The 143,746-nt window shown below is 45.0% G+C and overlaps 3 protein-coding genes, 1 non-coding gene and 2 pseudogenes across 4 annotated transcripts; 3 read left to right on the top strand and 3 right to left on the bottom strand.

Annotated features, from left to right (window-relative positions):
* Nucleotides 1–4,514: 4,514 nt before the first annotated feature.
* Nucleotides 4,515–6,536, bottom strand: CBY3 (chibby family member 3). The gene is made up of 2 exons (XM_054718306.1): nt 6,453–6,536; nt 4,515–5,222 (listed from the first exon to the last, which is right to left on the bottom strand). The coding sequence occupies exon 2, from the start codon at nt 5,022–5,024 to the stop codon at nt 4,515–4,517; it is 510 nt and encodes a 169-aa protein (XP_054574281.1). The 5' UTR covers nt 5,025–5,222; nt 6,453–6,536.
* A 2,525-nt stretch (nt 6,537–9,061) lies between these two features.
* LOC129149262 (40S ribosomal protein S29-like) lies at nt 9,062–9,232 on the bottom strand (annotated as a pseudogene).
* An 8,842-nt stretch (nt 9,233–18,074) lies between these two features.
* Nucleotides 18,075–26,799, top strand: LOC103305072 (60S ribosomal protein L7-like; annotated as a pseudogene).
* Nucleotides 26,127–64,595, top strand: CANX (calnexin). The gene is made up of 15 exons (XM_008158676.3): nt 26,127–26,258; nt 44,639–44,815; nt 45,123–45,196; nt 47,082–47,140; nt 47,926–48,067; nt 48,493–48,574; nt 50,712–50,904; nt 52,724–52,913; nt 54,797–54,910; nt 55,801–55,957; nt 57,706–57,921; nt 58,890–59,009; nt 59,875–59,998; nt 60,163–60,242; nt 62,225–64,595. Exons 2-15 carry the CDS (start codon nt 44,642–44,644, stop codon nt 62,276–62,278), a joined length of 1,779 nt encoding a protein of 592 aa, XP_008156898.1. The 5' UTR covers nt 26,127–26,258; nt 44,639–44,641; the 3' UTR covers nt 62,279–64,595.
* Nucleotides 55,290–55,396, bottom strand: LOC114228746 (U6 spliceosomal RNA). The gene has a single exon (XR_003614873.2). It is a non-coding gene; the product is annotated as a U6 spliceosomal RNA (small nuclear RNA).
* Nucleotides 64,596–66,517: 1,922 nt separating the features above from the next.
* On the top strand, nt 66,518–132,441 carry MAML1 (mastermind like transcriptional coactivator 1). Its single transcript, XM_008158694.3, has 5 exons — nt 66,518–67,096; nt 119,770–121,182; nt 123,175–123,414; nt 125,883–125,979; nt 129,038–132,441. The coding sequence occupies exons 1-5, from the start codon at nt 66,794–66,796 to the stop codon at nt 130,015–130,017; spliced, it is 3,033 nt and encodes a 1,010-aa protein (XP_008156916.3). The 5' UTR covers nt 66,518–66,793; the 3' UTR covers nt 130,018–132,441.
* The last annotated feature ends 11,305 nt before the right edge of the window (nt 132,442–143,746 follow it).

Raw genomic sequence — 143,746 nt, 5'->3', positions numbered from 1 at the left:
CCCCCTGACCCCCACCCCCAGGCTTGGAATCAGGAAAGCAATGGACAGTGTCAGCTCGTCCTGGGATAACCCCCTGAACCTATCTCCAAGGCCCCCTTTCTCTAACTTTACAGTGAGCCAAAGCAGCCTGCCCCACAGAGGCTCTCCTGTTGCTTCTATTCTAAGCCCTTCCTTCTTTCACTGTTCCCAGCTTTAATACATGTATTCTCAAATTTATTAAAAAAAAAAAAAAAGAAAGAAAAAAGAAAGAAAAGAAAGCAGAGCCTGAGCTTAGAACTTGGGTGCAGTTTATTTGGTAAACTAGAGGCCCGGTGCACAAAACTTGTGCACTCAGGCGAGTCCCTCAGCCCAGCCTGTGCCCTCTTGCAGTACGGGAGCCCTCAGGGGATATCGGACTGCTGGCTTAGGCCTGCTCCCCAGCGGGAGGGGCCTAAGCCAGCAGTTGGACATCCTTAGCACTGCTGTGGAGGTGGGAGAGGCTCCTGCCACCACCTCTGTGCTCACCAGCCATGAGCCTGGCTTCTGGCTGAGCAGTACTCCCCCTGTGGGAGCACACTGACCACCAGGGGGCAGCTCCTGCATTGAGCATCTGCCCCCTGGTGGTCAGTGCACGTCATAGCGACCAGTCGTTCCACCACTGGGCTGAAACCGGCTCTCTGACATCCCCCAAGGGGTCCTGGATTGCGAGAGGGCGCAGGCCAGGTCGAGGGACCCCACTGGTTCACGATCGGGGCCAAGGAGGGACGTAGGAGGACTCCAGGGCATGTCCAGCCCATCTCACTCAGTCCCGATCAGCCAGACCCCAGCAGCAAGCTAACCTACTGGTTGGAGCACATCATAGCGACTGGCCGACTGTCTGCCCCCTGGTGGTCAGTGCACATCATAGTGACTGGTCGACCAGTTGACTGTCTGCTCCCTGGTGGTCAGTGCATGTCATAGCAAGCAGTTGAGTGGCCTTAGCATATCATTAGCATATTAAGCTTTGATTGGTTGAATGGACAACCGGACACTTAGCATATTAGGCTTTTATTATATAGGATGATTCCAGGAAATGAGAGGGAGTGAGGAGAATGACGAAGGTAGATGGAAAATGCAACCAAGTGTGTTTGACTTTGGTCCCTCACTAGTTGAAGGTTGCCCGAGAAGGCACTCCCTGGCTATGCCTGGGGGTGGAGAGCCCTTGAGGGGAAAGCCTTGAAGCAGAAAAGCAGAGAAGCCACAGCAGACACCTGAAACGAGGCACTGACTGTGTACACAGCCATCACTACAGCCGCAGCTAAAATCAGAGGTGGGTGATGTAACCAGGAGTTCCAAAGCCCCTGGTACACCTTCCCCACCTCTTGTGGACCTTCGTTTATTCCAGAAATATCTGGAGAGGGCCTAATAAGTGTTGAACACTTTTCTATGTTGAGACACAGGAGACAACAGAATAAAAAGCCCTATGGAGCTTACATTCTAGTGTGTGTGTGTGTGGGGGGGGAGGGGTAGTAGGCTGATGATAAAGAAAAAATATAGCATATCAAATAGTGACAGATGTTAGAAAACAAAGCAGGAAAAAAGGGTAATTTGTGCTAGTTTGTTGGGGGTGGAGAGAAGGCATGCTCTTTTATTTATTTAACTTTAAGCATTAATTTGTTGTTCCCCTTATTTATGCATTCATTGGTTAATTCTTTTTTTAATCTTCACCTTAGGATATGTGTTTGTTTTTTATTGATTTTTAGAGAGGGAGGAAAGGGGAGAGAGAAACATGGATATGAGAGAGAAACATCAATTGGTTACTCCTATACTCTAGTATGCACCCTGACTGGGGATCAAACCCACAACCTAGATATGTGCCCTGACCGGGAATCGAACCGGCAATATTTTGGTGTATAGGACGACACTCCACCAACTGACCCACCACCATTGGTTGATTTTTTTTTTTCCAATTTTTAAAAAATATGTTTTTATTGATTTAGGAGAGAGGGAGAGGGAGAGATAGAAACATTAATCAGTTGCTTCCTGCATGTTCCCTATTGGGGATCAAGCCCGCCACTCGGGCATTGCCCAGACTGGGAATCGAACCAGTAACCAGTGACCTCTTGGTACATGGATCGATACTCAACCACTGAAGCACACCAGCCAGGCCATTGGTTGATTCTTGTAGGTGCCCTGACCGGGGGCTTGACCTGCAACCTTGGCATATCAGGACGATGCTCTAACCAACCGAGCTACCTAGCCAGAGCCACGCTCTTTTAAATAAAATCACCAGAGAGAACGTCACTGGAAAGGTGGCATTCAAGCAGATAACCTGACAGAAGTGGGAGTGAGGAAAATCAGCACGACGCTGAGAAGGAGCAACTGTGAGGTAGGAGGGAAAGCAGAGGAGCGTGGTGTCTTAGAAGCCAAGTGAAGATACATGTTTCAAGGAGGAGGAGAGATCACCTGCTGATGGATTGGCCAAAGGATTCAACAGCATTGGAGGTAACAGCTCCTTGACAAGAGCAGGCCAGAGAGAGTGTGGTGGTGGTGGTGGTGGTGGTGGGGCAGGGTGGGGGTGGGGTGAGAAGTCTGAATTGAGGGAGATTAAGAGCAAAGAAGGAGGGGAGGAATTGAAGACAGAGACTATAAGTAGCTTTTTCGAGTGTGGTTATAAAGGGAAGTAGAGAAATGGGACAGCAGCTGGAAGCTAATGGAGAATCAGGAAAGATTTTTTTAGATACACTGACCTGATACACCAAGGTTGTTAGTTTGATCCCTTGTCAAACAACATACAAAAATCAACCAATGAATGCAATAAGTGAAACAACAAATTGATGTTTCTCTCTCTCTAAAATCAATTTTAAAAACTAAAAAAAGTTTTTTCCAAGATGGGAGACCAACCAGGATCTTGACTCCCATTTCTCTTCATCTTTCCTCTTGCTGTAGACAAAAATCTACAGCCTTTTTTACCTCCCTCCTCAAGCCCCAAAATATTTTTGCAAAGCTTATCCTCCAGAGGACTCTGAGCTGTAGGGCGTGGAAGTCAGAGCCCTTTGTTCCTCCTTTTTGCTTTCATATCCCTCCCCAATGCGCTTGGCCAACTCAGTCAGGGTGTGGAATTCCAGAGCAGAAAGGACAAAGATGTCTCATGGCCCCCACACAGGAAGTGAGCAGAAACACCAGGTCCCGGTGCCCTGTCTCACGCCCATGCGGCTCCACAGGAGTGCGGCTCACGGCTGAGCTGTTTTCGGTGAATAAACTCTCCCCTCACTGGAGAACACGTGAACATGGTCCTAGGGCCGTGGTCGGCAAACTGCGGCTCGCAAGCCACATGCGGCTCTTTGGCCTCTTGAGTGTGGCTCTTCCACAAAATACCATGGCCTGGGCGAGTCTATTTTGAAGAAGTGGCGTTAGAAGAAGTTTAAGTTTAAAAAATTTGACTCTCAAAAGAAATTTCAATCGTTGTAACTTGATATTTGGCTCTGTTGACTAATGAGTTTGCTGACCACGGCCCTAGGGAAACGGGCCAGAGTCCTACCACTCACATTTCTGGAGGAAGCCAAAACAGCTGTGTCTATTCCAGGAGAGAGGTTGCAGATTGCAAGGACCAGTGTCAACACCTTTGTTGCACAGCGACATCACTCACAAGTACAATTCACTCGATGCAACACCTTATATAATACCGTGTGTGTGTGTGTGTGTGTGTGTGTGTGTGTGTGTTGGGGGAGTGGACTCCCCCACATCCTGGGAGAGAACATGATCTAAAAATGGCTCTAGAGTGAGATCCAAATCAGACAGACTGAAGGAAAAAGGAGTCAAGCTGATCAGGAGGTGACAGCCACAGTTCAGCTCAACACAACAGCTGCTGGAATAGAATGAAGGTCCAGGGAGGCCAAGTCTTCCGGATTTTCTGGAGAACACAGAAAATCTGGATTTTTAACGTGAAATAATCCAAATTCTTAAATGTTGGCAACTAACACAAAATTTTAAAATACGGTGAGTTGGTCAAATCCAAGAAAAGGAGGCCTGCAACGGAGAAGCGATTCGCCAAAACCCCCAAAAACAGCCAGGTGAGGAGGCGGAGCCCAAAGTTTCCAGAAAGCTGCTTTCGGGGCACAGTTTCCTGGTCGTAAAATACACTTACCCGGGGCCGAAACCCTCCAGCGCTCCAGGCCGGGAGGGCCCAGGGCAAGGTCCCCGCCCCCGCGCGGCTGCGCCCGCCTCGCCGCGCCCTCCATCCCAGAGCGCCCCAGGTTCCCGGACTTCGGACTTCGCCCGGCGTCCCCCGAGAATGTCACTATCTGTCCCGCTGCCCCCCACATTACCACACACTCACTGCCCCCCCCACCCCCGCCCCCGCCCGCTGTAAGCCTGACTCCCACCCCGCGTCCCCAGCGGGCCACACACAACTGTCCGGCCCGGCCCGGCCCTCCCGTCCACTCCCGAGGCTGCCTGCGGCTGTCACCTGTCCGCGGGCGCCCCGGGCCCCTCCGCGGAGCCCCACAAACGCGCCAGGCGGCTGGGAGGGGAGGCGCGCGGGGGTCGCACGGGCTTTATTGCGTCACCAGGACCCGGGCGTGAGGACGCCGCCCGCCCCCTCGCGCCTGCGCCGCGTCCTCGGCCGGGCGCGCGGCGGGCGGGTGGGCCTCGTCCGCCAGCTCCAGCAGGTGCATGCGCGCGGTGGTCTCGGTGAGCATGTCCATGAGCACCTCCTGCTGCAGCCGCAGGTAGTTGTTCTCCTCCAGCAGCACCTGGCTGCTGTGCTGCATCTGCGCCTTCCAGCCCGAGGAGGTCGGCGAGGGCAGCGACGGCCTCGACCGCCCTGGCAGGCCCTCGGGTGCCCAGCGGCCGCCGCGGAACACGAAGGCCCGGTCGCCGAGGCGCGTGCGCGGCGCGCCGTAGCTGAGCCCCAGCTCCGCGTGGCGCGTGCGGTGGTCCAGCAGGTAGAAGGTGGACATGGAGGAGACGCGGCGCAGCGGCGGGCGCCGCGGCGAGAAGCGCTGCGAGAAGTGGTTGGCCCAGAACTGCCGCAGCCGCTCCCGTAGGCCGCTGGCGAAGTCCATGGCCGGGCACCCGGAGGCCTTCAGGTCGAGGACCAGGTGGGCCCCGGCAGGCGTGTGGGCGCCCAGAGTGGAGAAGCGAGGACGCTGGTGACCGGGGCTGCGCCCTTGCCTTGGGACCCCTGGTGTTCTGAATGATGAAAGCAAGTCAGGGGCACTGCTGGGGGAGGGCGTCAGCTCAGCCCGAGATAGGAATGTGTTCTAGGGGAGAGAACAAGAGGAAGCTAATGTAGGGTGTCATGGGTCAGACTCCCTAGAAGCAGAGCCTGAGCTGAGAATTGTTGAGCAGCCTGCTCGGTGACGGTTGCCCCCTCAAATCGCAAGGCCTGGTGGGCAGGTCTTGACCACTGAGAGCCCTTCCCTGCCCAGTCCTACTTGCAGCGGTCCCCCGAAACCATCTTCCCAGAGGCCACCCTGGGTTAGACCCTGAGGACAGAAAAGCCAATGAAGAGCCAGACCCCTGCTCTCTGAGCACTGGTGGCTGCTGGGAGGGGTCCCGGGTGGGGGAGGAGGGAATAATACCAGAAACGGGTCCTTCAAAGATGTGCGGGACTTTGCCAGGTGGATTGGGGGTGGATAAGGGAGAGCCCCTAGGGCGAGTGAAGAGCCAGGCTAGGCTTGCATGTTCCAGAGGCAAGGAAGAACTTGGGGTGGGGTTGGTGTCCAGGACTGAGCTGGGAATAGCAGAAGAGGGAGCTGGACAGGGGGAGGAGCGCACAGACTTCCTTCTGAGGGTGAGAGGGCACTGCTGAAGGCTTACAACGCCAGGGCTAGGTCTGGATCTGCAAAGTATCTGGTAGGATGTCTAGCACAACCAGCAGCACGATTGCCCTCATCGTGCAGCTGTTCTGCAGCCTCGGACTAGCACCTGCTCTGTGCCAGGCCCTGGTCGGGGCAGGGGGTTCCAGCCTGTGTCTGCCTTCAGGATGCTGCTGGTCCGGCTGGGAAGCCAGACGTGTGTGTAGATAGTTCACAGTCCAGTGTGCTCAGTGTCACCTGGGGGCATGTGCCATGGGCTAGGACCTCTGCTTAGGGCTTGAGGTAACAGGAGTTTTGCAGACTACATCTGACTTTGGTCCCAAGCAGACCACATCCTCAAGGGAGCTAAAGTCCAGAAAGCCGACAGGTCCCGTTTTCCTTCTCCCCCTTCCCCACCCCTCATCTCCCTGTAAGTGCTGATTCTGTTGTATGTGAGAAGAGGACTATATGCTCTCTTAAATTCCTCTTCTCCCCATCAGGTGTGGAAAGGGGAAAGAACTCTGGGGCTGGGGTCCCTCTGTCATGCCTTCATTAATTCAACACACGCTTATTCCTCACATATAGCTGGGTAGAGGCTGTCGGGCGGGGGGGGGAGTGCTATGTACTAGATGTGGCTCAGGGACACATCTTTGAAAGCCTACAGAGGACCCAAGAGGTAACAGCCAGGCTCACACTTGAGGTTGCATCTTTCCAGAGAACCCTTGCTTGAGAATCCTCACTGCTTGTTGTCCCACACCTGGAGGATGTGTTGGAGGTGCTGAGCTGCTGCCCCAGGCTTGGCACCATCTCTGAACCGCTCAGCTGAGGTCCAGCTGTTATGACTCACAATGCCTCCGGCCCGATCAGCCCACAACAAAAGAGGAGCTGCCTGCCGAGCCATAACACAGACCCTGGGCCCTCCTGTTTCCATTCAGCACGTTTACCGAGTGCCGACTGTGTTTGAGGTGCTCCTCTAGGGATGTGTGGAAGCCATCATTCTTGGGGGCAGGGGCGCAGCACAGCCTGAGATAGGAATGTGTTCTAGGGGCGTGAACAAGGTGAGGCTAATGTAGGGTGTCCTGGGTCAGATTCCCTAGAAGCAGAGCCTGCGGTGAGAATTGTTGGATTCATTGGAGAAGTGCTCCCAGAAGAAGGGAGTGAGGAAAGCAGGACAGGGGAGGGAAAAGAGCTGAAGGGAGGTTACAGTGTGGCCTCAAGAGGAGATAAGCTTCAGCCCAACCCCACAGGGAGCTGCAGAAATGGCACCACAGAATTAGGCCTCCTTACCAGGGCTCAGACCCAGCCCCAGGAGAGCTCACACCCTGGGGCAGAGCCAGGTGGTTGTGTCACCTCCTGGACAGTGTTTTTCTAGAACACTTACTGAGTTACAGTTGATAATAAAATACATATATTTGATATGTTCTGATAATGTATGAAATTAAGATATGGAGGTATTCATTATCCGAAGTTTCCTCTGTCCTATCACTATAGATTCATTTGCATTTTCTAGAATTGTATATAAATGCAATTTAGTATGCACTTTTTTGCACTAGCTTCTTACAGCATAATTATTTTGAGATTCATTCATGCTGCATTTATCAACAATTCGTTCCCTTTATTGATGAGTAGTATTCCCTTGTATGGAAATACCACAATTTGTTTTTCTATCCATCTGTTGATGGAAATTTGGGTTGTTTCCAGTTTGGGGGCTATTACAAGTACAGCTGTTGTGAACACCTGTGTACAAGCCTTTGGGTGTCCATGTACATTCATTTCTCGTGAATGAGTACTCAGGGGTGGAATGACTGGGTCATATGGTAGGCACATGTTTACTTCTCTGTGAAGTTACGAAACTTCCCAGAATGGTTGTACCACATCCCCACCACCAGTGAAAGAGTTTCTGTTCCTCCACGTACTTGACAACACTTTGTATAGTAAATCTTTTTAATTGTAGTCATTTTAGTGGGTGTGTCTAAATTGTGGTTTTAATTTAATTTATCACAGCTAATGAAGTTGGGTGTCTTTTCATGTGCTATTTGTTACCCTCCTTGGTGAGGTTGTTCAAGTTTTGTCCATTTATTTTGTACTAGATTGTTTGTTATTGTGTATAAGGAGTTATTTAATGCTACATATTTGTCAGATATATTTTCTTCCAGACTGTGGTTTGCCTTTCTTTCTTTTTACCTTTTTTTTTAATATTAAAATAATATTTATTGTTGAGAGTATTGTACAGATGTACCTTCTTTTTCCCCCCATTGACCTCCTCCACCTGGTTCCAACTCTGCCTCAGGCCTTCACCACCCACTGTCTGTGTCCATAGGTAATGTATATATGCATATAAGATACTTGGTTAATCTCTCCCCCCCTTCCCTCTGAGATTAGTCAGTTCCATGTTTCCATGCCTCTGATTCTATTTTATTCATCAGTTTATTTTGTTCATTAGATTCCTTGCTCATTCATTATGATTTTTACATTCAACTAGAGGCCTGGTGCACAAAATTTGTGCACTGGGAGGGTGTGTCCCTCAGCCCAGCCTGCACCCTCTCCAATCTGGGACCCCTCAGAAGACATCCCTCTCCCAACTGCTCCCCTGCCTGCCTGCCTGATTGTCCCTAACTGTTTCTGCCTGCAAGCCTGATCACCCCCTAACCACTCCCCTGCCAGCCTGATTAACACCTAACTGCTCCCCTGCCGGCCCTATTGCCCCCAACTGCCCTCCCCTGAAGGCCTGGTCCCCCATAAATGCCTTCCCCTGCAGGCGTGGTTGTCTCTAACTGCCCTCCTCTGCTGACCCCTAACTACCCTCCCCTGCAGGCCTGATCGCCCCCAATTGCCCTCCCCTGCAGGCCTGGTCACCCCCAACTGCCCTCCTTTGCAGGCCTGGTCCTTCCCAACTGCCCTCCCCTGCTGGCCATCTTGTGTCCACATGGGGGTGGCCATCTTTGACCACATGGGGGTGGCCATCTTGTGTGTTGGAGTGATGGTCAATTTGTATATTACTCTTTTATTAGATAGGATATACAAAGAGATAGCATTCTGTCATAAGGTAGATGTCTTGAACTACCCATTCATGAAGTTCACTTAGTCCAGTGGTCGGCAAACTCATTAGTCAACAGAGCCAAATATCAACAGTACAACGATTGAAATTTCTTTTGAGAGCCAAATTTTTTAACCTTAAACTTCTTCTAACACCACTTCTTCAAAATAGACTCGCCCAGGCCGTGGTATTTTGTGGAAGAGCCACACTAAAGGGGCCAAAGAGCCGCATGTAGCTCACGAGCCGCAGTTTGCCGACCACGGACTTAGTCGAACTTAATGAAGCCTATGTCCTTCGCTTACTGACAGAAACACTGGTGGCACGTGTTGAGGCTGTATTTCCAGATCAGACTGTGGCGGTTTGAGCCGACACAGCAAGAACGAGAACTCTGGTCGAATTTCCTCAGATGGCTCCAGTAGAGTTGCTGGTGACCCATCTTACTCTCTCTGTAGCAACAAGGCAAAAGGCAGATTAGTTGTATTTTTTATGTGGTTTTGGGAGGATTCAAGTACTGCATGTACCTATGCTGCCATCTTGACTGGAAGCCTCTATCTATTCTTGCACTGATACCATTTTTTCTTTTCTTTTCTTTTATTTTATTTTATTTTTATATATATTTTATTGATTCTTCACAGAGAGGAAAGGAGAGGGATAGAGAGCTAGAAACATCGATGAGAGAGAAACATCAATCAGCTTCCTCCTGCACACCCCCCACGGGGGATGTGCCCTCAACCAATGTACATGCCCTTGACCGGAATCGAACCTAGAACCTTCCAGTCCGCAGGCCGACACTCTATCCACTGAGCCAAACCGGTTTCGGCTCTTTTCTTTTCTTTTCTTTTCTTCCCTCCCTTCCTCCCTCCCTCCTTCCCTTCCTCCCTCCCTTTTTCTTTCTCTCCCTTCCTTCCTCCCTTCCTTCCTTCCTTCCTTCCTTCCTTCCTTCCTTCCTTCCTTCTCTTTTTTTGTTAATCCTCAACCAAGGATATTTTCCACTGATTTTTTAGAGAGAAAGGAAGAAAGGGAGACACAGAGAGAGAAATATCAATGTGAGAGGGACATATTGATTGGTTGCCTCCCACATGTGCCCCAACCTGGGGCTGGGGATTGAGCCTGCAACCGAGGTACATGTACTTGACTGGAATCAAACCTGGGACCCTTCGGTCCCTGGGCTGATGCTCTAGCCACTGAGAAAACCCAGCTAGAGCCATATTTTCTTATTGTAGCGTATAATAAATCTTCATAGCTGGTAGTGCAAATAATCTATAATAATAAAAGCATAATATGCTAATTAGACCGGACATCTTTCTGGACAAAGCCAGGGCTGCGAGGGAAGCCTGGGTCCTGGGTACTTGCCGGGTGCTGGAGGGAACTGGTGTCGGCAGCTGGGGGAAGGAAGGCCTGCTCTTGCACAAATTTCATGCATCAGACCTCTAGTCTATATATATAAAAGCCAAGCGACTGGAATGACGGAACGACTGGTCGCTATGACATGCTCTGCGGCAGCCAACTGGCCCAATCGGGGCCCTGATCGCCACCCCCCCCACAACTGTCCACAGCCCCTCCCCCCAGCTGGCCTGGCCCCTGATAGGCCCCCCCCAACCATGATCGGGGGTGGCGCCAGCCAGCCAACCTCCTGTATCCCCTCTCCCCCGCTGGCCCGGCTTTGATTGGACCCCATCAGGGCAGGCTGGCCAGACCCCACCTGTGCATGAATTCATGCACCAGGCCTCTAGTTCAACAATATGTTTTTAAAGATTGCTTTGGCTTTCTCAGTCTTTTGAATTTCCACATAATTTTACTTATAATTCCATCCTATTTTAGAATTAGAATGTCAGTTTCCACAAATAAACCCTCACACTCACTTTCCAAAGCTTTCTTTTCCTATCATCAGGACACTTGAGACCTCAAATGAGCCCTCAGAAGGTTGTCTGAATGATATGAAATTAGAGTCCAGGAATATTTTATCCAAGCCAGTGATCCAGTGATTCACTGATTCATTCTCATTCATATTTCTCTCTCTCTCTCTTTCTCTCTCTCTTTCTCCAAATTGTTTCTGTGTTATAAAAGACTAGAGGCCCGGTGCATGAAAATTCATGCACTGGAGGGGGGAGGTCCCTCAGCCTGGCCTGCCCCCTCTCACAGTTTGGGAGCCCTCAGGGGCAGGAGGCAACCCAGCGATCAGGGAAGGCAACGCCCCATCACACCTCTGTTGCTGCCACTGCCGGCAGCGCAAGCCTTGGTCGGCTCTGGTTACCTGAGCCTCGGGTGGCCCTGGTTACCTGAGCCTCCGGCTGGCCCTGGGCAGCTGGGGGGCTGAGGGGAGTGGGGGACTCTGGAGGCAGGCGCCCAGCCTTGCTGCGCACCTGCCACCCTGGCGGGGAAGAGGGGACTGGGTGCCACCATCTTGTGGTTGTGGGCACCACCATCTTTGTGATGGTGTGAGGGTCAATTAGCATATTCCCTCTTTATTAGATAGGCTAATTTTCATTAGCAATTAGGATTTTTCAGGCAGGTCATGGGTGACCATGGTATATAGCAACTTTCAAATTTCCTTATTTCCATAGAGTACAGAAAATGAAAAGCTATAAAACCAAAGAAAGTCTATTTGATGAGGAAATTTAATTAAAATTGCAGAATTTAAAAATACACACAAACACAAACACTCCAATAGTCCCTGGCCCCTTTGAGGGACTCCATCTCAGTGTTGTCAGTGAAAAGACTAGATTTGAAACCTGTGAGAAAAGGAGGTCTGAGTTTAAGGACATGAAGTTCATTCTGATGGCACAGAGGAAAGGAGAAGAGGACCTAAATAAGTTTTAGTTTCCCCACACCACAGGCAAATGCCATAGTTGCTGTGGATGTCAGTGAATCCCTTATCTTGGCAACCAAGAGGAATACTTCCAAAACTAGGGAAGCAAAATCATGTGATTTCAGTCCAGCTTCTAAGATACTCAGTGATATTAGCCTTTCTCTGAAACAACAGTAAACCGTTCTCTGTACTAATGTAGCTTTGTTTTTTCTGCACCTGTATAAAACTTGATAAAAACAATAAATCAAACAGTACTGAACAGAAGGACACTGTCATAAAAAATGCACACACTTTACCCAGCACCTCCATTTTAAAAAATATTTTTTTATTGATTTCAGAGAGGAAGGGAGAGGGAGAGAGAGATAGAAACATCAATGATGAGAGAGAGATATTGATCGGCTGCCTTCTACACATCCCCTACTAGGGATCGAGCCCACAACCTGGGCATGTGCCCTGACCGGGAATCAAACCGTGACCTCAACCACTGAGCCACGCCGGCTAGGCAGCACCTCCATTTTCTGTAGAGTTGGTTATACACTCCCTTTTCTGCAAAGTGCCTTCATAGGAAGAGCAGACTTAGCAGGAAAGATGCCCACCCCTCTGGTTCATCCTCCTGTGGGGCTGCTTGTTCTTTAGCTTCTCTTTGGGCTGGGCGGTGACACTTCTTGTTTTCATACTGCTTCCTACCCATTATGACTTAAAATTAGTTCCTTGCAGTTCGTGGGAATCTGCAGTACTCTGAAAAACTATTTAAATATTTTGTTTTAATAAATCTGAAAAAAATGCTAATCTGTTCTAGATAGCTACCTTCAGGAAGCACCACAGAACCTGAGACTCTGCATCTGGGTTTGAATGACAGAGATTAAAGAGAAAGGAAGGCAACAGGTAGGCATGGGAGTGCTGAACTCCTCTGTGAATGGAAGATTTCAAAGTCATCTGAAGAGCCCTGGCTGGTGTGGCTCGGTTGGTTGGGCGTCGTCCCGTGCACTGAAAGGTTGATTCTGGTCCAGGGTACTTGCCTGAGTTGCAGGCTCCATCCCCAGTAGGGTGAGTGTAGGAGGCAGTGTGTAGAATGTGATGTTTCTCTCTCTACCTCCCTCTTTCTTCTTCTCTTTATAAAAATCAATAAAATATATATTTTTTAAAAAGCCACTTGAGTGAAAAGAAGACTGAAAATGGACATCATGGCACAGCATGTAGTATGTGTCAGCTGAACTTCAAAACATCTGCCTCAGGGCATTGGGATCAGAACACAAAAGCTAATTTTCATTAGCAATCACGATTTTTCAGGCAGACACAGAGTTGCTAAATCCCTTAGAATTTCCTGTGTGATAGAAATCTTTTGTTCTAATGAGGTGGCTCTTGGTGGGCTCCTGAATGGAGATTGCCACCAGAAAGACCAAGACATGATTAGACACTTGGAACTTTCAGTCATCCCTCCCCCTCCAATTCTCTGGAGAAAGGAAAGGGGCTAAAATGCAGTTAATGATTGATCAGGCCTCCCTAAAAATCATCAAGTAATGGGATCATAAAGCTTCCATGTGTTGGATGTATTGGTGAGCCATGTACTTGGAGGATGATGCACCCCAACTCCAAAGGGATGGAAGCTCCTGTACTTGGGACCCTCCCAGACCTGGCCCTGTGTATCTCTGCATCAAGCTGTTCATCTGTAAACTTTATCCTGTCTTTTACTAAACTGTTACATGTGTTACATAAAGTTTCCCAGGGCCAAGAGACCATAAGAAGAAGCTGGTAACTCCATCATTATAGCAAGAGTTTATTAAGAGAGAGAGAAACCAAGATGGCGGCATAGGTAAACACCTGAAATTGCTGCCTCGCACAACCACTTCAAAACTACAACTAAAGGACAAAACGAACATCATCCAGAACCATAGGAAGGCTGGCTGAGTGGAAATTCTACAACTAGAAGGAAAGAGAAAATCACACTGATACTCAGAGGAGGTGAGGAAGTAAAGGCAGAGGTACGCAGGCACATGCCTGGAGAGGGCTGGCAACTGAATACACGGCTGGCTTTTTCAATCGGAGGGAGACACAAGCTCCCAACTGCTCTGAACTCCAGTTCCGGGCGAGACTCTGGGGACCCAGACTCATACGGGGAGAAACTGGACTGTCTGGCATCGGGTGGAACTCGAGGGCAGCTTTCTCTCAGAGGTGCTTGTAGCAATTACTGAGGGACACTGAGACCCGGGGGCCTCTTAGGGCAGGGCTGACGGGAAGCCATTGCTGTTGGCTCCGCCCTGAGACCCAGCCCCACCCAAGCTGTGTGCAGAGGCTTTTGCATATGAATGGCCTGGTCCTTTGAAATCTAAAATTACCTAACAAACTGCAACTGGGTCAGAGAGACCAAGAACTTCCAAAAGAAGGCCCAAGGCCCCCCAGCAGCTTGCATTGCTTCACAGCTGGGCCTCCGCTGGGCACCTCCAAAACCCAAACAAAGAAGAGGAATCTGCAGATCTCTCCGTAGCTCCTGCTGGGTAGCCTCAGGCAGAGGCTAAATTAGCACCTCCTTATAGATCCAAGAGCCAGTGTACCCAGTGGTCAGAGTGGGACCATCCAGATTACAACTCCTCAGATCCATAAGGGACACACTCAGGGGGCAGACTCAGTGAGCATCAAAGCCCCAGTGAAGCAAGTCATGCTCCATAAGGGTGTCTCCAGCACAGAAGTTCTCCCAGCGTAGACACAGCTGATCCTCACAGCAAATTGGCCTGGAGGTCAATTCCTCCCAGTGATACCAACAACAATCAAGACTTAACTACAATAAGACTGTGCACACAGCCCACAAAGGGGTGCACCAAGAGTGTCCACCTCAGGTAACTGGGGAGGCTGAGCCACTGGGCCCTATAGGACACCTAGCACACAAAGCCACTCTATCAACACAGGGAAGCAGCCAAAATGTGGAGACAAAGAAACAGGTCACAAATGACAGAAATGGAGGAAAGCAAACTACAGGATATAGAGTTCAAAACCACGGTTATAAGGTTTTTCAAGAATTTCCTAGAAAAGGCCGATAAATTTAGCGAGACTCTCAAGGATATGAAAAAGGACCAACTAGAAATTAAGCATACACTGACTGAAATAAAAAATAATATACAGAGATCCAACAGCAGACTAGAGGATTACAATAATCAAGTCAAAGATTTGAAATACAAAGAAGCAAAAAACACCCAACTGGAAAAGAAAAAAGAATCCAAAAATATGAAGATAGTGTAAGGAACCTCTGGGACAACTTCAAGCATACCAACATCCGAATTATGGGGGTGCCAGAAGAAGAGAGAGAGCAAGATATTGAAACCCTATTTGAAGAAATAATGACAAAACTTCCCCCACCTGGTGAAAGAAATAGACTTACAAGTCCAGGAAGCACAAAGAACCCCAAACAAAAGGAATCCAAAGAGGACCACACCAAGACACATCATAATTAAAATGCCAAGAGCAAAAGACAAAGAATATTAAAAGCAGCAAGAGAAAAACAGTTTACCTACAAGGGAGTACCCATACGATTGTCAGCTGATTTCTCAACAGAAACTATGCAGGCCAGAAGGGAGTGGCAAGAAATATTCAAAGTGATGAATAACAAGAACCTACAACCAAGATTACTCTACCCAGCAAAGCTATCATTCAGAATTGAAGGTCAGATAAAGAGCTTCACAGATAAGAAAAAGCTAAAGGAGTTCATCACCACCAAACAAGGACTATATGAAATGCTGAAGGGTATTCTTTAAGAAGAAGAGGAAGAAGAAGAAAAAGGTAAATATAAAAATTATGAACAACAAATACATATGTATCAACAAGTGAATCTAAAAATCAAGTGAATAAAAAAATCTGATGAACAGAATAAACTGGTGAATATAATAGAATCAGGGGCATAGAAAGGGAGTGGACTGACAATCCTTGGGGGGAAAGGGGTGTGTTGGGGGCGGGAAGAGACTGGACAAAAATCATACACTTATGGATGAGGACAGTGTGGGGGGGTTTAGGGCATGGGGTGGGGTGGGAACCGGGTGGAGGGGAGCTATGGGGGGGGGGTGGGAAAGAGGAACAAATGTAATAATCTGAACAATAAAGATTTATTAAAAATAAAAAATGTTTATTAAGAGAACTTATATACTAGGCTCGCCTTGGGTGGCAGCGAGATAACTTCAATATCCTCCACGCCATGTGACAGACGCTAAGGGATCATATAGGACAGGACGGGACGGATAGGGTACTGGAGTATGGCCCTCCCCAGAAAAAGGGGAAACGCTGTATCTGCTTGCCTGGGTCAGGCTGCAGAAACCAGCAGTGTCCTGCCAGAAAGCACTGGCTTTGGTACAGACCACGATGAGATACCACTACACGCCCACTAGACTGGCTCTGATAAAAAAGACAAGCCCGGCTGGCATGGCTCAGTGGTTGAGCATTGACCTATGAACCAGGAGGTTTGGTTCGATTGATTCCTGGTCGGGGCACATGCCCAAGTTGCTGGCTCAATCCCCAGTATGGGGTGTGCACGTGGCAGCTGATCAAAGATTCCCATTATTGATGTTTCTGTATCTACTTTTCCCTTCCTTGCTGAAATAAGTAAAAACATTAAAAAATAAAGACAGTTAATAGCAAGTGTTGGTAATGATGTAGAGAAACTGAAACCTTCCTACATGGAAATGTAAAATAGAGCAGCCATTTTGGGAGATAATTGGGCAATTTCTTAAAAAGTTAAACATTCCCTGACCAGTTTGGCTCACTGGATAGAGCATCGGGCTGTGGACTGGAAGGTCCCAGGTTCGATTCCGGTCGAGGGCATATACCTTGGTTGCAGGTTTGATCCCCAGTGGGGGGACGTGCAGGAGGCAGCTGATCTGTTTCTCTATCATTGATGTTTCTCTCTATCCCTCTCCCTTCCTTTCTGTAAAAAGTCAATAAAAATATTTTTTTGAAAGTTAAAAATTAAGTTATGAAATTTTTATTAAAAACGTTTCTTACATATTATTATATTGGCTAGGCCGCAAAAATATTTGTTGTGGGCCGCATGCGGGCCGTGAGTTTGACATGCTTTCTTTACACTGTCCAGGGAGCCATTGTCCAGTCTGCTCCCCACAGATTGCTCGGGGAAGGAAGGGCCTGGACAAGGAGGAGAATAGACACATGCCCATAAAGTTGGGGTGACATCAGGAAGGTGCTTGGTGTCAGTCACACCTGGGAACAGAGTGGATATGGCCACTGCAGGTGTGGGACGATTTGAGATACTTAATTCCCTGAACGGAGGAGTTCGCTCTCTGGTGCTCTTGGCTCCCTTGGGACTCCTGGGCAGGGGGCACACTCTCTTGGCTCCCCTCATTCGCCCGCACACAGTGGACTAATGGAGCCGGCTGCCACATGGAGTGGAAACTCTGGGCACTGGCTCTGATTTCAGCTCTACTGAAGCCCTAACTACACTTCTTCCAGGACTGGATTAAGGGAAATGGGACACCGGAAACCCAGGGGTGTCATTTCACACAAATAAAAATCACTCATCCTCCCATGCAAGTCTCAGAAAATTCTTTTTCTCAAGATATCATACGGACTCCACTCCCAGCACTCAGTGAGGAAAGAGATACCCCACTTCCACGGATCTTAAGGGGAGGGTTTTATTCATGTAGATGGCCTCTTCTTTCTATGGGGTGGGGGATAGTGACAGTTACTTTACTGGTTCTTGACCAGAAACTTTTTTTTTTAAAACGCAACCTTTTTCAAGCACCCTTTTTCTTTTCTTTTTTTTTTTCTTTTTTCTTTTTATCTTTATTGATTTCAGAGAGAAGGGAGAGGGAAAGAGAGATAGAAACACCCATGATAAGAGAGAATCATTCATTGACTGCCTCCTGCACGCCCTCCACTGAGGATCAAGCCTGCAACACAGGCATGTGCCCTTGACTGGAATCAAACCTGGGACCCTTCAGTCTGCAGGCTGATGCTCTATCCACTGAGCCAAACCAGCCAGGGCTTGACCAGAAACTTTCATATTAGTTGACTAAAATTATGTTTCTGGCCCTGACCAGGGTGGCTCACTTGGTTGGGCATCGTCTCGTGACAGAAGAGTTGGGTTGGATTCCCGATCAGGGCACATGCCCGGGTTTCTGGCTCAATCCCCGGTGGGGGCCATGCAGGAGGCAGCTGATGCAGGTTTCTCTCTCACATCAATGTTTCTCTCTCACATACTAGTAGATGTTCTCTCTCTCCCTCTCCCTTCCCCTCTCTTTAAAAATCAATTTAAAAAATGTTTCTAGTAGGGGTTGAAACTGCAATTAGATCAGGTGTTAAATCTAGGTTTGGTATCATGGGTTTTGGCATGAGTGATGCCATTTGTGGTTTTTCCCCTTAACCATACTATGTGATTCCATTGACTAGTATATGAAGCACTAGAAAAGACAAATCTTTTCTATAGTAACAGAAAGTGGATCAGGTTTTACCTGAGGCTGTGGTGGGATGGACCATGAAGGGTAGGAGGGAACTGTGCTGTAATAAAAATACATTTATACAGATCCAGAGACAGAGAAGCTTCGGTCAGATGCTCAAACCTCAGAGGGAAGGTAGGGGAGGGTGGGGGTAAGGAGGAGAGACCAACCATAGGACTTGTATGCATGCATATAAGCATAACCAATGAACACAGACACCAGAGGGGTGAGGGCATGATGGGGGCGGGTAATGGGGGGATAAGGACACATAAGCAATACCTTAATCAATAAAGAAAGGAGCCGAAATCGGTTTGGCTCAGTGGATAGAGCGTCGGCCTGCGGACTGAAAGGTCCCAGGTTCGATTCCGGTCAAGGGCATGTACCTTGGTTGAGGGCACATCCCCAGTAGGGGTTGTGCAAGAGGCAGCTGATCGATGTTTGTCTATCATGATGTTTCTCTATCATCGATGTTTCTAACTCTCTATCCCTCTCTCTTCCTCTCTGTAAAAAATCAATAAAATATATTAAAAAATGTCTGCCAGTTTGATTCCCAATCAGGGCACATGCCCTGGTTGTGGGTTCAGTCCCTGATTGGGGTGCATACCAGAGCCAACCAATTAATGTTTCTCTCTCACATCAATATTTCCATTTCCCTCTCCCTTTCCCTCTCTCTCTCTCTCAATCTCTAAATAAATAAATAAATAAATCCTACCTAATAATAGACAAATATGCAAATTGACTGCACCTTCGCTATGCCCAAGCCACGCCCACCGGCCAATCAGGATGAGTATGCAAATTACCCCAACAAAGATGGCGGCTAATTTGCATATCAAGACAGCTTAGAAAGAAGCCAAGAGATGCTGAAGGGAGCAAAGCTTCGGAGAAGCAAGCAAGCCGGGGGGAGGAGAAGGGAGGAGCGGAGGCGGGACGGGGGGAGAAGGAAGGAGAGCAGGGCGGGCTGGTGGAGAAGGCGGGCCGGGGGACAAGGGAGGAGAGCAGGCGGGGCGGGGTAGAGTGCAGCAGGAAACCCTATTGCAGGATTTTTCCTGCAACGGGAACACTAGTAAATAAAGAAAGTTAAATAAAACATATTAAAAAAGAAGATCTCATGCCTTTTTCAAACTGGAACTGTGGAGGGTGTAGAAAAAAAAGGCAAACCATTAAGAAAAAGTGGAGGAGAAGGTCAATGGGGGGGGGAGAGGAGATATATGTACTACTATATGTAATACTTTAAACAAACAAACAAAAAAAAACTGAAAAAATAAATTAAAAAAGAGAAAAAGTGGAGGAATTTCACAGAGCTGAAGATCAAGTGCCTGAGAAAGAAGTTTGCCCAAAAGATTCTTCGAAATACAAGAAGGCAGTGTGTCTATAAGAAAGCTAAGCACTGTCACAGGAATATGGGCAGATGGACAGAACTGAGATTTAGATGGTGAGGATGGCAAGAAATGTGGGCATCTTCTATGTGGGACCCAAAAGGAGATTCTTCATCAGGATCACAGGTTTCAACAGTGTGAGCCAAGAAGGTCTGTGTGCAAGGTGTTTCAGCTTCTTTGCCTCCGCTGGATCTTCAATGGCATCTTTGTTAAGCTCAACAAAGCTTCAGTTAACATACTGGGGATTGTGGAACCACATATTGCATGGGGGTATCCAAACCTGAAGTCAGAAATGGATGGATCTACAAGTGTGGTTATGGCAAAATCAACAAGAAGCAAATTGCCCTGGCAGATAACACTTAGATTGTTCCATCTTGTGGTAACTATGGCATCATCTGCATGGAGGATCTGATTCATGAAATCCATACTATTGGGAAGCCTTCAACTTCTATGGCCTGCAAATTACCATATTTTTCCGTGTATAAGAGGCCCCCACATTTCCAACCCCAAATTAAGAAATCAATATTTTGCCCCTGCTGGTTTGGCTCAGTGGATAGAGCATTGGCCTGTGGACTGAAGGGTCCTAGGTTTGATTCTGGTCAAGGGCACATGCCCGGGTTGCGGGCTCCATCTTCAGTGGGAGGTGTGCAGGAGGCGACGATCTCTCTCGTCAATGTTTCTCTCTCTCCCTCTCCCTTCCTCTCTGAAATCAATAAAAATATTAAAAAAAAAGAAATCAATATTTTAAACATGAAACAACACATTTTTATTTAGTAACTAGAGGCCTGGTGCATGAAATTCATGCACGGGGAGGTGTGTCCCTCAGCCCAGCCTTCACCCTCTCCAATCTGGGACCCCTTGAGGGCAGTTAGACATCCCTCTCACAATCCAGGACTGCTGGCTCCCAACTGCTCACCTGCCTGCCTGCCTGATTGCCCCTAACTGCTTCTGCCTGCCAGCATGATCACCCCCTAACCACTCCCCTGCCAGCCTGATCGATGCCTAACTGCTCCCCTGTAGGCCCGATTGCCCCTAACTGCCCTCCCCTGCTGGCCCAGTCACCCCTAACCCCCCTCTCCTGCAGGCCTGATTGCCCCCAACTGCCCTCCCTTGCAGGCCTGGTCCCTCCCAACTGCCCTCCTCTGCTGGCCTGATCGCCCACAACTGCCCTCCCCTGCTGGCCATCTTGTGTCCACATGGGGGCGGCCATCTTGTGTGTTGGAGTGATGGTCAATTTGCATATTACCTCTTTATTATATAGGATTACCACAGGTAATGTTTACATACCAGTATTATGATATTATGCAGTATATCACTTTATTCAGCCTCTGTTGCATCACTGCTCTCTTCTTCATCACTATCAGTTCTAGACATATCAATTTCTACAACTTCTATTGTAGTACTGCTGTCTTCTGAATCACTGTCTATGTATATGAGATCATCCTCATAAACTGGTGGCATTTTCTGAGTTAATTTTGTTCGTGTTCTCATGGCCAACCCTTCTCTCCTTATGAAATTGAAGCACCATTTGCCTTTCCTGTAAAATCAACAATGTTCATTTCGCTTGCAAACATTCTTGCCCGACATTGAATAAGCTTGGTTGACACACATAAGCCACTCTGGCACTGCTCCATAATCCAAGTCTTAAGCCTCTATTCCAAGTTTGCCCATTTTGCTGGTTTTCCTCTTAAGGCCTTGTTCTTTTTTGGCACCTTAAGGAGTTGTTCTTCCTGTTTTCTCCAATGTCTGATCATACACTCAGTGGGAGGAGGTCCAAATTGTCTCTCTGCAGCTCTATTTCCATGCTCTTTTGCATAGCTGATTATATTCAGTTTGAATTTTGCAGAGTAAGACAATCGCTTACCAATATTTATCTTTTTATTTATTGACATCTTTATGGGCAGAGAATGCTCCGGTCCCTGTTGCATCTACACACTCTCCACCTCCACCTCCAATTACAGCATCAGCTGACATCAGTAACAATAAGGCTCATGATTGGAAGAAGCCTGTTTGACAAGGTATGGGCAGCCATGCACCCACACAGCTCCTTCCTCAGCTGACTTCCGTGTATGAGACGCCCCTCAATTTTCAGTCTAACGATTTTAGAAAAAAATAGTGTCTTATACATGGAAAAATACAGTATCTTCTCCAGGAGGGGCCAGATTAACAGGCTTATTAGAAGGACAAGAGGCCTGGTGCACGAATTCGTGCACCACTGGAGTCCCTTGACCTGGCCTGTGGGATTGGGCCAAAACTGTCTCTCTGACATCCCCTGAGGAGTCCCGAATTGCAAGAGGGTGCAGACCAGGCTGAGGGACCCCACCGGTGCATGATTGGGACCGTGGAGGGACATCGGAGGTTGGCCAGCTGGCGAGGGACCACAGGAGGGCTACAGGGCGTGTCCAGCCTGTCACGCTCAGTCAGCAAGCTAACCTACCAGTCAGAGCGTCTGCCCCCTGGTGGTCAGTGCATGTCATAGTGACTGGTCGACTAGTTGACTGTCTGCCTCCTGGTGGCCAGTGCACGTCATAGCAAGCGGTTGAGCGGCCTTAGCATATCATTAGCATATTATGCTTTGATTGATTGAACGGACGACCAGACACTTAGCATATTAGGCTTTTATTATATAGGATGAACTGAGGTATCTACCATTATTATTTTTGTAGGTTAGTCAGTTAATAAACAGTGGCTGTTTCATATTGTTTAAAAAGGGGGGGGGGGGGAAGCCCAGCCAGCATGGCTCAGTGGTGAGCATCAACCTATGAACCAGGAGGTAACAGTTTGATTCCCAGTCAGGGCACATTCCCAGGTATGGGCTCCATCCCCAGTGTGGGGCATGCAGGAGGCTGCCCATTAATGATTCTCTCTCATCGTTGATGTTTCTATCTTTCTCTCTCCCTTTCCTTTCCTCTCTGAAATCAATAAAAAAATATTTTTAAAAAAGAAAGGAAATCTTTATTTTTTTTTTTGAGAAAGGAAATCTTAGTTGTCCTTGGGTTTGTCCTTGGCTTCCTCCTTTGAAGAATATTATGTTTTAGCTGGAAAATCCCTAGCAGGATCTTTTTTTTTCTTTCTGTTACTTCTTTTTTTATTTTTTTTCAATTTTTTATTAAGGTATTATATGTGTACATATCTTACCATTGCCCTAGCAGGATCTTTAACAGGTTCTACAGTCCTGCTCTGTCTTGGGCTGAGACCCAGGATCCTCAGGATCAGCCAAACTGGAATTTCCTCTTTTGGGGAGCTCTACATTTCACCTCGTCACCCAGGCTTACACCAAAGTGTTGGCTTTGGTTCCTCTTTCCTTAGTCTGAGTCCAACGGACTATTCTTCAGTGTCAACATTTAATGCTTTTGTCTCCATAGAACTGGCATTTCCTAATTCTGCCCTTTCATCAACTGCAAAAAGTGGCTTCCTAACCCACCTTATAATTGCTAGTCTCCCCTCTTTCAGACCTCTCGGGAGTAATATTAAAATAATACTTCATAAACACTTAAATCATGACCCATATCTAAAATCTATACTATCTCCCTATAGGCCCTGGCCAGATAGCTCAGTTGGTTAGAGCATCCTCCCAAATGTCAAGATTATGGGTTCGATCCCTGGTCAGGGCACATGCAAGAATCAACCAATGTCTTGCTGGTGCAAATTGTGTTCTTTCATGGAGTTGCAAGGAAAGCATTCCAGGACCCACATATAGGAGTTTGTGGCATGGTAATATATATTTGGGTGGAAATAGAAGGCTGCCCCCAGGTTCCCAATGTTTCATCTCCATCCGTCCTGCCCTGGAAAAAGTCCAGCCTTGTCTTCATCAAGCCCAGAACTAAGACCAGTATTCAGATAATCTGTGACACATTAAAGATTAGTCCTTTGGAACCTGCATGATCTGCTGCAGATCCCAGACAGCTGCTAGACCTGTATGGCTGCTATGAAATTCGTGATCTTATGGGCAAGCACGTTAGAGGGAAAGGGGGGGCGGGCGCGGGCAGAAGAGAGGGTGAGGGAGAGCTTCTTCGTTAAACTGGGATTATATGATTTTGGGTTTGGGAAGGACCAGGCTCTTTTTCAAACCAGCCAATCAACTTTCCAATCCTTGATGGGCTTGCGTTGAATCCTTCCCCTACCAGTGGTCGGCAAACTCATTAGTCAACAGAGCCAAATATCAACAGTACAACGATTGAAATTTTTTTGAGAGCCAAATTTTTTAAACTTAAACTTCTTCTAACGCCACTTCTTCAAAATAGACTCGCCCAGGCCGTGGTATTTTGTGGAAGAGCCACACACAAGGGGCCAAAGAGCCGTGTGTGGCTCGAGAGCCGCAGTTTGCCGACCACGGCCCTAAACAATCCATTTCCTAGATTTTCCAGGGTTCTGCGTCCCTTATCCAACACAATCCTTTTCCCAGGCTAGACACTCCCCCTTATGGTGCCATCTTAGTTCCTACTGCACATGCCTCAAAGTGGAAGTACCTCCCTCTGTGCCATCTCATCTTCTACTGGGTATGTGCCCAGCAGAGGAATTTCCCCTTTATTGTTCATTCATTCCCTCCACAGTCTGGAGCAGGATGGACCAGTAGTAAATTGTATGGGGGGCGGGGGGGGGGGGGATTGAGAAGCCGGTCCTTCCTCTCTTTAGGGGGAAGGGAGGGGCGATAATCCCCTTGGCAGGATAATGCTTTGGTCCCCTAGGAAGCCCATGAATGCTGCAACTTTCCAGCAAAGCAGGCCCAGTGTCTGGTTCAACTCCCAGCTCATCACATTCCTTCCTCTATTAATACTTAGCTACTGACACTAATAAATGAATGCATAAATAAGTGGAACAACAAATTGATGTTTTCTCTCTCCCTCTAAATCAATTTACAAAATAAACTATCTCCCTACAAAGTCCTTCACGAAGCTTTCAAGGCCTGCTCCTAACCAGCTCTGGAGCTGACTTCCCATCACTGTCCCGAACACCTTTCTCCAGCTCAAACACTCCCATACATGGTGTATGGTGTCCCTAAACACACTGATACCCATGTTCCTGTTTTTGCATAGACTATTCCCTTGTCTCAAGAAGCCTCCAACTCTCCATCTATAAAAATATTGCATGTCCAGCCTAGGTGCCCATCAGCAGATGACTGGATCAGAAAACTGTGGTACATCTACACAATGGAATACTATGCTGCCATAAAAAAAGAAGGAATTCTCATCATTTGCAGCAACCTGGATGGAATTGGAGAACATTATGCTAAGTGAAATAAGCCAGTCAATGAAAGAAAAATACCACATGATCTCACTCATTTAGGGATAGTAAAGAACATTATAAAGTGATGAACAAAAAGATAGATACAGAGACAGTAAAGCATCAAACAGACTTTCAAATTACAGGGGGAAAGTTAGGGAGAGGTGGAGGAGTTATGAAATTAAACGAAGGACTTGTATGCATGCATATAAGCATAAACAATGGACGCAAAACTCTGGGGGGTGAGGGCATTAATGGGTGTGGGGTGGGGGGGTAATGGTAAGATATGTACACATATAATACCTCAATAAAAAAAAAAAATATTGCATGTCCTTCCAGGTCCAGCTCAAGTTTTGCCTTTCTCTGCCATTCTAGATGAAAGCAGATCCTCCCAATTTAAACTCCGTTAAATTCCATTGAGTACTACCATATTTTAGCTTATACCTTTTGCTCACATACACAGTTCCCGTAACTACATTTTAAGCTCATTTGGAACATGTGGCATCCAGAATATTAGTGTGCCTTGAATATCCACTTCCCTAGGAAACAGGAAAGCAAAGCTCCCTTACACAAATTGTGGGGCTGAGAGTTGGAAAATACTGAACTCACGCAAACCACAAACTCTCTTTTTTCCTCCACCCAGGTGGCAGGAGGGAATAAAGCTTGTCCTGGAATAGGCGATCCACCTATTGGAAAAAACTTTGGATTATAGTATTTTTTAAATTGAATTTATTTGGGGGTGATATTGGTTAATAAAACTATATAGGTTTCAGGGGTACAGTTCTATAATATATCATCTGTCTACTGCATTGTGTTCAGATTATAGCATTTTGGACTCTAGTTTTCTGGCAGCTGCAGGCTGCTAGGCCCAGCAGGAAGGTGATGCATGACATGGGGTCACACCGCACTGTGCAGGCGACTCCAGGCCTGGCGGCGGGAGCCCTTGCCGGTTCCGCCAGCACCCCATGGGGGCGTTGCACACGCTGCAAGGGGAACTGGCCCTTCCCCATGGCACGCCAGACCTCCCACCCCTCCTACCGCCTGCTATTTGCCCTCTCAGCGAAGAAAACAGGATGCAGGCCCTGGGGCCGGGGTCGCAAAACCAAGGGGTCGAAACCACAGGGGTTGGGAAGGAACGCCAGACAGCCCGCCCATTCGAGTCCTAACTATCGGGGCGCGGCGTCGCCGGCGAGCCGGCCCCGCCCCTGGGCGCGCGCCCGCGTACCTATCCGCTCTGGCCCGCCCCCTCCCCTCCCATCCAACCAACAGCTACTTCCTGCCGCACTCCCAGCCAATCGCCACACTCCACGAAGAATAGCCCTAGGGGGCGTCTGGGAAGGTGATTAGAACGATGGCCAGGTTGGCCAACCGCGTCTCGGAGCTGGCGCGGGGGGGCGGGACTTGGCTCCGGCCCTAGCTACTCAGGAGCGAGGGGCGGACGCTGGGCTGGGCTTCGTGCGGCCGTGCTCGCTCGCTCGCGCGGTCGCAGCGGTAGCCTAGGCCTTTTGGTTCTGTGGCACGTGACGGTCGGGCCTCCTCTGCTGCTGTCTCCACTGCAGCGCGGGGCCTGGTGTGCGGGCGGGAGGAGCGCGGGCGCCGCCGGCGGTCCCTGGGAGGCTCGAGGTGAGACTGGAGGCCTGCGTGTGTCTTCGGGCCTGTGAGGACCCCAGGGGTCCGGGCGCGTAGCGTTTCGGCCTTGGTGCCGGGCGGGGCCGGGGGGTCGGGCTGGGTTTCGAGGGCTCAGGCCCCGGCCCCGGCCCCGGCCCCGGCCCGCGCGCGGGTCAGGAGGGGTAAGGCCCGAATCTCGGCCGCCTCGGTGGGAGAGCCAAGCCCAGGTCGCGCCGTTGGGGTCGGGAGGCGTGGCAGGTGCTCTAGATCCTCCCTTGACCTCAGCTAATTTCTGCCCGTGGCTTTGCTTCTAGAGCTTTCTTAGGCCTTTTGCTAGCTGCTTGGGAAGCCAAGCGGTGGGCTGGAGGAACCGGGGAAAGGTCTGGAGTGGAGTCGGGCCTAGTCGCTACCTCTGGTGGTGGGGATGGGCGAGAGCAGGCCCGGGAATGTTTAGGATTGGCGCTACAGGTTCAGTATTGGAACACAGAACCGCAAAGCGAAGGCTGAAACCTATCACCCTGAAGAGATGGAGAATGTGCTAGAATGCAGCAATTGAGAAACTTCAGTCTTAATATTTTCACCTATTCGGAGGTGGGGAGTAATCCAGCCGGGATTTCACCCGACATTAAAAGTGGGAAAGCACTCAAAAGCTTACTGTGGGCCGGTCGCTTTACAGCGGAGGAGCAGGAACTGGCCCAGGGCTATGAAATGACTGGTCCAAGGTCATGCGGTTCATTTTATGATCACGTTCGGATTGTAGTTGAGGGCTAGGCAGTTTTGGTATTCAGGTTAAGTTTTGGTTAAGGTTAAGGCCCTGGTTCAAGTCCTTCATCGGCCTTTTGTTGCTGTGTAAACTTGGGCAATTGACTTTTTTACCCCAGTTCTCCCCAAATAATGGGTATAATAATACCTGATGGAGTTGTTAGAATTAGATTGTGTATACATTAGGAGAGTGAAGTCTGATACATATTGATTGCAATAAATTGTAGTGTGAATGCTGTTGGCCCACTACACTGACTGACGTCCTACTCTTTTAAGGGTTAAGTCCTGTTTCCCAGGACTGCTGGGCATGGCACCAGTGTATGCTGGTTGAGGGAAGTTAAACTGAGCTGAATATTAAAAGGTTGGGAGGACAAAGGTGAACCACAGCTAAGTCCCTCTACGTCTGATTTAGGAAGTGGAACGTTTTGCTTGAGTTTTTTGTTTTTTCTTAAAAGGAAGACTGTATTGATCTTTAAAATCATTCTGGATCTTAGTCTTTTTTTTCCAGCAGCGTTTGAGGATCATGAATAGAATCACTGCCGTGTTGTACATTGGCTATAATTACTTAGAGCAGAGGTAAAGAACTGTGTGGGAGTCCTCTTCTCCTGTGCACTCGCCAGGCTACAGGAGAAAACAAGCCAGGTAACTGGATCATGCGCAGTCCAGGGTGAACTGTGTATTGGAGTGAATGTGGCCTACAACAAACAGATTTTATGAGCTCTCTGAAAGTGGGTGTCAGCATCTCTCCACACCATGCTATCTTAATTCAGCAGTTTCAACTAGCACATTATCTTGCAAGGACCATGAGGGGTAAACTTCCACAGGAGTAACGTTTTCACAGAAGTCGTTGCTGCAGTTTTGGCAATCAGGCTATTGCATCCTTTTAGTTACACAGTTCACTTTGCCCTGCAAAGAGCTTAAGGTGATGAAGTGACAGTTGGTATGCATCAGTACAGGCTCAAGAGACTTGAGTTTCAGTCTGAGCATGGGTAACTAGCTTATGAACCACGTTGGTTTCCACATCTTTAAGATGGAAATGAGAAGTCTCCTATATAGGGGGCTATTGGAAGGGACATATAGGATGGTGAGCTACTTTGAATAGTGTAATTAACTGTACAAATAGAATTGGCAGCTCATAACAACAACTAGGAAATAGAAGTGCGTTAACATTGTTGTAACCTATATAGTTTACTGTAGAATTTTGTCAGAAAAGTGCTGGTTGAATGCTTTGTTAGCTGCAACGTTGTGTTTCTTTTTTTAATCCTCACCCAAGGGTATGTTTATTGATTTTAGAGAAGGGAAATATGGTTGCCTCTCGTACACACCCCACCTGGGAACCGAACCCACAATCTAGGTATGTGCCCTGACTGTGAATCAACCTTTCGGTGTACAGAACACACTCCAATCAACTGAGCCACACTGGCCAGGGCGCAACATTTGTACTTTAAAATTAAGCTTAACTGAGCTGTGAAATTATTTGGAGATTTAAAAAAAAAAAGAATTTAGACAATTCTCAGCAATATATTTTGAGTATTCATAATATAAGCCTAGGTTTATAGCAAAAAAGTGTGCTATGAAAAAATCGATTCTAATGTTTCATTCAATGAAAAACAAAATTCAGAACTGTAAAGACAATATGGATCTGCTTTTATTTTATTTTTATTTTTTTAAATATATTCTTTTTTAAAAAAATATATTTTATTGATTTTCTACAAAGAGGAAGAGAGAGGGATAGAGAGCCAGAAACATTGATGATAGAGAAACATTGATCAGCTGCTTCCTGCACAACCCCCACTGGGGATGTGCCCGCATCCAAGGCACATGCCCTTGACCGGAACTGAACCCGGGACCCCTCAGTCCGCAGGCCGACGCTCTATCCACTGAGCCAAACTGGCTTCGGCTAAATGTATTCTTAATTGATTTCAGAGAGGAAGGGAGAGGGAGAGAGAGAGAAAAATCAATAATGAGAGAGAATCATGGATCAGCTGCCTCCTGCACGCCCACCACTGGGGATGGAGCCCACAACCCCGGCATGTGCCCTTGACTGGAATCGAACCTGGGACCCCTCAGTCCGCAGGCCAACGCTCTATCCATTGAGCAAAACCAGCCAGGGCTGGATCTACTTTTAAATGAATGAGCATTTACAATAAAGTCCATTTTGAATTTTATATACTTTTCCACCTTAAATGCTTTTGTTTTTTTACTAGATATACATGTAGTAAAATCAGAAAATACAAAAAGTAATAGTAAAAGAAAAATGGTTTATGTGTGACTGCTTCCTTTCCAATCTGAGACTTCTTGTTTGCTTTAAAACTCAGGAATTTTAGAACCACTAAAGCTTGAATGGCAGCACTGGGCAACAACTAGTAACAGAATTCCCTGCTGATGTTGAGCACATACTCTAAGCCAGATACTGTCATAAGCACTTTACATGCGTTTTGTTTATACAACAATCCTAAGTAGATCATGTGGTTATTCTCAATGTAGAGATGAAACTGAGGCCCTGAGGTGAGTAATTCACCCAATATTTCAAGTTATTAGATCACTGATGAATGAGTATGACTTCTGAGTTTCTGCTCATAAACACAACTATACACTGAGTGGCCAGATTATTATCTGTGAACGCATAATAATCTGGCCACTCAGTGTGAATATATATATTAGAGGCCTGGTGCATAAGTTCATGCATGGGAGGGGACATGGGCAGTTGGCCAGCCTGCCTGCTGGTCGAACTCCTGGTGGAGGGGACAATTTGCATATTAGCCTTTTATTATATAGGATATACACTGAGTGGCCAGATTATTATGCATTCAGAGATCATAATTGGCCACTCAGTGTATAAGTAAACTGTAACCTTGGACAAGTTTGTTTAACTTCTTTTAGACTTAAATTCCTTCTGTGTCAAATGGGAATAATAGAACATCTTGGGGTTCTTGTGATAAATAAGTTCAACAACCTAACATAACTTTACCCAATAAGATTTAAATTTAAACATAAATGGATAGCCAACATGAAAGACTGCCGCAGCTTTTATTGCACAGTACCTTTTTAAAAATCGCCTTTTTAAAACAACCAAGAACATTAGCTGGTAATTTCTTCTCTTCCTCTTATTAATTTCTCATGGGTTAAAGAAATTAGAATTGGAGTTTGCTATCTACTTTTAAGAGATTAGGTCCCACAAAGAAAAGCCTGGAACCAAATGGCTTCACTGGTGAATTCTACTAAATATTTACAGAAGAATTAAACACCAATCCTTCAAAAGCTCTTCCAAACAAATAAAGAGGAGAGAACACTCCCCAGTTCATTCTATGAAGCCCTGATACCAAAGCCAGAAAAAGTATATAAGAAAAGAAAACCATAGACCAATATCTTTTATGCAGAAATACTTAATGCTAGCAAACAGAAAATAGCAATATATAAAAAGGATTTATTCACCATGACCAACTGGGGTTTTTCCTATGAATGCAAAGTTAGTTCAACATACAATAATTAATGTGATATCCCACTTTAAAGAATTATAAAAACCACATGATCATCTCAATAGACACAGAATTTAACAAAATGCAAAACCCTTTCATTATAGAAACACTCAACAACCAGGAATAGAAAGGAACTTTCTCAATCTGATTAAGAGACAAAGAAATAATCCTTTCCCTGGGATTTCTGATCCTCTTGTAATTTCTCATGGATTAAAGGAATGAAAGTTGAAATTTCCTAATTTATTTTGAGAAACAAAGTTCCACAAAGCAAATGGCTTTACTTGTGATTCTACCAAATACTTAGAGAAGGAAATACCAATCCTTCACAAATTCTTTCCAAAAACAGAAGAGGGGAGAACACTTCCCCATTCTGAGGCAAAGTATTACCTTGATACCAAAGGCAGACAAAGACTTTACAAGAAAAGAAAGTCATAGACCAACATCTCTTATGAAAATAGATATGAAAGGCCCTAACCAGTTTGGCCCAGTGAATAGAGCGTCGGCCTGCAGACTGAAGGATCCCAGGTTCGATTCCAGTCAATGGCATGTACCTTGGTTTCTCGCACATCCCCAGTAGGGGGTGTGCAGGAGGCAGCTGATCGATGGTTCTCTCTCATCAATGTTTCTAACTCTGTCCCTCTCCCTTCCTCTCTGTAAAAAAATCAATAAAATATTTTTTAAAAAGAATAGGTATGAAAGACTTAACTTGAAAAGATAAACTATAAAAATTTAAACATAATTTGAGTCTCCATTTGTTTTAAAGATCTTCTTTAATATAATTCTTTTATTTTTAATAGGTGCCTTCAATAAGGGACCCTTATTGAGGATAAAGTTTCTGCGTTTGGAAGGTGGCAAATTCAATATTTCTTTGGTGTTTGCCCATTCCTAAAATTGATCTATGTTGCCTGAATTTGCTAAAATTTGATGCAGGGTGTGTTTGTTTCTGTTAAATAGAATATTTTGTGTTCAAAGTCTTATGTATGCCATTAAATGTGTATAGTAAAATAATGGGGACTTTTTAGAATGTATGCTGAGAACAGAATTATCATTAACCAAAAATAAATTAAATTTCAGAGAATTCATAAAGAAAAGTAATTGGTGATAGCAGAGAAAAAATATCATAGATAAACATGGAGATTTCCATATCCAAATGTTAAAACTGCATATGCATCATTGCAAGGTAGAGTTAAAGAAGAAATATACTAGGAGGGAAGTAAGTTTTTCTTGTTATGTAAAATCATTCAGCTTTGTTGAAATACTTTGGAGGAGTAGGCAGGCATATTAGACCTTTTGGTCCAGTGTAAGAATAGAAAATGTATTCACTGTGGTTGTACTTTGTATATCAAAGGACAAACCATTTGGGTATACCTATAAAGTATTGGACTCTGATGAACTTTGCATTATCTTTTTTATATTTTCACAGCAAGCCTTTGAGTTAGGCATTTATAATGTAGGGACAGAAGACTACTAGAAGTTCAGTGAGCTGAGCAAGGCTAGAAAAGAGCGAGAGAGTCTTAAAATCCAGGTTTCTCTGATGGGGACAGGTTACACCACATACACTGTACTGCCATGTATATGAAGAATTAATTTTCTGAATCATAATTTTTAAAATAGGAAACTTCCATCTCTTGAATTTAAGGTAAATTCACTCTTTTAAGAGTTAAGAGCGGATTGAAATAATAAATGTGAGTAGAGTAGATGCTCTTGAAGAATCTTCCTAACCCTGAGATTTTGAGAGCTGGGCTTTTTGCTTGGTCCTTGGGAAATTGGGAAGCAAGTCAGAAAGCATCCATCCTATCTAATAATCCTATCTAATAGAGAGGGAATATACTAATTGACCATCACTCCATCACAAAGATGGCTGTACCCACAGCTGAGGCCAAGTTCCCATAAGGAGCCTTAATGAGCAATCAGCAGGAACCTGAGGCTACGCCCTCCCCCGCCACCGTGGGGCTTGACAGGGGACCTCAGGCCGCGCCCCCCACCCAGCAGGGCTTGACAGGGGACCTCAAGGTTCACTTCCCGTCCTGGTGCTGGGCTAGGGGACCTCAGGCTGCTACCCCCGCCCCAGCGCCAGGCCGGGGGGCCTCAGGCCGCGCCCCCCTGCTGGTGGGGCTTGACAGGGGACTTCAGGCCATGCCCCCCTGCCTCATCACCGGGCGAGGGGATCTGAGGCTGTGCCCCCAACCCAGCGAGGCTTGATGGGGGACTTCAAGGTGCACCCCCAGTGCTGGGTCAGGGGAATTCAGGCCGTACCCCCGCCCAGCAGGGCTTGACGGGGGACCTGAGGCTGCTCCCCCCCCCCCCCCCCCGGCAGGGCTTGATAGGGGATCTCAGGCTGTGTCCCCCACTTGGTGGGGCTTGACGGAGGACCTCAAGGCATTCCCCGGTCTGGGCTGGGGGACCTCAGGCCACGCCCCCCATCCTGGCACCAGGCCAGGGGACCTGAGGCTATGCCCCCTGCCCAGCAGGGCTTGACAAGGGTGGGACTGGCCGGGTCTGGATCTAGCCCAATGCGGGGGTGGGGGGGGGTGCGGCTGGGTCTGGTCTCACGTGATTTTGAGGTGCATGTGGGTGGGTGGGAACTTGACTCTGGGCCCCGTCGTGAGACCTAGGCTCTGACAGGAGGAAGGTTTTCATATACATTTTACTAATTTTCTTTCATGTCTGACACTTCTATTATAGAGAAAGGGCAAATAGCAATATTAAATTATTTCCTCTAATTAATCCCCTTTTAATGTGCACGAATTTCGTGCACTGGGTTACTAGTTACTGATAAAAGGGTAATATGCAAATTGCTAGGGACACCCTCACAGTAACGACCTAACAGCAGGCTGCATGGGTGAAAGGGCTGGCAGGGGGGTTAGTGAGGGACGACCAAACGACTGAACAGCAGGCTGCGTGGGATGACCAGGCCGGCAGGGGGGGGGGGGGCGCATTTAGGGGCGATCAGGCAGGCAGGCAAGTAGTTAGGAGCCAGTGGTCCCAGATTGTGAGTCGGACAACCCCCAAGGGGTCCTGGATTGGAGAGGGTGCAGGCTGGGCTGAGGGGGAACCCCCCACCCCCCATGCACAAATTTTGTGCACCGGGCCTCGAGTCTATATAATAAAAGGCTAATATGCAAATCGATTGAACAGTGGAACGACCGGTTGCTGTGACATGCATTGACCACCAGGGGGCAGCCGCTCAGCGCAGGAGCTGACCCCTGGTGGTCAATACACTCCCAACAGGGGGAGCGCGGTGGTGAAAGCCTCTCCCACCTCCATGGCAGCGCTAAGGGTCATCTGACTGACAGCTTAGGCCCGCTCCTCGCCTCACTGGGAGTGGGCCTAAACCGTCAGTCAGACATCCCCTGAGGGCTCCTGGACTGCGAGAGGGCGTAGGCCTGGCTGAGGCCTCCCCGCCCCCTCCCCTCCGGGAGCACAGGAATTTCGTGCACTGGGCCTCTAGTTTATATAATAAATGTATATTATAAATGTGTGTATATTTGGCTCCTGTTTTCTTGTTTTTGTGTATATTTGTCCATGTGATCCCTCTGATTTGAATATAGGTAGATAATTATATTTGATTACTAAAAACAAAGCTGTAAGTAACTGAAAGAAAAGGAGAAAGATTTTACCTCATCAAGTTCAAATTTATAATCCAATTTACATTTCTGAGTCTTCCTTTGTGGTTTTGTGTTTTAGAGGACCAGGTCAATTTAAAGCTGGTTGTTGGACAATTTTGATCAAGTTTAAAGAACCATCTTCAGTGATCCAATAATACTTTTTTTTTAAGCTGTTAATTTGGAAATAATTACAGACCTGCAAGAAGTTGGAAGAATAGTATATAGAGAAGTCCCTGTAATCATCACCCAGCTTCCCCCCAATGTAGCATCATAAACTATGGTAGAGTAGCAAAAGTCGGAACTTGACATTGGTGCAATCTACAGAACTTACTTAGATTTTACCAAATATTACATGCCCTTGTTTGTACATAGTTCTGTGCAGTTTTATCTGTGTCAATTATTCATTTTGAAAATTTTACTTTTTTGGCATTTTTTAATAGAAGGAAATTACTAGCAAGAGTCTTACATAGTACTGCCATAACTGCATATTTTTTGCAGGTTAGATTGATAAAAGATAGGTTATAATGTTGGTTTATTTTTATATTAACCAACAAAAAAACCCCACCTTGATTTCTAGAACTAATAATACAGTATATTCATAAAATCTGAAAACATTGGCAAATATACAGTGCCATCACAGTCACCTTTTATATAAAAAAGTTTTATTAAAAATATATTTTTAGCCCTAGCCAGTTTGGCTCAGAGGATAGAGCATTGGCCTGCAGACTGAAGGATTCCCGGTTCGATTCCAGTCAAGGGCACATGCCCGGGTTCTTGGCTTGATTCCCAGTGGGGGGCGTGCAGGAGGCAGCCAATCAATGATTCTCTCTCATCGCTGATGTTTCTATCCCTCCCTCTCCCTACATCAGCGATGAGAGAGAATCATTGATTGGCTGTCTCCTGCATGCCCCACACTGGGCATGTGCCTTTGACTAGAATCGAACCGACGCTTCAGTCCACAGGCCGACGCTCTATCCACTGAGCCAAACTGGCTAGGGCTATATAAAAAAGTTTTGTTTCCAGACTTTATACACTATGTAGATTGAGCTCCTGAAAGTTAGAGACCAAATTTTAAGGAAATGATTGATACCTAGTTGGCACTCAAGACATTGAACTGTCAGCAAACATTCATTTAGTGCAGTGATGGGCAACCTTTTGAGCTTGGTGTGTCAAACTTCGCCAAAAAACTGAGCATAACTCGGGTAGTGTGTCACTTTGAGGAAAAAAACATTATTTCGCAAATGTTTCATCATCAGGAGCAGTAAATGTTTTATCCTCGGCATGCGGCCACTGGCGTGTCATCAGAAATGGCTACGCGTGTTAGTGCTGACACGTGTGTCATAGGTTCGCCATCACTGATTTAGTGTCTAAAGCATTCCGGGCTCTCTGATGAGGCATCAGATGCATTTTCTTCTTTACTCCTTTGTGTTTTTTTAAAATATGTTATTGATTTTAGAGAGAGGAAAGGAGACGGGGAGAGAGAGAGAAACAGTAATCATCTGCCTTCTGCATGCACCCTTCTGGAGATTCAGCCTGAAACATGGTCGTTTGCCCTTACCAGGAATTGAACCTGAGACCTCCTTGTGCATGGGATGATGCTCAACCAACTGAGCCACACTAGCTGGGCTCTCCTTTTACTCTTTTGTAACAAAGAATTCTCACAGTTCAAACTTGTGACTAAACAGAAAATAGTCTTTTTTTTTTTTTTAAAGATATATATATATATTTTTTAAATATATTTTATTGATTTTTCACAGAGAGGAAGGGAGAGGGATAGAGAGCTAGAAACATCGATGAGAGAGATATCGACCAGCTGCCTCCTGCACACACCCCCAACCGGGGGATGTGCCCGCAACCAATGTACATGCCCTTGACCGGAATCGAACCTGGGACCTTCCAGTCCGCAGACCGACGCTCTATCCACTGAGCCAAACCGGTTTCGGCCAGAAAATAGTCTTGAATTCTGCCATCCAGCTTTTATCAAAAGCCCAGTTGAGCCCGGTATATTTCCTATTAAAGGTACACACTGAGTTGCCAGATTATTATGATCTCTGAATGCATAATAATCTGGCCACTCAGTGTATATCCTATATAATAAAAGGCTAATATGCAAATTGTCTCCTCTACCAGGAGTTCGACCAGTAGGCAGGCCAGCCAACTGCCCATGTCCCCTCCCCCTGGCCAGGCTGGCCGGACCCCACCCATGCACGAATTCATGCACCGGGCCTCTAACATATATATACTGAATGGCCAGATTATTATGTGTTCAGAGATCATAATAATCTGGCCACTCAGTGTATTTCCTATTGATATTTTTAGAAACAGTGGGTGACAACAGAGAAGGATGCACTCTGCTTATGATTCTGTAAATGTAAAGATAAATGAAGACTTAAAAAGGGACAAACTTATGAAATTCTCTTAAATGTATTTAGAACAATTTAAAATGTATAGGAAAATTATAAAGATAGTACAGAGGATTCCCATATAATCCAGACCCAGTTTCCCCTATTATTAACAACTTAGTATAGTACATTTATTACAATTAATGAACCAATATTGATACATAATTATTAACTAAAGTCCATGTTTAATTCAGGTCCCTCCCCTCCTTAATATTTCCCCCACTGTCCTTTTTCTGTCCAAGGATCCACACTACATTTAGTCATCCTGTCTCCTTAGGCTCCTCCTGGCTGCAACAGTTTTTAGGCTTTGTTTTTGATGACTTTGACATTTTTGAGGGCTGGTCAGGTTATTTTGTAGAATGTCCCTCTACTGGGACTTGCTTGATGTTTTTCTTATGATTAGACTGGAGATAAGGATTTTTAGGAGGAAGACCACAGAGGTTAAAGGTACTGTTTTCATCACATTGTATCAAGGGCACATACTATTAACATGACCTATCACACTGGATGTTGACCTTGATCACCTGGCTGAGGTGTGTTTGCCAGGTTTCTCCACTGTCAATTTTATCTGTTTCTTTCCCCCCACCCTCTTTTTTTTATCCTGTCTGGCTTGTTTGTAAGGAGGTCACTGTGTGCGGCCCACACTTAGAGGATAGGATAGTGATGCTTCTTGAGGATAGAGTATCTACATAAATTACTTGGAATATTTCTGCATGGGAAGTTTGTCTCCCATTTATTTATTCTGTCATCTGTTTTTAGCAGTATAGATTCATGGGCCTTTTTTTATACTTTGGGCATAATCTAATGCCACTTATTTTGTTGCTCCTACTGTTCCAGCTTTGGCCTTTGGGAGATCTTTCTTGTATTCCTTTCACACAACTCCATCATTGTGGGGTTTTTTGTTTTACCTTTTTTGAACACTTCTTTCCTTTCTGGCACTACAGAATGCTCCAGGCTCATCTTGTGTATTTTCTGCTTTAATATTAGAATCAGTCATTTCTTCAAGGAGCCATTTCCTTTCATTGGAGATGATACTAGAAATCAAGATTTGGTACTAGGTGTATTTATTCTGCTGGGGTGTAGTTTCTTCTAGTCCCTCTTAGCTGACAGAACAAGAAAATATATGTGTATAGATTAAGTGGTGTATGTGCACATATTTAAATGTTCCTATATGTAACCTCTGTATATTAATCTAAACATAAGATCGTGCTGATGGCTCCAACTCCTGCCCATTACCACGGAGATTATTCTGGCCTCTTTCCCTTGCTTATCTGTAAATTCTCATACCCAACACTATAGTGCCTCCCATCATCCACCATTCCTTTACTTCATTGTTCAATTTCAGTATACATGTGTAGTAGCATCCGGATTGTTCATCTGCACACCTGTGAGAAACAATTTACCAACTAAGAAAAGTGCTTTTGTACAGTCTAGTTTTACAGATTGCACTCACTTCCAAAGTGTCTTTGCTCAATGTCTTTTCCCTTCACCTTCTTGAATGAAGTTTTTTCGTTTATAATACATTAGATTGTATTACATCCTGCATGCTATCCTTGGGTCATTTGACCTAGATGATTTGTAAAATTTTTCATACGTTAAGATTTGCTCTTTGTGCTGTAAAGTTTTAATGGGTTTTGACCAATGCATAGTGCCATACATCCATAATTATATATAGCATACAGAATAGTTTCACTATGCTCACCTATTCAACTTATGACTTGATAGTTCATTTCTTTTAATTGCTGAACAATATTCTATTGTGTGGGTGTTCTAGTTTATTGACCTGTTGAAGAACATTTGGGTTTCTAAAGTTTTGGGTATAGGTAAAGACGCTAAGAACATTTGCACGCAGGTTTTTGTGCGGTTGTAAGCTTTCAGATCAGTTGGTTAAGTGCCTAGGAGCACAGTTGCCAAATCATATGATATAAATTATAAACATGAATTACCAAACTATCTTCCAAAGTGTCTGTACTATTTTGCATTTTCACCAGCAATGGAATGAGAGTTTGTCTTGCTTCACATCCTTGCCAGGTTTTTGTTTTTTGTTTGTTTGTTTTTGTTTTTTAGCCATTCTAACAGGTGCATGGTGGTATATTGTTTTAATTTGTAATTATGTTATGGCAAGTGATACTGAGCATCTTTTTTCCATGCTCATTTGCCATTTGAATATCTTCTTTGATGAGGTATCTGTTTACATCTTTTGCCTGTTTTTTATATATTTACTAGTGGCCTGGTGTACAAATTCATGCACCAGTGGGGTCCCTTGGCCTGACCTGCGGGATCAGACCAAAACCAGCTCTCCAACATCCCCTGAGGGGTCCCAGATTGTGAGAGGGTGCAGGCCAGGCCGAGGGACCCCACCGGTGCACAATAGGGCCGGGGAGGGACGCCGGAGGGCTCTGGGCGTGTCCAGCTTGTCTTGCCCAGTCCTGATCAGCTGGACCCCAGCAGCAGGCTAACCTACCCGTTGGAGGGTCTGCCCCCTGGTGTTCAGTGCATGTCATAGTGAGCGGTTGAGTGGCCTTAGCGTATCATTAGCATATTATACTTTGATTGGTTGAAGGAACGACTGGACACTTAGCATATTAGGCTTTAATTATATAGGATTTTTTATTTTTAAACCTAATGAGTTATTTTTTAATATGTTCTTTTATATGTTTTTATTGATTTTTAGAGAGAGAGGAAGGGAGAGGGATAGAGATAGAAACAGATCAGAAAAGAACATCATTAATCAGATGCCACCTGCACACCCCCTACTGGGGATCAAGCCCATAACCGTGCATGTGTCCTGACCATGACCTCCTGGTTCATGGGTCAGAACTCAACCACTGAACCACACCATCCAGGCTTACCCATTTTTTAATTGAGTAGTTTGTTTCTTATTGTTGAATTTGAGTTCTTTGTGTATTTTGAAACCAGTCTGTTGTCAGATATGTATTTTGCAAATGTTTTCTTGGTCTGATTTGTGTATTTTGAAACCAGTCTGTTGTCAGATATGTATTTTGGAAATGTTTTCTTGGTCTGATTTGTCTTTCAATTTTATGTGCCTTTCACAGAGTTGAGGTTTTCGATTTTAATAGTCTAACTTTTTTCTTTCATGTATCTTGCTTTTGATGTTGTATTAAAAGCTCATTGTCAAGCCCAAGATCAACTAAATTTTGTGTTTTCTTCTAATAAGCATAATAATGCAGTATCCTTTTTACGTACCTGCTCTATACGTGCTATCTTTTAAAAGGACTCTACACTGAGTGGCCAGATTATTATGATCTCTGAATGCATAATAATCTGGCTACTCAGTGTATTTGATGTAGGAGGACTAAAATGAGGGGATATTTTGTTTCTTGGTAATGTTGAATTTTCAGTAACAAAGCAGAGAATTAGATCATCTTTTTAAAAAATATATATTTTTTATTGATTTCAGAGAGGAAGGGAGAGAGAGAAACATCAATGATAGATAATTATGATCGCCTGCCTCCTGCACGGCCCCACTGCGGATCAAGCTCGCAACCCGGGCATGTGACCTCGTGGTTCATAGGTCGACGCTCAACCACTGAGCCACACTGAACAGGCTAGTTCATGTTAAAATATAGTCTTCAATTGTAAATGTGGACAGGTTTCTAATAACACTTGTAACATTTAAGATGGCTTAATAGTAGTTCTTGCAACTAGACCTACTTACTGCACTATTTTCTTGGGAGTATTGGAAAATTCCAATTGTTAAAACGACATATATAGCCCAGCTGCTGTTGCTCAGTGGTTGAACATTGACCCATGAACCAAGAGGTCATGGTTTGATTTCTGGTCAGGGCACATGCCTGAGTTTCGAGTTCGATCCCCAGTAGGAGGCTTGCAGGAGGCGGCCGATCAATGTTTCTCTGATCCATGTTTCTGTCTCTCAATCCCTCTCCCTTCTTCTCTCTCTAAAGTCAATAAAAACATATTTTAAAAGCCAAAGAACCAGCATATGTAAAGCCAGTAGTGGCTAAGGCTTACAAGTGCACATCTATGAGAACCAATTTGTTTTGGTTTGGCAATGGTTCCTCAAAGTTTAACCCTCTGAATAATGTGAAAGTAACAGATGCGTACTTGCACACTGAGAAGTGTATTTCCTGAAGTTTGCTGGAGACTTCCTATGTTGTTCCTGACAGGTCTGGTAGCCTCCGCCACCTGAAAACTGTTTTCCTTTCAAATGAGGCCATTCTGACTCCTCCCCAACGTGGATGTCTTGGTCCATCCACCCGGGCTAGGTTTTGTGCAGTTGCATCCTCCCTCACTAAATCCTACCTGAACCCCCTATTCCAGATCACTGTGGTTAGTGCTCTTCCTGACTAGTCTTCTTGTCCTTTGTCTTTGTCACACCTCCTGAGTATTCAGCTACATGATGACATTCAGTTAATATAATAGTAATACAGGATTTGGAGTCTTTGACTCTCAGGTATTAGTTGTGATAATGAGTAGATTATTATAATTTTACTAAGTTCCTAGTATGTAAAGTAAAATGAGAGCAATACCTCATGAGAGGCTTACATATGTGAAAGTGTTTGTAAACTGGAAAGCAAAGCACAAATGGGCTATTCATGAATCCTAAGCAGCAGTACTCAAAGTGTGGCTCCTGAGCCAGCAGCCTCAGCATCCATGCCTGGAACTTGTTAGGAAGGTGAAAGTCAGGCCTGGGGCCCGGCCCAAATCTACCTAGGGTGAGGCCCAATAGACTCTTTCCCCATTTGTGATGCATACCTTACAACATTATACTGAAAAACCTAAGGACAATTGTATTGGTCTGCTCATTCTGCCATAACGTAACAATAGAGTTAAACACCAGAGATTGCACAGCCAGTGTGGCTCAGGGGTTGAGTGTCAACCTATGAACCAGGAGGTCACAGTTCGATCCCTGGTCAGGGCACATGCCCCAGTTGTGGGCTCGATCTCCAGTGTGGGGCATGCAGGAGGCAGCCTATCAATGATTTTTTTCTCCCTTTCTCTCTGAAATCAACAATACATATATATATATATATGTTTCTTAAAAAACTGAACCTGGGGAAAGACATCCAAGTTGGGGAGGAGTCAGAATGGCCTCATTTGAAAGGAAAACAGTTTTCAGGTGGCAGAGGCTACCAGACCTGTCAGAAACAACATAGGAAGTCTCCAGCAAACTTCAGGAAATACACTTCTCAGTGTGCAAGTACGCATCTGTTACTTTCACATTATTCAGAGGGTTAAACTTTGAGGAAAAAAAACTAGAGATTTATTTTCTCACAGTTTTGGAGGCTGGAAGTCCAAGATCAAGGTGTCAGCAGGGTCATTTTCTGGTGAGGACTTTGTCCTTGATTAGCAGAGAGCTACCATCTCACTGTGTCCTCACGTGGACTTTGTTCATAAGCACTCCTCTTATGTGGACACCAGTTCTCCTGGATTAGGGTCCCACCTTTATGATCTCTTTTAATTACTTTCTTAAAGGTCCTGCCTCCAAATATAGTCACATTGGGAGTTAGGGCTTCAATATATTAATTTTAGGAAAATATAATTCAGTCCATAGTAACAATATATCAACAAATTAAAAATTATTGTGAGAAAAATCAGTCCTCCCTTTATTAAAGGTAAATAGCCTACTAGACCATCTCCCTGACTAGCTTTTTCTTTAAGTAACAGTGTTCCAGCTTCATTATATAGTCCTAATTAATCCATTAGTTTTGTGTTTTATTTAGTTACTACTGTTATTACCATATTTCGTTTTACTTTTTAAAAGTTGTAACTATATATTGTTTTAGCTAATTTAGTTTGTTTTGTTTTTTAATCCTCCCATGAGGATATTTTTTCCATTGATTTTTTTTTTTTTTTTTTAAGAGAGAGAGTGGAAGGGAGAAAGGAGGGAGGGAGAGAAAAATTGACATTAGAAAGACACATCGACATGAGAAAGACACGTGCCCTTGACTGGGAATCAAACCTGAGACCCTTCTGTCTGGGGGCCGACACTAACCACTGTGCAAACCGGCCAGGGCTGGACTAATTTTGTTTTGTAGTTTATCCCTGGGAATCCAACCACTGTATTTTTAAAATATATATTTTTATTTATTTCAGAGAGGAAGGGAGAGGGAGAGATAGAAATATCAATGATGAGAGATAATAATTGGTCGCTGCCTCTTGCATGATCTGTTCTTCAATGGGGTTCGAGCCTGCAACCTGGACATGTACCCTGACTGGGAATCAAACCATGACCTCCTGGTTTGTAGGTTGATGCTCAACCACAGAACCATGCCAGTCAGGCCCAACCACTGTTTTTTGAAAACTACTACTTTTTTTCAAGCCTCACCGAACATATGTTTTATTGATTTTTTTGAGAGAGACATGGATGTGAGAAAGCAACATCAGTTGGGGTCGAACCTGCAACCTTTTGATGTATGTATGGGTCAACGCTCAACCTACTGAGCCACCCGGCCAGGGCTCTAATCACCATTTATAGCATTGAGAACCTGGGAGTTGTATAGAGTTAATTTAGATAAAGTGTTGAATCCATCTGTGTGGTTTTAGAGAACCCTTGTAGTTGTAAATAAACAAAGCCATATTGCTATGCCATGTGTACTATTTTGACAGCAGAGATTACAGGTCTTTCCAGTGAATAAGAGATTATTAGTATTTTTTTAAGTATATAAGAAACCATAGCAGAATGTTGACATTGAAAGTTTCTTCTAAAAACTGTTACCAGTCCTAGGAAAGGTTATGGATGACTTTATCGAGCACTTTTATTTTCTGTACTGCCTAAATGCTAAGTGTTTAGGAATCCAGTGAACTTTACCTTTTTCATTTTGTGAACACAGTCCCAAGATCCATTAAATAAAAAAAAAATGCCACCAAATGATATATGAAAGTCTAGTTCAGTTTACTCACTTCAAAGGGTTACTTTATAGGAATTTGGCATTAAATTTAGCACTAGAATAATTTGATTTACATTTTTTTCTAGATGGTTAAATGACAGTCATGGTTGTGAATTGGGATCATTGAAGTTTATGAAGGAGCCCTTTACTTCAGTTCTTTCTTTGTTTTTGTTTGTTTTGGATTTTACCTGAGAAATAAAGGTCTCCATTGTAAACAGGAGACAAAAAAAATTAAGCTCAGTTTTCTTTCTTTTTTAAAAAAAATTGATTGACTGAATGATTGATTGATTGATTGATTGATTTGAGAGAGAGAGAGAGAGAGATTTGTTCATGCATTTATTGGTTGATTCTTGAACATGCCCTGACCAGTGGTCAAACCAAGTGTACAATTCAGTGACATTGTGCACCTATTACCTTCATCTATTTATAGAATCTTTATCTTGCAGAATTGAAACTCTACTACATACTACCAAATCATTTTGTGCATTCATGTGGCTCAGTTTTTATGTCTTTGGATCTGTGGTCCTTGGAAAGAGGACCCACTGACAGTATAATACAATACACAAGGCAGTTAAGTGTTTAGAAAATAATAGATAAAAGTAGCTGGAATTTGGTTTAATTTGTTTTCTTGAGTCTTCTTACACTAATTTAAAACTATGTCTACACTTGATCTTTGAACAACAGCAGCAGTGTCTCTATTAAGTATTTAATGTGAAGCTAGTTGGTTCCTCTGTTACCATTACATTGTAATGTTTTAATCAGTACTGGTAAATTAATATACAAAAGGTGCTTTTGTCATTTGTCAAGGTTTTTTTCAAATGAAAGAGGTTAATTTGAAATTGTATTTTAATATTCTAGCTCTGCGGAGCCAACATGATATGACAATTGATTTTTTGTGTGGGTTTTTTTGTTGTTTTTTAGGACAATTGTTTATTTTTGAGTTTTATTTTGAAATATTCATGAAATTGAATCTTTTTTTCCTGTTTTCTATCTTTTTTTAAAAATTTTATTGTTTAAGGTATTACAAATAGTAGTACATATGTGTCCCCCATCCCCCTACCCCCCACTAAATTGAATCTTTTGAACTAGTTAGGAAAACCTCTGACTCTCTATGGGCTTATTTTCTTTTTCTGTAAAATGAGATATTCACTATAAAGTTCCTTTTAGTTCTGATTTGAAAGCCTTAATTTTAAATGAGAGGGGTTATTGGTCTTGACAAAATTTTTAAACGGAGGCGATACATTTAACTTACTTTACTCTTGTTGTATGTAGATCATGGAAGAGAAGTGGTTGCTGTGTGTGTTGCTAGTCCTTGGAACTGCTGTCATTCAGGCTCATGAGGGTCATGATGATGACGTGATTGATATTGAGGATGACCTGGATGATGTCATTGAAGAGGTAGAAGACTCAAAATCGAAACCAGAGATCAGCACTCCTCCATCTCCAAAGGTTTGAAGTGGTCTTTGAATCTTTGTTTTACCTCTTGAGATAATCAAAGGGTGAAGGTAAATTTGGATATTTTTCAAAGGAAAAGCTAATCTACTAAAGTACTTCCTGATCTCTCTGGTAGCCTTTGCTATATCTTGTCAAAGATAAATTGCATAGATTGAATTCAAGGGCTAGCCAGCTAGGATAGGAGAATTTTGTGGTAATTGAAAGCAAATCAAGAGAATAAATTCTACTAAGAAAGGAATGTTGTTGAAAATGTCAATTCTTAATTTATTTTTATATTTGATACTTAATTTTATATTTGTAGGTTACCTACAAAGCTCCAATTCCAACAGGGGAAGTGTATTTTGCTGATTCCTTTGACAGAGGAACTCTGTCTGGGTAAGTGTTTCCTAGGGGGGGAAATCAGGTAAGCATGTAAGTGTTTACATGTTTACATGGGGGAATAGTGAATTCCTTATTTATTTATTTATTTATTTATTTATTTATTTATTTATTTTATTCTTCTCAACCGAGGATATGCTTTTTATTGACTTTAGAGAAAGAGCAACAGAGAGACAGCGAAGTGAGAGAAAACCATCAATCGGTTGCCTCCCATATTCCCCCTGACCCAGGATCACATCTGCAACCCAGTTATTTGCCCTGAGTGGGAAACAAACACACCACCTTTCGGTGTATGGGACGATGCTCCAACCACCTGAGCCCCACAGGTCAGGGCTAGTGGATTTGTTTTAGAATAGCATCTTATATAGTGAAATTGTGATAACTATTTTATATCTCAAGTGTTCACACCCATTTAGGAAAATAGTCTTAAAACATGCGGGAATCACTTCCATTTCTCTCTCCTCCTCCACCATATGCATATATACACTGAGTGGCAAGATTATTATGATCTCTGAACTCATAATAATCTGGTCACTTAGTGTATATCCTATATAATAAAAGGCTAATATGCAAATTGTCCCCTTGACCAGGTGTTCGACCAGCTGGCAGGCCAGCCAGCCGCCCATGTCCCCTCCCCCTGGCCAGGCTGGCCGGGACCCCTCCCATGCACAAATTCATGCACCAGGCCTCTAATATATATATACTGAGTGGCCAGATTATTATGCGTTCACAGATCATAATAATCTGGCCACTAGTGTGTGTGTGTATACATATACATATATGTATATATGTATGTATATATATAGTTTAAAAAATATTTTTATTCATTTCAGAGAAGAAGAGAAAGAGGGAGAGAGAAAGATCAATGATGAGAGAAAATCATTGATCAGCTGCCTTCTGCATGCCCCACACTGGGAATCGAGCCGCATCCTGGGCATGTGCCCTGACTGGGACTTGAACCATGACCTCCTGGTTCATAGGTCAATACTTAACCACTAAACCATGCCGGCCGGGTTCCACCCTATATTATGTTCTTTGATTGAGGCAAATTTTTTTCTCTTGAGTCTTAAAAAAGTGAAATTAGATTACAGGTTTGGTACCTTTTCTTACAGGTTTGTGAATTGAGTACAATATATTATCACTACATATGTGACATTTTAAAGTAGAGTGGTCAGATATCAAGTTATACTATAAAGCCATCGTAATCAAAACAGTCTGGTACTGACACAAGAACAGGCACATAGATTGATGGAATAGAACAGAGACCCCAGAAATCAATCCAAGCCATTACGCTCAATTAATATTTGAAAAAGGAGGCAAGAGCATGCAATGGAGTCAAGACAGTATCTATATATATAAAAAAGCCTAGGTGACCATTCGACCATTTGACCGTTCGATCAGTAGCTATGACGTGCACTGACCACCAGGGGGCAGATGCTCAACACACAGGCATGGAAACAAGGAACAGACTGAATTTCAGAGGGGAGGGGGGAGGGGGGAGAGCTGGAAGAGATTAACCAAAGATCTTATATGTGTACTAGAAGCCGGGTGCACGGATTCGTACACCGGTGGGGTCCCTTGGCCTGGCCTGCGGGGATTGAGCCAAAACCGTCAGTCCGACATCCCCCAAGGGGTCCCAGATTGGGAGAGAGCGCATGCCAGGCTGAGGGATCCCACAAGTGCATGAATCCGTGCACCGGGCCTCTAGTCTTCAATAAATGGTGTTGGGAAAATTGGACAGATAGATATAAACAACTTAAAAGTAGAGTGGTTAAGTAGGCTAAAAAGAGCTGGGTAGATCCTGCTTTTGCTAGTATTTACATTGCTTTTCACAAGTCAGCTATCATTTGGACCTTCATTTGGGGGTTTGTCTTAATTACAGGTGGATTTTATCCAAAGCCAAGAAAGATGACACTGATGATGAAATTGCCAAATATGATGGTGAGAGTTCATTTGACTTAAATATAATAGCAGATTGAGGTTTGAAGCATTTCCATGATTCTCTTAAGACTAGTTTAAGCTGGGGGTGGGAATGGCTGGGGAGAGCTCAATGAGGGGAAAAAGGAGACATATATAATACTTTAAACAATAAAGAATTTAAATTAAAAAAAAAAGACTAGTTTAACCCTTTGCTCTCGCTTGCTTTTTTCTCGATACCTTTATTCTACTCGGGATTTAATTTTTTAAATACCCCAGATTTTATAAAGCTCGACAGTAGAATAAAAAACTGGAGTTTTTTTAATACAAACTTATTTATTTGGATTTTTTTATATTTCAAATTATTGATACATTCAATACAATTCGACATACGAGCTACTACCGATGCTAACCGTGTTGAGTCACACTCGACATCTGAGTGCAAAAGGTTAAAAGGAATATGTACACATTTTAAGATTTTTTTCCTCACAAGTTTTACTATCTTCATGTGTTCCGTTATATTTAAAGGATTAGACCTATTTGTTTTACACCATAAAATGGAAAGGTAATTTAGTACCTATGGTGTTGTGTGTTGGAAATGGCAGGTCTTTTTTAAGCATTGGTAAAATGAATATGCTACAGGTTTTTAAAAAACATACCCTAATATGTGTGTGTAATATTTAATAGGCCAGTTTTCATAGGTAAATGGAATATGTTAAAATATGTCAGTATGACAGACTTGCACAACTACCATTTGAAGGACCTTCAAAGGTACAGTTAAGGAGTGGAACTTTTTGTGTGTTTTGTAGGAAAATGGGAGGTAGATGAAATGAAGGAAACAAAACTTCCAGGGGACAAAGGACTTGTATTGATGTCTCGGGCCAAGCATCATGCCATCTCTGCTAAACTGAACAAGCCCTTCCTGTTTGATACCAAGCCTCTCATTGTTCAGTAAGTGAGACACTTCTTTGATAGAAGCTTTCTAGGAAGGGTGATATCAGAAGACATGATTTTATAAAACTGTTACTCTACATAAAAAAATTATGAGAATTACTATATGTTATAGGGGTAAGTGCATTTAGGCATCTTGTAATGTAATGTTATTTTCCTGCCCAATAAATTATCTTGAAAGAAACTGTCTATTCTTTATCCTAATAGCAAATGAAAACTTCTGGAATTTGCAAAAAGTATTTACTGGGAATCTGCATTAAGCTTGGGGGAATTGGGAAGCCATTCAAAGCCATAGAAGATGGAATCTTTCCTAAAGACAAACATGACCTGTGATTAAACATGAGACCAAGATGAGGAAAAGGGTAATGAAGAAATTTGATATTTCAAAATGCCATATGATTTTCTGCTTTTCTCTCTGAAATTAGGTATGAGGTTAATTTCCAAAATGGAATAGAATGTGGTGGTGCCTATGTGAAGCTGCTCTCCAAAACCCCGGAACTAAACTTGGCAAGTACTTCCTATTTCTGTATATAGCCACCCATAATTATCTTTCAAGGTTTGAAATGTGAATTTCAAAATTGTTCTGTCTTATCCCTGATTTCTGTTCTGTGTAATTCTTATTTTAACAAACGTATTTCTTTGTTTTATGGAAGAAACAGTAACTATCTAGATATATGCATTGCTTTGTTTTTTTAAGCACTTCCATAATAGTCTCATGTAAAATTTCCTAATAATTTATGTTATCCCTTTTCATTGGTATCTATATGAACCTCATAAACCAATCGGCTTTTCTTTTTCTTTTTTTTTTCTCTTTATAAAAATTTTTTCTAATACAGTTGATATTCAATATTATTTTATTAGTTTCTGGTGTACAGCATAGTAGTTAGACATTTATGATTTATGAGGTGAATTCCCCACACCCGCAATACTAGGTGTACCAATTAATAATGCGGATTTTTTTCAATAGATGGAGTTACACATACGTTGATACATATGCGATTTGATATGTATGCTATTTTGTTGTATTGACAGCAAGCTTCAAAACTTCATATGTCAAATTTTCTGAAGGTGTTAACATCATAGATATTTTTACACTTAAAAATGTCGAATTTCGTGCCAAAAAAATAGCGTTTGCGGGAAGTTTTAATTCATTACTATATTTTGAAGAAAAAGTTATTGTATACTTCGGGAAGCTTATGGTGAACAAGCTCCACCTCAAGATACTTGTGAACGCTGTTTAAAACACTTTAAAAGTGATGATTTCGATGTGAAAGACAAAGAACATCCAGGTCAAGCAAAAAAGTTTGAAGACCAACAATTACAAGCATTATTGGATGAAGATGTGTGTCAAACTCAAAAACAACTTGCAGAAAGATTAAACATTGCTCAGCAAACAGTTCTGATAGTTTACAAGCAAAGGGAAAGATTTTAAAGGAAGGAAAATGGGTGCCACATCAACTGAACGAAAGACAAATGGAAAACCGAAAAGTCATCAGTAAAATGTTGCTTCAATGACATGAAAGAAAGTCTTTTTTGCATCGAATTGTGATTGGTGATGAAAAGTGGATTTATTTTGAGAATCCCAAATGCACAAAATCATGGGTTGATCAACCATCAACATTGACTGCAAGGTCAAATCGCTTTGGAAAGAAGACAATGCTCTGCGTTTGGTGGGATCAGGAAGGTGTGGTGTACTATGAGCTTCTAAAACCAGGTGAAACGGTTAATACTGATCACTACCGACAACAAATAATCAATCTGAACCACACTTTGATCATGAAAGGACCAGAATGTGCCAGATGACACTGCAAAGTAATTTTGCTTCATGATGACGCACTATCACACACTTCAAAACCAGTTAAAGACAAGTCAAAAGATCTTGCCTGGGAAGTGTTAACCCACCCTCCGTATTCACCAGACCTTGCTCCTTCAGATTACCACTTGTTCTGATCAATGGCACACACACACTTTCTGAGCAGCACTTCAAAACATATGAAGAAATGGAAAATTGGGTCTCTGAATGGTTTGCCTCAAAACAAGAAAAGTTCCATTGTGACAGTATCCACAAATTACCTGAAAGATGGGGGAAATGTGTAGCTATGGATGGACATTACTTTGAATAAAGCATTTTTGATGTTTCTCTTGAAATTATCCTGTTTTCTCTGATTACAAAATCCGCATTATTAACCGGTACACCTAGTAGTAAGTCTAGTACCCACCTGACACCTTATGTAGTTATTACAATCTTATTGCCTATATTACCTATGCTGTACTTTACATGCCTGTGGCTGTTTTTGTAACTACCAACTTCTACTTAATCCCTTTACCCTTTTCACCCAGCTCCCTAATACCCTCCCATCTGGCAACCATCCGTTTGTTTCTGTATCAATGATTTGGTTTCTATATTGTTTGTTTTTGTTCTTTAGGTTCCACCTGTAAGTGACATCATGATATCATCGTCTTTATCTGACTTAATTTCACTTGGCATAATGCCCTCTAGGTCTATATCCATGCTGTCACAGAATCAGCTTTTCTTTTAATGTGAAACTAAGTTATTTGGGATTTTATAAGGAGAAATATCATACTTTTGAAAAGTTGCTTTGAATACTTTGATTTACTTAAAATCCATTTTTTGTTTCTAAAGGACCAGTTCCATGACAAGACCCCTTATACAATCATGTTTGGTCCAGATAAATGTGGAGAGGACTATAAATTGCACTTCATCTTCCGCCACAAAAACCCCAAAACGGGCGAATATGAAGAAAAGCATGCTAAGAGACCAGATGCAGATCTGAAGACCTATTTTACAGATAAGAAAACACATCTTTATACATTAAGTAAGAAAAAACAATAATTCGGGGGTTTATGGCACTACAGATTTATTATTCATCCTATATATTAAGAGAGGAATATGCTAATTATCCATTATGCCATAATGTCACAACCAATCTACAAGTGGTGGAGAGCTACCAGCAGCGGTGGGCGGGTGGCCAACTGAACAAAGCGGCAGTGAGCTACTCAAGCACGGATTCGTGGGCAGGGCTACTAGTTTAATATAAAGATAGTACATCTAGAGAAGACTTAAGCCTGCAAATAAGAGTCTCTACTGACCTAATACCTTAGTAATGAAATGAACTTAGTGTCTCGGCACAAAAAGGAGCTTCTCGCCCAGCTGGCATGGCTCAGTAGTTGAGCGTCAGCCTTTGAACCAGGAGGTTATGCCCGAGTTGCAGGCTCAATCCACAGTAAGGGCGTACAGGAGGCAGTCGATCAGTGATTCATCATTGATGTTTTTATCTTTCCCTCTCCCTTCGTCTCTGAAATCAATAAAAAATATTAAAAACAAAAAGGAAGGGGGAAAAAAAAAAAAGAAGCTTCTCTTCCATAGTTTGAATTCAGATTTAGGGTTTAAGGCATTTTTGAGAATAAGCTTTTATGTCTCATAAGAAGCTTCTTTGCTGATGCCCTCATTTCCACCCTTTGTATATTTTCTTGTTGATAAAATGTTAAGCAATAAAACATAATAGAAATATATGCATGATGTTTTCAAATTATCTTTTAGTTGAAGTTTGCTTGGGTACTCCAACACCTGGACAATTGAATTTAATCATTTGGACATTAGAGTGGGATTTTTATTTTCATGAAGCTTTTCCCCTAGTTTGAAATTACATATACACATGCCTCTTTTCTTAAAGAATACAATAACCTTTTTTCTTCATAACAATAGTAATACATGTTCATTATAGAAATTCAGAAGATAGAAATAAACATAAAGAAGATCTTTAGAATTATCTGAAATAACTTTGTGATATGTATTAACCATTTGTGAATAAACACATGTATGTGTATAATAAGTATAGATGTAATTTTTTATTGAAAGTTAAATATCCTATATTGTACTTCACAAAAGTGCAAGAATCTTTCCAGGAGACTACATATCATTGTTAACAGTGCTAACTTAATATCCTTGAGAAAAGCGGCCTAGTACACCATTGTCTTCCATAGTATTCTGGATGTGCTGTGACCCAGTCAGTTGCCGATTAGACTTGTGTGAGATCTAGGCTTTAGCATAATCACACTTGATACCTTTATGGATTTAAAATTGTGTTCTTTTATTCTCCATTGGACCCCAAAAATACAACTATGAATAGACATATGATTTAATAAATAAGAGGTTTTTGTAATTTGAAATTTTGTTAGCATAGATGGTGGTAATACCAACTCAGAAAATGAGGAAACGGACCTTTACTAGGGGTGGTTATAAGTAAACTCATTTGCCTGTTGACTGGTGTGGAACCGTTTATGTGTCAGGCCAATATCGCATTCGTTTTTGTACCTTTGGTTTTTTTTGTTGGGTTTTGTTTTGTTTTTGTCTCTTTATTTTTTGATGTTTTTAATGTCCATAAATGAAGTCTTTGGTGTTTAAATTTTTATCTATGATCTGTTTTAATTACTAAAAATCTGAGGAACTAGCGTTTATGATTTACAGGAGGATTAACTTGCTCAGGGCCCCCAAGATCATGTTCTGACTTGGTTGCCTGAGGTCTTCATGTTTCTGCTTTCTGTTATAAATATGATCTTTTATGGGATGGAAAAGAGAGCTTGAGAATGAGTGGTTAATTAACTTTTTAAAATTGCATTTAATTTTTTTTTTAGTCTTGAATCCAGATAATAGTTTTGAAATATTAGTGGACCAATCTCTTGTGAACAGTGGAAATCTACTAAATGACATGACTCCTCCTGTAAATCCTTCACGGGAAATTGAGGACCCAGAAGACCGGAAACCTGAGGATTGGGATGAAAGACCAAAAATACCAGATCCTGATGCTGTCAAACCAGATGACTGGTGAGTCTTTGAGTGCAATGGAGTGTTTTGTGTGTTCCATGTGGCTTTAACAAATGAATGTTTAGATCTGATCATTTTAATAGTCTATGATGCAATTCAAATGGTAGGAAAACATAGACAAAGGGGGGCTGGAGGGGGCCATACAGATCATCTGGATTGCCTGTCACCATTTTATAAACCACAGAATGCTGAGATCCATGTGTTTGCCTGTGCTGAGGCATGGTTGCTTTATGGCAAAACCTCAGTTCTCTTGGCCTGGCCTTTCACATGCTTTTGTGAATTCACATTGAAAGCTTGAGTCCTGAGATTTTAAATTTTAATTTGAAAAATAATATTTTTCTTATTTAATTAAAACTCGAGATCCGTGCTTTGTGTTGGGCAGTGGATACAAAGCCACAAGGACATGAGCTCTCACACAGCTCCATTTCAGCTTTTATGTCCCATAAGGAGCTTCTTTGCTGATGCCCTCATTTCCACCCTTTGTATGTTTTCTTGTTGATAAAATGTTAAGCAATAAAACATATAATAGAAATATATGCATGGTGTTTTCAAATTAATAATTTGAAGTTGGCATGCATATGGTGAGTTACTTGGGTACCTGGACAATTGAATTTAATCATTTGGACATTAGAATGAGATTTTTATTTCCAGGAAGCTTTTCCCCTAGTTTGAAATTACATATACACATGCCTCTTTTCTTAAAGAATACAATAATCTTTTTTCTTCATAACAAAAGTAATACATATTCAGTATAGTAATGATCAGAGCATCAGGTATAAATCACAGGGTGGTTTCTTGGAGCAGTGCCAATCAAATTAAATTAAGACTTGAAAGTGGGGTGACAGTTATTAAGTGGTAAAGATGGAAAATGGTATTAAAGAAGCACATCGTGGGTAGAAGTAGAGAAGCAGGAATGAGCTCAATATGTATGAGGGAAGTTGAGTATGCATGGTCTTTTGTGTAGCGTACAAACTGGAGAGTGATGAGAAATGAAAACTGGCTTTTGGAAATGTCAAAAAGTGCATAAAGAGAAATAATAAAACTGTTCTCCCATTTGTAAAACTATCTTCTTAAGCTTAGCAGGGAAATTGTAGTTGATGTTTTTCCTCCCTTAAATTAAGGTACGGTTCCTGAACTTTTATGCTGCATTAGTGTAAATGCCAAGTTTACTTGTATATTTGTTGAACATTAGATATGGACTCAGCCTTGTTGTTCAGTAATATTCCTTAAGTAGCTGTTTTATTTTGGGACAGATGGTGTGAATGTTCTGCTTCTAAGGGTCAGCTGAATGTTGTACAAATTCAGGTTCTCACACAATTTAAAACTAGCATAGTTCAAAAATAAGCATATGTCCAAGGATAAATATCTTTGCTTACCAACTAAAGTCGCACCATTTTTTATTAACTGCACCAAAGTTGCTACTTCTTTTTTAAAATACTTCTTATATGGTTTTATTGATTTCAGAGAGGAAGGGAGAGGGAAGGAGAGAAAACAATCAATGATGAGAGAGAATCATCAATTGGCTGCTTCCTGCAACCGCCACCCTCCCACCAGGGATTGAACCCGAAACCTAGGCAGTGCCCTGACCAGGAATGGAACCCAGGACCCTTCAGTCTGCAGGCTGATGCTATATCCACTGAGCCAAACTGGCTAGGGCTGGGTTGTCTTTTTATTATTGAGTTGTAAGAGTTCCTGATATGTTTTGGAGATTAGGCCCTTATCAGATATATGATTTGCATGTAATTTTTAGGAAGAATTTTGAGTTTTGAGATTAAGTAAGATTTAAATATTTTTAGATTGCCCTGCTTCAGATTCACAAAGGGGACCACATTGTGATTCTCTGGCCATTGTTGTCATAATTGGCTTTTTCTTATTTATTTAAGGGATGAAGATGCCCCTGCTAAAATTCCTGATGAAGAAGCCACAAAGCCTGAAGGCTGGTTAGATGATGAGCCCGAATATGTAGCTGATCCAGATGCGGAAAAGCCAGACGATTGGTAAGAGCTTTAGTTAACTTTTTAATTACCTGCTTTGTAAGAAAATACATTTTTATTGATTTCAAAGAGGAAGAGAGAGAGAGAGACATCAATGATGAGAGAGAATAATTGATTGTCTGCCTCCTACATGCCCCCTACTGGGGATCGAGCCCGAAACCCAGGTATGTGCCCTGACCTAGAATGGAATCAGTGACCTCTTGATTCATGGGTTGACGCTCAACCACTGAGCCACACAAGCCAGGCTAATTGCCTGCTTTTTTATTGAAGTAAAAGCTTATACATAAAGATAGCTGAGTGCCCAAACTTAAGTGTAGAGCTCAACAGATTTTATTATTATTTTATGTATTTATTGTTAATCCTTACCAGAGGATTTTTTTTTTTTTTAATGGAATGCTTCACGAATTTGCGTGTCATTCTTGCTCAGGGGCCATGCTAATCTTCTCGGTATCGTTCCAATTTTAGTATATGTGCTACTGAAGCGAGCACAGAGGATATTTTTTCCATTGCTCTTCAGAGAGTGGGAGGGAGGGAGGAATAGGGAGAAAGAGAAACATTGATGTGAGAGACGCATCGATTGGATTCTCCACAACACAATCCAGGTACATGCCCTTGACCAGGAATTGAACCCACAACCCTTTGGTGCTGGGGCCAATGCTCTAACCACTGAGAAACACAGGGCAGGGCGATTGAATTATTTTGTGTGTCTCTTTTTAAAGCACCTCCCATGAGAAACTAGTTAACAGAAATGCAGAAACAGCATGGTGCTCTATAGTATGACACTGTGAAAGCATTCCTACAGGATTTCAGATACCATTTATCTCATTTCCTGGAATGGCAATTCGTAGTCCTACATCACAGAACCCATTTGTAACTGGTTTATTTCTTCACAGGGATGAAGATATGGATGGAGAATGGGAGGCTCCTCAGATTGCCAACCCTAAGTGTGAGTCGGCCCCTGGGTGTGGTGTCTGGCAGCGACCTATGATTGACAACCCTAATTATAAGGGCAAATGGAAGCCCCCCATGATTGACAACCCTAACTACCAGGTATGTATCTCTCTCTGGTGTTTTGTTTTTTTTTTTTTTTAAATATATTTTTATTGATCTCAGAGAGGAAGGGAGAGAGAGATAGAAACATCAATGCTGAGAGAGAATTACTGATTGGCTGCCTCCTGCACGCCCCCTACTGGGAATCGAGCCTGCAACCTGGGCTGGTGCCCTTGACCAGAACTGAGCCTGGGACCCTTCAGTCCACAGGCCGACACTGTGTCCACTGAGCCAAACCAGCTAGGGCTGTTTTGTTTTGTTTTAATCCTTACCTGAGAATATGTTTCAAAGCTTTTAGGGGGAGTGGCGGGGAGGAGAGAGAAGCATTGATTGGTTGCCTCCTGTACTCGCCCCTACCGAGAATTGAACTGGCAAACTTTGAGTGCACGCTCCAACCAACTGAGCCACACCAGCCAGGGCGAAGTGTGTGCCTCTTAATGTGCTTCATTGACCTGGTTGTGTTCAGATAGAAGTTTTGTCTGTAGTGAGGCTGCTGGATTGATCACTGTTTTCAAGCGATTGAATTACAAAGTAAACCTCATAAATTGAGAGAGAACTTAATGTGTTCAGTGTTGACAAGATAAATCTAGAAACCGGAAAGGAGCTTTCATAATTGCTTTGTACTTTTGTTTAAAAACAAAGAAAAGACAAATGGAAAACTTGCAGTTTGGATACCTTGCTATCATGTGGCAGGGGTGCTTCAGCCACAGGGTACAGATTGGCAATCTGTGATTTTTAGAGCAAGTGGAAGGGAGGAGGAGAGACAGAGAAACATTGTGAGAAAGACATCATTTGGTTGCCTCCCGCATGTACCCTGATCAGGGATAGGGATCAAGCTTGCAACTGAGGTCCGTGCCCTTGACTGGAATCGAACCTGGGGACTATTCATTCTGAGAGCTGACACTCTCCACTGAGCCCAACCGGCTAGGGCTTAAATGTTTTTTTAATTATGCAGTCAAACAATCCGATTAGTTAGAAGTTGCCCTTTAAAAAAACTGCACTTTGGCTGTTTTGTTGATGACCATTTAGATGGATTGCCTTTTTTTTTTTTTTTTAATCCTTGATGCAGTAGTCATCCTTGTGTATGTCTGAGTATACGTTGTAACTATTTCTCTAGGTTGTTACTAAGAAATGAAATTGCTGGTTGAAGATCATTTAAATTTCATTTTATTTTATTTATTTGATTTTTAGATATATTTTTATTGATTTCAGAGAGGAAGGGAGAGAGAGATAGAAACATCAATGATGAGAGCGTATCATTGATTGGCTGCCTCCTGCATATCCCCTACTGGGGGTTGAGCCTGCAACCTGGACATGTGCCCTGATCAGGAATCGAACCATGACCTCCTGGTTTATAGTTCGATGCTCAACCATTGAGCCATGCTGGGTGATCATTTACATTTTAAATCACCACTGAAGAAATCTGTACCAATATAGGCTCCCACTCCTGCTAGCAAACTATAGTGAAGGCTTTTGGAATGTGCCAGGCACAGCGAGATATTGGTCTAGAATCTAGATGAAGGTCATGGATATTAGAAATTGAAAGTAATTGAAGTTCAGACATCTTAGAGGCAGAATATAAAACATCAGTAGCATTTATTGTTTTCTTCCTATTACTCAGTTAAGTTTTAACAAATTCAGCACTTAGCTTCATTTATCATGAGGAATTCATCTTAATTTTTATTTAGGTTCATCATAAATTTGTGTTGATCATTATCTGAAATGATTTTTAAAAATGTTTTCTCTAGGGAATCTGGAAACCCCAGAAAATACCAAATCCAGATTTCTTTGAAGATCTGGAACCTTTTAAAATGACTCCTTTTAGTGCTATTGGTTTGGAACTGTGGTCTATGACCTCCGACATTTTTTTTGACAACTTTATCATTTGTGGCGATCGAAGAGTAGTTGATGATTGGGCCAGTGATGGATGGGGTCTGAAGAAAGCTGCTGACGGGGCTGCCGAGGTTTGTGCTTGCTTGTTTCTTGTGCATTTATATCAGCAATTGCTACTTTTGCAAAAACCTATCATCTATGGTTTATCTTCCCTTATTTGGGAATATTGTTATAAAAAGTGATCGTATGCCTACTAAAGACAAAATACTGGGTTTTTGGAAATGATTGCTTTAGTCTCATGCAATGGCTTTAGAATCTTTGTTATGGATAGGGTTTTATTTATTTATATTTATTTATTTACTAGAGGCCCAATGCACGAAGATTCGTGCAAGAATGGGCCTTCCTTCCCTTGACTGCTGGCACTGCCTTCGCTCTGGCCGGAGCCACCTTTCCGCCTTCCCATGCTGCCCAGAGGCCTGGAGCCCCTGGGGTGGTGTGGAACACCTGTGTGCAAGTGTCCCGCCCCGCCCCTGGCCGCTCCGTGCCTGCGTATGTATATTAACCAGTCATCTTTGTTGGGTTAATTTGCATACTCACTCCTGATTGGCTGGTGGGCATTGCGAAGGTACGGTCAATTAGCATGTTACTCTTTTATTAGGTAGATTATTGTGTTAAAATATATTTAAGAAAATTGCCATTCAGGATTATTTTAATGCACTCTTAAGTGTTGAATCTTGATTTGCCCAATATGTGAATTTTTAAACAATTGGTCATATGGCTGAGGTATAAATTGGAGAGCCAGAGGCATTCAGATCAAGAAATTAATCATTTGCTGGTTCCTGAAATTAATTCTTTTGCTGATGATTAATAAGCCAGCTTTCACAGCTGTGAAAGGGAAATCACCTTGATGATATGGAGAACAAGAAAATTGAGGATTTTTCTCCTATTTCCTTTTTATGCTATATGAACATCTTGGCTTGAACCCTTTGGAAAAGGTGGAGCCTGGGTAGTACCATGTAGACATTGAACAATGGAACAATGCTCACTATATTTGGTGTCAAAAACGAGAACTTGAAATCAGTCATGTCTTGTTTTTCAGCCAGGTGTAGTGGGGCAGATGCTGGAGGCAGCCGAAGAGCGTCCGTGGCTCTGGGTGGTCTATGTTTTGACTGTAGCACTGCCTGTGTTTCTTGTAATCCTCTTCTGCTGTTCTGGAAAGGTATGAGTATTGGTTTGGTTTGGTTTTTTGACACTTTTAGAAAGAACTCTTATGATATTTAAAAAAATAAGATACATTGCCTGAGGTTTTCTTTCTAGCAGCTCAGTTGTGACTGGACCGCATTTGGTGTTGACTTCTGAAACCTTATTCACTACTCTTGGCGGCCATGCATTGTACTCAGATGGGAGTAGCATTTGCAGCCCCTTCATTTCTAGTAATATTTAAACCACTCTCCTTAATATTTGTCAGCAGCTTTCTGGGGCAGGAAGGAAAACAACAACAAAAATCTTAGATATAAATCTGGCCATTTGGGCATAAACTAGCTTTTCCCCTTGGCAGAGCTATTTCTATTCATACACTTTATAATTCTCCTTACCAGGTTCCTCCCTTAGCATCCCTAACCCCTTTGACCTCCCTCTACACACAGATACGTGTAGGGTAAAACGGCCTGTTTTTCTTGTTCAGCCTTTGTTACATGCAGTCGAAAATAAAATAAAATTTTGTTTAGGCTCTACTTCTACTAGATGAGGATGATGCTTCACCTTGCATTCAAGATGTTCTGTAATCTGACCCCCAGAGTGCCTTTTCCAGCTTTGTCCCCACCACTCTTCTGCCACTGTGCCTTAGTCACCGTGACTGTTTAAACCTGCCTGGGTCTACCTGACTTGTTCCTTTTATCTTGAAACCCCACACATTCTCACCCAAGAAAAGACTCTCAGGGCAGGAAGTACATCTTACTCATTTCCATATATCTACCCAAATATACAGCCTGGTACAGAACTTTGCTCTAGGCATTCAATAATTATATGATAACGTACTACATAAAATGTGAACAAAATGGTTGTACTGTGGAAAAATATTTCAGAAACAGTCCAGTCCTGTGGAGTACAAGAAGACTGATGCTCCTCAGCCAGATGTGAAGGAAGAAGAAGAGAAGGAAGAAGAAAGGGACAAGGGAGATGAGGAGGAAGATGGTGAAGAGAAACTTGGTAAGAAGTAGACCCCAAAATAACTGCTTTCAGCCAAGACTCTAAGATGTTCAAACCCTTATAAACAAGTTACTGTAAAGATTGTTTTAGACAATTAATGCTAATTATCTAATTACCCCAAAACAGTTGTAAGGTTTGCCGACTTATTTTAACTTCTGTTTTAGAAGAGAAGCAAAAAAGTGATGCTGAAGAAGATGGTGACACTGTCAGTCAAGAGGGTGAAGATAGGAAACCTAAAGCAGAGGTAACAGGAAGAGGGAATATGTTTTGTATTTTAAGCACCTAAGTTGAAGGTACATTTAAGTAGAGGGAATATTTACATAAGGTAATTTTCAATGGCCATGGCTGTAAAAATTCTGTTAAAGCCAATTTTATAAAAGTGAAATTCTTAGAAATACAGATCAGCGTGCTATAACTTCAAATTATATCTGAATCTCAAAAGTATTTTTCTGTGCTGAAAACAGTTTTGGAATAAGCAGGGTTGTAGGAGGAAACTAATAAAATGAGGTTATTATTTTACAGTTCTGTCTCTTCATCCACCTTCCCTCACTGTGCCCTTAAAAAATATTTCTTGCACAAATCCCTGTGTTCTAAAATTTCTGTCCCAGTTGCTCATGGATTCATTTATTTATTCAGTAAGAAGTTTTGGAGTGCCCATTATATGCCAGGCATCGTCAGTGAACAAGACAAAGATAACCTACCTTTGGGGAGCTTAATTTCTAGTGGGAGGAAAGAGACAGTTTATCAGTAGACATGATAAGGAAGTGCCTGAATGAATGTTAGAAAGTGATAGGCCATGAAAAAGAAAAATAGGATAGGAAAGGCTATCAGAAGTGCTGAAGGTGGGGTGGGATGCAGTGTTAAAGATGGTAGGCCTCGCCGAAACCGGTTTGGCTCAGTGGATAGAGCGTCGGTCTGCAGACTGGAAGGTCCCAGGTTCGATTCCGGTCAAGGGCATGTACATTGGTTGCGGGCACATCCCCCGGTGGGGGGTGTGCAGGAGGCAGCTGGTCGATGTCTCTCTCATCGATGTTTCTAGCTCTCTATCCCTCTCCCTTCCTCTCTATGTGAAAAATCAATAAAATATATTTAAAAAAAACAAAAAACATGGTAGGCCTCGTTAGAGAGATGACACTTGAAAGAGAGATGGGCAGCCATTGTAGGTTTGGGGGCTAAGTAGGTAGGATCACTCTGGCTGCTGTGTTTTCTACAGACCAAGTAGAATCAAGGAGACTGGTTAGGAGGCTGCTGTGCTAATCAGATTAGATATGGTGGTCCTGAGTAGGGTGATATATGAAAGGAGGATGTGGGCTTCTGGAGCTGGATTGGATATGAGGTCTGAGGGAAAGAGAATAGTCCACACCTTTCCTACCAAGGTTCCTTTTCCAAGCACTTCTCTATTTCATTATGGAAAACTACCCAGTGTTCATTTCCAGCTCCCTCTATTCTGCCCTCCTCTTGATAAAGATCAGTGCTGTTTATGTTTTTGAGTGTCTTGACTAAAATGTAGATTTCTCTCAGGTAAGGTTCAGTCTCGCATACTTTTTTTTAAAAAAAAACACATATATTTTCATTGATTTTTAAAGAGGAAGTGAGAGGGAGAGAGAGAGAGAGAAACATCAATGATCAGAATCATGCCTCCTGCATGCCCTACACTGGGGATCGAGCCCACAACTTGGGCATGTGCCCTGGTGGGGAATTGAACCATGACCTCATAGGTACGTTCAACCACTGAGCCACGTCATCCGGGCTCATAGACTTTTTATATTCCCCAAGCTTCCTCACAGTAAGAGAAGTCCAGTAGAATAGGAAGAGCACCAGGCTTATTGTCACATGGGACTTGGCTTGGGTAGTCTTCAGTTCCCATAAAATCCAGTTTTCTCAGTCTCAAGGTGGAGCTAATGTGTCCACAGGCCAGTAAATTATTTAGGATTAATCAAGATGACATGTGAAAGCATGGTGTCTGGTCCTTTTAAAAGAAGAAGTAGATTGAGAAAAGTGCATTTTCAGGGAAAGAAAACAAGAAAGACTATATTAAAACACAATCCCACCACCTCTAAGACAGTTGGTTTTTGGTACATTTTCTTCAAATCAGTTTTCTCTTCTTATTTTCCTTCAGATAGGTTACCCTCAGTTTGGTAGATCTTGAAAATTTGGTGAATTTCTACTTTTCATAATATGGTAATTATAATATGAATTTCTTGTGTGTTTTTTTTCAACCAATAGGAGGATGAAATTTTGGACAGATCACCAAGAAACAGAAAGCCAAGAAGAGAGTAAAATTATCTTAAGAACTTGATATGTGATTTCCTCTCCCTCCCCTTCCTCTGCAAGTGTGGTCCTAGGAGAGAACCTGGCACATCTTAGGTTGAAACTCAGAAAACCTCCAGATGTCACCTTCAACAAGTTTCAGTCAAACACTAGCCCGTGTAATTTTAAACATCTAGCAGTAAATAATTGCAATTGTGACAAAAAGGACCCTGTTTCTGTAGAAAGAAAGCGTTTAACAATGGTTGTGAAATGTAACATGAAGCAACTAATTTGTATTTTTTGTTTTGTTTTTAAACATCTTTGGGTTGTTTTTTTTTTTGTTTGTTTGTTTTTTAATAGAGTAATAGAATTTTGCCAGTCTTTAAGATCTTGGCTTAATTTAATATATTGATGTGTCCATGCAGAAATAACACCAACTTTTAGAAATTCTAGGGGGATGAACTGCAGTTTTTATAACCAATTTTGTTTGAGTTTGGTATTACAAAGCATTCAAGTGTCTCTGTCCCTTAAAATTGATAATCATGTTTAAAGTGCAGTTATTTGTCGTTATAATCTTGTATTGCTTACTTCCATTCCTCCTAAGGAAATTGAGGAGAGGGATTGAATGGAAGCCCAAATTTATATAAAGGTTCTGTTTAAATTGTATTAAAAATGGACATATAAAAAGAAAAAACTTTTCACTCGATGTTGGTTAGACATAAAGTGTGTGTGTGTTCTGTTGCCCTTGGAACAGCTCAGTTCGCCGACAGGTTTGAGTTAGTGGAGGAGGTGGTATAATGTGGCATTTGGGCCTTCATACTCTGCACGCCAGCCGTGTCTGGGCTGCAGCCTTCTTGAACAGGTGGCTTTTTAAAAGACTGCTCCCAGGACATGTGAGCTCCAGAGTAGAATCAGGTGTTTTCATCCCATCTTCCGTTCTGTTGACACTGTTTTCCCTCCCTGTTTCCCCAGAGTCCTAGCTTTCTCCTCTGCTATGCCTTTTCTTCACAGCGCCTTGCTGTCCGTTGCTGAAAATGATTATAAGCTCTGCATAGTGTTAAGCTTTATTGTGATTGTGTATGTTTCTTCCTTTTTTAAGCAGACCTGCACCTTTCCAGGGTCAAATACAGAATAGAATGCTATCTTTTTTTTTTTTTTTTTTATCCATTTCTCTTACTCTGTGTAAAGACTAGAAGTCTATCCAGATGTGAGCCAATTCAGAATTGACTGTAATTGAACACAGGCTAAAAAGTACTGATGGGAGGAGTGACATAGAGCATGAGTTATCCAATTTTTGTAGCTGCTAAACCTTTTAAGTTATCATTTGCAGTTCATGTAACAGTTGTGTCTTAAATTACATGATAAAGCAGTCCTGTTAAAAGTAATTATTATTATTTTTTTTAGTATGTGGATTGTAGAATATTTTAATAAGTGATGTTAGGTTTGTTTTCATATGGAATGCAGATGGGTGCTATCAGAGCCTCTCCCCCATCACAGTGTAATAATCTCACTATTACACCACACTGAAGTATATTCAAAATTAGATGTTCTTTTAGCTTTATTCTTTCTTCAGAGCTGTTTCAAATATACCGATGATACTGTTCCTTGCACTGAATATATAAACACTCCAGAGTGTTTATATTGGGGAGATACTGGGGAGGAAGTATATTTGTAAAAGATGAAGGCTGTATCTGTTTATTTTGTTTATCTCAATTTTTTACCAGTTCACTTAAATTCTTATGAGGGTGGGATGCATTTTTCTTGCTGTTCAGTGCTTTATTCTTTTCATCTGGTGTTCTGTGGTCACAGTGACCTTAGCTATGTAGCACACTTTCCCAAATGTATTGAGTGCGAATAAACAGTTACTTGGCAAGACCTGAAAATATGTCTGCAGATTTCTCCTTTGAAGCAAATGTGTGGGGTCATTGCATTTCCAGAAATCTGCCTTCACTCTCCGTTAGTATTTCATGCCTCAAGAGTTTCTTCTGGCTGAGCTATGGAATGACAAGTGTAAATTGGTAGAGTGTTCATTTGCCTTTCCAGGGTTATTTAGCAAAGTTTGTTCAGAACAAAAGTCTTTTCTTGGTTCTCCTTTTCACTCTTTTTGTTGAAGTTGCAATCTCCTGATTAAATGTCTGACACATTAATGAATGACCAGCTGCAGTTCTTAGCTCTTTAAAAGGCACTTGCATTATGATTTTACATGCTGGTTTCCCGTCCCATTGTTGTAAAATGCCCACTCCATCAGATGTGTTCCTCAGTTTCTCTTGTTCACAAAATACTTTCCACTCTTCTCAAATTGTCACATTACTAAATGGTATTACATTAAAGCCCTGTGTTAAGCATCTGCTTTTGACTGAACTTCTTCATAGTAACCTTTAATTCACATGTTTTGCTGTTTCAAAGTGGGTTAATTGTTCTTTAATTGGCCACTGTTTGCTATTATGCAGAAACTACTATGAACGGTGGGATATATAGTCTCGTCCCTTGGTATTCACAGGGATTGGTTCCAGGACTCGCCATGAATACCAAAATTTGAGGATGCTCAAGTCCCTTATGTAAAGTGGTATACATAGTATTTGCATATAACCTACCCACATCTTCCCTATACTTTATCTCTAGATTACTTAGACCTAATACAATGTAAATGCTACTTAAATAGTTGTTAAACTATATTGTTTAGGAAATAATGACAAGAAAAAAGTCTGTACATGCTCAGTACAGATGCAACCTGCTGCCATCAGAGGCCTATCTACATAGCAACATCAGCAACAATGAAACTTTTCTAGATATTTTCCATCCTTGGTGGTTGGTTGAATTTGAGGATGGGAACTCTGATACTGAAGGCCAACTGTACTTTGTCACCATGAGGATTTGGTTCAGTCAACTCAATGGAGATTCTGCCTCCTTTCCTGCTGGATTAGAATTCAGTAGTTTCTGTTGTGCCATAGGGATAACAGCTCAGAAACGGAGGAATAATTTAGTCTTTTAAGATTTATGGAGACCAATGAATTTTAAAATTTTTATTAGAAAATAAATTTTCATGTTTACATATTTCAAGGGAGGTTTTTGAAAATTAGGTCAAATTTTTTTTTAGCATGCTATTTGGCTTTTGGACTGCTTACTGAAGAGAAATAGACAGTGCTTCTGCTATTATTTTTCCCATTAGAAAATAAGTATTTAATCCTGGTGTAAAATTTATATGTTTAAAGACGTAAAAAACAGGACCACATTATGGCATTCATGAGCACCTTTGCCTTGGGGGGCCACTTGTATCTTTTTACTGCATTTGTATAAAAACAAACACTATTTGAATAAGGAGTCATTTCTTCTTATTTTAAAATAAAGTATTTTTGTGGGTCCTAGTGAAAAGTTACGATCACAGCTGTTTTGATCTGTTGATGGTGCCTCTCAACCTGCAGCTTCCTGGCACCTTCTATTTAACTTGTTAGCAATTAAGGTTCGTAGTGTCTCTTGGCCCAACACCAGACTGTCTAGTTTTATTGCTGACTCGCTAATCCCGTCGATTTTTCCAGTCTCCCTTTCCCTTTGCCTGCTGGTTATAATGCCAGAGCGATTTTAGCTAACAGACCATCTTTTTAAATGTAAGGCTTGCAGGCCATACTCCGGTTTTGACTGTAATGTCATCCTTGGCGGTTCTCATCCCCACTACTAGACTCCCCACACCCTCTTCCTTATGTGTGCTGGGCTTTTTTGGGATAAGTAGTAACAAGTTGAAACTTACTCAAATTTTTATATAAAAGTGGTCATTGACGGGCCCAATGAGTCAGAATGGCGTGAGAGGAAACCTTTTCCAGCTCACTTGTGAAATTTCGACCAATTAAAAGGCTGGATGTAAGCAATGAGGTCGGAGAAAACAGCTGGTATTGAAAAAACGTGGCTGCTTTTCAGTTTATCTGAGCCAACTTCAGAGAGGCTGCCAGAGAAGAACATGGTGAAAAGCGTCGGGGCCGGCGGCGTCTGGCTCTGGCCAGGGGCACCGCGCCTACTGCCGGGCTCTCCGCCGCGGACCCGGAAGGGCCTGCCCGCGGGGGCGGTGCTCAGTGCGGCTCCCGTCCGTCACACGGCCGGGGCCCCAGCACTGAGGCCCGCCCCCGACGAGAGTTCCTTTAAACTCCGCACGGGAGCCCCGCTGCGCCTCCGGCTGCTTGCCCCCGCCCCTCGGGCGGCCCGCTCGCCCTATTCTGATTGGTCGCAGTCCCTGCTCCTCAGCCGTGACGCCAAGGTCGCCTGCCGGGGTCCCGCCCTCTTCCGAGAGCCCTGAAAACAATTTTAAGATGGCGGCTACGGCGGCGCGGAAAACAATGGGCTCGGGGCGGCGGGGCCAGGCCGAGGCCTGAGGTGGGCAGCGAGCGCCGGCCGGCGTCGGGCCGAGCGGAGCCGCAGGAAGACCCGCCGCCGCCTTCGCAGCTCGCGGGGCCATGGCGCGGCCGTGAAGCGGCGGCCCGCCGGCGGGGAGCGGAGCCCGCAGTTCCAGCCGCCAGAGACGCCCGCCCCGGGCCCGGCCCGCACCGCCCTCGGCCCATGGTGCTGCCCACCTGCCCCATGGCGGAGTTCGCGCTGCCGCGGCACAGTGCGGTCATGGAGCGCCTCCGCCGACGCATCGAGCTGTGCCGGCGGCACCACAGCACCTGCGAGGCTCGTTACGAGGCCGTGTCGCCCGAGCGCCTGGAGCTGGAGCGCCAGCACACCTTCGCCCTGCACCAGCGCTGTATCCAGGCCAAGGCCAAGCGCGCCGGCAAGCACCGGCAGCCGCCCGCCCCGCCGCCGGCCCCGGCCCCGCGCCTGGACGCCGCCGACGGCCCCGAGCACGGCCGCCCCGTCGCGGTGAGTAGGGCGCGGGGAGCGGCCCCTTCCGCGGAGATGCTCCTCGGGCCTCGCTCGGGACCGGGGACCTGGCGGGGAACCGAGCGGCTGTCACCTGCAGCAAAGGGCACGGTGGCGTTGGTTTGGGAAAACAGGACCGTCAAGACCTTGGGAAGGCTCCGGCTGGGAAGGCCGGTGAACCGCAGCTGAAAGGTTTTCCTCCCAGACCTGGGAAGTTTCTTTAAACCCACTGGCCTTAGAGTGGCCTGTGATTGTGGCTTCATTTATTCTGCACATGTTTATTGGGTCTTTGCTCTTTGCAGGTTCACGGTTTACATATGGAAATGTCAGTCAGCCTTCAGTTGATCAAACTGTTCTGAATGGAAACACCCAAAAATCTTTGGAAATCTTAGTAAAAATATTCCATGTTTAGGCACCCCTGAAATTTGTGTACTTGTGAATCCAGCAATGTTGTGGACAATTTCCGTTTTCATTGATAAGCCTGTTTAAAATTTCTGGTGATAGTTTGTTGATGAATTAGTATGCCCTTTGGGTTCTCAGTAGCTTTTCGGGGGATTTGTTGGCTAGAGGTTTTCTTTCCTGAAGCTGATTTATAAAAGTGAGGTAATTGCCCTGGCTGGTGTGGCTCAGCTGGTTGAGCGTCCTCCGGTGTGCACTGGAAGGTCGCTGGTTCGATTCCCAATCCGGGCACAAACCTAGGTTTCGGGTTCGATCCCAGGTCTGGGCGCCTCCGGGAGGCAACCGATCCATCTCTCTCACGTCAAACCGATGCTTCTCTTTCCCTAAAAATAAATAAATACATAAAAACGTTTACTAAAAAAAGGGGAAGAACAAAGTTGTTTCGTTTTCTTGGTAATTTAAAGTTTAAAACAAAAGTTAGCAATCTAATTTGTTCTGTGTCATTTTTAAATTCATGCCTTTGCTATCTTCCACCTGGGCTGTTTCAGTGCCCATCTCTAGTCATCAAGCATTTGGTCTCTTCCTCTCTAAATGCTGTGTCTGCCCCCCTCCCTACCCCCCCCCCCCCCGTCCTATTCTCTGTTTGAATTATTTTCTGTATTCTCTCCCACATTAGTCTGGCCTGCTGGACATTTAATTGATTATTGCTTATCGACTAGTCAAGTCTTCTGGTTCTCACTTTTCTCATCTGTAAACTGCAGATATGTTTAGCTTATTATCCTCCAGGAGTGTCCTTTCCTCTTTCCCAACCTTTCAGAACCCTGCCATCCTTCAGATCTAGCTCATCTTCCTCTTCTTTTTTAAAACTTATTTTTATTTTATTTTATTTTGTTGATTTGAGAGAGAGAGGAAGGAAGGGAGAGAGTTCCTTTTAGTTAGGCATTCATTGGTTGATTCTTTTATGTGTCCTGACTAGGATTGAGCCTGCAACCTTGAGGTATCCATCCGACAAGCTCAAACCAACGAGCCAGGACCATCTTCCTCTTCTTGAAAGCTAGTTTCTGACCACACTAGCCCACAGGAATCAGCATCACCTTTGTCCAAACATTTAGGAAACTTACTGTCTATGCTGTTTGTTTTTAGCACATAGTCACATACTGCTTTGGCCATGTCTTTCCAACTAGACTGTAAGCCCTGGGAGGCAGGAAGGTGTTTGGCTCAGAGTTCCTTACACATCTTCGGCTCTCAGCATGTGTTTATTGAATGATTGATATTAAACTTGGTAGTAATTTATTCTCCTTTATGCTACCCTCAAAAGGCAAAATGGCTTAACTTCATGATGCCTTTACTAACAACTCCTGTTTTAAGGAAAGACTTTAACAGTAGCGGATGGTCATGCCAATTTAGGTGCGTAATGAAAGCTCATAAAATCTTAGTTTACATGCAAAAAGTTGCCTTGAGCACCACCTAGAAATTATATTGGTGGTGATTCAATGTGTTTAAAGAGAGTGAGAGTTTAGACCCTACATGATATTTTCAGTCCTGAATTACTGGAGAGAAATTCGGTATGTTGTTTGACGATAAGTTAATTCTAAGTGTGTTAGAACTTGAATCTGGCTTGTCAGTTATTTCTTTGGGTGTCAGAGACTGATCAGATGTGCCATGCTATGTTGATGTCTCATCACATTAAATCTTGGGCCTGGATTTCGTGAATTTCAACTTTAGAGTGGAAGTGCTCTCCGTTGTCTGTCTAGTAGAAGGGGCCCCTTTTCACTTCCGTCTCCAAGTGAGTCTAGGTAAGCTCTTCAGCCTTGAAATGGGTGGGAATGGGATCGTAGGAATGGGAAGATTAATGTCACTAAGAAAACTGGCATTTTCTGTGTTAGTGGCTCCTTCAGTTCAGAGGGGAAGAAAATCCTTGCTTGGGTAGGATTTGGGCTTAGAAGAGAGAAGGTGCCTGTTAGTTATTGTTATTTTTGACAATTGAAAAGTGTATCTAATGTAATTAATATTCCTTACATAAAGAATATTACTTTTTTTCCAGTTGTACTATAGCACTGTTAGCAGTTTCATTGCTCCAGTTACCATCCGAGAACTATTTGTACAGCTGATCAAACTTACTAATAGAGTTCATCTTCAGGTTTTTCCTTCTCTTAAGATATCCCACCACACAGTCTTAACCACTGTCTGCAAACTGTTAAAGATGGGTCAGAAACAGTGCTTCAGACTTTAGTTGTCAAAGGAATGACCTTGCTAGGTTTTCTTTATGCTGTGTGTGCTCTTTCAAAACCAAATAGTAGTTTTCTAATGACACTTAAGGTTGACTTCTTTTTGTTAGGAATGTTAGATTATAGAGAATTACCCACCCACTTTATATAAATATTCATTCTGTAATGAAAATAGTCTTACAATAGCTTGAACAGTTTAATTTAATAAAATGCTCTAAGGGCTTATGCAGGGGTCCTCAAACTTTTTAAACAGGGGGCCAGTTCACTGTCCCTCAGACCGTTGGAGGGCCGGACTGTAGTTAAAAAAAAAACTATGAACAAATTCCTATGCACACTGCACATATCTTATTTTGAAGTAAAAAAACAAAACGGCAAAAACACCTGCATGTGGCCCGCGGGCCGTAGTTTGAGGACGCCTGTGTTTATGCCTCGTCCCTTTATCTGTTGTTACTCTCTTTTTAAAAAACTATGTTTTTACTGATTTTAGAGAGGTAGGGAGAGGGAGAGAGAGAGATAGAGACATCTATGATGAGAGAGAATCATTGATCGGCTGCCTCCTGCACATCCCCTAATAGGGATCAAGCCTGCAACCTGGGCATGTGCCGTGACTGGAAATCAAACCACGACCTCCTGCTTCATAGGTTGATGCTCAACCACTAAGCCACACTGGCTGGGCAAGATTTGCAGATTTTTAATAATGATTTTATAGATTAAAATTATGTAAGAATTATGCAAATAACAAATTATTTCCAGGAAGTAGAGATAGCTGGTCATATAACAGACATTGCACTGTAATCATTGGGATAGTTTTAGAGAAAAGATGACTAATGTAGCTTTAGGAACCCATCTCTCCCTGTAATACTGGGACCTCATCCTAACAACCTTTTTCCTTTTTTATCATCAGTATCCCCTTTCCCACTACATCCTCCCCTTCAGCTTGAAAGCACAAACAAATATTCTTTCTTTTGTCTTTTCTCACCCTCAAAATAGTGTTCCATCTTCTTCCTTCCCTTTGCCCTTTCCACTGAACTTCCCACTTATTCATTAGTCTACTGTGATCTGTCTTCTACCTCTTCTACTTTCCCGAAATTATCCCCTTAAAAAACACCAAAGATGGAATTGCCATATTTAGTGGCTTCTTAGTCATCATTCTTTTTTACTTCTTCTTAAAACTTTTCTCTAAACTTCTACCCTCTTCTGATTTTCTTTCCAGCTTTTTGACTGTTTTTTTTTTCTCAGTCTCCTTCCTGCTCCCTTTATTAATTCATGCAACAAATATTTGAGTGTCTACTGTGGGCCAGAGCATATTTTAGGCACTAGAAATATAGCAGTGAACAGGACAAATTAAAACCGCTCACATGAAGAAAGAGATCAGTAATTTTAAAATTAAATTTTAGTTGTAATAAATGCTAAGAAACATTACAGTAGTGTGATACTGAGTGATTTTCAGTAGCAGCTTTTGATAAGATGCTTTATCTTTTTTTTTTAATCCTCACCTGGGGACATATTTTCATTGATTTTAGAGAGAGAGGAAGGGAGAGAGAAAAACATTTATATGAGAGAGAAACACTGATCAACTGCCTCTTATACACACCAGACACATAGTACGCTCCCCCACTGGGGATCAAACCCGCAACCCACATGTGCCCTAACCAGAAATTGAACCCTGACCTCTTGGTCCTAGGGATGGTTCCCAACCGAGCCACACTGACCAGGGCTTCATGCTTTGTCTTAATTTGGGCCTGAATGACAGGAGGTTATCAGTCAGTTGAAAGTCTCAGAACATTCCAGTTAGAATTACCAACAGTCTTTGAGGCAGGGACTGAGCTTTCATGAAGAACAGAAAGGAGGTCATTGTGGCCAGTAGGCATCCAGTGTGAGAGGTGGGTAAGCACGAATCAGATCAAGTGCAGGGAGAGCAATAGCAAGATTTAAGCAGACACATGATACGATCTGATTTAGTTTTGAAAGGTCATTCTGGTGCTCAGTGAAGTTGGTGTGGGCAAGAGTGGATGCAGTTACGCTTTTACAGAAGTGTTGGCTGGGGCTAGTGGTAGTAGTGAGGATGAAGAGGAAATGGATTCTGGACCTCCTGAAGGCAGAGATGCCAGAGCTTGGTAATGGACTAAATGGATTGGATGGTGGTTAGAGAACGGGGAAAAGTTGAGGGGAATTCCAAGTTTTTTGGCTTGATAAACTTTCTCTGCACACTTTTTAAATATTAATGTTCCCTATGCAATTACATTCTCTACTTTTTTCACTCAGTCTTCTTTTCCTAGGTAATGTCATTGACTCTTTTATGGCTTCACCTATCATCTGTAATAATAAGATTCTCCAGAATTCTTTTCCAAGGTTCAGATCCATACTTCCAGCTGTCTACTGGACATTTCCACTTTGATATTCCACATGTCCAAAATAGGCTCTCCCTTTTTCCTGCCAATCTCATTCCTTTGGAGTATTTTCTCGAGCACAGTCATCCAAAGTAGAAACCTGGTAATTGCCTACTTGTTTCCTGCACTTCCAGCTTTCCATTGCTCATTTATTCGACCACTATTGAGCTCCTGCTGGAACCAGCAATTATGGTGGTACAGGAACCATGTCAGCAGCCTGATGGGAAGTAGGTAGTAGTAAGGGAGGCATTGCAAAGCCATGTTGAGGGTGTCAAAGCCTGTGGGAATATCAGGTATGGAATGCCTCTTTGAAACTTTGGAAGCTTTAAAGATTTGGCTTTTAAAATGGGTCCAGCCCGGCCAGCGTGGCTCAGTGATTGAGCGTTGACCTATGAACCAGGAGGTCACAGTTCGATTCCCGGTCAGGGCACATGCCCAGGTTGTGGACTCCATCCCCAAACAATGACTCTCTGTCATCATTGATGTTTCTCTCTCTCACTCACTCTCCCTTCCTCTCTGAAATCAATTAAATAATGGTATTAAAATGGGTCTTAATATTTTCCAAAGGGTATTCCATGGAAGACTAATTTCATGAGCTATGTTAAAAGAGTTCTGAAATTGAGCCAATTTAGGAGACACTGGGATAAACAAATTTAAGCAGCTTCCTTTATTAGGACATTTCCAAACCTTTAATATGTTACTATGCATGGGGATCTAAGCTCTTATCAAGGGGTATATAATAGGACTTTGATCCTGTTGGGAAACTAAACAAAAGCACAAAATTATGACAGTGAATAGTTCTTTGAATTTGGGGCTTAAAGTGCCAGAGGCTAGAAGATAAAGGTGAAAAGATTGGAGTCAAATCATGAAAAGCCATATATTTGATTTTGGGTATTTGGACTAAATAATTATATTTTTTGGATTAAATAATTTTGAAACATTGTGAATCCCCTGACACATTTTTATGCTGACATCTAAAGCTTTTCATCTTATGTTTTTAAGCTTATCAAAAATTATGGTGTTGTTCAATTGTATACTAAACCACCATAATTCAATTTTAAATGAAATATATGAAATAAGAAATTTATATAAAACAGAGCTTTATAAAGTGCCACATGTATTTAATATGAATCAACTATTTTAAAAAGAGAAAAGAAAAAGGGAAAAATGTGTCATGGCTGGTATGGCTCAATGATAGAGCATCCATCAGCCCTCATACCAAAGGGTCTCGGGTTCAATTCCCGGTCAAGAACATGTACCTGGGTTGCAAGTCAGTCCCAGGCGGTCGCGGCCTATGCGGGAGGCAACTGATTCATGTCTCTCTCTCATCAATGTTTTTCTCCTCCCCTCCTTCCCTCCCTCCCTTTCACTCTCTCTAAAAATCAATTGAGCTGAAACCGGTTTGGCTCAGTGGATAGAGCTTCGGCCTATGGACTCAAGGGTCCCAGGTTCGATTCCGGTCAAGGGCATGTACCTTGGTTGCGGGCACATCCCCAGTAGGGGGTGTGCAAGAGGCAGCTGATCCGATGTTTCTCTCTCATCGATGTTTCTAACTCTCTATCCCTCTCTCTTCCTCTCTGTAAAAAATCAATAAAATATATTTTAAAAATAAATAAATAAAAATAAAAATCAATTGAAAAAGTATCTTTGGGGAGGATTAACAAAAAAGTGGGGGAATGCTTTTTATAGTTGCAGGGGGTATAACTTTCAAAGAATTATAAATATTAATATTTAAAAATAAAATGGTCAGATCACTTTTTAAAATGTAGCCAGTGGAATCTGAATACCTTAACAATGTACTTTCATCAATCATTTACACTTTTCTTTAACAGAAATTTTAAACCATTCTTTTTTCTCCTGGAACTTGCATTTCTCTTAGACTTGCCCCACACAGTTTTATTCTAATATAATGAATGCTTACCAATCTTCTTATTTAATAACACTAGCATGTTTTTTTCTAAACAAAAAAATGGTATAAAAATTGAAATTAAAAACTTCAATTTAGCCCGACCAACATGGCTCAGTGATTGAGCATCGACCTATGAACCAGGAGGTCACGGTTAGATTGCTGGTGAAGGCACATACCTGGGTTGTGGGCTCGATCCCCCTTGGGGGGTGTGCAAGAGGCAGCCGATCCATGATTCTCTCTCATCATTGATGTTTTCTCTCTCTCTCTCCCTCTTCCTTCCTCTCTGAAATCAATAAAAATATATTAAAACAACAACAACAACAACTTATTTAGCTCATGGATTGAAGGTTCCTGGATTTGATTCTGGTCAAGGGCACATAACCTTGGTTGCAGGCTCAATTCCCAGCGCCAGTTTGGGGCTCGTGCAGGAGGCAACCAATTGATGTGTCTCTCTCACATTGATGTTTCTCTCTCTCTGTCTCTCCTCCCTCCCACTCGCTCTAAAAAGAAATCAATGGAAAAATATCCTCGGGTGAGGATTAACAACAACAAATAAATGAAAAATTAAAATACATGTTTAAAAAACACACAAAAAACTTCATCTTACTTTGATCATAAAGCTCTATGTATACTTTTTTCTTAATCCTCATCTGAGGATATGTTTTTATTGATTTGAGAGAGAAAAGAAAGGGAAGGGCAGAGAGAGAAATAGCTATTGGTTGCCTCTCTCACATGCCCCAACCTGGATGGAACCAGCAACCTGGGGATGTGCCCTGACGGGAATTGGACCCTCAACCTTTTGGTGTATGGGATGATGCTCCAACCAACTGAGTCACACAAGCCTGTATGCATACTTTTGTTGTTTTTAAAGTTAAGTTATACAAAAGAAGAATACAGCCGAAACCGGTTTGGCTCAGTGGATAGAGCGTCGGCCTGCGGACTGAAGGGTCCCGGGTTCGATTCCGGTCAAGGGCATGTACCTTGGTTGCGGGACATCCCCAGTAGGGGGTGTGCAAGAGGCAGCTGATCGATGTTTCTCTGTCATCGATGTTTCTAGCTTTCTGTCCCTCTCTCTTCCTCTCTGTAAAAAAATCAATAAAATATATTTTTTAAAAAAAAGAAGAATACCTGTAGCATTTAGAATGTTCTGTGTTTTACGAATGTTTCATATTTCAATAATTCAATTATAGTAGTATACAACAAAACCAATGTATTATGAATATTTATAAATAATTATTAAGCAAAAAAGTACAAGTTAATTAGAAATGTCTTCCTTAATGAGATGGATGAGGGTACCCCTTCCTCAATTTGTTCACATAAGCATGGATGAGTATTGTTGACAAAATGACAGTTCTCAATTCTATTTCTTTTTTTGTGTGTGTTTATGAAAAGGAAAAAATCCTCGGGTGAGGATTAACAAAAAAAGTCAGTGGTATGTCTCTAAAAGTTAATTTACTAATTAGCTAACAATTTGGTTAGGTACATCTTTAATTTTTTTTATTTTAAATCCTCACCCAAAGAGTGAGTATATTTTTTCCATTGGTTTTTAGAATGGAAGGGGAGAAAGAGAGAGAGAGAGAGAGAGAGAGAGAGAGAGAGAGAGAGAAAAAAACATTGATGTGACAGAGACACAACGATTGGTTGCCTCCCACACGGGCCCGACTGGGGGTGGGGATCGAACCTACAACCCAAGGTACTTGCCTTGATTGGGAATCAAACCTGTGATTCTCTGATGTGCAGGCCAACACTAACCATTGAGCCACTCCGATCAGGGCAGTACACCTTTAATTTTATTGGAAACACAGGATTAGAAGCTGTCTGACTTATAAATGGATTAATCTAGACATTAGTCACTCACTTTTCTCAGTTATTAAGAAACTAGAGGCTCTGTGCACAGAATTGTGCACAGGTGGGGTCCCTCAGCCTGGCCTGCACCCTCTCACAATCCGGGATCGCTCAGGGGGATGTAGCAGTGCTGAAGTGGCAGGCAGCTGGGGAGGAGCCCCAGCTGGGGCGGGCGCAGCTCTGCTGCTGTTCATCCCAGCCCCACTGCCCCTGCCCCTGCTGCGGAGGCAGGAGAGGCTCCCACCGCCACAGCTGCGCTCGCCAGTCATGAGCCCGGCTTCTGTCTGAGCGGCACTCCCGCTGTGCGAGTGCACTGACCATCAGAAGGCAGCTCCTGTGTTGAGCATCTGCCCCCTGGTGGTCTGTGCGCATCATAGTGACTGGTCGTTCCAGTCGTTCAGTCGTAAAGGTCCCTTAGGCTTTTATATATATATAGAAGATATTAGAGGCCTGGTGCATAGATTCATGCACTGGTGGGGTCCCTCGGCCTGGCCTGCGGGGACGGGACCAGCCAGCCGAGGAGGGACCCCAGGAGGTTGGCCGGCTGGGGAGGGGCCATGAGAGGGCTCCAGGGTGTGTCCAGCTCTCTCGCCCAGTCCTGATCAGCTGGACCCAGGCAGCAAGCTAACCTACCAGTTGGAGCGTCTGCCCCCTGGTGGTCAGTGCGCATCATAGTGACTGACTGGTCGAATGAACGGCCGTACACTTAGCATATTAGGCTTTTATTATATAGGATGACATAAAGGCTTTACCAAATCTTATCAATTGTTATTGATTATACCTATTATTCTTTCACACAGAGGTACCTTGTTTAACATAATGTACTCAAAATTGGTTGGGAAAATCAAAATGTTGTTCATTTCCATACATCTTTGCCAATACAGTCGTTTTTAATAAAATACTTTATTATCTTTTTTAGATATATTTTCATCAAAACCTTAGAGCTGCTACTATAGCATGTTTAATGTGGAAAATGTCTACCATATAATCTAATTGGCAAAACCAGTCTTGTCTTCATTGTCAAATTAATCAACCACATCAGACTCAACCTTCTGTCAGAAAAAGTTTGAACTTCATTTTTCAACTACACATAATAATATACATACCCATGACAGCCACCTCACTCCTGAATTCTAAGGGAAAGTGTTCAAGAAGAGCATGGAGCCTTGTCATGAGTTTTGTTACCTATCAGATAGGGTTCATTGCTTCATATTTCTTACCCATGTTCTCTGCTCTTTCATGGAGCATTCCTTCAAATAGCTGTTTGTTATTTGATTAGTTTAGGGTGGCATAGATGTTTTTAATTGAAAAATAACACCCCCTCCTGCTGCCCATTCTATAATATATCTGAATTCAAATCATTCTACCAACTCACAGACCAAACTTAGGCAACTTAAGTGCTCAGAGCTCTTAAAGTCAGTGGAGAACTAGTCTATCCAGCAGAGCCGCAGGAGGGACTAATTCAGGGTGAACATTTGGAGGACCATCAGTTTTACTAGGCCTGGTGGAGCAGCATGTCATTGGGTGGCACTGGCACCATGGAAATGAAGCTCATATATGATACTCTTAAGATCCCCAAAGTATTTTGAGTGTGGTTCTTTGAAAATGGCTTAATTTCTCTTAGTGTCTTCACATGTAACCCTTACCCAGTCTCGTAATGTCTGACACATTCTCACATTCAGAGCTCTGCTCATGTGTCATCATTTCCTTCCAGACTCCTTCCCTCAGTCCCTCCTCATGCTGGTCTAGATGCTTAACTCTGTCAGAACAACCACACTGAACTTTAATTAGTGGTTGGCCTCCTCTCCATTAGACTGTGAGCAACGTAAGAGCGAGACCAAGAGTCTAGCAGTCAACAAGCATATGTTGAGTGAATGTTAATGATACTGCGGAAGGAGCTCTGAATGGGGAGTCAGAAGATATATGTTTTTAGGCTGTGATCATTTAAAAAATGATTTTGATAGAGGTAGGCCTAGATTTGTACTTCCATGTTCATTCAGCCTTGTTTACAATTGCCAAGAGGTAGGCTCAGTCTTAAGTTTCCATCAACACATAATGGATGAATGAAATGTGGTTTATACATATAATGGAGTATTATTCACCCTTAAAAAGGAAGGCAGACTAAGGGTTGGGGGGGCAGTTTGGGGGGTGGCAGGGGGAGGGGGGGGAGGGGAGGGATGGGGGGAAAAAAAGGGAGGCATCGGCCCAGCCAGTGTGGCTCAGTGGTTGAGCATCAACCTATGAACAAGGAGGTCACAGTGTGATTCCCAGTTGGGGCACATGCCCAGATTGCAGGCTCGATTCCCAGTGTGGGGCGTGCAGGTGGCAGCCAATCAATGATTTTTCTCTCATCATTGATGTTTCTATCTCTCCCTCTCCTTCCTCTCTGAAATCAATAAAAAAAATTTTTTTTAAGGAAGGCATCTTATGTACTAATGCATGGATAAACCTTAAGGACATATAATAAAATAAACCAGTTGCATAAAGACAAATACTGCGTGATTCCACTTACATGAGATATCTAAAATATTCAAACTCTTAGAAAGAGAAAGAAGAATGCTTGTTTCCAGAGTCTAGAAGGAAAGAGGAATTGTTTAACTGCTATAGAGTTTTTTTCCATTTTGTAAGATGAAAAAGTTCTAGGGATTTGTTGCACAACAGGATGTATGTAGTTTACATTATTGTACTGTACACTTAAGAAAGGTTAATAGCCGAAACCGGTTTGGCTCAGTGGATAGAGCGTCGGTCTGCGGACTGAAAGGTCCCAGGTTCGATTCCGGTCAAGGGCATGTACATTGGTTACGGGCACATCCCCGGTAGGGGGTGTGCAAGAGGCAGCTGGTCGATGTTTCTCTCTCATCGATGTTTCTAGCTCTCTGTCCCTCTCCTTTCCTCTCTGTAAAAAAAAGTCAATAAAATATATTTAAAAAAAAAAAAAAAGAAAGAAAAAGAAAGGTTAATAGCAACTGGACAGTTCCTTGCCCCAAACAGTTACCAATTCAGCATTGCAGCCACTCACTGTTCTAAGTCCCAAGGTGAGATTCCCTGCTCATTCAACCAGGAAGAAGAGGAGTATTTCTTATCCCCAGAATAAAGACAGGACAAAACCCATCCTATCTAATAAAAGAGTAATATGCAAATTAACCATTACTCTGCTACACCCATAAGCCACGCCCACAAGCCAATCAGGAGCGAATATGCAAATAAACCCAACCAAGATGGCTACAGCCACAGAGAGCAAGAGGGAGGCTTGGGTTTCCCAGGCAATGGAGGAAGCCAAGCTTTCCGCCTGCCTTGCCGGCCTAGGCCTCCACTCAAGGCTACAAAGTTTCAATCATAGAAGGTAAACAAATCCAAACAGAAATGGCGGCAGCCATGGAGCTGAAAAGAGCAGGAGGCTAAGGGTTGCCCCCGGCAATGGAGGAAGCCAAGCTTTCCGCACACCCTGGCCAGCCCAGGCCTCTGCTTAAGGCTACAAAGTTTCAATTATAGAAGATACATACCCCAACAGAAATGGCTGCTACCAGGGAGCAAGCAGAAGGCTTGGCTCCGCTCTAGGCTACAAAATTTCAATTGTAGAATATAAATAAGCCCCAGATACCAGGGTCTCTGCTTGGGTCACCAGGGAGCGTGGCCGGCCTGCAAACCACAACAGGCCCCTTGCCCAGGCTGCCCCACGCCCCAAGGGAACCCCCACCCTGATCTGGGACATCCTTCAGGGCAAACCAGCTGGCCCCCACCCATGCACCAGGCCTCTATCCTATCTAATAAAAGAGTAATATGCAGATTGACCAACACTCCAACACACAAGATTGCTGCCCCCATGTGGTCAAAGATCCTGCCCCCATGTGGACACAAGATGGCCACCACAAGATGGCCAGCAGGGGCGGGCAGTTGGGTGGGACTAGGCTGGCAGAGGAGGGAAGTTGGGGGTGACCGGCCTCCAGGGAAGGGCAGTTGGGGGGGACCCAGGCCTGCAGGGGATGGCAGTTAGGGGCAAACAGGCTGGCAGGGGAGTGGTTAGGGGGTGATCAGGCTGGCAGGCAGAAGCGGTTAGGGGCAATCAGGAAGGCAGGCAGGCGAGCAGTTGGGAGCCAGCAGTCCTGGATTGTGAGAGGGATGTCTGCCTGCCCGTTTAGGCCCGATCCCACTGGGATCGGGCCTAAACGGGCAGTCGGACATCCCTTGAGGGGTCCCAGATTGGAGAGGGTGCAGGCTGCGCAGAGGGACAACCCTCCCCCCCCCCGTGCATGAATTTCGTGCACTGGGCCTCTAGTCCTATATAATAAAAGCGTAATATGCTAAGTGTCCAACAGATTGGTCGACCAAATGCTCGCCCAGTTGCCATGATGCACACTGACCACCAGGGGGCAACCGCTCCGACCAGTAGGTTAGCTTGCTGCTGGGGTCTGGCCAATCGGGACTGGGCAAGATGGCCAGACATGCCCTGGAGCCCTCCCGCGATCCCTCCCTGGTTGGCTGGCCCCCATAGACCCCAATTGGGACTGGGTGAGACGGCCCTGATTGCCAGCCAGGCCGAGGGACTCCATCTGTGCACGAATTCATGCACTGGGCCTCTAGTGTTTTAATAATTGGAAAACAGAGAAAAGAAAGGTTAAGATAGTAAATTTTATGATATGGGTTTTGACCACAATTTAAAAAAAAATTAGTTATAAGACAAAAACTTTGATGTTTTACAAACTGCTGGTCAGCAAACCCTGAGCAATGGATGAATGGATTACTCCGACATGTTTGCTGTGAAAGAGAGGCTAAGGGATGGCCTGGCTATAGCAACCAGGCAGCCCTGATTGTCTGCCTCGTTAGCCTTTTATTACAGCTTTTATCTTTAGATACAATCAGTAGGGTGAGTAATCTTGGGAGGACACATCTGTTTACATTGTCCTCTGGGCAAGGGCATCTAGGGATTAAGCATAAGGATTCCTGAAAACACCCAGGGGCCTGCTCGTGCACATATTTGTTTGGAAAGGTCAAGGAATAATTAGGGGTGTCACCTTCGACACTCCCCTAAGTCAGAATTCCGATAAACAGGGCAGACGGCCTTCCACACACTTTCCTTTTCTCAGAATGTCCTCCTTACAAACTTCCTAACCAAGTCTCGTGTGCTCGCCATCATCTCTGCCTTTTTTGTTTTGCTGAATGTAAAAGACGGAGGTGGTGAACTTTCTGCTTTGGAATGTCAGAGTCCGTGAAGCTGCTCCATTTCCGATTTTACAGACTAAAAGAAAAAAAGAGCAATGGTTAGTTATCTGGAATGTATGGAGTGTGAGTAAGCTTCAATGATTGCTCAGCCTCTGCCGTCAGCTTCATCATTCGCCAGGTTATTCTAGGGGCCATCTGGTTATGGGAAGGCGCAACGTTCGGGGCTGTGGAGTCCCCAGGCCAAAATTCTTCATTTCTGGAAGAGGCTTGGTCCTGTGCCATGTCATGGCAGGGTTTAATCCAGTGAGCTGGAATCTACAGCTGCCCTGTGGGGGTAGAAACACATGCATATCCTCTCCCCCATGTTAATTCATTGGGTTGCATCCAGTTATTAGTGTCCACATCTCACCATAAGACTTGTGATTTCTGAGATGGGGTTATTGAGGTAAAGTGCCGTTCTACAGAGGATTGAAAAAGATCATTCAGATTCAAAAAATTCAGGCTAAAGAAGTATAGCTGGGTCCTTGAGTCCTATATTCCCCCTTCTTTGTTTTACTAGCATATGCTTCAGAGTAGCATGGGCACATTCAACAATGGCCTGCCCTTGTGGATTGTAAGGGATTCCCATAGAATGCTAGATGGACCAAGTTCTGCAAAAGGCAGTGAAGCCATGGCTGCTATAAGCAGGCCCATTATCAGTTTATCTTGGTTAATATAGCTACAATTGGAAATGGGTCTTATTGAATTCATGCAAAGAAATGTATTGCCACGTATTAAGAATTGCCAAATACTGGAGGGACAGGTGGGGAGAATATATAATTTATCAAATTGCTTTAAAAATGCTTCCTTATATCTGAAAAACAGAAAGTTTAAGAATCATCAGTACTTTCAAATGACATGGAATCTTGTCCTTTCTGCAAAACACAATATTCCAGAATAACAATTAGACCTATAAAGAAAGCATAATATGGTTATTATTTGACAAGGCTTCCCATTTACCTTAAGCAGAAAATTTTCCTTCATGAGAGAGAAAATAAACATTTGAAGCATTCCAGAGCCTATGGAGTGATCTAAAGCCAATTCTAGGTCAAGAAAAAGTTTCTTAAAATTCAAATCCTGGAAGGATTGTTAATCTTATTTTACCAAAAGATCATATATCAATGTGTATTAGACACAAATATAGGCTAATTAACTTCAGTTCCCATGATTAAAAGATGGCTTTAAAAAATACCTGATTAATATCCTATATAATAAAAGGCTAATATGCAAATTGTTTTCTCGACTGGAGTTTGACCAGGGGGCAGGGCTGGCCAGCCAACTGCCAGCGGCCCTTCCCGCTGCCAGCCAAACTCTCATGGCTCTGGGGCAGGCCGGCCAGGCCCCATCTGTGCAAGAATTCATGTACCAGGCCTCTAGTCCTTTTACTAGAAAAGGACTAACCAAAATAAGGTTTATTCTCTAACTTCATTTGTTCTGGGGTGTGACCAGCAAATGACACTAATTGGATTTCTGCTATCAGTCTCCCTGAGTATACTGTATAATAAAAGGCTAATATGCAAATAGACTGAATGGCAGAACAACTGGAACAACCAGTCGCTATGACATGCGCTAACCACCAGGGGACGTGTGCGGAACATGGAGGGTGTTGGCCGTGGCGGGATGGTGGAGCAGGTGAGCAGGGCACCAGAACAAGGCGGGGTGCCGGTCACTGTCATTGGGGTGAGCCTCTGGTGGTTATTGAAAATTCTTTGCTCCCCATGTGCTGTGGTCCCGCCCAGCACTCACACCTGCTGCCAGCGCTGGCCCCACTCACATCCGCTGCCAATGCCAGAGCCGCTGCTTGCACCTGCTGCTGATGCCTGGCACCGGTCCTGATCACTCAGCGCCATCAGCGGGTGCAAGCGGTGGCTGCCAGCCCTGAACACCCCTGAGGGTTTCTCCACTTCCCCCTGCTCCTGAGGGGCAATTGGGGCAGCAGCTGCCACTCACACCCACTGACAGCGCCAGCCCCACTCACACCAGCCGCTGGCGCCGGCCCCAATTGCTCCACGCCATCAGTGGGTGCGAGCAGGACTGGCGCCGGCAGCGCATGGGAGCAGCAGCAGTGGGAGCAGGTTGCCAGCAGACAGGGGACTGGGGGCCGTGGCGGGAGGGGCCGGGCGGGGGAGCAGAGGATGGGCCGAGACCCACACCTGTGCCTACCGCAGCCTCGCAGCCCATAGTTCCTTTCAAGGTGCACGAATTCGTGCTCTGGGCCTCTAGTATTGATATAAGTTATTTACCATCTGGTTATACCTTCTGGTTAGGGAGGCAAAATGCAAATCATTTACTCTTAAGTGTCCTTGGCTTAGAGAAGATAGGATTTACTAGATGGCTCCAAATTGTTTATTAACCATCTCAGTTTCCCTATTCTACTTGTCCTGGCTTACTGGCCTGTGTCATTTACATAACTTCCTTTCAACATTTCTTTTCACAATCTTTCTACAACTTTCACAAGTCTTTCTTCAGAAACCTTACAACTTTCAGAAGTAACCAGCTTTAGAATCCACTTTCTTTTTCCTTCAAAATGCATCTCCATGCCTTAACCCTTAGAAACCTTAATTTTTAGGTGACATATAAGTAATTAACATTCCTCAGATTAGCAATACATTCACATTTTAAGAGATATTTCAAATAAAATACAAGATGTTAACAGATTCAAATTCATCCTCTAGATTTTTCATACAAGGCAAAACTCAGATTAATATTTCAATATCCTGTTATTTTAAAATACCTATATATTTAATAATTTTTACTATTTAATTCAGCAGACTCCAAAGTTTTAAGTTACCAAACACTTTGGGAAACTGTGTTTAGGCATATGTAATTACCACTGAAAAAGCTTTATCATATACCCTTCATTTTAGTTATATTTATTTTGCCTTAACAACTTTGAGATTTTAAAGTCAATTATTATTATCCAAGGCATTTTCTTGGCAAATTTTGTAACAGAGATAACTCACTGGCTTTCAGTGACTTTAATGTTAAAGTACTATCTTTTTTTTTTATCACAAAAATGGGAGTGGCCCCCACACTGCTATTTCTACAACCTGCTAGAGGGCACTTCTACAGGTCTAATCATCCTAGGAAAAAGACTTGGAAGGTTTAGAAGATTTTATTCCCCATATTTTTTTTCTCTCTGAGTAGACTAACAACATGAAATCTCACATATAAGAAGATATCTTAAAAACAAACAGAAAACCCCCACAGTAAATAGATGAGTACTCATAAAAGGGTGGACTGAGACATAAACCTTAGAATCTTCAAACTAAGTCCCCCAAAGATAAGGAATCAAGCAAAAAAAAGTCAATCAGTAACCATGTCACATTATAGACAAGAACTTTCACTAGCTATGAGTTTCCAGTGGCTGATGACTTGAGAGGGAGAACAGGAAGGATCCCCATGATTAAGAATTCTTGGCAGCTGCTGGGAAGTTCCTGCAATCCCTGCCATGTGTTCAGTCTGCTATAAGTAGCTGGGGCTCCTAGCAAAGTGAAATATGCCTCATGTTTAAACAAATTGAACCAAACAACAAGACACATGAAACAACAATTGACACTCTTATATACGATATTTGCAGGCGGGCATAACACACAGACAAGATTTAATAAATCAGAGTTCTTTTCGTGGATCTTTCAGATGTCTTACAGTGTTTAGGACTCACAGCCAGATGCGGCCCAGAGGGCTCCCAGGTAGGGTCGCCAATGAACACCCACAAACAGTCTGTTCACAGATCTCATCATATTTTGCTCTCCATAGCAAATATTGACTGGAATCCAAAGTTGTTTTGGCCAAAATCTGCCAGTCCCAAGGCATCATATGGTAATTTTCAGACAAAGCATTAAGGAGTCCTTTTGTAACCAGACTGTTTGCCCCATTTTCTCTCATTGATGAGCCTTCCCACACTGGAGGTGGAAGATCAGGGGCTTTAGGTATTACAGGCTTTACAGGCTCTACTTCAGGAGGAGGGAGCAGTGATAAATCCTCCTGGTATTCTGTAGGCTTTTGATTCTCAATATGAAATGGGCATAGTGCAGCTCGAACAAAAGCCCACATAGTTAAAGATGACAGAGGCACTCATTTTCTTTGGGCCTGATTTCTCTTTAAATTCCTGCCTACTTGTTCCCAGAGATCAACATCTAATGTTCCATCATCAGGGGACCAAGGATTATAAATTATAGGCACATTTGCTTTTAATAACTTTTTAAGTAACAGAGATCTGTTACTCAGTGGATAGTTGCTGTCCTATTGTGAAACCTTAGCTGAAAAACAATTCCCTTGAACTTGGAAATCCCAAGCGGGCTCCAATGACTTATTGCACAGTTACTTTCATTTCTTTCCTCTTCGTTTTCGAGGATTCTGCTGCGTCTTGTTGTGTTCCTTGGTCCTCACACAGGGAACCACCTTGCTGGGGCTGGCCAGCAAACCTTGAGTGACAGGTGAATGGATTACTCCAACACAACTTTTGCTGTGAAAGAGAGGGCTAAGGGACGGCCTGGCTGTAGCAACTAGGCAGCCCCGATTGCCTGCCTCCTTAGTTTTTATCTTTAGATACAATCAGTAGGGTGCATAGTCTTGGGAGGACACATGTGTTTACATTGTCCTATAGGCAAGGGCATCCAGGAATTAAGCATAAGGATTCCAGTAAACACCCAGGGGTCTGCATGTGCACAGACTTATTTGGAAAGGTCAAGGAATAATCGGGGGCACCGCCTTCGACGCTCCCCTAAGTCTCCCCTAAGTCGAAATTCTGATAAACGGCAGGCGGCCTTCCACACACTTCCCTTTTCTCAGAATGTCCTCCTTACAACTTTCCAACCAAGTCTCCCCAATAACAAACCGCATACCCTGAAATTTTTCTAGCAATTATAGGGGCTTTTTTTCCCTATTTTTCAATCACAGTTGACATAACAATATTATATTAGTTTCAGGTGAACAACATAGTGATTAGACATTTATATAACTTATGAAGTGATTGCCCCAGTAAGTCTAGTACCCTTCTGACACTATACATAGTTATTACAATGTTATTGACTATATTCCCTATGCTGTACTTTATTTCCCCATGAGTATTTTATAACTACCAATTTGCACATCTTAATCCCTTCCCTTTTTCACCCATCCTCCAAACCCCCTCCCATCTGGCAACCATCAATTTGTTCTCTGTATCTATGAGTTTGTTTCTGTGTTGTTGTTTTTTTTGTGTGTTTTTTTAAAATAAATCTTTATTGTTCAGATTATTACAATTGTTTCTCCTTTTTTCCCCCCATATCTCCCCACCACCCGGTTCCCACCCCCTTCTGCCCTTACCTCCCCCCCATTGTCCTTATCCATAGGTGTACGATTTTTGTCCAGTCTCTTCCTGTACCCCACACACAGACACCCTTTCCCCCTGAGAATTATTAATCCACTCCCATTCTATGCCTCTGATTCTATTATGTTCACCAGTTTATTCTGTTCCTCATATTTTTAATTCCCTTGGTTTTTAGGATCACTTGTTGATAGATATGTATTTGTTGTTCATAATTTTTATCTTTACTTTTTTCTTCTTTTTCCTCTTTTTAAAGAATACCTTTCAGCATTTCATATAATACGGGTTTGGTGGTGATGAACTCCTTTAGCTTTTTCTTATCTGTGAAGCTCTTTATCTGCCCTTCAATTCTGAATGATAACTTTGCTGAGTAGAGTAGTCTTGGTTGTAGGTTCTTGCTATTCATCACTTTGAATATTTCTTGCCATTCCCGTCTGGCCTGCATAGTTTCTGTTGAGAAATCAGCTGACAGTCGTATGGGTGCTCCCTTGTAGGTAACTAACTGTTTTTCTCTTGCTGCTTGTAAGATTCTCTCTTTGTCTTTTGCCCTCGGCATTTTAATTATGATGTGTCTTGGTGTGGTCCTCTTTGGATTCCTCTTGTTTGGGGTTCTGTGCGCTTCCTGAACTTGTAAGTCCATTTCTTTCACCAGGTGGGGGAAGTTTTCTGTCATTATTTCTTCAAATAGGTTTTCAGTATCTTGCTCTCTCTCTTCTTCTGGCACCTCAAAAATTCGGATACTGCCAAGACTGGTTTGGCTCAGTGGATAGAGCGTCGGTCTGCGGACTGGAAGGTCCCAGGTTCGATTCCAGTCAAAGGGCATGTACATTGGTTGTGGGCACATTCCCCCGGTGGGGGGTGTGCAGGAGGCAACAGCTGGTCGATGTCTCTCTCTCATCGATGTTTCTGGCTCTCTGTCCCTCTCCCTTCCTCTCTGTGAAAAATCAATAAAATATATTTTAAAAAAAAAATTCGGATCCTGGTTCACTTAAAGCCATCCTAGAGGCTCCTTACGCTATCCTCACACTTTTGGATTCTTCTTTCTTTCCGCCTCTCTGGTTGGGTGTTTTTTTCTTCCTCATATTCCAGATCTTTGGTTTGACTCTTCGGGTACGGTGGTCTACAGTTGAGTGTCTGTATATTCTTTTTTTTTTTTTTTTTTTAAATATATTTTATTGATTTTTTACAGAGAGGAAGAGAGAGGGATAGAGAGTTAGAAACATCGATGAGAGAGAAACATAGATCAGCTGCCTCCTGCACACCCCCCACTGGGGATGTGCCCGCAACCAAGGTACATGCCCCTGACCGGAATCGAACCTGGGACCATTGAGTCCGCAGGCCGACGCTCTATCCACTGAGCCAAACCGGTTTCGGCTGTATATTCTTTATTTCAGACAGTGTATGCATAATTTCTGACTGGTCCTTTTCCATTTTTTTGGTATTCTCATTAAGGTCCTTGAAGGTCTCTTCAAGTTTTTCAGCGGTTTTTAGAAGATTCTTGAGTAACCTTATAAATGTGGTTCTGAACACTGTGTCATCCATTAGTTCGCTTTCCTCCATCTCTCCTACTCGTGACATACTTCGGTGTCTCCGCATTTTGGCTGCCTCCCGGTGTTGATGGAGTGGCTTTGTGTGGTCAGTGACCTATAGGGGCCAGTAGCTCAGCTTCCCCAATCACTCTAGGTGGTGGCTCTTGGTACACCCCTTTGTGGGCTGAGTGGAAAGTCTTGGTGTAGTTAAAAGCCTTGATTGCTGTTGGTACACTGGGAGAAATTGACCTCCAGGCCAATTGGCTGTGAGGACCTGCTATGTCTATAACGGAAGAATTGCTGTGCTGGAGACACAGTAGGGCTTTGGTGCTCACTGAGTCTGCCTCTTGAATGTGTCCCTTATGAGAGTGGTTGAAATCTGGTGTCGTCCACACCGACCACTAGATACCCTGGTGTCTGGATCTCCAATGGGGTACAGGTCTGAGGCCTCCCAGCAGGAGCTACAGCAAAAGCTACAGTGTTCGCCTCTTTGCTTGGGCGGTTTTGGAGCAGTCTGACTGGAGCTGCAGTTAATTTGGTTGAGCTGCCACAGAACAGGCCATTTATATGTAAAAGCCGCTGTGTGGAGCCTGGGCGGGGTCTTAGGGTGGGGCGGGGTCTCAGGGCGTCACTAGGCTGGGGCGTGGCCAACGGCCATTGCTGCCTTCAGCCGTCTCTGCGTTTCCGCGTTTCCAAGTCCCCGTGTCCCGCGCTCCAGCGCAGCAAACCCTGATTGCTGGGCGCACCTCTGCAGAAAAGACACTCTCACTCTCCGACCAATGGCCGAGAGTCCAGCTTCTCCCCGTAGGCGTCTGGGTCCCCCACGTGTCCCCAGAAACTGGAGTTCAGAGTGATCGGGAGCTTGTCTCCTTTCGGGTTGAAGAAAAGCCGCGCACCCAGTCGCCCGCCGCCAGCCCACTTCGCGCGCCTCCGTACCTCGGCTCTCCAGCGTTTGCGCTCCCTTCTCTTCTTAGTTGTAAATCCACCACTCAGCCAGCTTTCCCGTGGTTCTGGGTGGTAGAAGTTTTGTTTTTTAGTTGTATTTTTGAAATTGTTGTGCGAGGCGGCAGTTTAGTTGTTTAACTTTGCCGCCATCTTGGTTTCCTCCTCTGTGTTGTTTGTTTATTTGTATTTTTTATATTCCATACTGGAGGGCCGGTGCATGAAAATTCATGCACTGGAGTGGGAGTCCCTCAGCCCGTCCTGTCCCCTCTCACTGTCCAGGAGCCCTCAGGGGGCGGGAGGTGACCTGGCTATCAGGGGAAGGCAACACCTCCATCACACCTCTGCTGCTGCCACTGCCAGCAGCGCAAGCCTCAGCCAGCTCTGGTTATTTGAGCCTCGGGCAGCCCTGGGTGCCTGGGTGGCTGCCATCCAAGGCTTGCCTGCCCCTCGGGCGTTGGCTGGGTAGCCGCCATCCGAGGCTTGCCTGCACCTCGGGCCGGCCCTGGGTGGCTAGGGGGCTGAGGAGACTGGGGAACTCCAGAGGCAGGTACGTGGAGTGGCCGGACCTGTGTGCCTGCCGCCCTGGCGGGGTTGAGGGGACTCGGTGCCTTCATCTTGGTGCCGCCATCTTTGAGGGTGTGATGGTCAATTAGCATATCCCCTCTTAATTAGATAGGATATAAGTGAAGTCATATGGTATTTGTCTTTCTCTCTGACTTATTTCACTTAGTATTATTTCATCCTCTAGGTCCATCCATGTTGTCACAAATGGCAAGATTTCTATTTATTTTGCTTTTTATTTTTTTAATATATTTTTTATTGATTTCAGCGAGGAAGGAAGAATGAGAGAGAGATAGAAACATCAATGATGAGAGAATCATTGATCAGCTGCCTCCTACATAGCCTCCCACTGGGGATGGAGCCTGAAACTGGGGAATGTGCCCTGACTAGGAGTTGAACTGTGACCTCCTGGTTCCTAGGTTGAAGCTCAACCACTGAGCCATGCCGGCTGGGCAAGATTTCTTTTTTTATAGCTAAGTAATATTCCGTTTTACATATGTACACATCTTCTTTATCCATTCATCTATCGATAGATATCTAGGTTGCTTCCATATCTTGGCTATTGTAGATAATGCTGCAATGAACATAGGGATGCATATGTCTTTGAATTATTGTTTTGGGTGGTATTTTTCGGATGAATATACAGAGGTAGAATTGATGGGTCCTTCTTTGTCTCTTGATTTAGCCTTTGTTTTAAAGTATATTTTTTTCTGATATAAGTATTGCTCCCCCAGTTTTGTTTTGTGGTGTTTTTTTTTTAATTTCTATTTGCATGAAATATCTTTATCCATCTCTTTACTTTCAGTCTGTGTGTGTCTTTCAATTAGAAGTGGGTCTCTTTTAGACAGCGTATGTATGGGTCTTGTTTTCTTATCCAAGTGCTCCCTTTTCTTTTTTTTCCAATCTTTATTGTTCAGAGTATTACAGGTGTCCTTCTTTTTTCTCCCCATAGCCCCCCTCCACCTGGTTCCCACCCTGCTCCAGGCCTTCATCACTCTATTGTCTGTGTCCATAAGTAATGCATACATGCATGTAAGATCCTTGGTTATTCTCTTCCTGCACCTCCTTCCCCTTTCCTCTGAGATTTGTTGGTCTGTTCCATGTTTCCATGCCTCTGATTCTATTTTATTCACCAGTTTATTTTGTTCATTAGTTTCTTGTTTATTTTTATATTCAATTGTTGATAGATATGTATTTATTGCCATTTTATTGTTCATATTTTTAATCTTTTTTCCCCCTTTCTTCTTAAAGAATGCCCTTCAGCATTTCATACTGGTTTGGTGGTGATGAACTCCTTTAGCTTTTTCTTGTCTGTGAAGCTCTTTATCTGACCCTCAATTCTAAATAATAGCTTTGCTGGATAGGGTAATCTTGGTTTTAGGTCCTTGGTATTCATCACTTTGAATATTTCTTGCCACTCCCTTCTGGCTTGCATAGTTTCTTTTGAGAAATCAGCTGATAGTCATATGGGTGCTTTCTTGTAGGTAACTAACTGTTTTTCTCTTGCTGCTTTTAAGATTTTCTCTTTGTCTGTGGGTGTCGGACCAGCCCATTCTGTGTCTTTGTTCCTCCTACCAGTCTCAATGTGCTTTCTTCTTTACTTCTCTAGTTGAAGGACTTCCATTCAGCCAGCTTTCAGCCAGGTTCTGAATGATGGTTGTTCTGTATTTTAATTGTAATTTTGATGTGATTGTGAGAGGTGGTAAGTACCAATGTTTATCTACACCGCCATCTGGGTTCCTCCCCAAGGGCTCCTCAGTAAGGGCAGGGCAATTAGACTAGTCATTTTAAAATCAATCAAAGAAAGATGTGATAAAATTATGTGATTCTCTGCTTAATTATAAAACAAGGAAAACATTAATATATATGTATATCTACTGCTACATAGTACCTTTATTGTTATGCTAGAGGCCCAGTGCATGAAAATATATGCACTGGATCGGGGGCGTCCCTCAGCCCAGCCTGCCCCCTTTCACAGTCCGGGAGCCCTCAGGGGAGGGAGGCAACCTGGCAATCAGGGGAAGGCGACGCCCCATCACACCTCTGCTGTTGCCACTGCTGGCAGCGCAAGCCTCTGCCAGCCCTGGTTACCTGAGCCTCAGGCGATCCTGGGCGGCTGGGCAGCTGACATCTGAGGCTTGCCTGTGCCTCGGGCCGGCCCTGGGCGGCTGGGGGCTTGAGAGGACTGGGGGGCTCTGGAGGCAGGCGTGCAGAGTGGCTGGGCCTGCCTGGGGGTGGGCCCGGCCTTGCCGCGTGCCTGCCTCCCCGGCAGGGCTGAGGGGACTGGGCGCTGCCATCTTATGAGGTTGGGGCAGCAATTAGCATATTCCCTCCTTATTGGCTGTGGGTGCCGCCATCTTTTGTGATGGCATGAGGGTCAATTAGCATATTCCCTCTTTATTCGATAGGATGGTTATGAATAAACTCTGTTAACCTAAACAAAAACAAGACAGTAGGCCCTGTGTCTCTGGGAAGGAGGGTGCTGCTAGTGACCAGAAGGAAGATAGTTTAATATTCTCATGCAGATTATGGGCCAGGAGTCAGAAAACCTAAATGCAGTGACAATTTTGGCCTAAAGTGATTGTCCGACTTTAGGCATGACACTTATTCTTCTCTGCTCAACTTCCTCATTTTTAAAAGGTATTAAGGGGGAAATTTCTAAGAGACCAAAGATTGTGAACTGAGTGGAAAGATTTTAGCTCCAAGCAGGTAACCCAATCTAGCACAGTCTAGTCTCTCAGAGTTCTGGTTCAAGAGAGAAAAAATAGGATGGGTCTTCTAAAGCCAGAAGACCCACAAACCATCTCTTCCTCCTAGGGAAGCAGTCTGAATGTTGCTGATTTGCCAATGATATCAGGAACTTTCCACTAAGGAGGCTCTGAGGTGCTCTACTGTGTAATGGGGCAGCCATCTTGGGATTCTGTCTTCTGCTGCCTTTGCTACTTAAATAGCCGTTCCCCCCTTATCCACATTTGAGTTCCTGTGGTTTTGCTTTCCATGGTTTCAGTTACCCATGGTTAACTGTGGTCTGAAAATATTAAGTGGAAAATTCCAGAAATAAACAATTTATAAGTTTTAAGTTGAAATTCAACTATTGGTATCACCATGTTTTATGATCCAGAATCACCCTAAGCAGATGATCCTTCTGATATATCCTCAGAATGTAAATAGTAGCCTAATGCCTACTTCATTCACCTCACTTCATTTATCATGGAGGCATTGTATTATCTTACAGCACAAGAAGGTGAGTACCATACAGTAAGATATATACAGAGAGACTACATTACTGTAACTTTTATTAGTGTATTGTTATAATTGTCATATTTTTTTATTTTTTATTTTTTAATATATTTTATTGATTTTTTACAGAGAGGAAGAGAGAGGGATAAAGAGTTAGAAACATCGATGAGAGAGAAACATCGATCAGCTGCCTCTTGCACACCCCCTACTGGGGATGTGCCCGCAACCAAGGTACATGCCCTTGACCGGAATCGAACCTGGGACCCTTGAGTCCGCAGGCCGATGCTCTATCCACTGAGCCAAACCGGTTTCGACTATAATTATATTTTATTTTTAGTTATTAATCACTTATTGTGCCTAATTTATAAATTAAACATTACCATAGGTATGTATTTGTAGGGGGAAAAACAGTAAATATAGGGTTTGGCACTATCCATGATTTCAGACATCCACTGGGGGCTTTGGAATGTGGGGACCTGCTGTATGCGATGTCTTGGGATCATGGCGTCCAATTAGGTCTGCTTTGATATATGTAACCTAACTGGACAGGTCAAAGAAAATTTTTAAAGCACCAAACTCTTTAAATATATTGTCATTTAGTCCTCACAGCAGTCTCATATGGTAGATATTATTATGTCCAATTTTACATGTAAGGAAACTAAGACTGATACGTTAACTTGCCAAGGTTGACAGCTCATTGGTAGGACCAACATTCAATACCAAAGCTCTTTATTTTTCAACTGTAACATTTAGCTTATGTTGATGAGATCGTACATGGGGGCGAACTTCATAAAAATAAGAAATTTTTGTAGAAACAAATTGCTGGTTACTATGTTCACTCAGACATACTCTGTGGCAGAGGGGCATATATATCAGAACTACTTGGAACACCTTTTTAAAAAAATTGATTTCAGAGGAAGGGAGAGGGAGAGAAACATCAGTGATGAGAGAGAATCATTGATTGGTTGACTCCTGCTGGGGATCGAGCCAAAAACCCAGGCATGTGCCCTGACCGGGAGTCCAACCATGACCTTGTGGTTCATAGGTCAATGCTCAACCACTGAGCCACCAGCTGGACTTGGAACACTTTTTAACCATGCCTCTTTCCTCTTTCTCTCTCCCCTGACTTTTATCCTTTATCACTGCTAAAATGAACCGCTGTTACTGATGGGAATATGTCATATCCCTTAGTTGTGTGGAGGTAAGTTAAATTTTGCTCTCAGTTCTTCACTTTCTAGGTCATATTATAAACCCACACCCTTGCCATAGCTTCATAGCTGGCAGAATATACTTTCTCATCCCTTGATTTGGAGCTTGGATTTATGACTTGCCTTAACCAATTAATGTTAATGAGAGAGATAAGAGGATATATTGTATATATGGAACAAAAGTGTTTTAAAATTCACAGAGCAAAATCTTGGAAATATTTTAAAAATAAGAAATATAGGCCCTGGCCCGGTGGCTCAGTTGGTTGGAGCTATATGCCAGAGTTGCAGGTTTGATCGTTGGTCATACCAGGAGTCAACCGGTGAGTGCATGGATGGGTGGAACGACAGGTCACTGTTTCTCTCTTTCTCCCTCTTTCTTTCTCTCCCTCTCTTCCTCTCCCTTCCTTCTTTCCTAAAAAATCAATAATTATACAAAATTTTTAAATAAAAATAAGAAATATGTGTGAACTATACATATGAAATATAAATAATTTTCCTAAAAAGTAAAGAAAAAAGACAAAACAGATGCAGAATATAAAAGAAAATTAGAGGACCAGTTTAGGAGGTCCAACATCTGAATCAGAAATTATAGGAAGAGAGAAAACAGGGATGAAATAACTTAAAAAAGTAATTTGAGAACTGAAGAAAATGATTTGCCAGATTAAAAGGGCATGCTGTGCCTATCACTAGGGTAGAAAATAGACCCACATCAGTCATAAAAATTTTCAACATTGGGTTTAAAGATCCTACAAGCTTCCAGGGTAGAGAGGGTACTTGGACACATATCAAGAATCAGAATTTCTTTGGACTTCACAGCAGCAACATAGGAAGCAAGAAGATGGTAGTACAATGCCTTAAAAATTCTGAAGGAAAATGATTATGAACCTAAAATTCTAGCCAAAGTATATAAAAATGAGTATAGAATAAAGTAATTGTCTGAGATTAAAGGTTTTTAAAATTTTAACTGCCACATACCCTTTCTCAAGAAGCTACTGCAAGAAGTACTCCACCAAAATAGAAAGAATAAATCAAGAAAGAGTAAGACATGAGAGGCAAGAAGCAAGAGACTCAGCATGACATGACAAGGGATCCTTTGGCGAATGGTGAAAGGTGATCACAGGATGACAGCCCTGCCCCAGATGTGAGGTGCAACAGTGTCACCCCGGAGACAGACCGTCACTATCAAGTTCCCCACTTCCTTTGGGCCATCTTCTTAACCTGAAGACAGGACACCTAGGAGAACTTGGCCCAGATTCTCATGACACTCACAGAAGTTCTCAGTTTTCCCTGATAGCTGGAGGTAGGCCGTGGGGGACTCAGGAGCGGGGAGTACAAGGCAGCCCACTCCCTCTGACCACCTTTCTGCTGCATGTCCAGCGCCTGGTCCACACCATAGTCTTGCCAGGTACCCACAGGTGGAGAACCCTATTTCCTAAGACTCATTCGCCGTGACCTTATTCATAACCTCTCCAGAGAAGGCCTCGTCACTTCCCAGAGAAGTGGAAGTCAGACCACAACCCTGAGACTGGTCCACTCACCTCCCCCTAGAGACTCTGTTCAGGGGGCACAGTACTGCTGACTTCTCTCATGGCTGATTGCACTTGCCCTCCATCTTCAAGATAAAGCAATTTAGCCTGGCCAGTGTGGCTCAGTGGTTGAGTGTCGACCTATGAACCAGGAGGTCACCAGTTTGATTCCTGGTCAGGGCATGTCATCTATGTTTCTTTCTCTCTCCCCCTTTCTCTTCCTTTCTCTCTAAAATCAATAAAAGCATTAAAAATAAAAAGGCTAGACAGCTTATTATTTGGGGATAGATTCCATGAAGATGGTAGAATAAATAAAAAGCAATTAACACAAAATCAGGATATTAGTTATATCTGATGGAATGAAGAGAGGGGATGCAGAGAGCTTCTCAGAGTTAATGTGAATCACCTGGAGATCTTGTTAAAATGCAGATTGTGAGGCAGAGGTGGAGGAGGCTGATATTCAGCATTTTTAAGTGTTCTGTAAAGTGCTGAGTTCCCAAAAAAACTCAGCATATTGTTTGAGGATTCCAAAGAAACAACCTGGAGGACTGACCGTAAAAGACATGGGTTTATTAGGACTTATGTGCACGCCGGTGGTGGCTGACCAGTGAAGTTTACCTCCGCAGCAGCTGCCATCGGTGAAGTTGAACCACTAAGTCCCATCTGGCCTGCAATGGGCCACACCGAGGGCAGCCAGCTGGTGCTTTTGTTTTACTACCACCCAGACTTTCCCAGCACAAGGTTTTATAGAGTACAGAAGACAGAGAAAAACAGAGCATACTGGGGAAAGGGGAAGGGAGATAGGTCCCTGCAGCTTGGGCCCCCTGTACAAGCTGGATGAGATCAAAACACTTGCTGTTTACAATTCAGGCTCACATCTAGAAGCAGATTCTCTTTGGCCTTTCTTAGACCAAGTTGCTGGCCAGGTTCCCAAGGTCCCTCACATTCCGCTTACAGATGGCCTTCACTCTTATTTCCACAGGGTGGGTAGGGGAGTTAGAGCAAGAGAAGGGGCCATGTTCCCATTTACCATACGTTAACCCTCCAGGTGATGCCAGTTCTGGTCGTGGAACCACACTTTGAGTACCAGGGTTCTGAACTTGAGCAGTTGTTTCTTAACTTGAGCAGTTGGTACACAGTGTTCATTTTATTATTACTCTTGGCTCTCTTATGTATGCACATATATGATACCTTTTACAACAACAAAACACTTTATTGCAAAGGAAAAATATGAGAAGGATGGGTTGAGCAGTAGCCTAGAGATGTAAACATGTCAAGTCATAATCTTACAAACTGTACTAGTCAGGGTTCTCCAAAGAAACAGAACCATTAGGAGATCGATACACTGAGACAGATCGATTTTTAATGAATTGACTCACACTGTGATGAAGGCTGACAAGTCCCAAGAAGCTGGAGACCCAAGAAGAGCTGATGTTTCAGTCTGAGTCTCAAGGCAGGAATGACAGAGGCTCCAGCTCTAGGCAATCAGGCAGGAGGGGTTTCCTCTTACAGTCTTTTGTTCTGTTCAGGCCCCCAGCTGACTGGATGAGGCCCACTCACATCAGGGAGGGCCATCCCTTTTACTCAGTCTATGGATTCTAATGTGAATTTCATCGAACACATCGAGAATAATGTTAGACCAAATATCTGGGCATCCCTTGTCCCAGTCAAGTTGTTGCATACAGTCATTGCACTTACCATGCCAGGAGCTTTCGCCTGATTCTTTTCATGTACTCTGGAGAGCCAGCTAAAGAATTGTAAACTCGTGCCTAGGTAATCTTCACAATGGTGCAGAAGGCGAATTGGGGGGTGAACACAGGTGGTAGAGGGGGTTGGCAGCAGAGGGGTCAGTCACAATGTTCTATTTTCTTGGTGTCAGCAAGAAATGATTGGGAGGAGCTAGAAAGTGGCAGTGTGGGAAACAGAGGCGAAGGCCAGGTTCCAGAGATACTGAGACAGTAAAGTGAACAGGAGGATTTGGTGATTGATGGGGAGTTTGGGGAGGAGGAGGAGGAGGAGGAGGTAAGGATGAGTCAAGAGTTCTGTTCTTTTCTGTTTTGTTTTTTTTAAATATTTTTTTATTAATTTCAGAGAAGAAGGGAGAGGGGGAGATATAAACATCAGTGATGAGAGAGAATCATTGATCAGCTGCCTCCTGCACACCTTTTACTGGGGATTGAGCCCACAACCCAGGCATGTGCCCTTGACCGAAATAGAACGTGCGACTCTTCGGTCCGCAGGCCGACACTCTATCCACTGAGCCAAACCAGCTAGGGCAAGAGTTTCTGGGTTTTGAGATTCCATTTCCTGAGCTGTGTCAGGAGAGCCCCTGTAGGGTAGGTGTTGCTGGGAAGTTGTATTTAGCTACATGCGCCTCGTTGGTGACTTTTGGTGGGGGACATGAGACGCAGAGCTGCTCTAACTCCCGAGTCTGCAGAGGTCTTGAGACACAGTCCCTTTGGAGCTTTGCCTAAGGGCACTGCTAATGTTGCACTAATCTCTTAATAGTTTCCACTGCAGGTTGTCCGTTTCATGTCAAGAGAGTATAACGTTTTTATACTCTTGTCCTAAATGTTTTTACTAAAGGAAGCTTAGAATCTGTATCTGAAGTTGGGTTTTGTAGGACAGTTTGAGCACATGTGTGAAACCTGTATAAATTGTTAAGTGGAGAGTTAAGAATTTACATTTGTTCTGTGTACTGTACCAGCTTTCAGTGTGGCAGGCGGCTGGCCACCCCTGGGGACTATGAAGTTGCAGGCCATGCTCCCCTCTTCCCCCAGGGTTCTCGACTTGTGCCTTCAAGGATTGTTAAGATGTGAGCAACTGTCACTCCATTGGTCACTCTACGTGCGCGCGCTCTCTCTCTCTCTCTCTCTCTCTCTCTCTCTCTCTCTCTCTCTCTCTGACATTGCTCCTGAGCTATAGTTACCACTGATCTCTTCTCTACTCTTGCCAAGCTTAACCTTTTGCACTCGGATGTCGAGTGTGACTCGACACGGTTAGCATCGGTAGCAGCTCGTATGTCGAGCCACACTCGACACGTAGTTTCACCGCAGGGGGAAGGGGGATTTTGTCTATTTTTCTAGTATCTTTTCTTGTTTTCATTAGCATGAAAAGACAAGTAAAATGTAAATGCCGTCTCAACTGATGCCAAAAAAGAAAAAATGAAAAACCGATAACGCATGTGAAATTTATTAGGAAACTAGTACATGATCTTGTTGGAGAATTCAGAGATGGTACACTAACTTCCAGGGGTAGATTATTATCCACTAACTTAGAGCAACGTTTAGATGGAAAGCTCCATATAATCACACCTCACCCTAACAAAAAACACAAAGATTGTGTTGTTTGTTCTAACAGAAAAATCAAAGGAGGAAGAAGAGAGACGATTTACATTTGCGAAACATGTGAATGTAAACCAGGTCTTCATGTGGGTGAATGTTTCAAAAAATATCACACCATGAAAAATTATAGAGATTAAAATTACTCTTTGAATGTATCAATAATTTGAAATATAAAAAAATCCAAGTAAATAAGTTTGCATGAAAAGAAACTCCAGCCGAAACCGGTTTGGCTCAGTGGATAGAGCGTCGGCCTGCGGACTGAAGGGTCCCAGGTTCGATTCCGGTCAAGGGCATGTTCCTTGGTTGCGGGCACATCCCCAGTAGGGGGTGTGCAAGAGGCAGCTGATCGATGCTTCTCTATCATCGATGTTTCTAACTCTCTATCCCTCTCTCTTCCTCTCTGTAAAAAATCAATAAAATATATTTTAAAAAAAAAAAAAAAAAGAAACTCCAGTTTTTTTTATTCTACTGCTGCACTTTGTAAAATCTGGGGTATTTAAAAAATTAAATCCTGAGTAGAATAAAGGAATCGAGAAAAAAGCAAGCGAGTGCAAAGGGTTAAGCTTCCTTCCTCCGTGAAATGATGATTATACCTGCTTTGCAGAGTTGCTCTGCCTAGCACAGAATAGGTCTAATAAATGGTAGCTCTTACTGGTTTAGGAGATTTTTTAAAATTTTTATTTATTTATTTATTTATTTTAAATATATTTTATTGATTTTTTATGGAGAGGAAGGGAGAGAAATAGAGAGTTAGAAACATCGATCAGCTGCCTCCTGCACACCCCCTACTGGGGATGTGCCCGCAACCAAGGTACATGCTCTTGACCGGAATCGAACCTGGGACCTTTCAGTCCGCAGGCTGACGCTCTATCCACTGAGCCAAACCGGTTTCGGCAGGAGATTTCTTTTTAAATGTTTATTTTATTGTTATTTTTTTATCTCATGATTACCTCTGTTAATCAGGCATGAGACTTTGCCAGAGACCTAGCCAACCATGGCCTATTCTTATTTGGCACACTAGCCAGTCCCAGCCAACAGGCAGAATTTAAGGGTCAGTTTTTACTGAGCAGTGATGATGAGTCAAGTCCCATTGTGGTGCTGAACAGACAGAGGTAAATGAGGGAGTGACCCTGCCCTGGAGCTGACAGAGACAGGTAAGAAGACTGACCATTACTGTGCTGTTCAGTTTGCCTCACCAGAGGGTGGCACAAAAAGCCAGTGGCAAACTGCAGTCATCTCTGGGAATTGAGAAGACTTTACGTGGGCACTACATGCTCTCTGCCACTAATTGCAAGGGTATGCCCACAGAGCTCCCTGTGCTCCTGGCAGAACTGTTTCTCTGCCCACCTCCATCCTTAACCCACACACAGCCTCTCCCCCTGGCCTCTCTGCTGCCACCTGCCATCACTCAATTGCACTCTACCCACATGTTAGCTTGCCAAGGACATTCTTCTCAGATATCCTTGGGCCAAACCCAATCAGCAAACCTCAGCAGTTCCAACTTCAACACACATCCCGAATTGGCCACTTTTTACCACCTGTGCCAACACTGCTCCGGTTTAAGTTGTTTCTTTAACCTGGATTATTGCCTCCTAACCCGTCGCCCTGTTTTCCCTTGCTATCCTATTCTGCTCTCCATCCAGCAGCCAGAAGGATCTTATTCCCCTGTTGGACCCCATCACAGGTTTTCCATCTCACGTGGGGGGAAAAGCCAACCCTTAACCTGGCCCACAGGCCCTCTACAGTCTGGCACTCCTGCCCCTCTAGTGCCATCTCTTCATGCTCCTCATCCCTAGCCCCCTGGCATGCTCCCACTTGGCCTCTGCATTGCTCTTCCCTCTGCCTGGACCCTCTTCTGGAGATGTTAGCACCGCACACTTAGGCCTTGCAGACTTTGGCTCGTATTTTTCACACTCTAGTGAGGCCTTTCCGGAGCACCTAATTTAAAATCATAAGCCCACAAACTCCCTTTCTTTCCATGTTTTATTTTCTCAGGAGCAAAAGCCAACTAAAATGTGGGCTCCAGGGGAGCGATGGGTTTGTTTTGTTCCGTGCTGTATCTCCAGGACCCGGACAGGGACTGGCTGGTTCGTTGAATTCTTGGTAGATTCCTATTGAATACACTGAACAGGATTATGAGAAGGGGTTTGGAAGAAAGAGAAAGGAGGGGCAAGGTCGAGTACTTCAGGTCCTGTCCAGAGGGGCCTGGTGTGTTGGAGTTCAGCTTTTCTGATGCGGGAGGTCAGGCTACAAGGAGGAGCCGTCCACTGTTCTGAAAACCTAATCCAAGACTAGTTTCTAGAGCTGTGCCATCCGGTATGGTAGCCACCAACCACGGATGGCTGTTAAGCACTTGAAATATGCCTAGTCCAAATTGAATTGTACCAAAACTGTGAACTATACATTGGATTTTAAAAACTTAGTACCAGGAAAGAATACTAGTACAAAGTAGAAATAGCTTTATTATGTTTTTATTGCTTTCAGAGAGGAAGAGAGAGGGAGAGAGAGATAGAGATAGAAACATCAAAGATGAGAGAATCATTGCTTGGCTGCTGGTTTATTTATTTATTTTTATTTTGGTTAATCCTTACCCAAATACATTTTTCCATTGATTTTTATTTTTAGAGAAAGAGTGGAAGGGAGGTGGAGAGTCACAGAGAGAGAAACATCAATGTGAGATAGATATATCAATTGGTTGCCTCCTGCATATGCCCCGACCAGGGCTGGGGATCAAGCCTGCAACCGAGGTACATGCCCTTGACCGGAATCTAACCCGTGACCCTTTAGTCTGCAGGCTGATGTTTGATCCACTGAGCCAAACCTGTTAGGACTGTTTCTTTATTTTTAACGTGACTACATCTGGAGGGCTTGTTAAAACTGTTTCCTGCCTGGCTGGTGTTGCTCAGTGGTTGATCGTTGACCCATGAACCAGGAGGTCACGGGTTCAATTCTCAGTCAAGGAACATGCTGGGGTTGTGGGCTCAATCCCCAGTAGGGGTGTGCAGGAGGCAGCCAATCAATGTTTATATCTCTCTTTCCTCCCCCTTCCTCTCTCTACCTTAAAAAAAAAAAATCAATAAAAAAATATATATTTTTTAAATCTTTAGATCTAGGTGGTTTGGCTCAGTGGATAGAGTGTCAGCCTTCAGACTGAAGGGTATCTGGTTCGATTCCAGTCAAGGGCATGTGTCCGGGTTGCCAGCTGGATCCCCAGTGTGGGGCATGCAGGAGGCAGCCGATCAATGATTCTCTCTCATCATTGATGTTTTTATCTCTCTCCCCCTTCTCTTCCTCTCTGAAATCAATAAAAGTATTTAAAAAAAAACAAACTGTTTCCTGAGCCCACTCCAAGTTCCTAACTCATTGGGCTGCGGTAGTGCCTGAGAACTTACATTTCCAGTAGGTTCCTGGGTGCTGCTGGTACTATTGCTCTTAAACGACCCTTTGAGAACCAGGGCTCCAGAACAAAACGGACTGAAGTTATTTTTGAGGTGGGGAGGGAAAGAATTTGAAAGGGAAAAGCCTCAAATGAGGCAGTTCCACAGGGAATATAAAAGTGCAGCTGAAGGGAGTTATTCTTTGCAAAGAGAGATGGTTCCCTCTCAGAGAAGAGGGAAAGAAAAGAGTTGATAGGAAATTTTGAGGTGAAAAAGAGGCACATTTGAAGGAGCCACAAAACTTGGACTTTGAGAAATGAGTTTGAATGAACTAGATCTGTGTTCAAATCCTGGTTCATGCTCACTTTCCAAATTGTTTAACTTCTCTCAGCTTCAGTGCCTTCATCTTGAAATTGGGGATAATAGTACACACTAATTCTGTAGGTTGTCCGGAAAACTGCTTCCATTGTTGGGCAGAGAGAAAACCTGTGAAACTGAAGGGCAAATACCCATGAGGCTCAAGGGGAGCAAAGACGAAGGTGGGAGGGTACCTGTAACTGGCTGACCATTGGACCTGGTGCTAGGGATGAAACGGGCAAGGCTGTTGTCCTCCATGGAAGGGGGGATGCAGAGAAACAGGCCTGTGAGTATTTACAGTATGACTCCGGTGCTTTACTATGAATGTGAAACGTAAGTACTATGTACACATTTTTGTTAGAGCACTAGGAATGGAATAAGGAACTGGACTGGTGTGGGTTAAGTGGTCAGGGGAAAAATGTTACAGAGGAATTGATGTTTGAATCTTAAAGGACTATTAGGAGGTTGCCAGGCTAAAGGTACATTCTCAGTCCTGAAGGAGTTCAGTTTAAATCGGGGGCTTTAAGGGATTAAGTGGCAAAGTTGATTGGGATCAGATCAAACAGGCCCTTATGGAATTTGAACTTCACCTCTAAGTGCTGGGGAAGGAAGTAAGAAGGGGTTTTAAATGGTTCAGATATGTGTTTCATAGAGATCACACTGATAACATACATCATAACTAGTGAGTTAACAGAATAGAAACAGATCAGCATGACATTATCTCAGTAATCTAGGTTAAAAAATGAGTTGAACTAAGATAGAGGTGGCTTGGAGGGAGATGTAGAAGGCAGAATCAGTAGAACTCAATGTCTGGTCACTTGAGAGGACAAGGATTGAGCCATGCACCTAGTAAGAGAGCATGAGAGAAAGGGAGGAAGGAAAGAGCCAAGTTTGGAAGCTATCCTGTCTGTATCTATGTGGAGAGTCCCAGTTTACAGTTGTATACGCAAGTCTAGAACACAGGCGAGTGGGCTGGGCACAAAGAAGATGACCTGGGAAATGTTCACTCCGTAAGCATTCCAGTGCCTACTCTGTGCCAGGTTGTCAGGCTGCAGCTCAGACCCTGAGCGTGGACAGCAGTGAAAAGGGTGAAGACCCTGTCTTGACCGGTGTTGTTCGGTGGTTAGAGCATCAGACCACACACCAAAGGCTCTCGGGTTCAATTCCCAGTCAAGGGCACGTACTTGGGTTACAGGTTCAATCCCTGGCCCTGGTTGGGCCTCATACAGGAGGCATCCAATTGATGTGTCTTTCTCACATGGATGTTTCTCTCTCTCTCTCTCTCTCTCTCTCTCTCTCTCTCTCCCCTCCCTTCATCCCTCTCTTCCACTCTCTAAAAATCAATGAAAAAAATATCCTTGTTGAGGATTAACAATAACAAAAAAGGGTGGAGGCCCTGCAGTCATCATCACTGAAGGAATAGACATGAGATGGGGCAGCTTACAAGGAGTGGCCTTGGAGGCAGGAGCAGGTCCAGAGAGCAGTTGAGTGAACCTTGAATGGAGAAGACACTGTTTAGAGAAGAGAGGAGTGGTCGATTGAGCTCAGTGCCTCAGAAAGGTCAAGTAAATATAGTTTGATACTTGTCCCTTGTATTTAAGAATCAGGAGGTCACCTTGGTGAGTATGACAAAGTAGAGACCCGTTTTTTGATGAAATTCTGAAGGGGAAGAAGAGGATTAGCTGAACAGTAAGAATGTTTTCAGAGGTGCTTCACAGGCCCCCAGGGAGTGGCTCTGCTCCCTCCCCACTTCTCTTTTAGATGAGGAACCAGACTTCTCAAGATGTTTAGTAATTTGCCTGTGAGCACACAACAGTTAAGCAACCAAACTCAGATTCAAACCTTGTCTAGCTGTGCTCTTAACTCTGCTAAATGCTGTCTATAGTCGAAGGGAGGCTAAAAGATGGGAGATACTAAGCATTTATTAGTGCTGAGGGGACGAAAGAACTAGTAAAGAGGGGGATGAATGGAAAATAGAGGAAGAGGCGGTAATTGAATGAACAAGGACTTTGAAAAGGCTGGAGGCGGGTTGGGTAGAGAACATAGGTGAAGGGCTTGGCTTTGGAAGAGAAGGACATCACTCATATGCATAGTCCCTTCAGTGAGAATTTCCCTCTCAATGGGAAGATCATGGTTTTAGGCTTTCAGTAGACTTTCATGATACATCCTTTTTCATATTTATGTATGAACTACAGGCCTGATGCACGAAATTCATGCAAGAGTAGGCCTTCCTTCCCCTGGCTGCTGGCACGGGCTTCCCTCTGGCACCTGGGACCTGGGCTTCCCTCCAGCCACCAGCAGGCACCCGGGGCCCAGGCTTCCCTGGCAGCCCCGGCTTCATCTGGATGGTCGTCCGGAAGGATGTCCAATCTAATTAGCATATTACACTTTTATTATTATAGATGCCTGGCTGGATTCATAGAATAAGAGGATTTCAGAGAGAATTAGGCTGAGCTGCTGTTCTTTAAGTGAGCTCAAGTTTTACTTCTAAATAACCCTTCTTTGACCCTCTTTGGCTACCAACCAGTCTTCCCCTCACTTTTTTTTTTTTTTTTTTTTTTTAAGGATAAGAAGAGGCAGGTGTTTATTCTTAGATTAAGGTCCAAACTACAAATGTCTATAGAGTACACTACTTTTTTTTTTTTAAATATATTTTATTGATTTTTCACAGAGAGGAAGGGAGAGGGAGAGAGAGCCAGAAACATCAGATGAGAGAGAAACATTGATCAGCTGCCTCCTGCACACCCCCCACTGGGGACGCGCCCGCAACCAAGGCACACGCCCCTGACCGGAATCGAACCTGGGACCCCTCAGTCCACAGGCCGACGCTCCATCCACTGAGCCAAACCGGTTTTGGCCAGAGTACACTACTTTTGAGGCAACCCAGCACATGGGCTCTTGTTTCCCATGGAGGAAGCCAGGGCCAAGTAATAGTTCAACCCCCTCAGGCCCATCCTTCTACTTTTTTTCTCCTTTTATAGAGAAGTTAACAAAAACATTTGTGTTTTAAGTGCACAAACCCTGTACAAAGTACTTGGAATTGGGGAAATGAAAAGTATAAGATGATTTCTGCCTCAAGGAACATACAGTCGAGTTCATAGCCTCTTTCCCCCTTAGCCTCCTCTCCCTCTCTGTCATTCCTTCAACAAGCATTTATCCTTGGGTACTGACTATGTATCTGGAAGTTTTTATTTCTCTTGCCTTTTTCTACCCCTAATTTCTCTATCTCAGATTCTTTACATTTCTGCTCCCATTTCTCTAAAAAAAAAGGGGGGAGGGGAGCAACAAAGAGAAACTTGGGGGATTAGAAAGAAGAAAGAGACTTTAAGGGAAAATGTTTTCACATGTCTTCAGACTCCAAACTGTACTCAAGTTTGCCTGGGATAGATATATCTATATATATATAAAAAGGCAGCTACCTGCCCTAACCGGTTTGGCTCAGTGGATAGAGCGTCGGCCTGCGGACTGAAGGGTCCCAGGTTTGATTCCGGTCAAAGGCATGTACCTTGGTTGCGGGCACATCCCCAGTAGGGGGTGTGTGGGAGGCAGCTGATCGATGTTTCTCTCTCATCGATGTTTCTAACTCTCTGTCCCTCTCCCTTCCTCTCTGTAAAAAAATCAATAAAATATATTTTTTAAAAAAAAGGCAGCTACCATAATGGCCATAACGACCTAACAACTGGTCACTGTGACACCCACTGTGGCCAGCAAACTGGCCCAGTCAGGGGGTGGAGCCAGTGGCCAACCTTGCGGCCCCTCCCCCCTGTCGGCCTGCCCCTGATCAGACTCTCCCACCCGATCAAGAGCTGAGCCTGCCGGCCAAACGCCCCCTCCCTTCCCCCCTGGCCAGCCGAGCCCCCATCAGCCCACCCCACCACTATAGGCCCGTGGCTCCTTCCCCCAGCTGGCCCGGCCCTGATCGGGGGTTCTGATGGGGCCCTGATCCAGGCGAGCCAGCCGGCCAATCTCCCGCCATCTCCTCCTCCTGACAGGCCCAACCCCGATCCACCCAGATTGGGGCTGGGCTGGCCAGACCCCACCCCTGCATGAATTCGTGCACTGGGACTCTAGTGTGTGTATATTAATCTATACTCCCCGTAGATGTCTAGGGCTCCCTCAAGGAGTCAAAGTTTCAGAGACCAAGGAATCCAAGGCACCACTCTCTTATCCAAAGGAGCCCACTCCCAGATCATTTCTCCTCATGGTCAGTTTTCTCTTTGTGATTAGTACTTGGCTTCTGTTGAACATTATAATCTAGTAGAGGCCTCTAGTAGTAGGGTCTCTGGCAGCTGCCAGCTGCTGGTCAGGTACTCCCTCCCTTTCCCTGGCTGCCTGCCGGGGCCTCCCTCCCTTCCTCCGGCTGGCCCCACCCCCTGGTCGAACTCCCGGACAAACTCCCAGTTGAAGGGATTTTTTTGCATACTACGCTTTTATTATATAGGATTACAAAAGCCAAACATTCAGAGAGTGCCAACTAGTAGAAGTGACCAGCAGATCCAGGTAGCATTGATATTTGCACATTTTCTATAGGCAGCACATTTCAAATCCCTCTCTGTGTAGCATACAGAGTCCCCTCTCCTCTGGCATCCCTGCAATATCAACACTTTGCTTCCCAGCTACATTGCCTAGAGTCTTTTTTTCTGCAAAAAAAGGGAGCAAGCAGGCCAAGGCTGGTGTGGCTCAGCTGGTTGAGTGTCATCCTGTGTACTGAAAGATCACCAGTTTGATTCCCAGTCAGGGCACATGCTCAGGTTGTAGGTTCAGTCCCCCAGTCAGGGTGCTGGTTGGGGTGCTAAGGGAGGCAACCAATTAATCTCTATCTCTATCTCTGTCTCTATCTCTATCTCTATCTCTGTCTCTGTCTCTGTCTCTCTCTCTCTTTCTCTTTCCCTTTGAGGAAAAAAAGAAAGGGAGCCAACAGGAACCACAGGGTACCTTTAACTACCTGGCACCAGGCACCAGTTCCCCAGGCACCTATACCTGGTTTGTAGAGTCTGTAGATAGGTCTCCTCTACATGGGACCACTTTCAGCATAACAAACCAGAAAGAAACTGATTAGAGAAGACTGGAGGGCTGTGGGGAAGAGGACAGGTTCAATTTATGGCCCCAGTCCTTCCTGAGGAAGGTTCACTCTTTACTCTGCTGAAATCTGCCTGTAGGAGGCCAGGTCACCCCAGGTTTGGCCTGTCACCCACTTTTTGTTGTTGTTAACCTCACCAGAGGATTCCCCCCCCCTCCCCATTGCATTTTAGAGAGAGTGGAAAGGGAGAGATTGAGGAGGAGGGGGGGAGGGGGAGAGAGAGAGAGAGAGAGAGAGAGAGAGAGAGAGAGAGAGAGCTTGGTTGCCTCCCACACATGCCCCAACCGGGGCTGGGGATCAAACCTGCAACCGAGGTATGTGCCCTTGACCAGGAATCAAACCTGCAACCCTTTGGTGTGCAGGCCAGCACTCTAACTACTTGGCCACAGCAGCCAGGGCCTCACTCACTTATGATTAGTTTTACTGAAATACAATTTTCATACCATACAGTTCACCTATTTATTTATTTATTTATTTAATCCTTAACCTGAAGGGATACATATACATATACATATACAAATACATATACATATACACATATATATCCATATTTATTTTAAGGATATGTTTTTCATTGATTTTAGGGGGGCAGGGGGGCGGGGGGGCGGGGAGAGAGACAGACAAAAACAAAAACATCCATTGGTTGCCTCCTGAACAGGGATCCAACCCACAAGCGTTAGGTTAGGGAATGACACTCTAAATCACTGAGCTACCAGGCCAGAACTACAATTCACCCATTTAAAGCATACAATTTAAAGGTTTTTAGTTTATTCACAGTTGGATGACCATCGGCACAATCAATTTTAAAACGTTTTAATCACCCCAGAAAGAAACCCTACATCGCTTAGCTTCACCTCTCAATAATCCGCCTTCCTAGCCCTAGACAACCACTTCTCTACTTCGTGTTTATATTTCCCTTTTAAATCTAAACTTGGAAAAGAGTAATTCAATACTGTAGTATGCACTCAATTGAGTATACTTCTCATTCAAGTTTTTACTCCAGTCAACCTTCTAGAACTGCTCTGGGCAACATCAGTGACCTTTTAGTTACCAGACCCAAAGGATATGTTCAGCCTTTTTCCTTCTGAACCTTTCTGATGCATTTAACCCATCACTTTACCTTGTGCTGTTTTCTTTATGGGCTCTTCACCCACCCCTTGGATGGGTTCTCACCCTTCCTGAGCGAAGGAATCTGATCATGGTCTCAACCTCATGTGTTGCTATTGACTGCCTCTCCACTGAACTTCTAGTCACTGCCTCTTGGATGGTCTCTCTCTGGTCCAGTCCTCTCTTCAGGGCTAAACTGAACTGATCCCTTACCCTGCCAAACTGCTTTTTCTGTGTTCTCTATCTTACCCATGTATCCAAACTTGATAGAAACTTCTTTCTCCCTTACCCCCAATATAAAATCCGTCTCCACTACCTGCTGAATTTTCTTCCACCCTACCTCCGAAATCATCTTTTTCCAGTACTCACAGCAGGACTCATCTCTTTTACAAACTATTTCTGCATTTTACTGGTTGGTCATGCTGGCTGAGCTTCCTTCCCTAAAATCCATTAGCCACACAATCACTGTAATGAGCTTATGAAAATGCAAATCTGACCTCATCTGCTAATATCCTATTAAAATGGCATGCAGCACATCACCTACAAGTATATATCTTTTAAAAATCTGAATCTGATCAAGTTTACTAGAAATACAGAGGATAAAAGAACTCATAGCCCTGGCCAATGTGGCTTGGTTGAGCATCGTCCTGTGCACCAAGAGGTCACCAGTTTGATTCTGGTCCGGGCACATGCCCAGGTTGTGGGCTCCATCCCTAGTAGGGGGCGTGCAGGAGGCAGCTGATCGTTGGTTCTCTCTCATCAATGTTCTCTCTCTCCCTCTCCTTTCCTCTCTCTCAAATCAATTTAAAAAAAATAAACTCATGAAGGACACTATGGGGGCATAAGCCAGCTATGGAAGTGGGAAATTCTACAGGACAAGTGACTGTCTTGGACAAATAAATAGCAAAGGAAAGAAATGGAGAGAGAACTGATACATATTAAAAGAGTCTTAAGAACATGCCAACTAAATACAGTGTGCTGGATCCTGACTTGAATAACCCAACTGTAACAACAATTTGATTTTTAATAAACATTCACATTCAGTAAGAGTGTCATGGTTATTTTTTAAAGTGTTTTTATATTTTAGTAATACAGGCTGAAGTATTTAAGAAGAAATGGTGTGATTTAGCCCAGTGGTAGCGTATGAATGAAACAAGAACAATGATGGAATATAGGATAATAATAAATAATTTTTAAAATTTAAATTGTAAAATACACATAAAGTTTACTGTTTTAACCATTTTGAAGTTTATAGGTTAGTGTCATTAAGTACAATCACATTGTTGTGCAGCTGTCACCACCATCCATCTCCAGAACTCTTTTCATCTCAGAACTAACACTCTGTGCTCATTAAATACTATCCATTCCTTCCTTCCCCCAGCCCCTAGGAACCACCCATTCTATTTTCTGTCTCTATGAATTAGACTACTCTAGGTTTCTAATATAATTGGACTTATACAGTATTTGTCCTTTTGTGACTGGCTTATTTCACTTAACATATTGTCCTCATACATGTTGTAACATATGTCCGAATTTCCTTGCTTTTTAAGGCAAGTAATATTCCATTGTATGTATATACCACATTTTATGTATCCATTTACCTACTGATGGACTCTAGGGATACTTTTACCTTTTAACTATTGTGAATAATGCTGCTATGAATATGGGTGTAAAAATACAGGGGTGGGCGCCTGGCTGGTGTGGCTCCGTGGTTGAGTGTCTACCTATGAACTAGGAGGTCACGATTCAATTCTTGGTCAGGGCACATGCTCGGGTTGCAGGCTCCATCCCTAGTAGGGGGCGTGCAGGAGGCAGCTGATCAATGAGTCTCTCTCATCATTGATGTTTCTATCTCTCCCTCTCCCTTCCTCTCTGAAATCAATAAAAATGTATTTTTTTAAATAAAATAAATTGGGTGATGAGCATATGAGGGTTCGGTATATTGTTCTCTCTAGTTTTGTGTATTTTTTGAAATTTTCCATTAAATCACAGCCCATTCCCACTTAATGTGTCCCCTTCTCCAGGAATTCTAACCTACCCTCCCTTCTTTTGCTTCCATTAATATTCTGGCCTGCCTTCGTAGCTTCTTCATCACATCCCAGCTGGTGGGAGCAGAACTGTCTTATTTATCTTTTTATCCCCTGTGCCTAGTGCCCTGCCTAGTATAGTAAAAACCTAGTGCATAGCTGACTTTACCATTATTTTGTGCACAGTGTCTGGCACATAGTACAATCTCAGTGAGTGAGTACTGCATGAACCACCAGGGCAACTCCCTTTATAGGGCAGTCATTGATACTAGCTGGATGAGGTTATAAACCTTTAAACCTGAGTGGAACTTTAGATCATCTTACTCAGGATCTTCATTATGCAGGTCAAGAAAGCAAGGAGTCTTGGGCCACAGCCATTTATTGATAACCTACTTTGTTTTCATGTTTATCATCAACTTTTTGAGCCTCACATGGCTTCCCAAATAGGTTGTTTTTTGTTTTGTTTTGTTTTGTTTTTGTAGAAAAGAGAATATACAAACTGTCTGCAAAATGCAAGAAGCAATCTATTTAGCAATTTTGTTTCTCGGTATAAAATGTAAATTTGTCCTTCCTGCTTTATAATCATACTAGAGGCCCGGTGCATGAAATTCGTGCATGGGGGCGGGGGGTGTTCCTCAGCCCAACCTGCACCCTCTCCAATCTGGGACCCCTCAAAGGATGTCCTACTGCCGGTTTACAGGAATCGGGCCTAAACCAGCACTCGGACATCCCTCTCACAATCCGGGACTGCTGGCTCCAGCCGCTCACCTGCCTGCCGGCCTGCCTAATTGCCCCTAACCACTCTGCCTGTTGGCCTGCTCGCCCCCAACTGCCCCCCCCACTGCCTGATCACCTCCAACTGTCCCCCACTGACAGCCTGCTCACCCCCAACTGGCCCCCCTGCTGGTCTGCTTACCCCCAATGGCCCCTGCCGTCCCATCCTGGCCTGATCACCCTCCCCCCCCCCCCCCCCCCCCCCCGGCGACCCAAGGTCCCAGCCCCTCCTTTTTTTTTTTTTTTTTCCAGTGCCTCCTTGAGCGGAGGCTAGGGCCGGCTGGAAGCAAGTATCTAGGATTTATTTATCTTCTATAATTGAAACTTGGTAGCCTTGAGCGGAGGCCAGGGCCGGCCAGGGTGGGAAGCTTGACTTCCTCCATCGCCTGGGGCAACCCAAGCCTCCTTCTCAGCTCTAGCTCTAGCTCTGTGGCCACCGCCATTTTTGTTGGGATTTATTTATCTTCTATAATTGAAACTTTGTAGCCTTGAGTGGAGGCCAGGGCGGGCGGGAAGCTTGGCTTCCTCCATTGCCGGGGCAACCCAAGCCTCCTGCTTGCTCCAGCTCCATGGCTGGCTGCCATCTTGGTTGGGTTAATTTGCATACCCACTCCTGATTGGCTGGTGGGTGTGGTTTGTGGGTGTAGCAGAGTGATGGTTAATTTGCATGTTTCTCTTTTATTAGTGTAGACTAGAGTCCAGGTGCACAAAATTCGTGCATGAGGGGGGTCCCCTCAGCCCAGCCTGCACCCTCTCCAATCCGGGATCCCTCAGGGGATGTCTGACTGCCGGGGATCGGGCCTAAACCGGCAGTCAGACATCCGTCTCACAATCCGGGACCGCTGGCTCCTAACTGCTCACCTGCCTGCCTGCCTGGTCGCCCCCAACTGCCCCCCCTGCCGGTCTGGTCGCCCCATACAGCTTGATGTTCAGTCATTTGGTCGTCCTTCACTAACCTCTCTGCCAGCCTTGTCGCCCCACGCAGCCTGTGTTCATTCATCTGTCTGGTTGTTTCAGTCATGACGGCCCCTGGTTTTTTATATTAGGACTAGTAGCCCATTTGCAGGAAGAATCCTGCAAGTGGCCGCTGCGGCTGCGTGCACTGCCGCTGCTGTTGCAGCTGCCACGCCTGCACCCACGCTCCGCTGCTGCCTTCCCCGCTCCGCCCCACTCTGCCCCGTTCCGCCCCACCCCGCTCCGCCCCACCCGGGCTTTCCCTCTGGCAGCCACCTTGGTTTCTGCTTTTCCTCCCTCTTCCTTCTAAGTTGTCTTCAGTCTTCACTCCTGCCTCCCTCAGCGTATGCAAATTAACCTCCATCTTTGTTGGGTAATTTGCATACTCACCCTGATTGGCTGGTGGGCGTGGCTTGGACGTAGCAAAGGTGCGGTCAATTTGCATATTACTGTTTTATTAGGTAGGATAGGAAGAGATTACATTGTGTAAAACATATGGCCAAGCTTTTTATTTTATTTATTTATTTATTTTTAAATCTTTATTGTTCAGATTATTACAGTTCCTCTTTTTTCCCCCCATAGCTCCCCTCCACCTGGTTCCCACCCCACCCCATGCCCTTACCCCCCCCTCGTCCTCACCCATAGGTGTATGCCAAGCTTTTTATTTTAAAAATGCGAGTTACATGCTCCAGTGACACCAGCTGTGGTCTTCCCACTTGATAAGGTGCTGTAACTATGTAAAATACAGCCACTGGGGGACACTGGGGGAAGAGTAACAGGAGACCGCTCTGTAATCTCTTTGCAACTTCCTATGAATCTATAATTCTTTTTTTTCCTTACCTAAGGATATGTTCCATTTATTTTAGAAAGAGGAAGGGAGAGAGAGAGAAACGTCAACTGGTTGCCTCCTGGACATGCCAGACTGGAGATGCAACCCACAACCTAGGTATGTGCCCTGACATGGAATTGAACCTGCAACCTTTATTTATTTTATTTATTTTTTATTTTTTAGTTTGGCGCACAGGACGACACAAACAACTGAGCTACCTGGCCAGGGCATGAATCTATAATTCTTTAAAAACAAAAAGTTTAAAAAGGTGATAGTAAAATGTCTAGGTACCAAACTAAAGTTTTCTGGAAAAGGCAGTTCTCAGTATACACTGTTTTGGTGTATCCTTATAGGCGATTCATTGGCAAGGACTAGTGCTTGCAGATCTCTTTAGTGCTCCCTATGCTCCTAAATCATTGAGGTACCAAACTAGTACGATAAATAATGTCTTTAAAATGGGACTCTTAGTAGCAGATTATAGATAGTTCTGTGATAATTTTCCTTTTTCTTTAAATAGTTTACAAAGGAATGTTTGTGGCACTGGTGTAGGGGGTTTCCTCATAACACAGCCTGTTTTTCTGGTAAGGACACCTTGATGGAGCTCTTTGTGCTTGATCTAGGGGAGGTGCTTTTTGTCTGACAGTTTGAAGCTCTGACTCACTCCCTGCTGCTCCCAGAATCCTCTTTTAGCTTCCCAGGTGAAAGTGGGATTAAATGGAGCCTCACCTCAGTCTGACCAGGGGAGGGAGGGCTGTGGGCATCAGCAGCAGATCCTCCTCAGTCCTCAGGAAATCTCATGGAGTCTCTGACATCCATCAGCTATAAAACAAGAGCAGTAGCACCCAGTCTTAGGGTGCCTCTGAAGGTGGACTGAGTTTCTGAAACACATTGGGGAACAGTAAATACAGGTGCAAAGTGCTCAGCGAGGCACACTGGGAAGTCATGACTTGTCCCAAATTCGTGTCTTATTAAAGTTGCTACTTGACTTGGATTTTCAGGATTTTTCCTCAAATCATTGAAACCTTGAATGTTACATAAAAATAGACTCACTTTACCTAAAGGGGATCTTTTCCTACACAGGGTTCCTGGGGATCCTGAGTGTATGTGCAGTGTGCTAGAAGAACTCCGGAGCAAAGGAAAAGGCAGCATGGTATTAGGTTGAAATTGCCAATGGTTAACCTTTGTTACCTTAAAAAGATATGATTTTCTCTATTTTGGCCTATATTTTGAGGAGTTCCAATGAGCCGCACCACTGATGTGGTTGGAGAGTTGGTGGGGCGTTACACTAGTGCCAGAGCCAGAAGGACAGCAGAGCTAAGCTCAGAACCATAAGACCTGAGGGCAGCAAGGTGCCATGGAAGTGCTTTAGGCAAAAGAGTGAGTGGATCAGATTTGCCCTTCAGCATGAACTGTGACCATAGTGTGGAACACAGATGAAGGTAGGGGTTGTGACAAGATAGCTTTAGACAAGGTTAGAGTAATTCCAGTCAGTGAAAGAGGCAACCAGTCCAGGAGGCAACCAGTCAGTGAAAGGTTAGAGTAATTCCAGTCAGTGAAAGGAGAGAAGCATGTGGATTCAAGAAATGCTAAGGAGGTGGACTCAGTAGGAGTGGGATACTGACAGTCAGGGACTGGAGGAGGAGGGGCAAGAGTGGCTCCCTGGTTTCCAGTTTGCTTTACTGGGTCGATAGTCATGACATTCTCCGAGGCAGGAACAGAGGAAAGGCAAATAGGACTAGGGAGTCACTGTTTCAGGTTTGTACAGATTTAGTCTTGGGTATCTGTGTACCCCCTAGTAGAGCAAACCAGGTAGGTAGTTGGACAGACAGGAGTCTGGAACTCTTAAACGTGGTTAGGTGAGAGAGAGCACATTCGTTCACAAATATTTATGGAGTGCTAGGCACTGTTCTAGGTACTGGGGTCTCTGCTTTTCATTCTAATTGGGGGGAGCTATGCCCATTCAAATGAGTGCCTTCTGTGGGGGAATTAACAAGAAAATAAGATAGAGAGTGACTGTGGGGAAGGAGTAGGTATTCAGAGAATGACTGAAGAGAGGAGCTACCCTGAGAAGATAAAGGGAAAAAGTATTCTGGCCCTGGCTGGTGTTGTTCAGTGGTTAGAGCATAGGCCCACACACTGAAGGGTCTCGGGTTTGCTTCCCAGTCAAGGGTTCATACCTGGATTGCTGGTTTGATTCCCAGCCCTGGTCAGGGTGTGTTCGGGAGTCAAAGATGTGTCTCACATGTTTCCCTGTTTTCTCTTCATCTTCCCCTCCCTTCCCCTCCCCTCCCCTCCCTCCTCCCTTTCACATTCTAAAACAATCAGTGGGAAAAATATCCTCAGTTGAGGATAAACAAGCAAACAAACATCAATTCTGAGCAAAGAAAAGAGCAAGTGCAAAGGCCCTGAGGCAGAATGAGCAGGGCTTTTGAGGAACTGAAAGAAGGCCTGTGTGACTCAAACAGGATGCACAGTAAGGAGGGCCCCTGAAAAGAGGCCAGAGGGGAGGCAGGGCTGGTAGACCAGCACTTGGTCCCTGGGAAGCTGGGTTTATTCTGATTGTGATGTTCCGTCATAGGAATCTGAAGACTTGGAATGGATGAGATCACTGGTAGTGTATGCATAGTGAAAAGAGAAGAGGTCGCTGATATTTATTTGAAGGGGAGACCTACACCCACCTAAATGAGTCTGAGAAGAAACAACCATAAATGTAGAAGAGAAAGAAAGATAATGTAAAGAAATATGAGGAAAGAGCTTTAAAGATGGAAGAAATTATTAAGTGGCAGATGATGAACAGAAAGGGAGAGGGAAAGACTAAAAATGTAGGCTGTGTGTGTGGGTTTTTTTTAAATATATTTTTATTGATTTCAGAGAGGAAGGGGAGAGAGAGAAACATCAATGATGAGAGAGAATCATTGATTGGCTGCCTCCTGCATGCCCCCTGCTGGGGATCGAGCCCACAACCGGGGCAAATGCCCTTGACCAGATTCGAACCTGGGACCTTTTCAGTCCACAGGCTGATGCTCTATCCATTGAGCCAAACCGGACAGGGCTGTAGGCTTTGTTTAACAGCATGAAGATCAATCCTGGCCTTGGAGAAAGCATCCTCCTAAACCCTCCCTTTCTTTACCCACACATCCAACATCCAGTCAGTTCCCAGAGGATAGAGGAAGGAGGAGGGAAAGTGAATGCCCAATGAAAACGGGCAGGGACCACCGGTGGCTGCCCCTGGGGGCTGACAGCGTGTAAGGAGCATTGATGAGAGAGCCACCCTTGTCTTAACCAGCTGCCTCTGGTTGTTAACTCGGAGTGAAAGAGTGTAGGTGTTTTCATTTGGGGGAATTTGACTACAGAGCACACTGGAATTTCAGTGGTGGATGGTGGGAGAGAGAGGAAGTAGAGGGACTGTTACGTAAGCCTAGGAGGTCAAGCAGGGTGTCAGGATGTTGATTTAATGTCCACAACGTGTGGCAACTCCAGCTTGACTGGGAGCAGCGTTGATATGTGGGGGCCCCTCTTTCAGAATAGAAGATGGTGGGTGGCACAGGCTAGGGTGGGAGTCAAGCCTTCAGGGTTCATTGCTGCAAGACTGACTGGGTGAGCATGTGGGGGCTCCAGTTTACTGTCAGGCATGCAGCATTCTTCAGCAAAACCCCTTGTGAAGGAAACAAGCACCAGATCGTTTTATCCCAGAACTGGATCCTCCTGGAGCCCTGTGCAGGGGAGTGGCCTCCCCCCTGAGACCACTTGATAGTTAAGACAGGAACCTCTGAGCTGAGCACCCAGAAATACCACATTATGCTGAAGCATGTGCATTTGTACATGGCAGCCAGTCTTGTGTACTTACAAGTGAGTACTGTGTCCGTTCTTATGTAATCTGTTCAGGCCATTTTCCCATCTCTTTTATGAATTCCTGGAGACTAGGCTCTCTACAGTGCCCTGCACATACCAGGCACTCCTGCATATGCACAAGGCTTAAAAATCTGCCAGGTCACCACGTTTCACACTCCCACCCCGCCTACATCATTGCAGTTAAATTCTGAGAGGGGTTGAGAAAATGGCCTGGTGCTTCCTTTGGGTAAATGCAATTCGTATTGCAAAATTAAGTTGTTACTTTGGAACTTGTCTGCATCAGTTTGCATGTGGATATTGAAAAAAGGAGTGGTAGCTTTTATAATTGTTAGGGCAAAGAAGGATTCTGTTTCTAATCTGGGGCAACCAGCTGACTCATCAAATGCCTTGACCTTTTAGGTTTCCATCTTCCTCCTTAGGAAAATGGAAAACTGAGCAGTTTTACAGACAGCCCAAACATGACATTGAGGAACAAATGATTTTTCATAAAGAAAACTAGCCCTAGCTGGTTTGGCTCAGTGGATAAGAGCATCAGCCTTCGGACTGAAGGGTCCCGGGTTGAATTCTGGTCAAGGGCACATGCCTGGTTGTGGGCTTGATCCCCAGTAGGCGACGATGTGTAGGAAGCAGCCAGTCAATGATTCTATCTCATCATTGATTTTCTATCTATCTCTCCCTCTCCCTTCCTCACTGAAATCAATAAAAATATATTTTAAAAACAGAAAACAATGGAAAGACTAAAAATTCAAGAAAAATTAACAACCCATTTTGATTTCCTTCTGACAGATTAAATGAGTATAAATTTACCATCCCTAAAGGAAACTTGTCAAACAATGGATTTTATAAAGGCTCCATTTTAGGAGTATGGCTTCTTTCCCCCCTCTCACCACTAGGTGGCAGCAGGAAGCAGAGGAACCTACAAAAAAAGTAAAGTGAAAAGAAAGTAAACAGAGGGGTTGGCTGCATGCTTGAGATTTGGTCCTAGAATCATGTTTTGCTTATACTGACTCTCCCCTACAGTTTCATTTATCAAACAATCCTAAATTTTTTCAGAGCTAATTTGGGTCCCTAGATATTGATTTAAAGAAATACTCAGCCGGGATTTTGGAGCACTGTACAATTGGCTTTAACAGTTAAGAAATAAGGAAAATCTTGAAGTGGGGGAAAGGAATGAGAGCATTAGAATGGGGACTCCGAGATTTAGGAAATTGCTCTTCTTTTTTTCTTACTCGTTGTGCATTAGTACCTAGTGAGTAGTTTGCTGCTAAGAGCTGGTGTCCACGGAGTTGCCTTGGATAGGAACCCCAGGTCAGGATACTCCTGCACTCTCTCCTAGGGCAATGTGGTAGGTCATTATGGCCCTTCTGTGCAGCTGGGAAACAACAGCACATCCTACTGTCTGACTCCTCTGAAATCTGTTTAAAGATAATAGTGAAAATTGTTATTTAGAAATTTGTAAATAGCTCAGTATAGATACTTAGGGTCAGTGGGAAGGAGCCATGGAATTAGGTAGGGTGGGGGGTGAAGGACAAAAATGTAACAGGAGTAAACATAGCAAAGGAGCAGCGTGTGTTTAGAGCTAAGTTTAGGCACCTCTGTTAGTGGAGGAATCCTGTCCTGACAGCTGAAATGGGACCGGGGAAATAGTAGGAAGTCACTTACTACCTCTCTCCTCCTCATCCTACTCCCTGAAATTCCTGCCCCTGCATTGTCAGAGTGCTTACTGCTCTCCTGCTTGCATAAGCCATTCATCCTAGTTTGTAGCCAGGTCCCTGCATGTCCTGTATCCTAGAAGACTGGGAGCCCATGAGGAGGGGGGACCACCCTATTTGTCTTGGTAGTCCGTAGCACTTGTTCCTGGCACAAGGCAGACTCTTTATAAATGAGCAGTTGAACGAATTTAGTTGAGGATATGGGGAAGCAAGAAAATCAGTGCAGACAGACCCGTCTGTGATCAGATGGTCTTGTAAGAAGTAGGGTTTGTGAAGGCTGGTGACTGGGTGCAGGGGATTAGAAGATGCTCGTGGTTGGCAGGGAGGAGAGTGGGACAAAAGCGGGAGAAAAGGAGTGGGGCTGAGCAAGGCTCTAGAAGGGCTGGGAAGGGCATTAGCACTGGCCCGTGCAACAAGATGCAGCCTGGTGCTGGTGGCCAGCCCCCACCAAGCCTGAGAAAGCCCGTACTGCCAGGGCCCCTAGCCTAGTTAAACCAGCTTAAACAAGGGATGTGTTCGTGCCCATAGGTGGAAAGGCCAGTGTAGGGCTAGGGAACGGCTGGTCTCTGGTATAATTAGATCCAAACTCACATGATGCCCTCAGAATATACATGTATCCTCTGGCTCTTTCTCCTCTGTTCACTGTTGGGCACCCTCACACTGAATGAACAGCATCAAGCTTGTGTCCTGCATAAGTCCAGGGACTGACCCATCGACTGTAACTGGGCTGCTTTCCCACAGCTGAGTTATTGGTCCTGACTCAGGCGAGGCCACAGGACCCGGGACGGGGAGAGGCAACCTCAGAGAGGAAATGGGGGCGGGGTTCCTAGAGTGGGGAGTGTAAACTGGGTAGGCAAAATCATCAGGAGAGCACGGCAGGGCTACAGGCCCCTAGTTTGAGTCACCATAAGAAGCAGAGGGCCTTTTCCATGCTTCTGTGCACATAATCACTCTTTTCCATGTTTTTTAGCATCTCCATGACACGGTGAAGAGGAATCTCGATAGTACCACCTCCCCTCAGAATGGCGATCAGCAGAATGGCTATGGAGACCTCTTTTCTGGGCACAAGAAGACCCGCCGGGAGGTTCCCATGGGAGTAGGTGTCTCTTCCAATGGCCTGCCTCCAGCCTCCCCCCTCAGTCAGCCGGATGAGCCCGGTGCAGAGGCCCTGCAGGCCAGCGGGAAGCACTCGCTGGGGCTGGACTCCATGAACAAGAAGTGTCTGGCAGACCCGCACCTCCACCTGAATGGAGGCAGCAACCCCAGCGAGTCATTTCCTCTGAGCCTGAATAAAGAGCTGAAGCAGGAGCCTGTCGATGACCTGCCTTGCATGATCGCAGGGGCCGGAGGCTCCATATCCCAAAGCAACCTCATGCCTGACCTCAACCTGAACGAGCAGGAGTGGAAGGAGCTGATCGAGGAGCTGAACAGGTCGGTGCCCGATGAAGACATGAAGGATCTGTTCACGGAGGATTTTGAGGAGAAGAAGGACCCAGAGTCTTCTGGTTCTGCCACACAGCCCCCCTTGGCACAGGACATTAATATTAAGACAGAATTCTCTCCAGCAGCCTTTGAACAAGAACAGTTAGGCTCTCCACAAGTGAGGGCTGGGTCTGTAGGACAGACCTTTATGGGTCCTTCATCCGGGCCTGTGAGCACAGATTCATCCAGCCTAGGGGGCGCTCAGCCTCTGTTCCACCCCTCTGGTCAGCCCCGGGCAGAAAATCCCAGTCCCAACCTGCTGCCGGCATCAGCCCAGGCCCAGAACGCACAAAGAGCCATCTCCGGTGTGGTGCTGCCTAGCCAGGGCTCAGGAGGGGCCTCCGAGCTGTCCTCTGCCCACCAGCTCCAGCAGATCGCCGCCAAGCAGAAGCGCGAGCAGATGCTCCAGAATTCACAGCAGCCTGCCCCAGCGCCAGCACCAGGCCAGATGTCCACCTGGCAGCAGACGGGCCCCTCCCACAGTCCCTTAGATGCTCCTTACACCATGGAGAAGCCTGCCAGCCCTCCCAGCTACAAGCAAGAGTTCACCAACTCCAAACTGCTCATGATGCCCAGTGTGAACAAGAGCGCCCCTCGTCCCGGGGGTCCCTACCTCCAGCCCAGCCATGGAAACCTGCTGAGTCACCAGCCACCAAGTAACTTGAGCCAGAACGCCATGACTAACCAAGGGTCGATGCTGGACTATGGCAACACCAAGCCCCTTTCTCATTACAAAGCGGACTGTGGGCAAGGCGGCCCTGGGGTTGGTCAGAGCAAGACGTCCCTGATGGCTTATCTTCCCCAGCAGCTCCCTCACCTGAGCAGTGAGCAGAACTCCTTGTTTCTGATGAAACCGAAGCCGGGAAATATGCCTTTCCGGTCTCTGGTTCCACCCAGCCAGGTGAGCCTATGGCTTTGCTCTCTTATTCTGCATCCCTGTGGTTAGCAGGTGCGTGGGGAGCAAAGGGAAGGAGGGCGGGAGCCGCTGCGGCTGTCCTTTTAGTCCCAGACACTAAATGGGTCTGGGCTTCCTGTCACTACTTGAGCCAAATTGAAGCTCCACAACCTGGGCATGTGCCCTGGCCGGGCCTGGGTTGAGAATAAAACAAAAAAGAGTAAAATTTCTTTGGTTTTAACTATACACATTTTTGAGGATTCACCTGCACTTAGTCTTGTGTCTCTTTTATGCTACACAAAGTAATTTGTGGCTGGATTTTGCAGGTAAAGATCAGACTTAATGTGCTTCTTAGAGGCTTCTTCTTTTTTAACCACTTTTCAGATCTCTATGTTCAAAATATTTTATTAAGTTTTAGTAAGCTTATAACCTTTTAGGTGAGTGCTGCTTTCTAACATATCTGAGTTCCGTGGTTCTTCAGTCATGATGCACAAGCCTAGCAGAACCACCTGTCTCTGTGGGGGGAGGGTGGTCAAAGATGCCTCCTCTCTGGGAGCCTTCCGATGGCTGGACCTCAGACAGTAACAGATGTCCCTGGCTTCCTCTGAGACAGGTTGCACACACTCCCTTTGCTCACTTCAGTGTGTCCTGGGCTGTTTTCCACATCTGCACATCAGACCCATTGAAACATTTTAACAGTTGTGTGACAACAGTTGTGTAACGTGCATTGTCTCCTATTCTTCACCACTGTAAGCAAGCCTGCAGTGAATACCTTCATGTGTGCCTTTGTGTGTTTGTAGCTGGTAATAGCATGAAGAAATTGACATGCTCACTGGGCATAGTGCTTTTGGAAAGGAATTTTGGCATTATGTATTTTTCATAAGCCATAAAAATATTAATAAGCATTGGCACATTATACCACTGCAAAAAATCCCCCCAAAAGAGAAAGTTATATGCCAGATATTCATTGCATGTTTATATCTGATAGCCCCAAAACTGGAAGCAGTTGAAGCATCTTTCAACAGGAGCATGCACGTGTAAATGTTGGAACTTCCACTCATGTCAGCCATTAAACTGCTGCATAGCCACTAGCAAGCAGCAGCCTTAAAAAAGGGTGGCACCGTGATGACTGCCGTTTCGGTAGCACTTTGCACCTCACAAAGCGCTCTGGTAGCCCGTGAGCTTCTGCAGATCAGGGTGAGGAAATCACATCAGAATCTGTCTGCTCGAAGATTAGAATCCTGTACAGATTAAATATACAAATGAATAAGGACTAGAAAGGAGCTCAAGAAGTTGAACTTGTCTAAATGATAATTGCTTTTTGCCTTTTTCCTTTTTTGAGTTAAATTTCCCCCTTTATTTTAAAATGTAGGTAGTAATGTTGGAATAACATTGTGATAACCTTTGACATGACTCAATTTTGGTCCATGTATTAATTGAAAATATTCATTAAAGTTCTCATCAATACTCAGTATTTTTTAAGCATAAATATCTGACAGAATCCTAGCAGTCTCTTCCCAGGGAAATGCTGTGTACAAGTGGGCAAACAAAACAGTTTCGGGCAGTTCAGGGACAGTCCCATCACCAGGAACCCAAGGTTTGCAAACCAGAATATGGTGTGTCTCCATCACCCAGAGCCCCTCTGAGCGCTCCTTCCTGGGGCTCACCTGCACTGTGCATTCCGGTGAGTAAAGGTATATAAGCTACAGGTGCTTACAGAAGCTATTGCAAATCTATGAGCTTAAGTGTAAAATCACACCCTTGCCACTGGCAAATCATAGGAAGCAAAGCTAGCACGCTGCTAGTACCTGTTCATTTCTGGGCCTGGAGACTCAGGTGTTTGCTGTCTTGGTCTCCGGGCCAGCCCTGTAGGGTCACTGCACTGTAGTCAGCTATAGGGAGCCAGGCTCGCATTGGATGGCGCTCATCTGTTCTGATCAGGGCTTAGACTCTACCGTGAACCACCTGACTCGAGAACTCCCTTCTCTGTGTTGACAGGAGCAGAACCCTCCCAATGTCCCTGTGCCAGCCCAGGCCTCCAGCGTGGGGACCCAGCCGCCCACTGTGTCAGTGGCCAGCACTCACAGCAGCACCCCCTATCTCAGTGGCCAGCAGCAGGCAGCTGTAATGAAGCAGCATCAGTTGCTTTTGGATCAACAAAAACAGAGGGAGCAGCAGCAAAAGCATTTGCACCAACAGCAGTTCTTGCAAAGGCAGCAGCACCTTCTGGCAGAGCAGGTAAAGAGAAAAGGGGAAGAAAACCGTCCCCGTCCACCCCTTTCCCCCCCCCCCCCCCCCATCTCATCCTGCCTCCCGAGTCACCGCAGTGGCCACAAGCTCAGCAGGGTGCCATGTGAGTGTGTGCTCGTTGCATGTTTGGTATTAGAGTGCTTTGCCCTTTTAAACCTCTTTCTGTGAGTGTGGCATTTCTCAGACAGTGGTGGCCTGTGTCAGAAGCAGCTTTTATGTCATTTAGTGGGGATTAATGAAGGCAGAATCTGTAGCTAAAACTATGTGTGTTTGGGACATTTTTCCATGTCCTTTGTCGGCAGCTGCCAATGCATTGAGCTTCCCACTCCGTCAGTTCACTGTGGAACTTGGTTGTACATGTAGCGTTTGTGATAGGTCAACAGTGTGAAGCAGGGAAGTGAAGACCTGCCTGAGGTCCTGGGGTTGTAGAGTCAGGACCCACAAGCTCCCTGTAAGTCCTGCCGTTCATCCACTTGGTCACCAAGTAAAGTGTGAAGGTGCCAAGGTTCTCAGGATTTTAAATTACATCTTTAAGACTTAAGAGAAGCCCTGGCTGGGTTGCTCAGTGGTTAGAACATCAGCCCGAAAATCAAAGTGTTGCAGATTGGATTCCCAGTCAAGGACACATACCTCAGTTACAGTTTCATCCCTGGCCCTGGTCGGAGCATGTGCGGGAGTCAGCCAGTCTCCCTCTCCCTCTCCCCCTCCCTCTCCCCCCTCCCCCTCTCTCCCCCTTCCCCTCCCTCTCCCTCTTCTTCTTCCTCTCCCCCTCCCCTTCCCCCTCCCCCTCCCTCTCCCCCTCCCCCTCCCCCTCCCTCCTCCTCCTCTTCCTCCTCCCTTCCATACTCACTAAAAATAAATGGAAAAAGAATATAAGAGAAGAACTAGCCATCCATGGTTCAAGTTGATGGAGAATGACTTTGAAACCCACATTACTACTTTGGTTCTGCCATTTTTTAAATAACAGCTCTATACATGACACACAACCCATTTAAAGTGAATAATTCCATAGTTTTTAGTATATTCAGAGTTGTGCAACCATCACCACAGTTTTAGAACCTTTTTTTTTTTAAATATATTTTATTGATGTTTTCACAGAGAGGAAGGGAAAGGGACAGAAAGCTAGAAACATCGATGAGAGAGAAACATCCGACCAGCTGCCTCCTGCACACCCACTACTGGGGATGTGCCCGCAACCAAGGTACATGCCCTCGACCGGAATCAAACCTGGGACCCTTCAGTCCACAGGCCGACGCTCTATCCACTGAGCCAAACCGGTTTCAGCAGTTTTAGAACCTTTTATCACCTAAAAAGAAACCCTACCCAGCTGGCATGGCTCAGTGGTCGAGCATCAATCTATGAACCAAGAGGTCATAGTGTGATTCCTAATCAGGGCATGTGCCCAGGTTGTAGGGTGTGCAGGAGGCAGCCAATCAATGATTCTCTCTCATCACTGATGTTTCTATCTTTCTCTCCCTCTCCCTTCCTCTCTGAAATCAATAATATATATATTTTTAAAAGAAACCCTAAACCCTATATCCATTAAAAGTTATTTCCCCCATCTTCCAGGCTTAGGCAACCACTAATCTACTTTCTGTCTCTATAGTTTTTCCTATTTGTGAATATTTCATGTAAGAGGATTCAAGGTTCAACCTTGTTGTAGCATGCATCATTATTTTCCTGCTTTTTATGATGGAATAATATTCTGTTGTATGAATATGTCATATTTCATTGCTCAGTTTATCTGTTGGTAGACAGCTGGGTTGTTTCCCGAATTTTTTGTGGACATAGGTTCTCAGCTCTCTGAGTGTATATCTGTGGGTGGGATTGCTGGGTCCTGTGGTAATTCTTGTGTTTAACCTTTGGAAGAATTGCCAGACTGTTCTACAAAGTAACTACACTGTTTTACATGCCCACAGCAGTTGTATGAAGGTCCGCTTTCTCCACATCTTCCCCACACTTGTCTTTTTTATTCTAGCCATCCTAGTGCATGTGAAGTGGTATACCACTGTGGCTTGTGTCTTCCTTCAGAGTGATTTTGTCTGTTTGTCTGTTTTTAATCCTCATCTGAGGATATTTTTTTCCCATTGATTTTTCCAGAGAGAGTGGAAGGGTGGGGGAGAGACAGAGAGAGAGAAACATTGATGTGAGAGAGGCATATTGATCGGTTGCCTCCTGGATGAGCCCAGAGAATCGAGCCTGCAACTGAGGTATGTGCCCTTGACTGGAATTGAACCCGTGACCCTTCAGTCTGTGGGCCAACGCTCTAACCACTGAGAAACCGGCTAGGCCTCAGTGTTTATTAAAAATCACCAAAGTGAGATCGTGAGCACTGTATGAGATAGTCCTCAGGAGTCTGTCTGTGAGTAACAAGCTTGGACAGTTTCTTTTCTCTGATCTAACACTGTTTTTCTTTTATGTGGGTCTTGTTTTGTTCTGTTCTTGGAATTTTCTAGGAGAAACAGCAGTTTCAGCGCCATCTGACCCGCCCACCACCCCAGTACCAAGACCCGACACAGAGCACCTTCCCACAGCAAGTTGGGCAGTTCACAGGTGAGGGGGCATCTGGGTGATGGAGTGGGGCAGGGGAAGGTAGGCATGCCCAGAGCAGATGGTATGTTCCACTCGTGCTGAGTTCCTGCTGTCTACCTAGCTTTTTGCTAGGTGCTCAATGAGTCTACTTTGCTCATATAAACTTCAGTCTGCCCACAGAGCCTGCTTTCTAGTCACCCTGCGGGCCAGTAGAGGGTGAGAGAGGCAGACCACTTCGGCTAAGTACTTTGGCTGTGTCCCTGGCTATACGGTCTTTTGAGGCAAAATCATATCTAGTTGGAAGATATCTTATCAATAGGAAATGGCTTCTGTAATTCTTTTTTCTTTTAATTTTATTAAATACCAGAGGCTGGTGCACAAATTCTTACATGGGTGGGGCCTCTCTGGGTGGCCTGCAGGATCGGGCTGAAACCGACTCTCTGACATCCCCTGAGGGGTCCCGGATTGCAAGAGGGCACAGACCAGGCTGAGGGACCCCACCAGTGCACAGTCAGGCCGGGGAGGGACTGCGGGAGGGCTCCAGGGCATGTCTGGCGCGTCTCACTCAGTCCTGATCAGCCGGACCCCAGCAGCAAGCTAACCTGTCGTTCGGAGCATCTGCCTCCTGGTGGTCAGTGCACATCATAGTGACTGGTCGACCGGTCAACTGTCTGCCCCCTGGTGGTCAGTACACATCATAGCGAGCGATTGAGCAGCCTTAGCATATCATTAACCTATTATACTTTGATTGGTTGAACAGACGACCCGACACTTAGCATATTAGACTTTTATTATATAGGATATTGGGGTGACAGTAGTTTACAGGATCATATAGGTGTCGGGTGTACATTTCTGTGATATGTTATCTAGATATTGCACTGTGTGCCCAACATCCAAACTCAAACCATCTTCTGGCACCATTTCTGTAATTCTTAAGAAAGTTCTTTGCTTCAGCAAAATGACCTCTCCCAGTTTCCAGATAAGGAGACACTTAATGCACCTGTGTGGGCTTTGCTTCTTTTTTTCTTCCTGCTCACTTTGGTGTCAAGTGGCAACATCAGCCCTGGACAGCTGACCAGGAAAGGAAGGAAGCGCTCTGGGGGGTCTCAGCTGTCACGTGTCAGATATGCAAGGGAACCTGGCTGCCACTGCTCAGGCTGTCACTCCAGAAATACATAGAGATGCCGGTTGACAGATGCAATGAAATGTGGTCTGCTCTTCTTGGAATATCTTCAAAACCTGTCCTTTTCTTGGTCAGTGACTCTCACTATAGTGTCCCAGGGAAACTGACCACAGCTGTGCATTCTGGAAGAGCCCAGGTGAGTGTTATGTGCATGCTGACCAGGACTGAGGAGTTGAAGTCAGCAGGCATCTCAGAAGCCTGGGTCTTAGCCAGCTTTCCTGCCTTCATCCCATCTGTTGTTGTTGTGGGCTGTCAGTGGGAGTGAAATAGACTATCTTTTCCTCCACCCAGTTTTTAGTTAGGTGCAAGTGGAGAGAGAGGAGCACCAAAGTGCTCAGGTAAGGCCAACCCTGAACAATTGCTCTCCTACCCACAAAAATCCGCCTCAGTTAGTGTTGTCACCATGAATCCATTGCTTAAGGCAGAGGTCCAGACAGCAAGTTCCCTGAGGACAGAGGGACCCTGTCTGTCACATTTCTGGCTCTCTCATCTCCCCAGCACAGCGCCCCCCACAGAGCAGTGCTCTATAAATGCCTGCTGATTGCAGTCCATACCGCTCCGTTCCCTGAGGGTCTATGATGTGAAGAATAAGCTCAGACATTCTCCCTCCGTCATCCCTGGGGCGGGGGCACATTTGTGTGCCCCCCTCGTCTAAGCGATTTTAACAGCTCCTGCCCAGCAGGGTCTAAACCACAGTCACAATCAGTTACCCTTTGGTTTGCAGCCCTGCCCTTCCCATGGCAGCCACAGCTCTTCTGAACCTGGCTGAGGCTGTCTCTTCAGTTTTGTCTCTAACCAGCTGGATGCTTTCGCCACAGCCCAGCTACAGAGTTCCCCACACAGACTGCCTTTCATAACTTCATACCTTTGCATACGCTCTTCTCTATATCTAGAATAATGTTTCTCCAAACTGCTAAACTTCTGTTTACTTTTTTTTTTTAATAGATCAGTATTTACTTTGCTTAGTAGAACTTTTAAAAAAAATTTTATTGATTTCAGAGAGGAAGGGAGAGGGAGAGAGAGAGAGAAACATCAGCAATGAGAGAGAATCAATGATCGGCTGCCTTCTGCACACCCCCTACTGGGGATCAAGTCCCCCAACCCAGGCATGTGCCCTGACCAGGAATCGAACTGCAATTGCCTGATTCATATGTTTGTTTTTTTAAATATTTTTTAATTGATTTCAGAGAGGAAGGGAGAAGGAGAGAGAGACAGAAACATCAAAGATGAGAGAATCACTGATCAGCTGCCTCCTGCACATCCCCTACTAGGGATTGAGCCCGCAACCTGGCATGTGCCCTTGACTGGAATTGAACCCAGGGACCCTTCAGTCAGCAGGCTGACGCTCTATCCACTGAGCCAAACCAGCCAGGGCTTGATTCATATGTTGACACTCAACCACTGAGCCACACCAGCCGGGCATGTCTACCCTTTTAAAACCCAACATACTCATCATCTCTCTGAAGCCTTCCCCAAGTCTCCCAGGCATTGAGCTTCCATCCCCTGTGCTCCCACAGCCTGCTGCCTGGTCTTTGTTGTAACCCTGTCACAGCACATGGAGTCTTCACCTCCCAAAGGCAGGTCCCGAGGCAGACCCTTGGAGCCCCCAGTGCCCAGCATAGGGCCTCACAGAGCATTGGGTGGGCCTCGGAGGGTGAACCAGTCAAGTCCACTGGCTTCTCTCTCCTCGCTTTGCCCTTCCTCAGCACCTGTCTTAATCTCCTCGTTGCTGCAGACGGCTGCCCCTCTGCCCCAGGCTCTCAGAGGTTCCACTGGATTTCTGATTCTGCTGTTTGTGCCCATAGGCTAGCAGCTGCACCTTGGGTCATGGAGGTGTCTCCACTGTGGTGGTCAAGAAATGCCAACTTGATTGACAGAATCTTCTCTGTCTTCTAGGGTCTTCTGCTGCCGTGCCTGGCATGAACAACTTGGGTCCATCGAACTCCAACTGTCCTCGGGGATTCCCTCAGGCCGGGAATCTGATGCCAATGGGCCCTGGACACACATCAGTTTCCTCTCTCTCCTCAAACTCAGGCCAGCAGGATCGGGGTGTCGTTCAGTTCACTGGCTCCCAGAGCATGCCGCAGGGCAGCCTCTATGGCATGGCCTCTGGCATAACCCAGATAGTTGCCCAGCCCCCGCCACAGGCCACCAATGGACATGCCCACATTCCACGGCAGACCAGCATGGGCCAGAACACCTCAGTCTCAGCTGCCTATGGACAGAACTCTCTGGGGAGCTCTGGTCTCTCCCAGCAGCACAATAAGGGGACCCTGAACTCTGGTTTAACTAAGCCACAGGTCCCGAGGGTGTCGGCAGCCATGGGAGGCCAGAATCCCTCCTGGCAACATCAGGGAATGCCGAACCTGGGCGGCCAGACCCCAGGGAGCAACACCGTAAGCCCTTTCACGGCAGCCTCCAGTTTCCACATGCAGCAGGCCCACCTGAAAATGTCCAGCCCGCAGTTCTCCCAGGCGATGTCCAGTAGGCCCATGGCCCCCATGAGCTCCGCAGCTGCAGCGGGGCCCATGTTGACTCCCGTGAGTGCACAGCAGAGGACCAGTGCCCCCGCCCCAGCACCTCCCCAGGGAGCCCCACAACAGGGCTTGCCAGGCCTGAGCCCTGGCGGGCCTGACCTGGGGGCCTTCAGCCAGAGCCCTGCCCCACCCATGGGCGGCCGAGCAGGGCTGCACTGCACCCAAGCCTACCCTGTGCGGACTTCGGGCCCGGAGCTGCCCTTTGCCTATAGCGGGCAGCCGGGGGGCAGCGGGCTGTCCAGCATGGCTGGGGACGCCGATCTGATCGACTCCCTGTTGAAGAACAGGACTTCGGAAGAGTGGATGAATGATTTGGACGACCTTTTGGGGCCTCAGTAATGGGAGGATTTATGATGTTTTCAGTGTTCACACATCCTGTATTTTTGTTCTCATATTCAACAATGAGCAACTATTTGGACCAAAAGCTCACAGCCCGGGTTGCTGGGTGGGTAGAATAAAGGCCGAGGCCGAGGCCCCACCTGGCCAGGATCTGCAGAGCCCCCTGCTCCAAGCCAGCAGTGTGGTCTGTCGGGCTGGCCCCAGGCTATCTGCTGGCGTCATTACCTGGTGTTGGGACAGCAGAACAGGGTTCTACAGGTGGTTTTCTATCCAAATGACCAAAACCAACAGTTGTAGCAGTGAAACCCCACAATGTCAGGCTTATAAGAATCTGTGCCATCATGTTGGCTTAATCCAAGATTTCTCCACTTTCCCTAATGCTGGGGACAAGTTTTTGTTGGAACTTTATATAGCAGAATTATTTGCAATTTGTAGCATAGTAAAAGATTAATTTTTTTTAAAGTTTAAAGCAGAATAGGTGGTGGTTTGAGTTAATTAAGTGGCATTGGAAACCTAGGGCTTCCTTTGAAGAGCCTTTTTTATTCTTGCTCTTTGTCAGCTTTCAGGGAGTGTCACTGGAAAACCTTTCCGTAAGTAAAGGCTGTGACTGCGTGTACCAGGGGCACAGGGTGCTGTGAGATGGCAGGGCTGCCCCTCCTTCCAGAGCGGTTCTTCTGGGGACCCTGGTGGAGGAATCCCTTCCTCCCATGCGCTGGTAGCAGGCCCCAGGCTGACTGCGGAGTGGCATATTTAGGATTCCTGTGTCCCCGTCTGTTGTAACTTCCCACCTTCTGCAGTTAGTTTCTCTGACAACGTATATTTAATGTATTAGAAGGTGATCATTGTTGAGTTGTGCACAGATATCTTTCCTTCACCCCATTTGCCCTTCCTTTTTCTCCAGCCCAACTGGAAAACCTCCTTAAGGCAACAATTTACTAGATGGGAGGGGGAAAGTCATTACAGTTCCTTAGGGAGACCCAGCATGGTAGGGAGAAGGGTATCCCTCCCCAGAAGGAAAGCTTCGGGGAAGGAGAATGAAAGGTGGGCCCTGTTCTGGTTCTGCAGGGAGGCCCAGATGCAGGTCCCTTCAGAGAAAGGAACTCCACTTTGTTTTTACTCTTGCCACTGCCATGTCAGATGATTGCACTTTTAAAGGTAATTGCTTTATAACACTAACACATCCTTTCTAAAGACTCAAGGGGATTCTCTTGTAAGGTCTATGAATTAATGGACTTGACTAAGCTAAGAGTGGGCTGCTTGTGGAAAATGAAGATGGAGAGAGCACTTTGGTTTAAGGAAAGCAAAATGGTCAGCACAGGGTGAGACCCTTTCGCAGTGATGGAGAGAAAGGTACACGGAAAAGTGGCTGTATGCAGAGTGGTCTCGAGAAACCGCAGCTCCGTTTCCCTGGAGTCTCCAAATGGTTAATGCGAGGAGTGTCACCGTAAAGAACTGAGCCAAGGAACAGATTCGTGCCACCAGCCTGGGTGGCTGGGATGAAGGGATGGGGGTTGTGCTCATATTGGTAATGATTTGCACCAGCCGTGCCTTGCTGGGGGTCCTTGGACCCTCAGATCCTCTTCTCTAATAGCCATTTTTCACCACAAGTGGTGATGTTGGGCCATTTCCCCTTTAACTGCCCTCCCTGCCTTTCCCTGATGCTGAACTTAGCTTTCAAAGAAGGGAATGAGTGAATCATAGAGCCACTGAAGATTCCACCCTCTGAGTGAGTTCCCCAGTCTGAAGAGGAAGAGGGTGAGTGACTTCAGCAGGTTTCCTACCAAAAAGAGTGGGTGAAGGCTAATGATGGGCCCTTGTTCCTCTCTCATCTCCCTCTGGCTGCTGCTCACCTCTGTCCCCAGGGCACTCCACCTCCCTCCTGGGGAGGGCTGCCCCAGCCTTAGTCCTGGGCCACCTAGACAGACAGCAGGCTTCTCACTGCTGTAGTGTCAGAGCAATAAAATGTGATGCTTGGGGTCCCCCCAGGGAGCTGCCCGTGGCTTTATTTATGAACCTGGTTTTTGGGTAGTTGGGGAGGAGAGGACCCCGCTGCAGTGCAAACCCTCCCCCCATCTTCCAGGAGCCATGACTCAAAAGGGTGCTCGGACTTTCGTTATACACATTTGCTTTGTGTAAATAAATGTTTACAATTTTATATTAAAGATGGAATAAGTGTTAGAGCTTCTGACTGTATATTTTTTACTTTTATAGATTTTTAAACTATGATTATATATGTGTTCTGGGGGAGCTATGATAAGTTTTATGACAAACAATTGGTATTAACTTTTTATTGTCATCAAAGTACATAAAAGTCCTATTAATCCCCTTATTCTTCTACTTCCCTTAACTCTGGTGTACACCAAAAAGAAATCCTAACTCGTTTTATCATTATAAAATAATAAAAGTATTTTGCTAGTATGGAAACTGCCTGTGTATTGACTTAACATGGCAGTGCCTGAGGGTGGGCAGTGTGGTGTGGGCCGTGACTGCTTTGCTTTGTTGGGTAGCTGATTTTCTTTTGTGATTTCGCTGTTTCCTTATTGAGCATATCGGGCGGGGTTTGGTTTGGTTTGCCTCAGAGTAACTTCTGGTATCTGAAGGTAGATATGAAATTAGAACTCACATCACTCCGGCTCTCCCATGTCTTCATGTCTAATGTGAGGGAAGACGACGAGACGAGACCTCTGTTTTTATCTTCTTGAGGGAAAGATTTCAATCAAGAGACAAAGTGTAGAAAAGCAAACAAGAGTTTATTAAACAAAGCAAGATATACCTAATGGAGAGGGAAACAAGGAAGGGCAGAGAAGCAGCAGAACCGAGGCTGGGAAGTCAGAGAAAAGGGGGCCTTGGAGACAGGCTCAGGGGGTTGGCCCGGGGTAAGCTGCTGCTGCCCATTGTTCCCCTGGTTGCAAGCTTCATGGTGTCCCTTAGAGACTAGGGTACATGTGCCTGTGAGGGAAGGAGGAGGAAAGGGAATGGCTCGGGTGTGCTCCCTGGAGGGAGAGAGCCCGCTGGGACCTTCATTTTCAGGGTTTTTAAAAGCTGGGCATTTAGGGGAGGTCTTAGAGATGGATCAATAGAATATCCATCAGCTTAATGCTCATAATGTGTCTGTCTCTTGGTGTGGTTAGCTAATGGCACTTAATTGGATTTCTGTTATCTGTCTCCCTGTGTAGAGGATTTAAGCTATTTACCCTCTGGTTGGGGAGAAGTGCAAACCATTTACTCTTTTTTTTTTCTTTTTTTTTAAGAGAGAGGAAGGGAGATAGATGGAAACATTGATGAGAGAGAAACATCGATTGACTGCCTCCTGCATGCGCCCTACTTGGGATCGAGCCCACAACCTAGACATGTGCCCTGGCCAGGAATTGAACTGGGGACCTCTTGGTTCATGAGTTAGCGCTCAACCACACTGGCCAAGCACACACCACTTACTCTTAAGTGTCCTTGGTTTAGGGAAGATAGGATTTACTAGGTGGGCACAAACTACTGTTTAACTGTCTGTCTCAGTGTCCCTATTCTGCTTGTCCTGGGATTTTCCTAGCTTATATTTATGCTGTAACAGTTGGACCAGTCTTTTCTTTCTTCTTCTTTTTTCCTCTTAATCCTCACCCAAGGATATCTTTCCCATTGATTTTTAGAGAGAGTGGAAGGGAGAGGGGGAGAGAGAGAGGCACATCAATTAGTTGCCTCCTGCACCCCCACCAGGGCCGGGGAACCTGCAACGAAGGTTCCCTTGACCAGAATCAAACCCAGGACCCTTCAGTCCCCGGGCTGACACTCTATCCACTGAGCCAAACCAGCTAGAGCCAGATACTTTAGGTCTTAATAGTTCAAATGTTTTACAGCCCTACATTATAGATGTTGCGGGTTTGGTTCCAGACCACCTCAATAAAGTGAATAACTCCGTACAACAGTCACAGGAATTTTTTGGTTTCCCAGTGCACATAAAAGTTATGCTTATGGCTGAAACCGGTTTGGCTCAGTGGATAAGAGCATCGGCCTGCGGACTGAGGGGTCCCAGGTTCAATTCCGGTCAAGGGCATGTACCTTGGTTGCGGGCACATCCCCAGTGGGGGGTGTGCAGGAGGCAGCTGATCGATGTTTCTCTCTCATTGATGTTTCTAGCTCTCTATCCCTATACCTTCCTCTCTGTAAAAAAATCAATAAAATATATATTAAAAAAAAGTTATGCTTATGTAAACTATACCATAGTCTAAGTGTACAGTCACATTATGTCTTAAAAAAACAAAACAAAACAGCCCAGCCGCCACAGCTCAGTGGTTGAGCGTCGAGCTGTGAACCAGGAGGTCACAGTTCCATTCCTAGGCAGGGCACATGCCCAGGTTTCAGGCTCTATCCCCAGTAGGGGGCGTGCAGGAAGCAGCCGACTAATGATTCTCATCACTGATGTTTCCATCTCTCCCTCTCCCTCTCTGAAATCAATAAAAATATATTGTAAAAATAATGCTGGTTTGGCTCAGTGGATAGAGCGTCGGCCTGCGGACTGAAGGGTCCCAGGTTCAATTCCGGCCAAGGGGCACATGCCTAGGTTGCGGGCTTAGTCCCCAGTAGGGGGCGTGCAGGAGGCAGCCGATCAGTGATTCTCATCACTGATGTTTCTATCGCTCTCTCCCTCTCTAAAATAAATGAAATATATTTTAAAATAATACATTTAAAAAGCAATGTATTTAATTTAAAAATACTTTATTGCTAAAGAATGTCATAACTTTCTGCTGGCGACGGTTTTTGCCTCACTGTTGATGGCTGTTGACTGATCAGGTGGCAGTTTTTCAAAATAAGACAACAGTGAAGTTATCTGCTTAGATTGCCTCTTCCTCTCCTGAGTGATTTCTCTGTAACATGTGATGCCGTTTGATAGCATTAGACTCGGAGTAGAATTTTTTCCAAAATTGGAGTCAGTCCTCTCAAACCTGCTGCTTCACGTTTTCTTCAGCTTCTCACCTCTCGGCCTTCACAGAACTGAAGGGAGCTGGGCCTGGCTCTGGGTTAGGCTTTGGCGTAAGCCAGGGGAGCCATTTTTCTGCCAAGGGCCATTTGGGTATTTATAACACGCGTGGGCCACACGCAGTCACCAACTTAGAAATTAGCCTGCTGTACTTGCTCAAACGTGTAATGAACTCACTCCTCACGCCTCGGCAGGGCCAGACATTGCCCACCCCCGGCTTAGGGAGTGCCGTGGCTGGTTTGAGCTACCAAGACCACGAAACTTCTCCACATTCGCAATAGGGGTTTCGCTTTCTTACCATCCGTGTGTTCACTGGAGCAGCACTTTACAGTTCCTTCAAGAACTTCCCCTTGGCCTTCACAACGTGGTTGACAGCGCCGGAGTCCTCGGGCTCAGCCCGTCTCGGCTTTCAACATGCCTTCCTCGCACAGCTTAATCATTCCCAAGCTTCTGACTATAAATTGAGAGACTCACGCACTTGAACATTTACTAGTAAAGGCGATTATAGGGAACCCTCGTGCACTGCTGGTGGGAATGCAGACGGGTGCAGCCACTGTGGAAAACTGTGGGGTTTCCTCAAAAACATTAAATATGCAACTGCCATTTGACCCAGTGATCCCACTTGTAGGAATATATCCTAAGAATCCCGAAACACCCATCAGAAAGAATGTATGCACCCCTGTGTTCATAGCAGCGCAATTTACAATAGCTAAGATCTGGAAACAGCCCATCTGTAGATGAATAGATAAAGAAGCTGAGCTGTGGTACATTTATACCAGGGAATACTATGCAGCAGTAAAAAAAGAATCTCTTACCCTTTGAGACAGCATGGAGGGACCTGGAGAACATCATGCTAAGTGAAATAAGTCAGAGAAAGACAAGTATCACATGATCGCACTCATATATGGAATCTAACAAACTGATGACATGGAAGCATGGAACGGAGTGTGGAATCTCTGATGATCAGGGGGTGGGAGAGATTTAATCAACCAAAGAACTTGTATGCATATGTGCATAACACATGGATGGGCGCAGACAGTGGGGTGGTGAGGGCCTGGGGTGAGGGGCAGGGGTGGGATGGAGGGGATTGATGGGGGGAAAGGGGGACATTGTAATACTTTCAACAATAAAGATTAAATAAATAAAATAAAGGCTATTTAAGGATTGTTAATTGGCCTGATGTCAATATTGTTGGGTCCCAGGGAAGTTCACTCTCCCCAGTAATCAAAGAAGTGCAAATGAGAACAAAAGTGAGCTTGCTCTGCCTGCCAGGTTAACCAAGGCAAGCCAGTGCTGGTGCAGTGTGCTGAGGCAGGCTGCGGTACAACTTTTTGTGGGAAGAAATGTAAAAGGAATCAGATTCCTTAAAATGTTCATGCCACCTGTCCAATCCAGCAATTCCAATTCTGAGAAGCCATCCTTGCATATAATTATGGCTGCAGACAAAGATTATATAGCACAGTGGCGTTACAGCTGCAAAAACCTGGGGCAGTCTCCATGGCTGCCAGAGGGTCGGGTAAGTAAGTGCAGTATTTCCACTTGATGAGATACCGTACACTTAATTTAAATACTTAGGGAGGTTTAAACTGGGGCTGCTTATATTACAAGCCGACCAAAACTCTGGCTAATAAAACCAAAATTCCCTGCCCCGGGCTGGATACTAAGGTTACCCTGTAGCTCCCATAGTCAAAGGCGGCACTGAACAGCCAGGCCTCGGGGTATGGCCAGGAGGTTCCCTGGGTCTGTCTGTCTGCCGCCACCTGGGTCTGTCTGTCTGCCGCCCTCTGGGTCTGTCTGTCTGCTGCCATCTGGGTCTGTCTGTCTGCCTCCATCTGGGTCTGCCTGTCTGCCGCCCTCTGGGTCTGCCTGTCTGCCGCCCTCTGGGTCTGTCTGTCTGCCGCCCTCTGGGTCTGTCGCAGGTCACCTGCGGCTCGGGGAGCTGGAGGAGCTTCGGCCAGGGACAGCACTGGCACATGACTGTGGAGCAGCTGCTGCCCAGGCGTTGCCCTGAGAGCAGAAACAGCAGGAGGATGAGGGCAAGTCCTTTGCCTGGACCTTGCCGTCTCCTGCGGAGGAAGGTCACAAGCAGGTCAGCAGGATGGTTCCCGAGAGGTGAGTGTTGGGAAGGAGCTCAAGCAGAATGAGGAGAGGGCGCTGGCGCTGCAAGGGTGAGGGGAGGCCCAGACATCTTCAGACGCGGTGGGCAGGGCAGGCCCTTGAAGGAGACATTTGCTGGGCCGAGTGCTGGACCGGAGCCAGGCAGAGCTGGGGAAGAGCCTTCCTACAGCCCCGTGGAGGACAGAAGGTCCCCAAAGGAAGGAGGGGAGGAATGCTGAGAACGCACAGTTAACAGCTGCTGACAGGAGTGTTAAATTTAAAACACAATGGGCGAACTACGGCCCTCAGCGGGGAGTGGGCCCTCCCTGCTCGGGAGATGCCCCAGGGAAGAAGGGTGTCTGTCCATCCCTGCCAATACGGCAGCCTGTACACCTGAAACTAATATAAAATGCTACTGAATGTCAACTGTCATTGACAATTGTTTTTAAAGAGCAGCCTGAAGGCCGGCCAGCTGATGGGGGCCTGACGGGGTTACAGGCAGCAGAGAGGCAGTATCGGACAGCCCGGAGTCACAGGGAGAGGACTGTCCCCACTCGATTCTTTTTCTCTCTCTTTAGTATATTTTTATTGATTTCAGAGAGGAAGGGAGGGGAAGAGAGAGAGAAACATCCAGTCATGAGAGAGGCTCATTGATCGGCTGCCTCCTGCATGCCCCCTGCTGGGGATCGAGTCTGCAACCCAGGCCTGTGCCCTGACCAGGAATCAAACTGGTTCATAGGTTGATGCTCAACTACGGAGCCACACGGGCTGGACCCCACCTCGATTCTTCTCATGCTCATAGGAATGAGTTCAGATGAGTGACTCCAGATCATTTCATTGTGATAAAGGCAATTTCTTCTTTAAAGTAAGCATTTATTAAAGAAGCAAGGACAACAGATCTACTAAACTACATCTGAGCTGGAACTCGGATGGGCTTTCCCAACGAGTGTGGAAAGGCACGTCTGGTGGGAGTTCCAAGGGTTATGTACCCTCCTGTCTATAGATTCTGAATTCCTCTGCCGGATATCCTGGTGCAGGTTCACGCTGAGGCTCCCTCCCTTTCACTTTGTTATGGCGTCCCAGAATTTACGAGAAACACCTGGCAATTAAATCCCGAAACGGCTGGTGTCTTGGTTCAAACAGTGGGATGAGATAAGACTTCACTCCTCCCCCCCCCCACCCCCGCACCCCGTCAGTTAGTTTCAGGTGATTTAAGCTATGTGTTCTCTAGTTGCATTAAGGTTCCTTCCCTTCTCCCCCTTCCCTTCCCCTCCTCTCCAGCATTCTCTGGAGAGACAACCATTTGCTCTCCAGCTCCCTGGCTGGGGGAAGGTAAGGGCTTGCTCTTTACCAGCTGGTTGCAGGCTGCCCAACTGGCCCTGTTTAGTTTTCTTGTCTCCGTTTCCCTGTTCCTCCTGAAATGTTCCTAGCTTTTCGCTGTCCTGTAACAGAAGTAGCAAGGTGGCTATACAGCTGTTGAAATATGCAAAATGGTGGTTGCCTGTGACCTTGGTCCAGGCTAGTGGCTGAACGCAACCCGAAGTTGAGGGCACCCCCGGCAGCACCAGGAGCGGTGGCCAAGGCCTTGGAAACAGCCACTCGCCAGCGTGGGGGATGAAGGTGCCTGACCGGCCCTTTCTTGCCCTTTGTCTTCAAGCTGGCGGTGCCCGGCGGCTGTGCGGACGGACTGCTCCAGTGGGTGCGTGCAGACCGTTTCATGAAGGCGTGACACCACTTCACCCGCCCCAGTGTGGGAACCCTCAGGGTCACCTCCTCGGTGTCCTGAGGTGCAGTCTCTGGGAGGGGTAACCTGCCAAGGAAAAGGGGGTGCTGTCTGCTGCAAAAACACATGTGACGGTAAGTCCAGCGTCTGCCCCGGGGGCGGGGGGCGAGGGGCGTGGGCATGCAGGAGTCCCTGTTCTGTCCCATGTGGTGACGTGGCAGCCTTCCCGCCTCCTTCCCTGCCTCAGGCCACGCTGCGTAGGTCCTTCTGGAAGCGGCGAGGAGCGGGGACAGCTGTGGAGGACGCAGGGCTGCAGGTCGCTCTCGGAGGCCATGCAGGAGGCTCCGTTCGTGGTTGTAGCTGGGAAGCAGACCCTGCCAGGGCGATGGGAAGAGCGTGGAATTGTGTTCCTGGTAAGTGGTGAAGGCTCAGCTGCACTGGATGCTTGAGCTTCCTCATCCTGACACAGGGCCGTCCCTGATCTTGAACACTAAGGGTCTATGTTGGTTCTCTGCTTTCAAACGTATCCAGGTTCTTGCCCTGGCTGGTAGCTCAGTGGTTAGACCGTCAGACTGTGCATAAAAGGGTCACAGGTTTGATTCCCGGTCAAGGGCATGTACCTGGTTTGTAGGTTTGATCCTGGATGACCACACTATGACACCCACTGGCGCCAGGCCAGCCAAGGCGGGTGCGATGCGATTGGTCGAGGGGGCCCCACCATCGCCCCACGATTGCCCCACAGAGGGAGGCCCAGGCCACCGGCCAGCAACGCTGTGGCGGGTGTGCAGGGCCAGCCAGTGATCGCCCCACAGAGGAAGGCCCAGGCCAGCCAAGCAATCACATCCCACGCCTGTCGCCTGCAGAGGGAGGCGGCCGGTGGTGGGGGACTGGGCGGGGGCAAATCTGCACAGATGGCAAGCAGTGGCAGCAGTGGGGGTGGGGCCAGCTGCTGGCAGCCAGGGGAAGGAAAGCCCCGATAGGCCTTGATCGCTGCCAGGCCTAGGGACCCTACCCGAGGGGTCCCAGATTGCGAGAGGGTGCAGGCTGGGCTGAGGGACACCGTGCATGAATTTTGTGCCCTGGGCCTCTAGTATTTAAATAAAATAAAAAGACCAAAAATCTGTGGCTTCAGAAGGCTGTTCCTGGGAGCTGTCAGTCATGCATTTAAGAAAGACAATGAGCCCTGGCTGGTGTGGCTCAGTGGATAGAGCGTCAGCCTGCGGACTGAAGGGTCCCAGCTTCGATTCTGGTCAAGGGCACATGCCCAGGTTGTGGGCTTGATCCCCAGTAGGGGGTGCATAGGAGGCAGCTGATCAATGATTCTCTCTCATCACTGATGTTTCTATCTCTCCCTTCCTTTCTCTTCCTCTCTGAAATCAATAAAAATACTTTTTTTTTTTTAAGAAAAGTAAGACAATGAAAAGCTGAGGGCGATTAGCCACCAGCTGAAGACAGCGTGTGATATCAGAGGGCCTCCTTGGCAGCCTATCGGAAGGCACACAAACTGAGGGGATCAGCCAGGATTCTGATGTGAAGGTTGAACTCAGCCCACCAAGTGCACTACACCAAGGTCACCGTCCTGGTTGGGAAGAAGGGGCCTGACACTCCGATGGGCACATCTGATTGCTGCCCTAGGAAACCTTGCCAGGTGGATCCCAAACTCTGGGCCTCTGGATGAGCTGCTCCTCCCTCTCACTTGAAAATCACACACAGGGGCCCCGGCCAGTTAGCTCAGTTGGTTAGAGCACCATCCTGATATGCCAAGGCTGTGGGTTCTGTGAGAGCAAGGACCATGGGCCCGGTACAGAAACTCAGCAGGGCTGAAGCCCCAGATGCCTAGCAAGGGGCAAACTGGGAAAACAAGAACCTCACCCCCAGGGGTACCTGTCCTCGCCTAGCGCTTCACTGGGCATGAGGTTTAGACCCCCTGACCTTTTCCTCCTGGGGACGAAAGGGGCCACATGCTGACCTGACAAGCTCAGGGGAGGCCTGCATGGCGGTCTTGCAAACTCAGAGACCTAAAGTAACCACAAAGGATGGTCTGAAATGAAACTTTAACTAAAAGCAGTTGTGGTGGGCAGTTATGTCCTAGGCTGGTATCTTCCCTGACAAGGTCAACCTTTACCTTAACTGAGCCCATCTGTCTTTTTGCATCTGTGATAACATATCATTGAAATGTCAGAGTAACTTGTAACTTCCCTTTTTCTGGACCCCTCAGAGCACAACCAAATGCCCTGGGCACCAGGACAGAGACCACAAATTCCTTCATTATCATGTTAATTGTTTCTGCACCCACCTAAGTATGTGTCCGTCATTTTCCTTTTTATCCAATCCCAGGGGGTCCCCCCCCCCCCCCGATTTGCTTTATCCCACCTCCTTAATCTATCACCAATGAATTTCATGTAACTCACCTACGTCCCTCCTTTGGTTGCAATGTATAAATACAGATGTAACCCGCCATCCTCCGGAGCATTATCTCAATTAGCTGAGGTTCTGCTTCCTGTCATATGTCGACAGTGTGGCCCAAATAAACACAAAAATTCTTTACAGGTTTCAGTGGTTTTTTCACGTTAACACTCCCTGAAGATAATATCTAGGCCTCCGTTGTAGTTCAGCTCCAGGCCCAGAAACTGGCAGAACCAAACAGCTGCACTGACTGACGACTGCCTGGCACCGACCAGTCCGCGGAGAGCGGACAGTGACGAGCGCCCGGAGAGCTGATGAGTATTCATTCCATTACGGCCCGCCCCTAAGATTTCCACCTGCGAGAGAGCACAACACTCAGGCAGCCAAAACCGGTCTGGCTCAGTGGACAGAGCGTCGGCCTGCGGACTCGAGGGTCCCAGGTTCGATTCCGGTCAAGGGCATGTACTTTAGTTGCGGGCACATCCCCAGTGGGGGGTGTGCAGGAGGCGGCTGATCGATGTTTCTCTCTCGTCGATGTTTCTAACTCTCTATCCCTCTCTCTTCCTCTCTGTAAAAAATCAATAAAATATATTATTTTAAAAAAAAACACACTCAGGCAAAGGACCCGGTGTGCTCTCCCTCCAAGGGGCATGCCCCTGCCCTTCCCCCACAGGCACGTATCCCCCTACCTCTAAGGGGACCCCGCGAGACTTGCAACCAGGGGAGCAATGGACAGCAGCAGCTCATCCAGGCTAGCCCCCCGAACCTGTCCTCAGGCCCCCTTTTCTCTGTGTAGCCCTTCCCTTTGGATATCCCCATCTCCCATCCCCTTTTCCTTAAACAAATTCAGTTTCCTGTCATCACCGTCTGAGATGGCTATTGAGCCTGCCCAGGCACCACAAATTTAACGTTTCAGGTTCAATCTTGTCAGGGCACCTACAAGACACAACCAAGGAATCCATAAATAAGTGGAACAACAAATTGATCAATCTCTCTCTCTCTCCCTCTCTCCTTTCCTCTCTCTCTAAAACCAATGATTTTTTTTTTTTATTTATTTATTTTTAAAATATATTTTATTGATTTTTTACAGAGAGGAAGGGAGAGGGATAGAAAGCTAGAAACATCGATGAGAGAGAAACATCGACCAGCTGCCTCCTGCACATCCCCCACTGGGGACATGCCCGCAACCAATGTACATGCCCTTGACCGGAATCGAACCTGGGACCTTTCAGTCCGCAGACCGACGCTCTATCCACTGAGCCAAACCGGTTTCGGCGATTTTTTTTTTTTAAAGAAAATTACACACAGGTCTCTGCTCCTTCCCCTGGGGATCCCACGTTCCCTCCTGGCCACCTGACCAATAACAAGGGTCATGTTGTGGTAGGCAGCAGATAGGCATGCGTAGAGCAGGGCAGAACAATGGGCCAGGTCTGAATGTCACCGGGGCAGAGAGTCCAGGACACCTAGCAACAGGCAGAACCGGGAGAGCAAGTGAGGGAAGTGACCTGTCCTCAGGCCCTCGCCCCTAAGGCACGCTGTGCTCTCCGGTCACGCAGGTCAGATGTCCCCTGATCTTTTCTCCTCTGGCCTGTCATGTGGTAGATCCCTCCCCAACACCCACACCCCCACTCCTGAACCCCCTGCCCCCTCCCCCCCGCTCAGAGAAGAACAAGGGAGCTGGAGAAAAGCCCCATCTGGCTTCCATGCAAGGTCAGGAGACATGGAACGGGGTAGCTTGGAGGAGAAAGCAGGGAACCCCTGCCTGGCCCGCACCCCACTGGGAACTTTTTCGAGGGTACTTTTGTTCTGCTTGCTGAATAAATTCCCCCTCACAAGTTTGAATCTTGGCCCTGAATGCTTTCTTAGCCATAACTCAAGTGCCAAGGTCTGCTCCACCGTTTACAACGCAATGACCAAGCCAGGCTGGGAAGTGCTGGGCCTGCCGAGAAGACGGATGGCATGCTGAAAGCCTGCGGGATGTGCCAAGGTGGCCAGGCAGGAGGAGTGGGAGTGCCGGGACCGAGGGGCAGGGCTTCAGGGCTACTAACAGGAAATGGGTTCTGGGGGGGCTTATCTGTAGGGGAGCACCTGCTGTAACACAGGACTTACTACCTGGCAGAGCCCCCAGGAAACAGTGCCAGGACACTGCCAGTTGGTGTGGAAGCTTTGAGAAAGCCGTGGCCCAGGCTCAGGGAAGCAGAAATATAGGCGTTGCCACAGGCAGTGGAGGAAGGAGTTCAAGTGCGAGGTGAAGGGCGTGCTAACCTGGACATACTCTGCAAGTCTTTTTTTTTTTTTTTTTTCAAATCCTCACCCAAAAAGTGAGGGTATTTTTCCATTAATTTTTTTTTTTTTTAGAGCTAGTGGAAGGGAGGGGGGAGGGGGAGAGAGAGAGAAACATCAATGTGACAGAAACATCTATTAGTTGCCTCCCACACAAGCCCAGACTGGGGGCGGGGATCAGATCTGCAACCAGGTAGGTGCCCTTGACAGGGAATCAAACCCAAGACCCTTCAGTACTCAGCTGATGCTCT

This window comes from Eptesicus fuscus, chromosome 6 (assembly GCF_027574615.1).
Source record: "Eptesicus fuscus isolate TK198812 chromosome 6, DD_ASM_mEF_20220401, whole genome shotgun sequence".
Lineage (NCBI taxonomy): Eukaryota > Metazoa > Chordata > Mammalia > Chiroptera > Vespertilionidae > Eptesicus > Eptesicus fuscus.
This window is presented reverse-complemented; position numbering and strand designations above follow the sequence as displayed.

Coding starts and splice junctions, on each gene's coding strand:
- CBY3 (XM_054718306.1), bottom strand. CDS start 5,024: ATGGACTTCGCCAGCGGCCTACGGGAGCGGCTGCGGCAGTTCTGGGCC.
- CANX (XM_008158676.3), top strand. CDS start 44,642: ATGGAAGAGAAGTGGTTGCTGTGTGTGTTGCTAGTCCTTGGAACTGCT. Junction 57,922..58,889: donor CTGCTGACGGGGCTGCCGAG/GTTTGTGCTTGC, acceptor CTTGTTTTTCAG/CCAGGTGTAGTGGGGCAGAT. Junction 59,010..59,874: donor TCTTCTGCTGTTCTGGAAAG/GTATGAGTATTG, acceptor AAAATATTTCAG/AAACAGTCCAGTCCTGTGGA.
- MAML1 (XM_008158694.3), top strand. CDS start 66,794: ATGGTGCTGCCCACCTGCCCCATGGCGGAGTTCGCGCTGCCGCGGCAC. Junction 121,183..123,174: donor CTCTGGTTCCACCCAGCCAG/GTGAGCCTATGG, acceptor CTGTGTTGACAG/GAGCAGAACCCTCCCAATGT. Junction 123,415..125,882: donor AGCACCTTCTGGCAGAGCAG/GTAAAGAGAAAA, acceptor GGAATTTTCTAG/GAGAAACAGCAGTTTCAGCG.